Source organism: Micrasema longulum, unplaced genomic scaffold (assembly GCF_059751315.1).
Source record: "Micrasema longulum isolate JH-2025_06_02 unplaced genomic scaffold, ASM5975131v1 h1tg001656l, whole genome shotgun sequence".
In the NCBI taxonomy this organism is placed as follows: Eukaryota; Metazoa; Arthropoda; class Insecta; order Trichoptera; family Brachycentridae; genus Micrasema; species Micrasema longulum.
Window position 1 is genome coordinate 171,644 of NW_028278835.1, and position 114,515 is coordinate 286,158.

At 33.3% G+C, this 114,515-nt stretch overlaps 1 protein-coding gene across 1 annotated transcript; it reads right to left on the bottom strand.

The window, feature by feature from the left end:
- Positions 1-5,606: 5,606 nt before the first annotated feature.
- LOC148274422 (uncharacterized) lies at positions 5,607-96,903 on the bottom strand (the record flags this gene model as incomplete). Its single annotated transcript, XM_088237139.1, has 18 exons — positions 5,607-5,804; positions 7,405-7,602; positions 9,237-9,364; positions 9,404-9,438; positions 34,495-34,651; positions 47,661-47,864; positions 49,764-50,711; positions 51,762-52,294; positions 53,641-53,866; positions 57,965-58,079; positions 66,234-66,361; positions 81,799-81,955; positions 82,202-82,318; positions 85,424-85,469; positions 85,518-85,693; positions 87,871-88,014; positions 89,388-89,633; positions 96,758-96,903. Coding segments are annotated over 18 exons (3,902 nt in total), but the record flags the coding sequence as incomplete, so codon positions are not given.
- Between the last annotated feature and the right edge of the window lie 17,612 nt (positions 96,904-114,515).

The following is a 114,515-nucleotide window of genomic DNA, read 5'->3' on the forward strand; positions in this document are numbered from 1 at the left end:
ATGGGAGCGAAGTATGGACTTGGAATAACAGGGGTGAAAGTAAGTTGAATGCTGTCAAAATGCGATTTCTCAGGCGAATGTGTGACAAAACTATGCACAAATGTTGAGATCCATACATTATGTAAGGCCAAGAAACTGTAATAATAAGCTTTGTAGTAGGCTCGATTCTGGGAAGGTTGATATGAAATATCGACTGAAAAGGTGGTTGTATGTACACTGCAATATTTCATGTTCCTGGACTGGCGCCTGAAGCGTAAGGCTGATCACCTTACCTTCTTGTAACAGGTGGTCGATACGTGCTGAATTTGCTGTACTAATGCAGTGCCCTATGCACCATCGGGTGCAGACAGAGGTATGATGATGATAATCAGCAATCAATCGAAGACAGTGAAATATTTTTTTAAACATCTAATTTGATTTTAAATGTTCGTTCTATCAAAACCATAGAATTAAGAATAGTCCAGAAGGAGCGTAGAATCATATTTGAATACACCGGGCTGTGTCCAAAAAACCCCTTACTTTCGCCGCGCGCATGCGTGAAGTCGCCGCGTAATGTTGCCAGATCGCAAAAAATATAATCATAACACAAATGTAAGATAATAATATTTTTTTTTTATCAATTTGTTAATTTCTCTAAAATTTTATTGTACACGCGAAAAGCTTGATTGACACAACAGAGTAGATAAATAAAGGGTCATTTAATGAGAGTAATTTCATTAATGAACTTTGAACAATTTTCATTTTACATAAAAGTGATATTTCTATGTCATATTAAAAAATATTTGATGTTTTAAATCATTACATTATCTAATGTCGTTCAAATGCCCACCGCGGCATCTGAAAGGTCAAATTTTCATTAGTTCTCTCATTGGATGAGCAAAGTAGCGTAAAAAAAATTACTACCCTGGCAACACTAACAAAATGTCCATTTTGTTTTATTTGACAATCTGACAAGATTGAAAAATAATTAAATTTTTAAGTAATGCATTTGCTACTTACACATGAAATGTGATCCCATCCTGTTTCTTTTTGATCCCAAGCAGTATTTCTACACTTGAAAACGACAACACGGTATAGTTTAATTCAAATCGGGAGTTGCGTACTGAGCGACGTCTACAAATAAACTAATGGGTCAAAACGTAAAACTTCTCGGTTAAGAGTAGTTTAGTCGCCTTCTGTTTGATGCGCGTATGCGGTTTCCGGACTATTCTTAATTCTATGGTCAAAACCTCATATTATGACTTCGGATGTTTCATTTCATCTTTTTTGCCAGAGAATAATGTATTTCTTACTGTATACACCCTATGTTAATGTGAGAACCAATATCTAGTGAATTTAGAGTAATAGATTACATAACTTAGCATTTTATTAAAGCTCAATCATTTATATATGTACTTTAGTTATCAGCAATACACATCTTCACCCAAACCTCAACTCACACATGCAAATATCATACATAATATGTATCCCAATATATTATAATACTAATACCAACGCACACATCGGTCGACTGATTAAAAAATTTATACAATAGTCTTCTTCAATCTTTGATAATCTAAAGTGTAATAGGCACCGACAGCGCAGTGCAGCCAACTTTTCCACAATTTAGTGTTAAATTTGTGGCAGCCATTTTGATATTTGGGTGACAAGTACGAGGTTTGGAACATAGATGTCACCCGTATAAAGTATGAGCCACCATTTTGGATTCCGATCTGTCATAAGATCTTCCGCGCTGTTGATGCCCATGTATTAAATGTCTAAAAAGTTGTTACAGTATTATTATCATTGAAAAATGTTTAGTTTCACACGATTTGGGCAATTTTTTGACCTTTTTCAGTATTATTTTTCAGTCTTTCCATCAAGTGATGTTTCTTCTTTTTTTTCTCCATCGCAAAGTTTTCTTCGCAGAGAGATTGTCTGCGGAGAGTATGCGATGGATACTGTATTTAGCAAGCTAACACGATCTCGTGTGCTCGTCGGCTGTATACTGTCATCGTATATGCTTCTCTATCTGGGGCACAGGAGTCCAATGTTACTGAAAAATACAAATTAATATTAAATTTTAAAGATTATGTAACTGTATGAATCATATAATCAAAATTAACTTTTCAATGGATCAGATCAATGAATAACATCGTCTCTTTTGGCCATTTTGAGCAGTTTTTCATTCCTCATTCGGTTTGAATAAACATTAAAATAAAGGGAACAATTTGTGCTAGAGTCTACGACACTATCAAGCGACCACAACTTGTCTTGAAAGTATGATAATTAAAATCCATAACCTACTTCCACTGTCTACTAAAACAATTAGAAATGAGAAAATGTTCATAAAGGCTTTTAAAAAATGTATAGTGGAGCTGGGTAGAAGTAAAATGGATTGTCTCATTCGCCCAAACCAATATTGAATCAATTGCTCCACAAATGTATAGTTTATATTATGTATGTTTTTGTTCTTTTATTATATTATATTATAGGTGTACATGAATTAAATATAAACTTAAATACATAGTTTTTAAAACTGTCTGAACATTTTGTTAATTATCTCTGTTTATTAAGTCTTCTTTGTTTATTCTCACATGTAAAAATATTTCAAAAAAGTATATTGTTAAGTGTCCTCGGCACGGGTAACCCTTTGTTTATAATGGGGAGAAAAATGAATAAAGATAAAAATAAGGTAAATATAAAATATGTAAGAAAGAAACGGGTGTATCACAAATTTGGAAAAGCGAGCAATACATATTTACACTGAAGTATAAGCTTTTTATTACTAAAATAAATGCATCAATTCATTCAAATATGAAATGGATAGCTCTCTAAGAAAAATATATCCCAAAGCACTCGCAGATAGGTTTTTGTTCCACCATCTTTACAATACATACAACATTCAGTATTGCGATTTTCGACATGCAGATTAAATTCTGAAATAAATATCAAATCAAATGCTAACTTGTCTATGTAATTTTTTTTATCGAGAAAATAATGTTGAAAATATATTAAATATTTCAAGCAGATTTAAACAATAGGGAAATGTCAGTTTTTTTACATTTTTAAAGTAATAAAACTCTACATGAAATACTGTCCAGAAAAAAAATTTTTTTTGTTCATTATTAGTATTCTTAGCATTAATAATATTTTTTAATTTGTCATTTTGATTTACCGCGAAAACGGTCATTCCATTGGCCACGCCCCTAATATGTAATGAGTAATGATTCATGTTTATTTGTTCCTGCCCATTCGAATTTAGAACATTGTCAAGAATCTTGACGTCACAACTGTCGAGGACAAACACGTTGCGTTTTTATAGTTTTTCTTTTTTATGTTTGTGAAGTTAAAGAGCTGAAACCTTTATTTATGCGGGTGAGATTCGTGTAATTGAATTATTTCATCTACTTGCTAGGCAATGCCTGAAAAATGTAGTTGTTCAATATCTATACTTCATGAACCAGGTGGATTTATCAAGAATATTTTGAGTTTGTCCAAATTTTTGTAGACAAGGACTGGATTCAACTCCCTGGGGAGAAGTATAGAAATTGAAAAAAATAAATTTTCAGGCCTTTCCTAGTATGTAGGTGAAATAATTCAAATACCTTATCTCACCTGCATAAATAAAGGTTTCAGCTAAAGAGCTAAAACCTTCATAAACATCAACAGATGAAAGAATTGAAGAAATATAGATGTTCAAATATGGACAGAATGGTGAATGTTACACAGTGTGTAATGTGGCCTCTTAAACCAGCCAATGACAGGTCATAAGCCCTGTAGATGCCTAGACTTCTACATTACCTTATCTAAAATGTTCTTCATCTTTGTTGTGATTTGTTAAAATTAGTATAGGCGAAGGCATTCTTGAAAATGCATAAAAATGAACTACTTGGAACGACGTCACCAGTTCTACCCAATCAATCATTGATTTGTGATTTGTTGAGATAGATTTCCGGTTTACGGGAAGCTAATTCACCAATCAGCAAAACTCACCGAAGAGAATTTGTGACGTCACATGTGGAGTAATTTCAAAATTACAAAACTTAAAAATCATTGCGCTGATAATATGATGTATAATTTTATTTTTGTTAATTTTGGCTTAGTTTGATAAATAAAAAAGGTTCAAAAAACCACTGAACTTCTGCCATTAGCAATGTATAAAAAAAATAATTTTTCATCCATATTTTTCGGGTTTAAAAGCGAGCACACACAAAACTAATTATAACTTACATTTAAGTTAAATATTTGTTGCATTTTGGTCAAAATGAGTCTTTTTTTATTTTACTTTTTCATGCAAACTCTTTTGTGTGATTTACCAAATAACTACGCTAAAAAAACCTTGTATTCAAAATATCAGTTTGGCTAAGTACCATTTAAAAAAACCACAAGTCTTTCCAAACAAGCAACACTGACAAATTTCTACTATCAAAAGATAAAAATTCACATACACGGGACAATGCATTCGGCGGAACATAGGTTATATGTTTATAACATACCTAGTTATAAAATGTGACAACAACCATGGGGCAAGGAGGGTGACAAAGGGCGAGGGGTACACGCGGCCATTTTGTGGAGTACATTTAGGGAATGACAAACAAACAGGAGGACTACGGAGAGGATTGAATGGAAATAATACCGGGGACATTCAGCATAACAACAATACTATCATAAATACAGTTTCTAGCCTGTTGAATGTTAAAGATTGATCAGAGATTGCTGCGGGAATGGTAGAAATGTGTTGTAGAATAAGATTATGTAAATTATATGAATAGTACACGGATAAAATGGGCTCATTGCATTTTATTTTTTATTTTCGAAATGTATCAAAGTGGAATTGAGTGATTGGGTGGTTATGTAACACAAAACTGTGTGATTAATTAATGTTTGGCTTCTAGTTTGATGAAATACCACAAAGACGTGAGGTTAGGTTAGATATTATATCAGGTTAGGTTGTAATTAAGCTGGTAGCTAAGCAACATGAAACTATGAGATTAAGTGAGTGGTTAATATAATTGTAGTATCTGTGTATTACGGAACACAAGAGGCTTTAACTACCCCAGCGTTCGAATCACGAAGCGCATTTCGGTTTTGTACAGTTCCACTCGGAATCATTCGGCTTCTAGCTTCCTTACCAGTCACACTTCATTGTTAAAAGGAACTAATATAAGATTGTTATAAATAATAAATGGAGTTATCATTTACAAGAACCTATAAAGTGATCGTTTGCGACTGGAGTATACAGGATCCAGGCCGAGGATTTCACAATCCAAATACGTGAAAAACGGTGAGGTAAGAAAAAGTTTCAAATCTAGTTAGGTTTGCTGTCAGGTTGAATCATTGTGAAGAGCTTTGTAGAATATTGTATGGTTGGTTAGGTTAGGTTGAGTACTACTGTTGGTGCTAGGCGGCTATGTAATACGAAAGTTTGAGGCCAGGTTAGGTTAGGTTTGCTGTCAGGTTATTTTTGTTTGATTGTTGTGATATTAGGTATCTATGTAACATAATATGGCATGGTTAGGTTCGGTATTATTGATTATTGATGTCAGGCGGCTATGTAACACGAGAGTGTGAGGTGAGGGGAGGTTTGGTTAGGTGAGCGTCCAGGTGTGCGAGGCCAGGTTAGGTTAGGTGTTGAGACTGAGAGCGGACCCGCCCCTTGAGAGGGCCAGCGACGGGGGCCCACTCACCAGCGATGTGGTCCCGAACAGCTTGTACCAGCCGATGACGATGTTGGCGAGGTTCAGGTCATCCAGCATGATTTGGGCTACTCCCATAAACACCTTTTTGCCCTCTATCCGCCCGTAGTCCCCCCAAACAGTAACCTGAAATTCAATTCGTCGATTAAAAACAAATATTTTTATTTACCGTATTTCCTCAATTGTAAGACGCATCCCTCATTTTTCAAGACCAAGAAAAATACTTTTAAAAACAACTTTATTATATGCATACTGTCACACAATCATAATAATTGGGACTTTCTCGTTGTTTTCCGAGAGGTGGTGTTATCTTAGCCTTGATACATAGGCTTGAAATGACAGTATATGTTATTCTGCCGAAGAGTAAGCAACATATTTTTTCATAGCGTTATACATATTGAATTTCCTGCCTAGAGTATTTGCTTTACTGCATGACTTGTTTTCAACAAGTATCTGGAGCTGAAGCACATATAATTCTTGTGGAGACTTACGGTGATGATGCTCTGTCAAAACAACATGCAGAGATTGGTTTCCACACTTTGAAAATAATGATTTTAATGTTGAAGATAAAGAACGCTCTGGCGAAAAAGAAGAATGGAAGCATTACTCCATGAAGACCCATATCAGATGCAAAATGAACTTGCAGAATCATGAGAAGTTGATCACACAACAGTTGCCAAACGTTTAAAAGCATAAGAAAGAATCAAAGGCAAGGAAATTGGCTGCCGTACGAATTGAAGCCGAGAGACATCAAACAGTGTTTTTTTCATGTGTGAAGCTGCTTCAACGGCAGAAAATGAAAGGTTTTGGCATTGTATCATGACTGGTGATAAAAAATGGATACACTACGATAACCCGAAGCATAGAAAATCATGGGGTAAGCCCGGCAATGCATCAACATCGACGGCAAAGCCGAATATCCATGGTTCTAGACTCATGCTCTATATTTGGTGGAATCAACTAGGAGTGGTGTATTATTAGCTCCGTAAACCTACAGTTGATGCATTTGAGCTGAGCATTTAATAAAAACGGCCACAATACAAGGAGAGACACGACAAAGCATTTTTGCAGCATGACAACGCTCAGCCACATGTTGCAAAGCCAGTCAAAATATACTTGGAAACGCTCAAATAGGAAGTCATACCCTACTTGTCGTATTCACCGGACTTGCTCCTTCCGATTACCACTTGTTCCGATGACTTATGGCCTAGCTAAGCGGCACTCTCATTCTTATGAAGATGCCAAAAAATGGCTCAATTTGTGGATAACCTCAAAAGATTACTCATACTTTCGTGATGGTATTTGTATGCTGCCAAAAAGATGGAAGAAAGTAGTCACTAGCGATGGACAATACTTTCAATGACATGTTCTTTGATAATTTTTAAAAAATAAGTTAAAAATATTAATTTCCACAAAAAAACAGTGAGATCTTTTTCAAGTCCCCAATAAAAAGGATTTTAAAACAGGTAAATTATTTGTGTACTCACAATAACTTTTCCTTTTAACGAAATATACTCTTGCTGACATTTTAAACAGAAATGAGGGTCAATTTCTTTTTACAATTTCACTAGACAGAATTTTGTGTCAGAAGTGTAAGACGCCATTGATTATAAGACGCGCCCCGTATTCAAAGACACCGAAATCGGAAAAAATGTATGTCTTTTAATTTAGGAAATACGGTATTTATTTCATTTTTACCAATACATATATTTTTCAAAGTTTTTACCTGCAGGATGCAGCCTTGGAAGGCTTCCCGGAAGGAGAGTTGCTGCTGGTAGAGCGGGTCCAGGGTACGGCGCGCGGTCGAAGTCTTAGCCTTTGCCACACACTTCTTCCCATTCACTAAGTAGACCTTGACGTACGGCGCTGGTAGCACACGACAGCCCTGTTTCGCTTGGAGACCTCTGGCTCGTATCACTTCCACCTAGAAGAAACATTTAAAATTATAATGACGATAATACTAACTACAGAATTCTGTGCCCACTGCTATTCCATTTACTGCGTAACGGTTCGTGCCTTCGTGCAAAAAATTTCCTGACTCTTGTCAAACTGAGTCATCGAAAAGGTCGAGAGTTTTAAATACCCGGGAGTGTATGTTACGGAAAATGGCAGCTTTAAACAAGCTGGGAGTGCTAGGAAATTCAGCAGTACGAAGGCTGTCTGGAGATTGGATATTTACTCAATGAAAACCAAATGCCGCCTATGTAATGCCCGCATAATACTAATTCTCTTCTGCTTCTTCTTCTTCAGCCTTATTCTCTCCACTGCTGGATGGCGGCCTCTTCTAAACGTCTCCATTCCTTCCTATCACCCGCTTTCATCATCCATGTTTTACTGGCAATAGAGGCAATGTCATCGACCCATCTTTTCTGTGGCCTTCCATTACTTCTTTTGTTTGCCCATAGTCTCCACATTATTATTCTGCCCACTGCCATTTCAGTTTTGCTGCACGATCCACGATATCCACGACTCTGGTTCGGCACCTCATTTCTTCATTTCTTGTTCTGTCTCTTCGACATACACGGAAAATCCAAAACTTATTCTCCTCTACAGATGTGAATTGTGGCACCTCACTAGGGCCCAAAACGGCAAAATATTCAATAATCATAGGTGTTTATTTCGCTTAGTCAATATAACATTGGTATATCAACTAATATTTACATCATCATTCCCTTTCCGCAACTAATGGAGCATAGGGCACTGCATTGGTACACCAATCCCAGTGAATCTTGATAATTTTTGTTACATGAACGTAAGATGATCTGTCTTACGATTCAGGTAACAAGTCCAGTGCTTCGATTATGATCGCTATCTTCGTCTGTATATATCGAGACGGTATACTTAACTTCTGTACTATTTGTATCTTACCTCGGTATGTTCTACCTACTTGCCATATTGACATCATATGATCGAAATAAGCCAATGAATGACCGCTAAAAATTAGTCCGCGTTCCTTGCGTCATTAACATTTAAAATAGTTCTCATTTATATTTTAAATAGGCTTCTTGATAGAAAGTGCCCACTTAAAAGCGATTATAATCTCCAATAAATCCCGATTCAAGCAAAAAATGCTCGCTTGAACATGAATTTTACATGACTTTTGGAAATCACCTAAACGGTACGCTTAACGATCGTCTGTATGTATCTACCGATCTGTACCGATCGACTACAAAGCCGGCTCCTATAACGTCTCGATACATACACTCGGAAAGATAGTAAAACAGATGGAAAAAATATAATGACTTAATTATTTTTTTAGAGTGGTAACTTTCTGACGCATATAATCTGTGTCTGGCGCCTAGATACTTTTATTTGTTAATAGGACAGAACCTAGCGACATCATTTTCACATCTAGGCGTTCGTTTTATTAAAGTGACAGTTCTGTCGGAATTCAATTCGACTTCAAAACTTACTTTTTTATCTCTCATATTTTTAATAGGCTTTTACTCCGATACTCCGATAAATCCCAAATTCCAAAAATTGTCTTTCAATGCAAAACTCAAATTCTGCCATGGGACCACGATGCGACAATTTGTTTTGTAAAGACGTTTTTATTACCTCTAAGAACCCTTTCTGATAGCACATGGAGAGTTGGATATCTCCCAGCGCGGGGGCGCCTAGGACCTGTCTCCCGACCAGCTGCCCGGGCCCCAGGCCCTCTATGAAGTCGTGCAGGCCTCCTCCCCCTCCGGGCCCTCCCCCCGCCTCGGACGACCCCCCACTGCTCGCCCCCCCGCCACCTCTCACTCCCGGCGACCATCTGGCCACAGAGAAAATAGATTAGAAAAAATGCGTACAATTATTCAGTATCTACGTTATAAAAATAAGTGTTGTACATCCAATAAAATACAGTTTTGAGATAGCGGGTTAGTTGAGTTTTTTTGGTTCTTATGAAAATTCTGCTTTTTTGAGTTAATACTCTATTTTATCGGATGCATTTGGTATTCATGAGCACAAAGCAGAGTGTTTTATAACAATTCTTAAGCTTACTAAAAAAATTGTTGTGAAAAAAACCCAATTAAAAGTTCGCGGTTCATATTTAAAATATTTTTTTTTATGAGTACAAAAATATCATAAATTTCGCAGGCATTTAAACAATGAAATATTTTTGTTCTTGCGATTTACCCAAATATTTTATAACTGACTATAGTCACACACAGCCTAGCTTTATCACTATCAGCTGGAGAGGAGTCATGTGCGTAAACATCGCACGAAATGAAAGACTGGTCCACGGAGGGCGCTGTCAAAACTTTATTTTTAAAAAAAAGAACCCTACATGGTACAAAATATTAATTTAAAAGGGTGTTTTCACACTGCAATATATTATAATCCCTGGGCTGGTACCTGAAGCATAAGACTGATCATCTTACCTTCATGAAATCAAAATAATGTTCTAGGCCATTTGGCACGGAAAAGAGAATGACGATTTTGAACACCGAACACCTTTATGTTTCTGTGCCAATTAAAATAAATGATTATTTTTCAATTTATTATACAACACTCATTGCTAAGTACTCACTTTCACTAAATTCAAATTAAGTCAAATCTTTTGTTAAAATATGTCTATTTTTAACATTCCAATTTTAAAAGGTTTTCTTTTGTTTTGGATTTGAGTTTTTTGATATGAAACTAATTTAAATCTATGCAATTATTTGGCAAATCAAATACTTACAGAATCGTCAAAGTAAATTGTTAGATTTGAGATACATTACTTCACAAAACATTGCATGATTACATCAAATAAATTCAAGATGCATTGCAAGCCATAATCTCAAGCATAAAATTTAATGGCAAAATCTTGAAAGTATAATATTTATTATGTTATTACTTAACAAAGCTTATGTATGAAATTTGATTAAATATTGGTAAAACACTTACCTGTAAATATCAACATGGTACACACTTAGAGAATTCAATGCATGACAACACTCAATTATGTGTTAGGGCAAAACAAAGAAACAGCGTTTTAGTTTCAAAAAAGGTATACAAAAGAGTATCGTGGAGAAAAATAAACAATTAATATAAGGGAATCATTCATTTTGGTAACAGTACAACAAAGATGGATTCATTCTTGACCAATGAGAGACAGTGGAAAGGTTTTTAAGAGGATCATTCAAAATCAAAAGTAGATTTTTAACCATAGATAAATTGGAATAAATAATAATTCTGTGGCATTTGAGTAAAGGGGTGCAAGTCTGAGATTGAGCAGGGAATTAAATTTTCTTACCGAATCAATTCTTTGACATAATTTTGGGTACTTCTGACGTCGGTATTCATAGATAGAACTCGAGGTGAGGAAAGTGAACTCTACTGTCCTCAACTAATTCTTTGCATATGGTTGGAATGCGCTTTCCTCATTTCAGGTTTTGTCTCTAAATATTGACATCAGTTTAAACTTATGCGTAAATTTAAGAATAAAATACATGAAGCGATGCGAGTCATGTTGTGTTTTTTCTCATATTTGCTTTTTTCGTGCTGTTAAAGGCAATTTTCCACAAAGTAACATGTTAACAACAACAGAGATGAAAAACATTTTAGAGAAGGTCATATAGAAGCCTAGGCATCTACGGGGCTTATGATCTGTCATTGGGTGGTTTATGTGGCCACTTTACACACTGTGTAACATTCACCATTCTGTCCATATTTGAACATCTATTGGGACGACATGACAAATCAAACCAAGATCCCTTGAGTAATGGTTCGACATTATTAAGGTATTATACTCTCCAATTGCAAGAGTATTTGCCTTCGATCTCCAAAGTGATCATGTTCAGCTGCCTGACCGCTCTGTCGGCATGACCAGAGGCAGGTTGGTTCTGGAAGCCAGGAGATAAAACAGTCTGCGCTGATGCTGTAGGAAATATCAAAATAGCTGAATTCAAGTTATAACCTCTTATCAGCCCGAAGAAATGGGTCAGCGTGAACTTATCTCTTTTAAGTTGCAAACTATTATAGAGCTATGGATACTATGTACAGATTTACCTCAAAATCTAAACCCTCGCCAACATGACTTTTATCTCTTCAGCCAACCTTCTGCAGACCTTAAAAAGTGGAACTGCATACTTAACTAATTTTTATATTGGTGACATGTACCTGGTTACATAAATGCTACAGAATTGATCGATGATTTAAAAAATATATGTTTGTTAGTACATCCTTATTTTTTTATCGTCTAGTTTAAATATGTTTGAAAAAACATAGTGTGGGATAGTCATTTTAACCCATTTAGAAAACCAATCATTTATATTTTCAAATAACTATTGTATGGTAGGTACTTTATTGCAATTTCTGTCATTTTAATATTTTTATTATTGAATCGGTTTCCAAATATATTCTACGATGCTGATTTTTATTTCTGTCATAATTAAAGTTGATTTTTAAATTTTATTTAATTGCTAGATCTAAGCAAGTTGTTTGAGCAAGTCGATATAAATAATAAGTTTTAAATGATAAAAATAAAAATATATAAAATACGTAAAGGTAACAAGCATAAATGACATAGAGGCACACATGACAGGCAATTAAATTAATAACTCTGAAATAAATAAAAGATAACACAGTCAATAGGTTACATACATTAAGAGCAGGTGAAACATTGAGATATTTAAGTGTGAAAAGACATTAGCGTGCTGGTATATGTAATATTAATTACAGACATAATAATATATAATTATGTAACAGGCATTCTCCGATTCCATATTATATCTAAATTAAAATCAGTTCTCCGATTCCATATTATATCTAAATTAAAATTCGTTGGCTTGATAATTTTCTTTTTGAAGTACTTTTTATTTTTCCTTTATTTTTAATATATTTGTTTTTTTGTTTACGGTTCAAAGGACTTTTACGAAATTATAATACAATACTTATAATAAACAAATTACAATATAAGATAATAAACAATATTAAACGATACTTATTGATAATTATTGTAATAAGTAGAGAACTTCATAATTTTGATAGAACTTAATTAAGCTTGTCCATTTCAAAATAAATTAAAAACTTTTTTATAAACTTATTTGCACATACATATAATTGATAAACAATATCTAAACGTAACAAATTGTAAATATTTTTACCAATATCGTATGTATCGTTTATGGACCACAATAAATAAAAATATTTTTAAAATCTGGGGTGGCTCCGTGTAAATCCATTGGCGATAAAATCTTAAAAAAATTTAATGAAAAACTTTATTTTTGTTTTCATATATTTGGCCTTATAATTTTAGTTTATTTGTAAATAAACAAATAATTAAAAAAAATAAAAAATAACATAAAAATGTATTAAGTTGAATGTTACAATAATAAAAAAAAAACTTAACACTAGTAAAAAAATAACCGTCATGAAAAAAATCTCAGGCTTAAAAAAATGTTACTAACGAATGTTAAAAATGATTTTAAAGAAAAAAGAAAAAAAGTTAGTATTTAATTTATCGATTTGTGACAGCATTTTAGAGCTTACAGAGAATGCCTGTTATATTGTTGATACACTTTTTGTATAAGGAACAAAAATTGTGGCAAATTAAGTCTAAATGGAACCATAGAAATTTAGTAAATTCAATATTAATAATATTTTTTCAATCTGCCGTACTCCCAAATCAATTTTTTTTTAGTAGGCCGCTTCATTTTGTCATAATTTAGTACTCTTTTTGGCATCCAACATGTTTATAATAAAATGATTTGTTTTTTTTTTTATTATTAGGGACTGAGACACAGTTTATAATGTTACAATCAGGAACGATCCATGCCTGTGAACTTGCCCCGACTCGCTAGAAAATCCGTGTTAAGTCAGGGCACACGTAGATTAAGTTCACATTAGAGATGTTTGAGTTCATATTTCTATTAAGTAAAATATTACAGCCGAAGAAAATCTACTGAGAAGAATCATTAACCCAAGAAATGGATTTGTTTAAATTTTAGAGATGTTGAAAAATACTATTGCGTTTGCTGTAATATAGGTACACCGGAACCTCTTTTTCTACACAGTACCGTGTAAAAAAATTAACCTTAATTTTCTTAAAATATGACAGTAAAATACTTTGAAAAATTGTTACAAAAATTATTCACTATCAGACAATAGACTTACCCATTAACGCACATTTAGTAAGTACATCACTTTCATCAGATATACAGAGCATATTTTCAACAAATAAAAAATAAAAATGAATAGTATATTAATTATAATATTACTACTAGCTTTTCCCCGCGGTTTCGCTCGCGTGGTTTTAGGGGGAAATGATTTAAATTATTTGTTTTGTTGCTTAAGCAATAAAAATTTTCGCAATGGAATGCTATACTTTTTTGGGATAAAAAGTAGCCTGTATGAATTGCCAGCCCTCCAACTATCGCTATGCAAAAAAACGACAATACGTCAGTCCATGGCGACGTAGCAGCGTTTTTTATATTTTAATATAAATTTACTTTTCCACTAAAAATTTTCCCAAGAGAGTGATATTTTTCGGAATATAAAGTAGCTTGTAAAACTTGTTAGCTCTCCGGCTATCCCCATGAAAAAATCACGTCAATCGGTTGCGAAGTGAAAGAAGAATGCATTTTTCCATTAAGGTGATTCTAAATGAAAATATGAAACTAATTATTCATTTTTATTATTTTTTATTGTAAAATGCTATTTTTACGTTTATTTTCAATGGAAATTTTACAAAACTTGGTTTGCGGAAACTTTACACTATATTGATTGTAACAAATACCATAACAATATAATTTAGGTCTTTTTCACAAAATGGCGTATAAAACAAAAATTGAGATAAGTCATTTTGATGCCAAAAAATAAGTCGATCGGTCACTCTGTTGCGACGTGAAGGAAACCCAAACATGGATGCATGAAAGTATGGATAACGCATTGTTAATAAATTTTTTTTAAATTTAATTTTTGTGCCGTGTAAGAAGAGGTTCTGGTGTATTTCTCTTAAGATATTTAAAGTTAAAAAAAAGCATAAATTGTAAAGTTATCTCGATTATTTATTATTTCATTAATTATTGATAAATTAATTCATTGTAAAATGAAGTCATTTTAGCAATACATCATAGTATCAAATACACCAGTTCTGTTTGGATGTCTTGAATTTGAAAAGATTTTTAAGTGCATCATCGCACATGTTCAGATTCTTTATTTATTACAAAATTTCATTGTTGGATGTCGATATAATTTTCCGAATAGATTATAGTTATTCTCAGAACTAAATCATACTGAGAAAGCATCAGTATGCTCTCAGTAGAAAGCGATTATAACTCAATTGTGCAATATAATATATGGCAGGCACACAATGCCAGCCGAATGTATGTAGTCCAGGCACTGGACTGAATAAATAGACATTTTATTACTAGCTACATCTTAGCAAATATAGCGTTGCCTTAAACAATTTTTAAAAAAGGTAAAGCGAATCACGATACACATGCAATCATTTGTGTGAGATAGAGATATATTTACGCATTTCTTTTGTTAATAATTTATTTACGACTGTACCGTGTACAGATCAAATAATTTATGCATAAAGGAGTATGGATGTATATTGTACAGCGTCGCTCGGAAAAAATCTTCCATCGAATTTATTAATAAAAAGGACATGACAATGCCCCATTTGTGGGTGATTGAGAGAATTTGAGAAAAATGTAGCTTTCTTTCATTTTTAACGAGACTAGAGCAACCACTTTTCTCTCAAAACTCACTCTCAATAGGTTAAAGCATTTTCTCATCACACAAAGGATTAGTGCAAGGAAGGTGAATAGAAATGCCGTCCGTTACACGCTCGTAACGTGTCTTTTTAATTATATGCCATTGAGTACAGGTATTATAAAACATGCCAATATAAAGTGAGTAAAAATCACAGTAAATAGAGATATAAGACCACTGACACGCACACACAATGAAGATAGACAGGTCCAATACAGCGGCAGCAACCACGGACACCAACAGCCAGTTACCTACTCAGTAGCAGTAAGAACAAATAGAGGAAGGAAGGAGAAATGAAGGAGATGATGAAGTACTAATATTTCTATGTAGGTACCTAAACCCTGACTCGGTTCGTCTCATCTAATTTCAAATCTAGAACATTGTCTATGCTCAAGTGACATTTAACTGTGTTCACTTGTTTGAATGACAGTTTTATCTGACATCTGTACTATTTTTACCAAAGCTCATGTGGTATTACTGCAGACTTACAAATCAAAAGATGATCATACCCTACTCTACTACAACTTGATATTTTAACAAAATATTACAATTTTAGGGCTATTTTAAACTAGCTATAAATAACTGTACCAAAATGGCTTTCTAGTTGTGGTAGTGCTAGGATTCAATCCTTGAACCTCTGATTAGTGAGTCCCTGACACTACCATGGGACCACGAGTGAACTAGGTTGGTTTGCATAACACGGTTCCCAAACTTAGTCTTATTCCTATTCTATTATATCCCTGTAGATGGGGGTCAGTGATACATAAACTCCCGACGTCACTATGTGTAGATCTGTTGTGACGGGTTCCGTAAATTAATTCTCACCCCCAAGCCTAGGTCTTTGAAGATCCGAGCTACTGAATGGAGGACAAAGTTTTCAAACTAAACTTGTTTTATCTCTTAAATTTGGTACTGTCAGTTTACCCTAATCTGTCCTAAAGCCATGTACAGTTTCTTAATATATTTATTCTCTATTGTAGCTCCTTCCCCAGTGAGCTTCATTTAGCCAGGATTCGAACCAAGAAATTTGTGAAAGGCAACATTGAACAGCTCACTGTTTTATATTTAGAAATCAATTAAAGTTAAAATTGAAAAATCAAACTCTTCTTGTTTAATTGTAATCTGACATTTGGAATTTCCTACATTATTTATTGTTACAATGAATAGATGCTTCTAGAAAAAATGAGTGGCTGATTTATCAAATATTTTTCATTCTTTTTTTAGTATAATGCTGTCTTGTTGAAGTATAAAAAAATGGATGTATAAAAAACAATGCGTGTGTCAAATGTTGTAGAGTGCATAGAATAAGAATATGTCCTTGATTTAGCAAAGTTTTAAAAAATCCCTGTAATTAAATAGAAACCAATGGATAAGTAAAAAAATTAATGCAAAGCATTAAAAGCTTCATAAACCAATATATTAAGGGCACACATCGACTGTAAAAAGGCTAAGTGACTGAGGTGCCACTATAGTCGAAATTGAGTTGTATTTTAGGAGGACCATAAAGAAATCGCATATTTTATAATCTGCCGTTCGAGCATGGGTAACTCAAGATTATTTTTTGAACTGCAGGTCAGTTTGCAGCTCAAATACTCGACCTGGAGTTTTGAACCGGATTGCAGATCAGCTCAATGGTTCACCGAATCACCGCTAACGCACTGACTCAACTGACCTGAAGCGTCGCGTACATGTACACTAGAGTGGGCCGATGATGTATTAAGTTTTTTATTTTTTTAGACATCAAAGTAAAAGGGGTCTAAAAAGTTGCATTTTGGATCACATTGAACGTAAAAATGATTTAAAAAAATATTCCATACTACCTTTGGCCCTCAACCGAGGTTTGAAGTTTATCTATGTCTGAACATTTTGTTATCTATATTGATAAAATTATTTTTTTGTTAATAACTTATATATATAATGTGATTCATTACAAATTCGAACATGTTTAAAAACTACCAAAATGCAAAAAGTTTACACTCAGCGGAGCTGATTCCGTTGAACGCCTGGCTAATATTGATGAAAACAATGGCCCATTAAAACAATGCTACCCATTTTTTTACAAAACAAAGTGCAACTCACGCCCTTAGATGCTTATTTAATAAGGTTTAATGCAAATTATAAAATTAAACAACTGATTTTCTTACTTAAATACGAAAGGACAGCCGGTTTAGTGCAAAAAATGGACTTTTTCAAAAACTTCAAACTCTGGTTGAGGGCCAAGAGAAGTATCGAATATTTTTTTGCATTCCAAGTAATCCAAAAGGTAACTTTTTAGACTCCTTTAATTTCAAAATTCGGAAAAAAAAATATCGGCCCACCCATGTAAACGTACGATTCTAATGAAACTCGCAATGAACCAGTGTGAGCTGTGAGCCGCCTATTAGAAGTTTGAGCAACAACTCAAAGCGTTTGAACCGTCTTTTTGAACCAGTTCCACAGGGAAGTAAGCACGTCCCTAAGTTTCATTTTGTTTAATAGGTGTTCTACACGATAGCGACTTGCTTGTTTGCACATCTATACAAAACCCCGCCCCTTGTCCATACTATTCTCAATCCTCAATCTATCTTTGACATTCATCAACTTGTCGTTCTCGCAGTCATGCCGCCTGGTGATGATGCTTATTTAAAAGTTTTTATTTATTGCTTATCGAGAAAAAATTTATTGTAATATTACAAAATAAAGCGAACAACCACCTTTAAAATAAATACTTCACATCGACCCTGCAGGGAATCGAACCCAGGACCTCAAGCATGGTAGGGGAATGCTCCGACCATTGTGCAATTTCCTATTACAGGATTTTTGCCTGAGAGTAGCCACCAATTCAAAAACATTGTTCCAACCCCATGGGACTTTCGTCCTGCGCGGAGTTGGGTATGAAAAGTAACATTAAACTTTTGCATCTATATTTATAACGCCTAAAATAAACTTTTCTAACTAAAATGTTTAAAAAAACTTTTGATTTATCATAAATGAAATGATTAATAAAATGTTAATTCCATTCTTCATTCAAATTTAGGTAAGATTCTATTCTAATTTTAACATACTGAACCAAATAAAACATGTTTGTTTGTGTTGTTACATTTTGTCTTTTACATTAGTTGTTATTATAACTTGCAATGAAGTTTTTTGCAGTGTTTTTTTTACTTTTTTGAATATGCGACCCTTTTACGAGTAGAAAAAAATAGATTTTCCCTCCCGCACCAACTTCTGCCTTGTTTGAGGGTTGCAATGACGAGCAAAAGTTAAATAAAATAAAGGTCCTTGGGGGGGAGTTGTTAGCAGTACCAGATTTCTTTTAAGATTTCAAAGATGCCTTACTTATGCCCGCGACCCCCCTGGCAAGGCTTCACAACCCACACAGGTCGAAAAACACTGCATACACTCTTAAAATACTGCAAAACGTAAGATATTTTGAAATTTACACTTCTATTTATTTAGAAACAGGTCAAATGTAACAAATAATACATACTGTTAAATAATCTATTGAAATTATTTTATAAATTAGGTCTATTATAGCAAAATATTACTTTATTATTTTTATAAAATAAGAAAGATATTATCAAGTCATGTGGTTCTATGGAGACATCACAGACACACGAGAGTTTTACAATATTGTACTAAAATTATAAAACAAACTCTCTCTCTAAACACAAGCATCCTGATCAATTAGAGCAATGAAAGAAACATCATGTAATCTGTTATATATGCATAAAATATGAATAAAGATAATGCAAAATGAAGGAAAATACAAGAGGCAAATTAATAGTAAATTCCGTAAGGAGATAAACTGTTGCTAAATCAAGGATCCGTGAGTACAAAGTAGTGGTCCGATCGGAAAAGAAGTATTTTATTGAGGTGTTATATTATACCAAGTCATGTCCATAGCAAGTGAGGAGACAATTAGATTTATTCCAAGAGAAATGCTATTTTACATACACATATAAACAGATATACCAAAAGTGCGGAAATCAAAGTGTCTGTGCAACACAATCGTGCAGATTGGACTTATTTGCCTACTGATAACATAGAGATTATAAAAAGTTACATCAATATTTTGAAAATGCATCTTCGGGCATAAGGTTCTTCTACATATGTATGTTTTAGGATAAATGTGTGAATTTGTGGGTTCGTATGTGTGCTGTGTGTAAAAACATGAGATTTTAATTTGTAATTTATTGCAATTTTTGAGGTTAGAATTCATCTGTCTAGGTCAGCGGTCGGTCAATTTTGGTGCCGGACCGTATGAATTCGTTCATTCTTTTTAGGGGCCACGCGACCGCCGATAATATAAAATGTAATATAAAATTAAAGAATTACTGCGATGAAAACGACATTTTAATACAAAATATGTTGACTACAAGACTCGTTACACTGAACAATGTGATTTATGAAGAAATAAAATGAAATTCAGCTTGCATTACTGTGGTATGTTCAGACACTGAACAAGACCCCACAGGGCCAGAAGAGAGCACTTCGCAGGCCAGGGCCTCGATTATGGTGGGAAGATAAAGACGTCATACCTTCAGCTTGACGGTATAGTTGAAGATAAATTCGGTCTAGCGATTACAAAGCTATACTATCGACCCCCCACTTCAAGTATTGGGTAGGTACATCGATATGAAACAAGGGGAAGCGTATGTCACGGTACACATATCTACGCTCTAAAATGACATAGCTTCAATATTTTGTCATAGTTGAAGATGAAATTCTCCCGACCGACTACAAAGATATACTATCGATACCCCCCCCCCCCCCACCATCAAGTTTTGCTGTAAGTACATCGGTTTATACCGACGGGTCTAGAACCCCTCGATACGTTTATCTGCGCATTAAAAGTGACAAAAAATTTGTCTCACCTAGCAGTTTTTCCTTTAATTATGATTTATTAAAACTTTTAATCGTTTTGAGGTTGGCACTTTTTTTCTTAAAAGCCTATTAAATATAAAAAAGAGAAGTTGAACTACATTTCGATATAACCGTCAGTTTATAAAACGAACGCCTAGATTAGAAAATAATGTCACTAGGTTCCGTCCTATTAACATATAAGAGTATCTAGGCGTTAGGAAGTTACCACTGTAAAAAATAAATTTAGTTATTTTATTCTTTTCGTCTGTTTTACTTTCTTTCCGAGTGTATGTATCGAGACGTACAGAAGTTAAATATACCGTCTCGATATAGACAGATTAAGATAATCGAGGCACAGGACCCCGCAGAGCCAGAAGGGAGCACTTTGCAGGCCAGATCTGGCCCGCGGGCCGCCTTGATCGCTAGTCTTGGTCATCGATCTGACACGCCCTATAGAGTAAAATATTTTTTAAAGTAGTGACACAGCGTACCCATAAAAAGTTTGTATTTAAAAGTTAACAATTAACATTAGTTTTTGATGGATCCCAATCAGATTTTTTCTTCACATTTATTTTATTTTAAAACCTATTCCTATCGGTGTATCCTTGTAAGTAAGAAGAGCTTCGCAATTTTTGTTTTATGGACAGGTAATTATGAAAATATTTTTGTAAGGAAAGACTGGCATATGCAGATAGCAGACATGACAAACTTGTAGAAACAATTATTTTTTTTAAAGTTAAAAAAATACTTCAGCTTAAATTGCTAATGAGATGAACATTACAAAAAACTATCTTTCTACCTTATTATTTTTGTGTTGTTTTTCCTTTTTACGTTATTACTATTGTGTTGTTTAATTTTGATTTTAATTATCATTATTATTAATCTTAATATTAGGTGTTAACATAAGTTAAATTGGTTTTTTTTCCAAATTTAAAAGTTAGCTCCAAAATTCAAACAAAATAGTAAATGTTATACGTCATTTGAAAGAAAACTTTCTGCTCTAAAATCTGCTGTGATTGCTTTTACCTTTCATGTACTATTTTATTTGATAACAAACAAGCCTTTAAAATGTAACGTTAAGTAGACAAAAGTCAGCATTTTTGACACTTTCTGTTTGCGTTCAACCGACAGAATAAAGGAGAATACATTATTGACTCATTTGTCCTCTTGTTCTCATCATTAGGAAAAAAAAGACACAACTTATCTCAACACCCAATGTAATCCGGTGTATGTGCATTTCTAACCTCAAAAATGATTGAAAAGGAATTTAAATGCTTTCGACCTACGCGAAATTGTAGGTGATCACTATTATTTTTCATGATTGTTGTAAAATGTAAGTGTTGTGATGAATACGCTTGCAATGTTTTAATGTAAGGAAGGTTAGGTTATTTGAGGTTATTACGGGGAAGGTTGGGTGGGATCGGTTTATTACTCGGTAAGTTTAGGTCAGGTTGGTTCGTCAATGGAAAGGTTGGGAGTCTCCTGCGATCCACGGCAGCCCCGGTACTTACGATGAGGCCTCGGAGCTAGATATGGAGGCGAGGCTCGGGGCCCTCGGAGCGCTGGCGGGCAGGACCTCCTGAGAGCGCTGGATGCTTCCCGCGGAGGCTCTCTTGCGCCCCCATCCGGACCCCGCCACCTCTACACGCGCAATGGACACACGGTTCAGACTTGCCTCGCACTCGAGACCCGATGGATGCACACTGGACAATATAACCGTCAAGGAAGAAAAAACCTCAGAGCTGTTTACGAAGATTATTATTTTTTTCAGGGCAGTATTTTTTTGCTTCATCTCCAGTAAAAGTTTTATATTAAAAATCATTTTTACAATGTTAAATCCCGGTAAATTTAAAAAAGGGTTAAAGCCAAAACCCTCATATTTATTTACATAATTGCATAAATGCAATGCAAAAAAGCGCTATTAAGACCATTAATCATACAGAAGATTTCAGATTTACTATGAAAAAGAAAGAACTCGAAAATTCATTTCTTAACCGTTTACATATCAAATAAATTCAACTGATTTTGAAATGTTTTTGGGAAAAAAAAATACTGTAAGTAGGAATAAATTATGCTAGAGAATATTATGCCGAATCAAATGCGAAATGGTCTTTCTATTCATTTTAGCTAATGTGTTTAATTGGCGGTAAAACTTTATAGGCGCCGTGGCGCAGTTGGTTAGACGGCCAACTGTGAAACTGGCGTCGCGGGTTCGATTCCCGCCGAATTTTATTTTTCTTAATTGGTCTGGGTGTTGTGGTGTATTTTTCATTACCTCCTTCCATATCCCTTCTATCCCACCTGCTGACAAGCCTCTAAAATAGAGGCTTAGCGGGTTATTCCTTTGGAAAAAAAAGAAGGATATTTATGTGCAAATGTAAAACCGTACCTTGCGCAATATCTTGCTTGTGGCACCTAAAGGGTAATATTAACAGACCTGTTTGTTTATTATTTAACAAATTAAAAGAGAGAAAAAATGCCAGTATAATGGCCTCAATCTAGAGGAGAGTCAAATTGTGATTCAATTCTTATTTAAAGTAAGAACCAGCTTTGAGATTTTCCATAAAACTTTGTTTTAAATTGCTGAGATTGTGTACGCCTTTTATCCAGTGTGCATACATTCAAGTCCATTAAACATAAAAATGGAATAAATAATACTTAAAGCACGGAGTTATTAATAAGCAGCATCAGTGAGACCTGTTGGTGATGCTCTAGGTATTGAATACAACTACAAAAGTGACATGGAATAGGATTCTAAAGACGTTTATAGGTAAACAAAATATATCGACGGCTAGAGTGCAACTGTCGCAACCAACAAAGAATACAAAATTGACTTAAATATGCAGAAGTGCTTACGAATGTATTTTTCATGTTCTGGCAAAGTGTCGTAGCACACAAAAATTATTTTACTTAAAGCAATTGAAGAACCTTGTTCTAAAAATATCAAATATCCAGAATTTTCCTAAACGGTAATAGACTTTATTATTCAAAGTACCAAATCCTTTAACAGTCTGCCAAAAAATTTCGCGACATATCAACATATTCAAAATTTAAACAGAAAATAAAAATTATGTTAATGGACAGAAATGGAATCAATCCGGAAACTATAGTCATCCTATAATTCCAATAATCCAAGCTAAGCTTCCTACACTTAGTTGATACTTGTAACAATGTGTTTTTATTTGAATTAAATTATTTTCTGTATATTAATGTAAAAAATCTAAAACAATTCAATATGTAAAAATATATATATCACACTAAAATAAAATTGTAAAATGTCTTCCTCGGCACGGGTTTTTTTTAGTGAGGAATACATTGTATATTCAATTTTGTAATATGTTTTTTAAGTATTAAATAAGTAAATAAATAAATTCTCTGTCTATGCGTCCAAGCAATCGTTCTTTCCAAATATTTCTTAAAAAGTCGAAGCTCAAATTCACTGTCATTCAACTGTCCACATTAATTTGTATGAATGGACAAAAAATATCCTTTAATTAGCATTTATTTATTTATTTATTAACGGACATTGTCCATGTATACAATTTATAGGGTTTAAATATTACAATAAAAGAATAGTTTAAAGCATTTAAAAAAAAGAAGCATTGACAAACATAAGGGACATCAAGAAAAGATCTGGACTATTTATTTAGTGCTCGTTTAAATCGTTGTAAACTTAAACCAAAAAAGTCCAGATCTTGTCTTGAGTTAACAATACGACAAAGACGGGTCATTGGAGAATTAAGGCCATAGTTTGTTCTATGCTGATCGATGAACAGTATCTACGAGTCGGAATATTGAATTTTACTTGGAACATCGATTATACTATTTAGTATGCCGAATTTATTAATGTAATTAATTTATTATAATATTAAAACCCTATAAATTGGATAAATGGACAATGTCCGTTAATAAATAAATAAATAAGAATTAAATCAGGGTCATTCGCTTATTAGGATTAGAGAGTAAACGTTTTACCCTATCTTGTAAAATAAGGTGAATGAAGGTTGAGATATATTGCACTATAACCGTCGATATGACACAATTACTTTTAAAAACAATACATAACTATCCCATTTTAAAATACTATATTAAACAACATATTATTTAAGGTATGGGTCAACCATTGTAAAAAGATGCACCTACATGTCTTCCACATAATTATGTGTACATTTTGATAGGGCCACACTTTTAATATTTTTTCTGTGCATCTTTTTACGAAGACTACAAAAAATGTATGACCATATTTGAAGTTTTTCATAGCTTGAAAAACATTTGAATTTTGACTTGTCACACTGAGAATAATGGCTAAAACACAGCGACATTAAAAAGACTACAAAATGGCTGCCGATAAAACCATAGATGTGGGACATGTCACTTATATAGTGTATCGAAGTTTTGGTGATTTCAAAAATTACACACATGTATTTTCTGTAAAACAAATAGCATAAGACATCTAAATGTGAATTGGTTATTTTAAAACTAAATTAAACAGCTAATTTTAGATCTTATGTACAATCCTGAAAAAACATAGGTGATTTTATTAGTAGCATCAGTATATTTAGTCACAGGAAAAATCAGCATTTGGATAAAAAAAAAACTGGAAATTTTAATTAACAACTCATTATTTATTCATCCCTTTCTGCATCTGATGATGCATAGGACACTGCATCGAAACACTAACCTCAGCCAACCTTGATTTTTTTGTTACATGAAGATACGATAATGATGAAGGGACTATGAAAAATTCTAGTGTGACGCCTTTTAAAATAAATATTTCAGGTCAACCATGTCGGAAATCAAACTCAAGACCTCTTGCATGGTAGGCAAATGCACTGTTTTCATTTTCCAATTTTTAATTTATTTTTATACATTGGCGAGCCCCATAGCTTGCCTCTCGCACAAAGGTTCCGGGTTTGACTGTCTGAGCGTTTTGTACTGTTATTTAGCACTGTAACTAAGCTTATTAGCATAGAATTAAGAATAGTCCAGAAACCGCATACGCGCATCAAACAGAAGGCGATTAAACTACTCTTAAAGGAGTAGTTTTACGTTTTAACCATTAGTTTCTAAAGCTAGGGTTTCCTAGGATAGCGGTGACCGTATCTTAATGCAGTGGACAGCCGTCGTTACGGTGACTAGAGAGTGGTTTCGTAGGAAAACGGTGTTGTTAAATGTTATCAACACCGTTTTCCTAGGAAACAGTTACGACGGCTGTCCACCGCATCATCGGCGGCCTCCGTGGTGTAGTGTTCAAGACGCTTGACTCACGCACGGAAGGTTCCGGGTTCGATTCCTGGACAGAACACAAAAAAATTAATGTGATTTATCTCAAGCCTGGGTGCTCTGTGATGTAATTCACCACTGTAATTAGGCCTCCTGGCCTGTTGTGATACAAAAAAAAAAAAATGTAAAAAAAAATCAGCGTTCACTACGGCCGTTAAGATACGGTCACCGCTGTCCTAGGAAACCCTAGCTTTAGGAGACGTCGCTCAGTACGCAACTCCCGATTTTAATTTTACTATGCCGTGTTGTGTCGTTTTCAAGTGTAGAAATACAGTTGGGATTAAAAACAAAGAGGATACGATCACACTTCTTGTGTAAGTTGCAAATGCATTACTTAAAAATTTAATTGTTTTTCCATCTGTCAGATTGTCAAAGAAAACAAAATGGACATTTTGTTCTTGTCAAATTTTTACGCCAATTTACTCATCATATATTATTTAACATGTCATAAAAATATCCGCTTTAGGTAAAATAAAATTTGTTACATTTTTTAAGTTCAAAGTTCATTAATTCAATTACTCTTACAGAGTAACTAATGGCCAAAACGTTAAACTACTCATTTATGAGTAGTTTAGTCGGCTTCAGTTTTTCAGGTTTTTGGACTATTAAAATTCTATGAATGCAGTATAATTCCCTGCAAATACTCTTAGCATGAAAGTCGACATGTTCAACGCTATAAAAAAATATATTATTTACACTTCGGTGGAATAACATTTACTGTCATTTCAAGCCTAACAGTGGAGCTTCACGATGAAGTTAGCTGTAGTATTTCCCTTTTAGTTTTTCCAAACACATTGTGTAACGGATGATCAAAATATGCTGCTTTGGCGTACCATTGCAGTGCCATATGCACGAATGGATGCAGATAGGAGATAATGATGATGATTATTATTATTATATTTTTTAGTAATAATTAATCAGTGTTGATTTTATTAATAAATGTTAACAAATATTTGTATACTATCACTTACTGACTTCTCTATGCCTGCCGGTTCTTTGCATCGAGACGAGCCCGTCTCTTCATCAGGACTCTAATTACACTTACATGCATATATGCATACTATTAGAAACTAACATCAAATTTAATCAATGATCAAATAACGTTTCAATATAGCCCATTAAAAGATGTTGCTTTGTTATGGTCTCCCTTAAAACTTTTATTTAAACTCATTTGGGAGTGATTTGGCTCTTACAATAAGAAAGTAAAAAATATATACGCATTAATGTAACGACAAAAAAAACCTAGACTGGAAATAAATAAAAAATGAGATAAAACAAATAAAACAACTTGCGTAAGACTGATCATCTTACCTTCATGTAATAAAAACGATCAAGATACGCTGCGATTGGTGTACCAACGCAGTGCCCTATGCACCATTAGGTGCGGAAAGGGAATGATGATGATGATTATTTTTTTCACCGACCGGTTTCAAAGCAAACAAGCTTCTTTGTCAAGGTTTACGTAACTAATTAATTATTTTCTATTTTATTTTTTTCATGTTTACTAAATACCACACGTGGAGTCAATAAATCAAGTCCTTTTTTTTCTCCTAAAAGGGTGGTAATATGAGATGAATATTTTCGAAGCTAGACAGGAGTGGACTAAAATAAACTTTGATATTAGAGTAAAAGAACACTTAAGTTGCATAAATAATAATATTTTTTCTAAATTCGCAAAACTATCTGATAGAAAATAATCATAATAACAATAAAGACAATAGATTAAAAGTACTTCATATTGAAAATAAAATATTAAAATTGGACAACTTATAAATCTTAGAATTTAAAAAAGCGATTCATAATGAGAAAAAAATCATTAATAACCAAAAAAACGATATTTCTTTTAGTCCGCTCCTGTCTAGCTTCGAAAATATTCATATCAAATTACCACCCTTTTAGAGGAAAAAAAGACTTGCTTTATTGGCTCCACGTGTAGTAATTAGTAAACATGAAAAAAATAAAATAGGAAACAATTAATTAGTTAAGTAAGCCTTGACAAAGAAGCTTGTTTGCTCTGAAGCCGGAAGGTAAAAAAAAAATTGTGGTTAAAAATGAAGTTGTTTTATTTATTTTATTATAATGAATAACCACAAAGTAAGTGCTTCAAATATAAAATTTATAAAAAATTAGATGTTTAAAAATTCCACATAGTAAATTATATCTCCCCTCCTCTTCGTCCTATCGCATTGTTGGTGTGATATTTTTGTGTAACTATGGTGAAGGTGTACAGTGGAATTTGCATGTTTCCTGATAAAGAGACGGGTGCGTCTCGAAACCAGTAGACATAGATAAGTCCGTGAGTGGATATACACAAATCGTCGACGTGCTGATAAAGCCCTCAAAATGCATTATTGCCCATGCTGAGAAAAGTGAATTTGAATGTTTGACTCTTGATATTTTGGTCATGAAGAATACTCATTAAACTATCTTAGTTCAACAATGCTTTGAGTATGTCCAAATGTTTGCAAACAGGCTGGATTTTGCAACAAATTTAGACCTATCTTAGTTCCTTTAAATTGTTTCAAAAGATGACATTTCAAAGAAAAATATCTGGTAAATGGAACTAATGGTTTCCACCAGGAAACATAAAAAAAAGTATTTTTAGTGGGTTTTATAGATGCTAACTTTGAAACTAAACCTTGGAGGATTTAGAGAATTTTATCAGTTGAAAAAGCTCGAAAAATGACTCATTAAATAATGTCATTTAGAGGGTTTCATCAGTATGACGACGAAATATTTGCCTTCAAACATTTATTGAAATGTTTGTTTTATGACAGTATTCCCTTTTTCTAAATTGATAACTATTGTAACATGTTTAAAATTACATCTAGCCAAAATTGTTTGTGATGGCTGAAAAACGGGACATTCTATTAAATTATACGAAAGCTACTGGCGTTCATATCATTTGTTGCAAAATAATGTCCGCCCTATTTATAAATATGTAGTATTATTGGTGAAAATTTTGTTTGTCACCATAATAAAACAAATTATTTAGAAATACTATACTAAAAAATATATAATCAATAACAAAAACATTCTAGCTATAAACGTGTGTCTAAAATCTATAAAAATGCATAAATTAAATAACATGTTGGCAAAATATAAATAAATATAAAACATATATGCAACAAAAGCAATAAAATAATCATTATTATTTCAAATAAATTTCACGTAATCATTTTTAATTGTTTTAAGATAATAGTATTAAAATTAGCCTGAAACGTATAAGGCCTGAGAATTAATTTAAATTTAAAGAAAATCGTATGCATTTTTAGCTGGTACATAAAGAATCAAACGAAAATATTTGTATACAGAGAATGCTATTTTATTCATAATGATTGGGGTCATTGCTAAATTAGCTCCCGAAATTACAGCGACCTGAGTAGATCGATGGTGACGGGTCCTTGCTAGTTAATTCTTGCTCTTCAAGCCTAGGTCTTGATAGAGCTGGGATACTGAATATGGGTCAGATGTTCTCATTGCTAAATATCCTCCAATTGGGGTCATTGCTAAATTAGCTTTCGAAATTACAGCGACCTGAGTAGATCGATGGTGACGGGTCTTTGCTAGTTAATTCTTGCTCTTCAAGCCTAGGTCTTGATAGAGCTGGGATACTGAGTATGGGTCAGATGTTCTCATTGCTAAATATCCTCCAATTGGGGTCATTGCTAAATTAGCTCCCGAAATTACAGCGACCTGAGTAGATCGATGGTGACGGGTCTTTGCTAGTTAATTCTTGCTCTTCAAGCCTAGGTCTTGATAGAGCTGGGATACTGAGTATGGGTCAGATGTTCTCATTGCTAAATATTCTCCAATTGGGGTCATTGCTAAATTAGCTCCCGAAATTACAGCGACCTGAGTAGATCGATGGTGACGGGTCCTTGCTAGTTAATTCTTGCTCTTTAAGCCTAGGTCTTGATAGAGCTGGGATACTGAGTATGGGTCAGATGTTCTCATTGCTAAATATTCTCCAATTGGGGTCATTGCTAAATTAGCTCCCGAAATTACAGCAACCTGAGTAGATCGATGGTGACGGGTCCTTGCTAGTTAACTCTTGCTCTTTAAGCCTAGGTCTTGATAGAGCTGGGATACTGAGTATGGGTCAGATGTTCCCATTGCTAAATATCCTCCAAGCCCAGGTCCTTAAAGAATCGGGCTATTTGGTAGGGTTCATACGCTTTCGCATCCTCAGGTTTAACCAGTGTGCAGTGATCTCCCGAAGATGTGGCTTCTTTTATCATATATAACATCACAATTGACATGAAATATAATGAATCGAATGCTATTGTATTATTATTTGAGAATCTATTATATTAACCAATTGGCACTTTTTTGCATTTTATTTTATTTTATTTGTACGAAATATTCCCAATCAGCAAAAGTGCTGGTATGAGGGGATATTATATATAATAACACGATAGTTTTAATAAAAAGTCGATAAAATAACATCACATATCACTCGTCACACGAGCTGTAAGAATTGTTTTCTTTGGGTGTTTTTTAAGTACGTATATGTTTTGTTTATTTTTTAGTTCATTAGAAATTGAATTGTAAAAATTTATTGATGTATACAAAAAACTGTTTCTTTTTCTGTTAGTCCTAAGTTGTTTACAAGTTAAATTATTTGATGCTCTTGATTTTTTAAATGCATACACAATTAAACGAGCGTACCTATAGATCAGCCATACTCAACTTGCGGTACGCAAGCTTTTATGTGCAGCCTGAAATACATTTTATTATGGATATCTTATAAAGCGGCATTTACATATTAACGCATCAGGAACGTGATTATTTGTTTTATTTTTTTCTTTCCGGGCCTTACGCTTTACTCAGATTGTACTCATAATATTATTTTTTTTATTTGACGTTACTGAATTTTCAAGTATAGTTTATAGATATGATAAAAAAATATAGGAAATACACAGTTCTTGATGTTTGAACTAATTTTGGCTCAAATTTTTATGGGTATTTTTCCCATTCAATTTTAGTTAAATAAATATTTGTTTATGATTGATTTGGTGTTTATTTTGTAGAACTCCATATTTAAACTTATAATTAGAAATCAAACACTGATTGGAGTCTACTGAACACTTTATTTTATTTTTACAAATATAAACATATAAAAATAAAAACTTCGTGACAATTGTTTCGCCTTATTAGGGCATTTTCAAACGAATGTGAAGATTATTTGGATTGAATGTCCTTATATAGTTATATAATTCAAGGTACTTAAGTAGAGAATAAAAATAATCTTATGAACTATAGCGTGTACATTAATCATGATTGAGGGAAAAACCAATGGTTAAGGGCGAGGCTAAGTGTTCAATAGGTAATGGGGAATTTAGGTATTTATATTTTAATTTCGGGGAAAATATAACAAAGTAAGTATTTATCGACATACAAGTATGTATTGTGAGATAATTAATGAAGCTTTATAGTTTTGTAAATTAAGATAATTGTTGTCGCGAAGTTTTTATTTTTATATGTTTATCTTTGTAAAAATAAAATAAAGTGTTCAGTAGACTCAAATCAGTGTTTGATTTCAAATTATAAGTTTAAATATTTGTTTATTTATTAAATGGCGGCGCCCGAATCTTTAATCAAACGGGTTTCCATCAGCACTGTTTTTCCCCATGTGATTTCATTCATATCAGTATAATGTTGTGGCTCACGTAACTTACCAAACATATGTGTGTAGCCTAACAAAAAAAAAGTCGAGTATGTCTGTTATAGATTGTCATTTTACAATATAAAGGTAGGTTACCTATATCTTTACTCTATTAAATTTACATTGAATATTGGTATTTTTTTATTTAAACAAATGCAATTAATGATACCAAAGATTTTGTCAAAACTTCTATGAAAATTAAGTCAGATGGGCATTTCTTAATATTTTGTACAAAAAACAAACTAAATTATGGTACCATCAAAATTTTCTATGTCCTTACTGATTTTTTAAAGATTTAGTGAAAATGATCAAACTAGTAAATGGTTATTCTAAATTTGTGTATTCAATTAGTATTAATTCAAACAATGTTTTGAGCATGTCCGAATGTTTGTAGACAGGCTAGATTTCCTCTCTAGGGGTTATTTACATCTAAATTTGTTCCAACAGAGAGGGAAAACATTAAAAAAATGTAATATGGAAGTCTAGACTTCAACAGGGCTTACGATCTGTCATTGGCTGGTTTAAGTGGCCATTTTACATACTGTGTAACATTCACCATTCTGCCTATGTTTAAAAAACATTCACATTTCTTCAACTTTTTCATCTGTTGACTTTTGTGAAGTAAAAGAGCTGAAAGCTTTATAATGTGGGTGAGATTCATCCGGCTGAACCAATTCACCTACTAGGTAACGCTTGAAAACAATTTTTATAACAACAATGTTTAAGTATGTCCAAATGCTTGCAGACTGGCTGGATTTCCTCCCTAGGGAGTTATTCATATTTAAATTTATTTCAGCAGAGAGGGAAAACATTTTTGAGAGAAGGGAATATGGAAGTCTAGGCAATTACAGGGCTTGTGACCTGTCATTCTCCCTTCGAAATAAATTTAAACAATTTTTATACTTCTTCCGTGTGATGAGTGGCCACTTAAACCTGTAATGCCTAGATTTTCAAATTCCTTCTCAAAATTTCCGTTTAATTATTTATTGACAATTCTTGATGGAATGATGTAATAACTTATTTTTAGATATAAGTTATTAATTTTAAAAATACTTGGTACGCTTCCACTTATTTATTTTGACCAATTAGCGCTTTCACCCTCTAATGGGCATCTATGTAAATATAAGTTCATAATCATCCCTTCTCACAATGTTTTCCCCCTTTGTTGCAACAAATTTAGAGTAGTAAATTACAATGAACTTTCTCCAATATTTTTTTTCTGACAAACTCAAATGTGTTTGAAAAAATGCCTGTGTAGATTTAGCATTAAACATTATTTTATTTGAAATTACTGTAGGCACTATCGCCGTTCTCAAACCTGGCTGCATAACTATTTATTTCTTCTCTCTGAAGTGTAAATTCAACTTAAATAACTCTCCAACTGTCTCTCAATTGAAACCTTAAAAAACATGAATTATTTATCCATCTTTGATGCTCGAGGATTGGGATTGGGAGGGTAAATTGGGATATTTATAATAGATACATAATTAAAATAATAAAAACATAATTTTGATTTCTTTGACCACAGATACACATATCATAACAGAAAGAAATAGACTTTTGCTGGGATGCAAAAATATTTCTCTTTAATTCCATAGAAAAGATATTTATGTACATGTGGCAAATATTTTTTTATTTAAAACAAAAAATAAATATTTGCGTTCTTATGATTTACTCAAATATTTCATTTTGAGGGCCATTTTCAACGAGTTGTAAATAACTACTATTAGAAAACGGGAATCAAGTTGGGGTAGAGTGGGATTCGAACCACGGACCTTTCGGTCCGAGACACTAGCCACGGGACCACAACCCGACTCAATAAATTGATTTAATAATAAAAATTAAATATATTGGCAGCTGTTTTTTTTATATCAATTCAAAACACTTTCGTAGATTTATTTCATATTTGATTACTGATAAAATCACGATATTTTTTTTTAATTTGTCAAAAATTATAACTAATTATTCAAATCAAATGTAGTTTTTGCCGAATGAATGTTGTCGCTCATTGAATTTTCCATACAAAAATAAATAGATTCTACTAATGTGTGTGTTTAAAAACTTTCACACAAGATTTGAACATCAACCTCAGTCATTAATTCATCAACTATAGTCCTTAAAATGTAACGTGATTAGAATGACAGTTGTCAAAAAAATGGACGACATAACTTTGTAGTAACGTCAAAGGAGTTTTTTTATATTGACACACGAAAAACCATTTGTATCTGGCGTGTTAAGTTATTTTTTTAATACAATGCTTGAAACATAAATCAACATTAGATAATATATAAAATCAGCTTTAAAACTAAAAGAAAACTAAAATAAACCTAATTATTAACGACGTTCTTACAAGGTTACATCATTTTGCAAAAACTTTAGGGATGGGACAAATTGATCGAATAAATAAATAATTGATTTGATGTTGTTCATGAAAAAAATATAAATGTCTCATTTTTTGGTGAATAATTGTGTTAAACACACTATAATAGCCTTGTTTTTGCGTTTTTTATATCAATTTTCGGATACAAAGTTTCATGATTGCATGAAATAACTGATAAAATCGATTTGATCAGTGATCAGCAATTTCCCATCACTAATGAAATTAGTTTGATAGCTGTCATTCTAATCAGGCTTTATTTTTAGGACTATGGTCGAAATGTCGAATCCATTCAACCAATCAGACAGTTTTTAAAACGTTCGCGGCTATGCCAGCTACGGCCGTCAAAATTGTGTCTGTCATTTAGAAAATTACGGCTATAAACGTCGGTCCAAAAAGCATGGTAATGAAAGACGATTATGGCTTATGTGAAAGCGAAATTATAAAAAACAGTCGGCAACAAATGTGTCTCAGTTAGTCAAATAAAATTTACTTCAAATTATCAACTACGGTAGAATCGATAGTATGTTTTAAAAAAATAACAATGTCATGAAATGTGTCCATTTGAGTCCATCCTGTGATAAAAAAATGTCCGTGAATGCGTTGATATTTTTTCCAAAATCAAACTAATGTAATCTATAAATATGCAGTCTGTCCGCCATTCAAAAGGTTATGTCTGTATGATTTTAAAATAAGTAATTTGTAAAACATTAAACTCTTTGCATACAGAATTATCCAGCTCTAACGACCAGCCTTTCATTAAAATCAAATCACTTTCCACTCAGGCTGACCAACCTCCCAGTCAAGTTGACTGGCCTTCCAGACATGTTTACCACCATTAGAGTCTGATTGACGGCCCTTCCAGACAAATTCATCATCCTTCCAGCCACACTGGTCAGTCATTTTTATCAGAATCACACGGTTTCGGGGGTCTATTATCTCGTGCGGACCTGTCTCCGTCCGCGCTGCCCTCCCCGTCGCTGGAGGCTGAGGAGCCCCTGGATAGGCCCCCCGGAGGGCGCAGCTCCCCGGGAACCACTTCTTCACTCCGATGGACGGTAAAGGAGCTCTTACCCTTTTTTCCGAAACCTAACCTACGCTTGCGACCTAACCAAACACCCAAATTCAATTGTATTAAGACAAATCGTATGAGATAATTAAAAATAGTTTTATTCCTATGATTTACTCAAATACTTCAATATTGTGGACCATTTTTATCGAGTTTTAAATAACTTAATATTGAAAAATGGGAATAGCATTGTGGCAGAATAGGTTTCGAACCTCGGACCTCTGATCTGTGAGTCTGCGATACTAGCCACAGACCACAAGCCGGTTTCACAAGTACTACAAATGAATTGATTTATTTAAATTCTGGGGCCATTTTCAATTATTCGTAAATAACCATGCCAGAAAATGAGAAGCAAGTTATGATAGTGCGGGGTTTAAATATTTTATCCAGTACCCAGGTACTTTTTAAAATAAATATTTATATTTGAGTTTTTATTCAGTCAACTGGAAAACCCTGCATTGACAATAAGTCTGACATTTGATCACAAGTGTTAAAAACAAAATATTTATAAAAGTATAATTTTTACGTTTTTTTGTTGATGAAAATATGCATTTTGTATTTTTCTTAAATTTTTGGTCCATCAATGGTAAAAAATATGCTGTGGTATAGAATGAAGCGAACCTCGGACCTTCGATCCGCTGTTTGCAAAAATTAAAATAAATCATTGAAAAGTGAGTGGTTGACAAAAATTACATACTTTTAAGAAATAATTTCTCAAAAGATTTATTTAGATCTAGCAATGTGCTATTATAAAGTAATTTAATATGCACAGCAGTTACAAAATTCTCTATTTAAAACGAGGTCTTATTTTTATGTTATATTTTAAAGGAACATACCAAACACAGAAGTAAATGTGCATATTCTATAGTGACACACTATTGATGGGATTTTTCACAAAGCGATTCTGCATAACTCTTACATCCATAAAAAAATCATCAAAAACAATGTTTTAATATATGTAAATAGTTTTTTATAGTTTTAGTTTTACATGAATAATTTTAACACTATAATTTTCTAAATAATAAAGGACTGAAAGTAAATAATATGGAGATTTTTTACATAAAGAAGGCTTTGAAAAATAATGTCCCATTAATTAATAATCAAGTAACTTTCCAATATAGTCCATTATTCGATATTTCATTGTAATGGTCACCCTACCCTCCCCCTCCCTTTTTTCCTCCTTTTCCGATTGTTAATCCTTTTGAAATATTAGCTTCATAAGTCATTAACCCTCGGTGAAGCATGTGTCTAACCTGCATGTCGATTTTATATTTTTACAAATCTACTATGGTGAAGGTGTGTAGTGGTATTTGCATGTTGGTGTAGTGTTGTTGTCCTGACGAAGAGATGGGTTACGTCTCGAAACCGGTAGACAGATACGTCGGTGAGTGGTTTTATACCAATTTTATTAACATAATACTACAATTTTCATTGGTAATTAATCAGTGGAAGTTAAATCAACACTTAAAGCTCGCTGGCTCAATAAAATGTGCGGTGGGTTAGATGAGACCCAGTTTTAAAAGTCGCCTATTAATTATTTTTTGCGTGTTTTTCAATATTATTTGATCATCGACATATGTTCTGAATCAATAGAAAGACGCGCGGTAAAGTTTTGCGTACAATTTCATTACATTGAGGTGGAAAATGAAGCATGACTTTTCACATAGGTAATCGATAATTTTCAAAACTACTGGGTATAATCGGACCCATTGTAAATGAATGATTCTGAAAAAAAATATTATTTCGGTAAAAAAAAACGTGTCCACATGAAAATTGTTATAATATCAGCCAGGAAAAGGTCATTATTATTTCCCAATCTACAGCTAATGGTGCATAGGGCAATGCATTGGTATACCAATTGCAATAAATCTGGTTCATTTTCAGGCGATCAGTCTTACACTTCAATTACCAGTCCAGGAACAATGAAATATTGAAATGTAGAACCGTCTCCGGGAATTAAACCCGGGACCTCAAGTATGGTAGGCGAACCTCTACACTACGAAGCGGACATATCTCCATTCGATTTCCTTTTTCAGGAGTCGAAAACCTTGTTCAGAGTGCAGGTGCACAGTTAGTACAACTGACGTTAAGTAAATGGGCACATTATTCCTATAATGATTTGTTATTTTTATTTAAAATATTGAAATCAATAATCGCCACCCCTTGTACATAAAGCAAATAATTAATTATTGTTACATAAACAAAAAGAAAAGTCAGTTTCATAATTAAAAATTTATCATCTTCAATTTTAATTATGTTCAAAATAAAATATTGTTTTTTAACAGAACAACAATAAATATGTTAAATAGTATACCCAATTGAAATGATATAATAACTTATATTTAATTATAAATTTAAAATACTTGGTACACTTCCATTTATTTATTTGACCGATTAGCGCCGCCACCCTCTAATGGACATCTTCAGACTAGAGGGTGAAAGCACTAATTGGTCAAATAACAAGCGGAAAGTGTACCAAGTATTTTTAAACTTAAATTTAAATATAACTAATTAGAAAATGCACCCACCTGAACCCAGGACACAGGTATGGAAATCATTTTGAACTAACATTTGACGTTTTTTGAACTAATTATGTTTATTAGAAAATTGATAAATAAAAAAAATATTTTTCATTGTTTTTTTTTATAAATATTTATACGAATAAAAACATTGTTAAAAGAAACAAGAATCGTTTTTCCATTATTTAAATTGATTAGCTTTACTGGTAGAGTAATATTTGATTATTTAATTAAAATAGAATCCTTCAGAATTTTAACGGTATTACTTTGATATTGCGCAATAATATCATAACAATCCTGCCGGCCAGTCCGTCTACCGCGTGATAAGTTCTTCTCTTCGCCGCTAGGGGCACTGCCGGCGCGATAGCTAGTACCACGTGATCCGTAGCATTAGCGTTCACAGCGCTTCAAAACGCTCGTAATACTAGTTTAATACTAACCACTTTAGTTTTATTTCAATTTCAAATTATTCTCAACTTTACCTAGTTTCCATTTATATTTTAGAACATAAGATTTTCTCATCTTGACTGTTATTTTTTACTGACATTATGTTTCTTTTTGAATTAATTTTTATTTCATTTTCTTTAAATTGTTTAGTTTTAATTATTCTATTAAATAAAATATTTAATAATATGTGTTACATTGTTATTAGTTCACTGCTGTCATTATTTTTGTAATAGGTTTTTGAACAGTTTCAAGATATTGAAAAATTTGCTATATCTCAGATTTAGCTAGTGTAAAAATAATTGCCGGGGAGTGTCATTTCTAAGGTAAAGAGTAAAATATGAATTAAAGAAATATGTATATCTTTTTCTCGCACAAATGTATTCGTGTACGTTGTGATTTGTTGTCTGCAGTTAGCAAGGCAATAACGTGTCTATTTGTTATCCGCCATACATATATATATCATAAAACAATTGTTTTTTTAAAATTTTCATAGATGGATATAGAGTTATTCAGTATCTGCCCAAAATAAACATCACAGCTGCCGGAATCTAATATTGCAAAACAATAAAAAAAACTTGAATAATATATTATGTTAGAAATAACCGATTTATATAATTCTTCTTAATCACAATTTAGAGCAGTTTCTTAGACCAAAATTCGCAAACATAATTTGACAATATATTTTTCATTAAATATATTCTTATCATCACAGAGTGTGAGGACTGAGAACAAAAAAGAGCCATTCATTATTTTTTTATTGCTAAAATATTAATATAGAGTCATGACGAATAAAAAACTATTATTTAGTCAGCAAAATTACTGTCCAGTTGGCACTTTCATGTTTCAAAATGATATTATTTTTTTTCATACATAAACAGAAAGAAAAGACAATATCATAATTAAAAATTTATCATCTTCAATTTTAATTATGTTCAAAATAAAATACTGTTTTTTAACAGAACAACAATAAATATGTTAAATATGATACCCAATTGAAATTATATAATAACTTATATTTAATTATAAATTTAAAATACTTGGTACACTTCCTTTTATTTATTTGACCGATTAGCGCCGTCACCCTCTAATGAACATCTTCAGACTAGAGGGTGAAAGCACTAATTGGTCAAATAACAAGTGGAAAGTGTACCAAGTATTTTTAATCTTAAATTTAAATATAACTTGTTTTACAATTACAATGGAATTCCTCCAAGAATTGTAAACCCAATTAAAAATGAATATTTGTTTTGATCCGAGAAAATCTCATTTTGTGATTGAATTTATATCATCGGTCTATATTTTATCCTTTCTCGTGCTGCCTCCACACATCTTGAGCCAACTTAATTTTAGAGTCATTGAATTTGCAATTAATGTTTTGTGTTGATATGAACAGTCACAAAAATATTAATTTGTTATTTTTCAGTCTATTATTTCTCATTCTTGCTGACGTTTCTGACGGCGTACATCATCCGGGCTGATGTGCGCTGGGTGATGGTGGAAACTGCAATGCTGTCCAAAATGTCAGCAAGAAATAATGCCCACCACAAAAACATCACAAATATATTCAATTTATTATAGAAATAAAAAACATATTAATATGGTCGGATACATAACTCAGAAATTCTGATGGATGTAAGTCTATTCGTACAGCATCGATTGTTTTACCTACCACGATGCAGAACCAACCTGCCTAAACGCATCACCTCGGATGTTGATATATTTCACGACAGTGGGCCTTCCCTTAGGAAAGCACTTTCTAACTTTTAATTTTTCTTTTTACATTTTGTTATATTATTTTAATAACATAACTATCTACTGTAATTTGTGATATTTTATTGTATTAAGAATGAATTTCTGTAATGTTTTAAATATCCGAATAAAATGAATGATGATACTTATGTAATAGGGTGTTTTCACACTTGAACATTTTTTAGTCCCTGGACTGGTACCTGAAGCGTAAGATTGATCATCTTACCTTCATGTAACAAAAATGATCAAGATACGCCGCAATCGGTGTACCAATGCAGTGCCCTATGCACCATTAGGTGCTGATAGGGAATGATGATGATGATGAGGATATACCCGTAACACTTTGTAAAAAGGTCATTCAGACAAAAACAATTCAATTAATGTTATGTCATTTTGACATATGTTTACTCGTTGATCGGAAAACAAAACGCAAAAAAACAAACAAGCGATAGAACGCCATATGTCGCTGTCTTTGCATCCCTAGTAACATACTTCCCAGATACACAAATTCTTCTACCTGATTCAGAATATCTCTGTTCACACTGATCTCACATTTAGTTATATTTTCATCCCTCTCAAAAACCATCACTTTCGATTTATCAACATTCATAAGCAAATCGCTTTTCTTGCATACATCGTAGACTTTTGTTACCAAGACTTTGGAAGACAATACACCATAAAACGGCTAACTCCGTACCATAAGGGCGACAAAGACCAGAAAGACCCAAAATGCAGTGGATGGACTGCATCAGCGCAGATACGGTAACGTTGCAAGTGGGAAACTGGAGAAGATGGGCAGCAGACCGACCGGAGTAGAGAAGACTCCAGGTTATAGCAAGGCCCACCCAGGGCTGATGATGATACCAATTGATTTTGTATTGGCCGATTTAATTTTGTAATAAGAATTATGAAAGGTCAAGACAAGGATTATTGACAAAATCAAGAAAGAAGGTGTGCATTGGTTTCGACATGTAGAGTGAATGATCAATGAGATTTATGTGACAATGCGAAAGTTGATGGATGCAGAAAACGAGAAAGATTGAGAAAGACATTGAATGACCAAATTCAACAAATACTCGAAGATGGACATGCTAATCGTAATAATCATCTTGTATGCATGAGATGTACGAATGTAGAGGAAGAACTGTATGTATGCAAAGACGTAGTAAAGTGGCATTCTATCCACTCTGCCTGCATCTATGGGAAAACCGCGTGATTGTTTGTTTGTATAAATATACCAGTCTCAAAGATGTCAAGAAAGCGATGAAACCGGTTGTGTTTATTCCAAAATTATGAATTCAAGCATCACTTGTCTTTTATTTCTATAATAAATTGCAATGAACTTTCGACAAGAATTTTCACTAACAGACTGAAATGTTTGGAAATATCTGAAAGGGTGTAAAAACCGTCAAAATCGTGATATTTGCGGGCAATTGATTTTTAACATAGCAAACTATTTAAGTAAATATTTGCATATAACTATTTATCGACTTTTCTGTGTTTGCCTGTTTCATCAGGACACTAATTACACTAATGTGCAAATCCCACTGTGCATGTTGATATATCAACACTAAATTTGAACAACCACTAAGATAGGCCAGATCTTGTCTTGAGTTAGTAATTATTATTGAATTTTTCGTCCTAGCTTTCATTTTCTTTATTTTTGTTTTATTTCAATTGTGCCTGATGTATAATAAAGATTTGTGTTTGCCATTTTTTTTTAATGAACTAAGTCCGTTAATAAATAAATTAAAAATAAGATGCTATTAATTAATTACAAATTTGTTGTAAAATAATGAAGGAGGATATATTATTGACTAATTTGTTGTATTTCCTTTTCGTTGTGTCCTCTTCATTTGGAAAAAAACGTGTCCTGACAAAGAGACGGGTATTGAAACCAGTAAACATAGAAAAGTCGGAAAGTGGTTATTTACAAATATTTACTAATATTTATTGAAATTTTGGAGCACAAAGTTTCAAATATCAACATTAATATTATTGTACGATTCTACTCAATGGTCATAGGCAAACGTTGGCGTTAAATGTGTGGAGGGAGCATTCCACTCGCATTGCTGTCTACAAAGTACAATACCTACCTTGTTTGGAAGTATTCTCCATGTTCCACATATAATCCGGTTCGTCCATCTCTTCGTTGGTACTTGCAATTAACTCTCTGTCTTATATCCGGGCCGGGGTCTACTGTGCCAACAACGTCTGAACTAACTCAAAACGATCTCTTATATGTAGTCTTTATTCACACTTTAATCTTTAGTCAATGCGACCTGTGTAGATCTATTGTGACGAGTCCCCGTAAATTAATTCTCAGCCTCCAACCATAGGTCTTAAGAGCCGAGTTACTGAGTGGAAGAAAGGTGATCTGATATTGATGCGAAGGTTTTCGCGGTCACTGTTATCAATGTGTTTATTTTTTGGGTGATACCGTGTGTGTTGAATTTGTTCCGACGTTTCGATGTGATAAAGCGCACATAGGACAAACAGGGCGCACAGCAAAGACAAGGATTGACGGACAAAAAGAGCGCGTAAACTTGGGCACCCTGACAAATCCGCAATAGCGGAACGCTTTATAGACACCGGACATTTTTTCGCCTTCGAACTGAAAATTTTTCATAAACCCAATAATTACAGTGCACGAATAAAAAAAAGAGGCAATTGAAATACACAGACACCCAAATAACATAAATAAAGACGACGGGCTTAAATATAAAGTCAACATGGTTCCCAGCACTACATACTACAAACACGAATAAATGTGCCTACTGCCGACTGCGGCACGGTACAAATTACTAGTACTTAAACACATACGTTTTTCTACAAAACAATAAGTTTACCCTGAAAATGGCTCCTACAGTGGTAGCCGAAACGTCAGAACAAATCCAACACACACGGTTTCACCCAAAATATAAACATATTGATCTCATATTGCTAAATCTCCTCCTCCAAGCCCAGATCCTTAAAGTATCGGGCTATTAAGGAGAGGCACCCTATAAGGGCTTTGGTAATAACCCTCACTTGGTTTCGGCTCAAGTTTCATTAGAGAACATTGCTAGTACTCTTTTAGTAGTTCCTTAACATGGTCATAGCCAGGTGCATTTATAGCCTTTAAAAGTGTTTAATGATTTGCCAGAACTCGGGGATTTTGGAAATGTCTCTACATTTTATAAAAACTTTTCCTCGTCCACTTGAAACAGCTCAGGGATGGAGCATATAAATCAAGCCCCATAGTGATAAGCCAACGAATATGAGAGGTTACTTTAGATATATATTTGTGAGAAATAACGTACACAGGTAGATTGCAGATTGAGATCTTGAGATCTGAGTCACAATCATTCCATTTCAACAAAAGATCCACTACAATACATCAAAGCTATTCTCATACCTAAGGGTAAAACAGTTACGAAAACTTAGAAGGTCTTTTTTATTTTACCAATACCTAAGGATTTATTTAATAAACCTGTTGATTGGTTTAAAAAAATCCTTCGTTTTAATATGTCATATTTAAGTATCAAAGATTTGGTAATACATTTCCGCTCAATACAGATTTTGCTTAAAGAGCTGAAATTCACACCACAAATAAATTATTACTGCTTTCTAAATAAATTGATCAAATACAAATATGTTTATGCTAGATTTCGTTTTGTGCCCAGTAGACCGCAGTCGGGTGACTCGTGATAATAATATTCATAACAAATCAATTCCAACTGTCAAAGAAGACGTGGACGGACAGTGGAGGAACCTGGAGAATGCGGCACACAGATGGCGGCAAACAAGCAAAACACAATCAACAAACGGCAGCCTGCGTGTTCAATGTTGTCAAACAGCAAAATCCACGCCACTGGGGCGGACATTTTGAATGATTGAGGGTCATTTTTTCTATGGATCATCACGTTTCAGGCGTTTTCATTTATTTATAATTTTAAAGACTCGTTACGGTTATATAAACACATTACAAGGTCAAGTCATGTTATGTACACAAGACTTGATATTTCTCTCTTATTGTTTTAAATGATGAATTCGTATTTTTTGTAATCTTCAAATGGACATTTTCACACCCGATTTGGAAAGTAAAATTTGTATAGATGACTTTATTAATCAATAACTGATTAACACTAATACAAACACAGAGTTTAGGAGAAAAATAAAACTTACATATTTATAATTTCTGGTGAATTCATGTTCATATTTTATTGAGACTACACTAAGGAAACTTAGTGATAAAAGATAAATCTTAAAGCATGCTTCACTACTCTGAAGTAGATAAGCTGGCTTGACGTTTCATGGACTTGAGAGCCCTTTCACGCAGTTTCTTTTCTAAATCTTCATTGTTGGGTTTGCCACTTTTTTCGGGCTCACTCTCAGAACTTGATTTTTTCGATTTAGAAGATTTTTTGTGCTTCTTATGTTTCTTGTGTTTCTTTGAATGTTTCTTGTTTTTTTTTGCATGTTTTTTAGATTTTTTTGGTTCATCACTATCAGATTCTGAAGAACCGGATTCTTTTTTATCTTTTCTAAATTTTTTCTTTGACAACTTGTCACTGTCTGAAGATGAAGCTTCTTTCTCACGTTTTCTGGACTTCTTCTCACTTTCAGCTCGTTTTTGTATTCCCTCTACATTTGGATCTTTAGATGTGGGAGATAAAAGCTTTCCCTTCACGGCTTTGCTATCTTCGACATGTTTTCCTTTCGAGGACTTGGACTTTTCAGGAACAGGAGACCGGTCTGTATTTTTAGAACTATAAATATCTTTAGTTTTCTTCAACTTTTTTACTTCTGGCTCAGAACTGTCGCTTGATTTGGAGCGCGGCATTTTGTTTTTTTCGGTTTTTGAACTTTTCTCTACTTCACTGTATAACCATGCTAAATGTTAATACAAAAACTATTTATCTTTGCTACGCGAATAATGAATGTCCGCTAATTCAGCAACACATCTATACATATACCTTATACACGAGAGAGCACGAAGATAGAAGTCATAACAAGGAAGACAGAGACGCTGTTCTGCGGCGGGTGTCGTCTTAAACAGATTTAGTCTTCAGTCTGTTGATGACAATGATGGGGGATGCACACGCGTAACATGAGCAGCGTATTTGTGATTTTTTATTTATTTTACTATGGTAACAGGGCTAAAATTTATGTTTATTCGCATAAATTATGGAAAAATAATTATTAAACAGAATGACTCCATGTTTTTCATTTTTTCAAATGTCTGACCTTTAGAATATTCCGTCTTTTACTAGTGGTAACACAACGTTACATCACCGCGCGCAAAGGGATTATTTACCACTGTATTTTAAGAGTTTATTGATTTTTAATTTGTCTCCAGTATAATTTTTAAGTAGTGGTAAGTTGTAGTCATAAAATTAAGAATAGTCCAGAAACCGCATACGCGCATCAAACAGAAGGCGACTAAACTACTCTTAAAGAATTAGTTTTACGTTTTAACCCATTAGTTTCTTTGTAGACGTCGCTCAGTACGCAACTCCAGATTTAAATTTAACTATGCCGTGTTGAGTCGTTTTAAAGTGTAGAAATACTGCTGAAATCTTAAAGAAACAGGATGGGATCACATTTCATGTGTAAGTAGCAAATGCGTGTGTAAGTAGCAATGCATTACTTAAAAATTAAAGTATTTTTCCATCTGTCAGATTGTCAAAGAAAACTAAATGGACATTTTTTTAGTGTTGCCAGGGTAGTCAAATTGTTTGCGCTACTTTAGCTCATCTAATGAGAGAACTAATGAAAATTGAATCTCTCGAATTGAACAACGCCGTGGTGGACATTTGACCGACATTATCTTTAAAACATCAAATATTTATATGACATAAAAATATCCGTAATATCCATGATATAAAATTTGTTTTATTTTTTAAGTTCATTTATTAAATGACCCTTTACTTATCTACTATGTGACAATGGATGTTTTCGCGTGTACAATAAAATTTTATAGAAATTAACAAATCGCTTTTTTTTTAAATATAATCATCTTACATTTTTTGTGTTATGATTATATTTTTCGCGATCTGGCAACGTTACGTGGTGACTTCACGCATGCGCGCGGCGAAAGTGGAGGGTTTTTTGGACACAGTCCGATGTATTCAAATATGATTTTACGCTCCTACTGGACTATTCTTAATTATATGGCTGTAGTGTTCAACTCCATTATATTGTATTTTTTATAGTACTTGCATTTTTAGTATTGTCGCGTTGTTTTTGTCTGGTATTATACCGTGGTAAATTACAGCACAGAACACCCAGGCTTGAGTAAAACTACAAAAAAAATGTGATCTCACAGGAAATACCCGGAACTCACAGTGTGTGAGGCTAGCGAATTAGCCATTACACTATGGGGTTATTTTAGTTCTAAAAACATCTTCAAATATTCATCATCAAACTTGTGCGTAGTTAGAAAATAATAATAAAAGCCAAACTTCAGCATTTACAAGTTCGCCAAATCCCGGGAGTTCATTAGTTCAAGCCTATAGAATATATATTTAATCTATGGCTTTCTCTATTCACAGATCAGAGAAAGCCATAGACACCGTCCCAAACCGCGGCAAGCCAAACGCCCGATACACGTGTGGAGCGGTGGAGCCACCTTTTTAAATGTAATGATCCATAGAGAAAATGACAATCATAATATATTCTAATTATTGCCATTCATTCCATAGTTTAAACATTGTTTTCAAATTATGGTCAATTTCATCAAAAGTCAAAATGGCGATGACTTTAATATATTACACAAAATTGAATAAGCAGACTACAAGGGACATGTGCAGTGAGGAAGGGGCAATTCGTGTCACATTATTAATCCAATTCAATATTATCAAAGTATTCATTGAAAACAAATCATAATAAATACATATATTATATTTGAGGGGAAGTTTTCGGGAATGTTTGATAGGAGAGCATCTTATTATAAACTCATTATTAAATTTTGACGCTTTTTAAACAACTGATACAGTATTTTGTCGCCAGTAATATAAAACTTAAATTTTAAATAAAACGTTTTAAATTCTTTACACAGTTCTTACTCAAAAAAAAATCTGAAATAGAAATGGTGTTACATTAAATAATGACGGTTTCTATTGGAATTTGATGAGAAAGATAAAAAAAAACATTTCGTAGACTTAAGTAAAATTTCGCCATTCGAATATAACAAACTTCATCAAATCGTTAAAAATTTGAGATAACTAATTATTTTTAACTGATTTATATTTTTCATCAAATCAAAATGGTTTGTCGATTTCAAAATTCATCTTGTCCAGTTTTTATCAAAAATTAACTGAGAATGACCTTTTGTAGCTTATTAAAGGAGGCACATAACTCTTTAATAAAAAAACATCTGAAAAACTGGAAAATAATATAAATTGTCCATTCTGAGTTGCGTAATGTTTATTTTGTACTTATTTTTTATTATAACAAATAATGAAATAAAAATAGTTATATTTTCTCCGCTTAAAACAAAAAAAATATTGCTATAATTCATCTTGTTCCTTTAAAACATTTTAAAAGTGCCATAAAATAGTTATAAAATTCTATCTGGTCGGTCTTTAAATAATTCATATTTTAGCCATAATTAATTTTATTTAATGAAGAACTTTTTTTAGCAAACATTTTTTGTGACGAGATGAACTTTGAAAATGGGCAAATGAAATATTTTTTCTATATTCAAATTTAGTTTTTGAACACGTCATTTATATATTTTAAAATAATTATAATCTAATTATTATAATTCATTTGCCAGCATAATTTATAAGTTTTAAGTCAATTTATTATCACCTACATTTATTTGATACATGAGCAAATGGCTTTTTTCGGCCATTTTGAACGTTCACGTGATTTTAAATGTTGGCATCAAAAACATCTGGTCTTATTTAGCCATTTCAATGGAGAAGTTCAGTGGTCTTATTTAGACTATTGAATTAAGCCAAAAAATACAAATTTAATTTTTGTGTATAGTATTATCATCGCTATGATTCTCAACCTTTGTAATTTTGAAAATCCCACTGAAACTTCGAAATTTTACCGCCACCGACGTCACGGGCTTCAAGTCTGTGAGTGTTTCTGACATTTAAAGGTTAAACACGTACAATTGTAAAAACAAATTATTTGTACCCGCTAAATGTCGAAAAATATGGCTACCAAACATGGTTGCTTGTTTGCCACAACATGGTCACACGATCTGTGACGTTGCAAAGTAGTTTCATTTTTATGATTTTTTCATAAGTTTTTGGGAAATTTCGCCCTAAAAGTAAATGAATTAAACTTCCGCATTGTTATATTATCTACGGCGGTTTCAACACACGGGCCTTACCTGTGGCCGATAGCTGTGACGTAGAGTTACTCTTTTTGCCCATGTTGCCAAAGTGGGCGCTCGCCCTCAGGGGCTCCACGGGCACGTGGCCCCCCGAGGAGGCTGTGCCCCCTCCGCCGCCGCCCCCGCCGCCGCCACTCCCTCCGCTGTTGCTACTGTTGGGCGTGTTTCGCATGCATACGGCTGTGTCACTAAGGCTGCCATCTAGAAACGATGTGTTATCTTTTTTAAATAAATAAAACACGCTAACACATTAGAATATGGATATATTCAAAGAGTTGCATAAGAAATAGCGTCAAATAAAACACTTACCACACCTTTCCTTATAAAAACACTATCAATTTCAGAACAATAACGGGAAGACGCACTATTACCTTATGACAACTCACAGTTCAAAACTGATAGATTTGTTTCTTACCAAAAGATGTGTCCGCCTACTGCTTTTGTCATAGTTTCTAGTGTTAAAAGTTTTTTGACTGGACACATGTAGCAATTCTTATTATATTGTGTTTTATTAACCAATGGTCATTTACTGGGGGTTGGTCATTTACTGGTGCTTTGACCCTATGTTGATATTTATTTCATTGTGTAATTTTTTTACTTTATCGACTTATCTATAGGTACTATTTAATATGTAAAAATGCCGTTAATGCGTTTATAAGTAAATATTTTACTGTGTGTTATAAAGTAAGGTAATTCTACAACTAGGTAACTTCAAAACCAGCATTTTGGTGAGTTATCCACTAAAAACACACCTTTGTATCCTCCTCCATGCATGCTACAGATAGACAAGTCATGATTGTAATGAAGCATTACTTGTCTATTCGTAGTATTCATGGAGGAAGATACAAATATGTACTCCTTGATACAAATATATACTCCTTGACTATGCGGATGTATGTTATCCAGATGCTAACTCTGAATTACTTGATAAGTTAGAACGATTGCAGAATATTTGCGTACGTTATATCTTTATATAGATAGTGTATTATATTAGTCCAGAGCTTACTTCTTCCACTCCTTGACTATTCGGATGTATGTTATCCAGATGCTAACTCTGAATTACTTGATAAGTTAGAACGATTGCAAAATATTTGCGTACGTTATATCTTTATATAGATAGTGTATAATATTAGTCCAGAGCTTACTTCTTCCACTCCTTGACTATGCGGATGTATGTTATCCAGATGCTAACTCTGAATTACTTGATAAGTTAGAACGATTGCAGAATATTTGCGAACGTTATATCTTTATATAGATAGTGTATAATATTAGTCCAGAGCTTACTTCTTCCACTCCTTGACTATGCGGATGTATGTTATCCAGATGCTAACTCTGAATTACTTGATAAGTTGGAACGATTACAGAATATTTGTATACGTTATATCTATGATCTTCGCAAATTTGACCACATAACCAAATATCGCACGCAACTAAAGTGGCTCAGTATCAGGCATAAAAGAATAATTCACATTCTATCACTTCTTCACAATATTTTAAATTATCCCACTTCACCTGTTTATCTGAGAGAGCTCTTCCAACCTCTATCACAACACGGACTATCTCTTCGTTCTAGTAACGAGATAACCCTTTTAATACCCTTTCATTGCTCTAATTTTCTTGCCTCCTCTTTCACAGTAGTAGCTGCTCAATTGTAGGATAATCTACCCACTAATGTTAGAGACCCCTTTTTTATTTACATTTAAGTCAAGATTGAAATATCACTATCTAAATATTTAAGTTGTTCCTTTATCCTTCTTTTTTCCTTCCAATCCTCTCTCCTCTCTTCATAGTATAGTGTTATTTTTTATATTCACAGTATAGTGTGCATTTTTGTATATTTTTATTTAGTTAATCTTTGTTTTTAATTTTTGTATAAAATTGAAAGATTCAATATGTCCGTGTACTTGTAATTTTCTCAAACTGAACGGTTTGGGTAGGTAGGAAGAAATCACCTTAAGGCAATATGCCCGCCCTTATATGTATGTAAAGTGTTTAATAAATATGTTTTTATTGGATAACTTGCAAATGTTTATTGTAAAGTTACCTAGTTGTATTAATTACCCCCTTGAAATAATATATATTTATAATATTCTGTGTTACCTGTTTTATCTTCAGGTGGGACATCAGCATTGCTCAGACTTCTCGTGAACTGGGATCTATGTCCATCTCTTCGATCTCGCTGGCTCGTCCTTTCCCCTCGTTCGCTGTGGCTTCCTCCATCTCTGTACTCGCTGTTCGTCCCGCCAGTTTCATTATTCGTTTTTTTAATGGAGGGTTTTTTCGCCGTCAATTTCCCGGTGGAAGATGCGGATTTTTTCGCCCCCGGTTTTTTGAGGGAATTCGACCGCTTGATGGACGGTTTTTTCGCCGTTGTTTTGGCGGTCGATTTGACGGATGACGAAGACGATTTCCGGACAGAGTTGTTGGCAGCAGCGAGAGATTGCAGGGTTTTGAGTTGCGGCAGACCGGACGTTCGCCGTTTATTGTCGGGCGTAGGTGGAGCAGGTTGGGGAGACAAAGCAACAGAATCATTAGCAATAATATTACAGGAATTTCTAGCCTTACATCTAGCATTGCTACTACTTGGACTAGCATTTTTATTGCAAACGATCTCTTTATTTGAGGAATGTGATTTTTTTATTATGGATGGGAGGGGTTCTTTAGAGGAAATGTCAAAGGTGCTATTCTCTGCCAAAACGGGGGATGTGTAAGCAGAATATTCAAAGTATTCAGGATTTTCATTAATAGAAACGGAACTTATTCGTTTGTTTGGTGCACCATCAACGGTTATGGAACCCATGGAGCTGGTGCGGTCGTACGAATTATTTTTTTTCTCTTCACTGTGATTTGGTAAGTCTCCAGTGCTAAGACTTTGTCTTCTATTATTAAATCTCTTCGCTCCAGCTTGTAGTTCTTCTTCCGTCATGAAGACGTCATCGGAATATTCTTCAATTGAACCATTTTCCAAAGACAGCTGTTTTAAAGTAGGGTATTTCTCCTTTGAATTTTTTCGGGCTTCTGAAATACTGTTTTCTGATGGGTCCTGTTCTGAAATTAAAGAATTTCTCGGTGAACTGCATTTTAAAAATAAGAAGTGTGAACTGCTGACATTGGAATCTTGCCTTGCGCATAATTTTTTTGAATCCTTTGAATGACTTTGAAGATTCTTCCCTTCTACTTGTTCCTTCTCATTTTGTTCTTTGGCCCCTTTTTTTAGAGAATTCTCACACTCTGCATTTGGCTTATTTTTATATTTATTACATTCATCTTGTATCTTGTTTTCAGCAACAAACACATGTTCGTAACTGGAGGTAAGGTCTAGGGATAAAACTTTCTTTCTTTCTTTTGTTGACTTCTCTAAAAACTCGTTCCTTACATCATCGATGATAGATCGAATTGAGTCTATACTATCAAATCTATGTTCAGATTGTTCATTAGGGATATTTTTAATTCTAGATTGTTCGATGGGAGATGGATGTTGTCTAGTTTTTTGTGGCACATCAACTGATGATTGCTTGGTGGGTTGACGATTTTTGCTTGTACTTGGCGTATCAAAACTTGATAGGTGTATTTCTGTTTCAGCCCCGCTACATTCACTATCGTAACCGTACAAGTTTGAATGTTTGACAGCTAATTTATTTAGTCCTTTCTCACTAACTGCTTTATATTTAGTATGTTTTTTATCATCGCTGGGCGCATCTTTATGATCTTCAAAGGAAGATTCGAGACTTCTCGAATCGCTTTTCTCGCTGAAAGTCTGTCTGTCTACCTTAGTTATTTTGAGTTTATCAAAGTTTAAGCACATGTTGGATCCTTTGGACACCCAGCCAGTATCAGAATCATATGAAATATCAATAACTCGTCCTTCAGATATGAAGAAATGGCTTCGTATTTTCTTGTTTTTGGGATTCAACTCAAATTCTACAGGTTTTACATTAACGAATTCTGTTTTCATATTAGTATGCTTGAAATGGTCACTCGGAGACTTATCGACACTTAGTTGTTGGATTATATGGTTTAACATTTCTTTTTTTACATATAGGTCACTGGTTTCTTCCGATTTAGAGAATTTTTTAGTAGTTTTCAGAAGATTGTTACTTGTTCCGTCGTTCGTATTGATTGCTGAATAAGGCGTTTCCAGTTTTGTTTCCACGCATCTAACATTTGTTTTAGGGTATTGCGGGCACTCAATTGTGTCTTTTTGTACACTGCTCCCATTTCTTAGATCTACTTTTACAATGAACTCTTCCTGATCTCGTGTGAGCTTGTAACAAGTTGGCATAACTGGAGTACCAGAGTTATCACTGCTTCGATCGCTGGAATCTTGTCCAGTTGCACTCATGCTTCTACTCAAATAGAACTTCCTAGTTCTCTCTTTGAGTGTTGTACTTGATCGGCTCCTGTTAATGGTCTTTTTCTCTTTCTTCGGATGTGGCTCATTCTCTTTCGAGTGAATCTTTGCGTTGAGGACTTTGTCCTGCACCATTCTGATAATGTGGTTAGGAAGGTTTACTTGCGGGAGTTTTCTGCGAGGAACGGGCACTTTGGGATCAGTAGAGGAAGAAGAGGATTGTGCCCTACTCTTGGACAGGGGAAAAGAAGCGGGAAGACTATATTGGTGGTAAAGCTGACTGCAAGTTAATAAATCTTATTAAAAACATATTCTATTATTCCAACTTTAAAAAAAAATATCAGCATAGCATAGTGCATAGAGCACAGCATTGTTAAATAAAATGCAGCGTATCTTGATCATCTGCTACAGAAAAGTAAAGTGATCAGTCTTGCGCTTCAGGTGCCAGTCCAAGGACAATGAAATACCTCAATGTAAAATCCCCTTTAAAAACAAATATTTTATCAAACCTTGGACCTAAAGCACGGTAGTCAGTAGTAATCTGTCGGTCTAAAAGTAATTTTATTTTAGTTACATAAAACTTTTAAGTATATTTTTTAACAGGAAAACCTTTAAAAAATATTGGTTTTATCTAATTCGTTTTTTTTTTATTATTATTGCGCGATTAAAAAAAACATTCGTTTTAAAATGGCAAAATCGTATGATTTTCTAATTTTCCGTTCGTTTTACAAGACTACAGCCTGAAGGAACATTCTACGAATTATTCTGGTAATTAATAAAATATTGTAGATTTTCTTGGTGCGTAGATTTTCGTATGTTGGATTAGTTCTAAAGTTTCAGCTACCATTGCAGGAGCTATCTTCAAGGCAAACTATCTGTTGTGAAGAAAAAAAATGGGTTTATTTTTATTATAGGCAGGCAGCCTGTGCGCCAGCATCTCGTGCACTGTTTTTTGTCTATGCTTTTCATCCTTTAAATAAGCATCCAAACAGTTTTTTCACTGGTTGACCGAAATGGAATGGATGACGGGGCTTGGCAGTTTATTCCAATCTGAATTATGAAACAGTACAAACTACTGCAACGGAAAACGTATGTGTTTATGACACGGCATAAACTACTGGAAAGGAAAATGTATGTGTTTATGACACGGCACAAACTACTGGAAAGGAAAATGTATGTATTTATGACACGGCATAAACTACTGGAAAGGAAAATGTACGTATTTATGACACGGCACAAACTACTGGAAAGGAACATGTATGTATTTATGACACGGCACAAACTACTGTAAAGGAAAATGTATGTCTTTATGACACGGCACAAACTACTGGAAAGGAAAATGTATGTGTTTATGACACGGCACAAACTACTGGAAAGGAAAATGTTTGTATTTATGACACGGCACAAACTACTGGAAAGGAAAATGTATGTGTTTATGATACGGCACAAACTACTGTAAAGGAAAATGTATGTATTTATATGACACATATATATTTAACCCAGAAGAGGGATCCTGCAACAGTAGCCAAAATGTCATGCTGCCAATTTTGACAAAAACATGACAGGTATTAAACTCAACATTTTAGGGTGTATCTGGCTCTAAGAAAAATATAGTTGGGTACTGACTGCAGATGTCCGTGGTCCCTGTGGTGGCTGGCCCGGGGGCGCTCGCTCTGCGTGGAGAAGGCGCTGCTCGCCACGCTCTCCATGTCCGAGTCCGGCAGGTCCCCCGAGGGGGGCGCGCCCCCGGGGCCCGGCTGCGCCCCGCCGCCGCGCCCGCCGCGCCGCCCGCGCGCGCCCCGGCTGCCCGACAGCTCCGAGTCCGACAGGCCGGTGTAGTGGCGCTCCCAACCTGGGGAGGGATGTGGTTTATCTGATTTTTTCAAAGAAAAGGCTTTAATTACACTGCAGCTGGGAAAACCAGTATAAATATTGTATCCTTTCATTTGTAAATACAATCCAATTTATGTAATAAGTAGATAAAAAGTTATTTTTAGATGCATTTTTAACAATTTCAAATTACTGATATATATTAAAATTGGGTTGTGGTCCCGTGCTAGTATTGTTGACTCACGGACCAAAGGTCCGAGGTTCAAATCCCAGTCAACCACAACTCGATTTCCATTTTTCCAGCACAAGTTATTTATGACTTAGGAAATGGTCTAAAAATAAAAATTAAATAGTAAATAATAAGAACTCAATATTTCAAAGTTTTTTTTTTTATAAAAAGCTTATTTTAGGGGGCTTAATTATTTTCCATGTATTAGATTGTAGCTAGTATAGAAATAACGTGTTTATTTATTAGTTTTAATTAATAAATGATTAGCCTTTAACATACCGTGCGAAAAAACATTTAGCCAGCGGTTGGCAAGCTAAATGTCAAGAAAAGCATTTGCCATAGTAATTGTAATTAAATTTTCACATTTTGTATTATATACTCCTAACTATTTTGCAAAAACAATGTATTGTATTATTTTTTTTAGAAAACGCCGATTTTTCGCCAATGAACTGTATTTATTTACGAGGAAAACAAAAAACAAACCGACACGAGCGTTGACTTAGAGATTACACACGTGCTGACTTATGACTGGGATAACTTAAGCATGTTCATTATTGTTCATTGTGATCGGTCAAATGCTTAAGCATGTTTTTAAGCACGTCGATAGTTAAATTTGTAGAAACAGAGAAGGAGAACATTTTTGAGAGGGGAATACGAGAGTCTATGCATATACAGGGCATATGACCTGTTATTGTCTGGTTTAAGTGGCTAACTCCCTTGGGAGAAAATTCAGCCAGTCTGCAAGCATTTGCACATACTCAAAACATTGTTTAATTAACTACCCGGTAAAAGAAGACGTATAAAATTTGGAAAATTGTTTTCAGGCGTTGCCTAGTAGGTGAATTGGTTCAGCCGGATGAATCTCACCCACATGATAAAGGTTTCAGCTCTTTTACTTCACAAAAGTCAACAGATGGAATAGTTGAGGAAATGTGGATGTTTGAACATGGGCAGAATGGTGAATGTTACACAGTGTGTAAAGTGGCCACTTAAACCAGCCAATAACAGGTCATAAGCCCTGTAAATGCCTAGACACCCATGTTCTCTTCTCAAAAGTGTTTTTTGTTTCTGGTGCAACAAATTGAAATATGAACAACTCCCTAGGGAGAAAATTCAGCCAGTCTGCAAGCATTTGGACATACTCAAAACATTGTTGACGTCGATAGTTATTTGATATTGAGCTACAGAAGTGTTCATGGTGGTCTCAATCCTTAGCATTGAGAGACCGGCTTGGAATAAGAAAAAGAAGAAGAATAAGAAGAAGTAGGAAACCATTTTTTATGTCCAATTTCTTAAGAAAAGATTTAGATTTGTATATTATAATTATTTGTTTTCGGTTTTAATAATAATATCCTAAATGTGACACAGTGGCAAATGATGATTTTATTTTCAGGTAAGCTATAAAAAATATCATATATTTGTACCTACATAGAAGGTACATAATATTATAATTTTATTTTATTTTTATTTTATTAGGGAAATCAGCAGTTCTAAATACATATTTTTAGTAAACAAACAGATATAGTGTATAAACTCAGAACTAATAACAGATTTCCACATAGTATACAAAGTTAGTAAAGAAAATATATTACATATCAAATAAATACATACAATTTATACATGTCAAAATGTTATTTTCATGTACTCAATAATCAAAGATTTTTTAAATATTAATTTTAAGAACATTAAGTTACTGTAAATTGGACGGGATAAGGACAAAAATGCTTGAAGAGAGGATAAGGAGGGGAGGGGAGATGTACATATTTATTATTATAATGTCTACTAAGTTACATAATACATTTTTAGTGTAAATTTTAAATCTGACAGAGTGATGTTTGTGTAATCTATATTTTTAAATTTTGTATTGTACATTGAAAAAGTCCTACGAAAAAAAGCATTTTTAACATACGATGTTGTACTCATTGGTACATGAAACAGGTGGTACCGTCTACAAATCCTGGCTGGCACATGTATTGATATTAAACCAAGTAGCTCTGTACAGTCGACCATTCCTGTCATAATTTTGTAAAGCAGTAGTTGGTCCGCACACACTCTGCGGTATTGTAGAGAAATGATTCCATGGAAGGTGGAGGCAGTGAGAGTAGTTACATAAGAAATACCGGTTTTGTATTTAAGGTACTTTATAAATTTGTTCTGAATATTTTCTATTCTACTTATATATATGGCATACTATTTCTATTCTACTTATATATATGAATGAAAGTAAATATACTATAAATGGATATTTTTTGTGGTTCTGTGTGATACAATAACTCTCATCCATGAAATCAACTCAAATGACGTAACTTTGGGATATATTATATTAATATATTATCCATTACTTTAATACATAACTCATTAAAAAATAAATAAAAAGTAAAACTATGAATTCAGTTGATATTAGGTATTCAATTGAAATGTCAACTGGCTGAACTGTTCTAGAAATTAATAGTGCTATAAACGGCCGCGTGAAGCGCTATTTGTCCTGCAATATGACGCATGAAAGTAATTATGGTCTTGTGTCAAAAGTACCATCTCAAAGAAAAATAGCCCTTAAGAAATAATGTTTGAAACACTGTTTTCCAAATCAAGAATCTTCAAATAATTTGTGTAATCTGCAAGTTTGATCTAGGAGAAAAAACCCGCTCTGGGGTAAGACATTCAAAATATAGTACACTTATTACTGGGCGCGCTTTATTAATATTAATATTTATATTAGGATAAAAATACGAACGGTGGAAATGATTTAAAATAAATGGTAATTTTTATTTGTTTTTCTGTAAATAAAGTTACAGTAAAACATTATCATGGTTAATCAAACATAATGGTAAGCTGCGCATAATCGCTTCTATACACGGTTCGCCCCTGTGTGACGGCACCCGAGTCAAGCCAGGTTTTTTCAGAATTTACCCGCCGAGCTTGAAAGATTACTCATCAATGCGTTAAAGAACGAACTAAGACGTTAAGATATGAACTCTTTTTTTCTACGATTTATTTTGTTGCCCTTTAATAATAAGGAATATTTTTGTGTTTTTTAAAAATATTTTTTATTTCCTTTTTTAATTACAATAAAAAAATACCACATTATCTTTTACAGAAAACTTTATTTTTTCTTTCTTATGTTATACAAAATTAGTACAACTGTCCATTATTTACTTTAGAAGCAAAAATTCTTTAACATTCTCTTGTATACCCACGAATAGGCCATGCCTTTGTGGGATTTTTTGTTTACTATTTTTCTATTAATATGTACTTCATTAATATGTAATTATGCTTAATTTTTTTTAATACTCAGTTTTATTTTCATGTTTATTGTAAAAAAAACAAAAGATAAAACGCCGCGTTGTTTTCGATATAAAATTTCTGTATAAAATATTAAACTACAAAGTAGATACTAACCTTCTAAATAAAATACAAATAAATGCAGGATTGAGAACACTCAGACATCGGGAAATATTTAAACTGCCTTTGTTTTCAAATAATGCTACATACCACACACCTATGGCCCTCATGTGTCGGGAATATAATATATACTGCCGAAACAATAAAATTGACATTTTTCATGATACTCTCTCAGCTTTTGCGAATAATCTCTTAGGAATAAATCTTATTCAATAAGTACACACGCACAACTTATTTTTTATTGCATTGTATCCTGTATAAACAAAAATATTAAAAAATACGTATTACAACTTAACGTATAAATCTATTTTGTGTAATTCTATAATTAAAGATATATATGCATGTTAAATTATTTCGACGAATGCTTTAAATTGTATGTTTTCTAGTATGTATCTTTGTTAAAAAATAAAAAATAAAAAAAATTGAAAAAAAAATATATAAAAAAAAGCATGTAATATATTTACAAAAATATGATGTATGACGTCATACCTCCAGCACCGGTGCTTCTGTAGGTATGCGCTGTATTTCTGTGTGTGACTCCTCTCTGCCTATCGTCCAAATCCTGTCCGCTCCAAACGCGATCCTTCATGGCCCGCTGTATCGTCTAAAAGGGAACACATTTGTCTTGTTATGAGGAATTTCAGTTTAGATTTGTCGCCCTCGCTACATCTTATGGTTTTAATATGTTTAAGAAAGGACACCTTTATATGCATTCACATTATATCCCCTTCACTCCACACCACACATTCAATATTAAATGGCTCCAATTACAGATCAGTCAATTCAATATTTGTATAATATGCAGAAATGTAGTATTTAAAATGAATTATTAAATGAATATGGTTTAATCCTAATAATATATTTCCTGTGTCGCAAATCTAGCGATGAATGTATTTTTTGTAATAAAACATTTACCTACCTATTTAATATAATCATTATATTATTTCTCAGGCTGAGAACCTCGGGATGATCAAATCATGAAAAGTGTACAAGTACAGAGACAGGTAAAATGTCCTTTAATATTTTTAAATGAAAGAAGGAACAAATTGTCTATGTTTTCCATTTAATGATATAAATAAAATTACTTAGCAACGATCAAAACGTATAAGGTTAGCCACCTTATCAAAGTCAGACGATTCTGGCGTAAATACTTAATTAAAGTACTCCGATCAATCTAATACATCTTCTTCACAAGTCAGTACTGGCGAAGTAGTGTCTCTCATTGTAGAAGCAAAGTTGACTAAACATCAGTATTTATTAATAAAATGATTTGTGCATTTCAAAAGAGCTGCTTATACTCTTCCATCTTCGGTATGTATTCAATGCAAAAAAGCGGTGCTATCCATCGGAGAAAACAATCACAGAATCAATGGGATGAATGAATTAAATACCTTTCTAGATCATTTAAATGCATTACATCCTCTGATAAAGTTTACAATGGAATTACAAACGAACGACTCTCTTCCATTCTTGGATGTAGAAGTAAAAAGAAAACCAAACGGCAGTCTTGGGCATACGGTGTATAGAAAACCAACACATACGAATCGATACTTACACGCTGATTCACATCATCATCCAGCCCAAAAACGAGGATTAATAAATACACTTCTAACAAGAGCGACTCGAATATGCGAAGATTCCGAAAAGGGCGAAGAGTTCAACAAAATTTCACATGCATTGGAGCATAATGGATATAAGAAGAAACAAATTGACAACATTATTAAATCGCAAGGGACAAAGAAGAACAAGGAAGAAGATATTACCAGAGGGACTGCATACCTAACATATGTACAGAATGTAACTGACAGGATAGCCAAAGTGCTGAAGAAACAAAATATTGCAACAACGTTTGGGACTGTGGGAAAAATAAAAGACCATTTAGTAAACCCAAAAGATAAAAATCCTCTGGAAACTGAAGCCGTGTACAAACTAAGTTGCCAAGGATGTGATAAAGTGTATATTGGACAAACAGGGCGCACAGCAAAGAAGAGAATTGACGAACACAAAAGAGCGTGTAAACTTGGGCATCCAGACAAATCCGCAATAGCGGAACACTTTATAGACACAGGACATTTTTTCGCCTTTGAACCAAAAATTCTACATAAACCTAGTAATTATAGTGCACGAATAATAAAAGAGGCAATTGAAATACACAGACATCCAGATAATATAAACAATGACGACGGGCTTAAATTAAATTCAACATGGTTCCCAGCACTACATATGACAAAAACGAATAGATATGTGCCTACTGCCGGCTGCGACACAGTACAAATTACTAGTACATAAACATAATTATTCTTTCCTACAAAACTAGAAATGTGCCTACTGCTGACTGTGACACGGTACAAATTACTAGTACATAAACACATACATTTCTTTAAAACACACAGTTTTCCCTGAAGATGGCTCCTGCAATGGTAGCCGAAACGTCGGATCAAATCCAACATACACGGTATCACCCAAAAAAGATACATAATATTAATCACAGAATCGTCTGCCGAAATAAAATCGCAATCTTTGTTAGATCACACCACAAACCGTGTTCTTGAATCTCAAAAGGAAGTTTTAGAAAGTTTTAAGTGCTCTGACTTGTTATATAATTACGGCCTTAATAAGGATCTGATAGCCAGGTGTTGCCATTTGCTGCAATGTTTGTCATCACAATATAATATAAAACAAGTTAAGTAAAGGGATTACACGTTACAAACTGCTCAACAACTGGTTCAGGAATACCATGGAACTACTTGCCATCTTCTGTCCATAAAATACCTATTCATAGGTCTGAGGTGATTGAGCATGCGTTATTGTCTATTGGAGAGTTATCTGAGGAAGCAGCGGAATAACGCAACAAAAATATTAAGCTTTTTAGGCGCGATAACCCACGAAAAATGTCACGAACTTTATCTAATACCGATCTCTTACATAGACTTCTTCTTACTTCAGATCCCTTCATTTCAAGCCTTAGGAATTTGCCTCGTAAGAAGAAGTCTATATTGTCAAAAAAAGGTATTAAAATTGTTGTGTTTAATTATTTTTTTAAAGTGCAACTAAAAGTTTTTAAAAAGTTTTTTTGAAAATATAGATTTTTGTAAATATTATGTGCTGAAATTTTTATTTATGTAAAATGAAAACAACCACACTCAATTTAATTAATAAACTATATATTTCAATAAAACGAGTTGTTTTTTTCTGAAATTAGTCATTCTTATGAAAAAGTATTTTTTTAAATACAGTAGCATATGCTTTGAATGTTTATTACAACAGCCAAAGGCTATGACCGCCCCTCTATGAACGCGGGACCACCGTGCATAGTGAAGGTAAATATTTTTTGGATTTTAATCCAGCATATACAAATTTTACTTTCCAAATCCGATGGAAAAATGACCATTTGAAGATTACAAAAAATAGAATACCATTTAAATTAAAAAAAGGGAGATAATATCGAGTCTTGTATCCTATGTAGACTCGAAAAAAATAATGCGTATTGGTTAAAAATTAATAAAAATGATGGTTATTATAATGTGTAATACTAGTTTGTAAAATATATATATTTTTTAGCCGGCCATACAAAAATAACACGTAAAGACGCGTGCCTTTGTACGCACTTTATGCGTCTAATTCAAGTATTCCGTACGATTTTTAATTTCGTACACTCAGAGACATCTGTTAGAAGCTTGATAAAACACTAGGACACAAATAATGATTAAAATTATCGACACGACAGCGCAGCGGCTTAAATGAGAGTTTCTAAAAATTGACTAAAATTTTGTGGCCTGCTAGGAACTACCATGACAATACCTAAGGGCACAGAAATGTTTGAGCACTAGATATAAATTAATTCATTTAATCGATTTTAAATAAACCACTTAGAAGTTTTGATGGTCGGCATGAGATATTATTTGTAAGAGAGGGGTCAACAATCGGGCTGATAACTTGGGCCAGAATTTATATTTTTGATTGAAATATTAGTCAAAATGACTTGAAATATAGTTTAAAACTGGGTATTATGTATTAAAAAATTTCCTAATATTAATTTATTAACACTCAGATGAGATATCTTTGATCAGACCCTGCTTTACAAAATTTTAAATAATACATTTAATTCCCCAGAACTAATTAATCTACTTGCTTACCGTGTCCCCTCCAGACCAACTAGACTGTCTGATATTTTCTATATTCGTAGCATTAAAACTTATCATCAGAAACATTATACCATCCCTCGTATGTGTGAAGCATTCAACAAGAATTTTAAGTCTTGATATATTTAACACTCCATATAATAGGTAGAGAAGAGAACCAATGGGCTTGATTCAGAATAACAGAGAATGGACGTTTTGTCTCTTTTTTTGCTCGACATCATTAAATGTAATGCAATTTTCCACTCCTACTTTCCTTCAATCATCCTTCACCACTCCTCATCAATTTACTTATTTTCCTTCCCACTATCTCCTTGTTTTGTCCGTGTTTCTTTTATTTTAATATATGGTTTATTTATCGCTTTATTTTAAAATTACAGTAATTATTAAAGGTTCTATCTAGATCTAGATTTAGATTTAGATTGAATTATTTATGATAAAATAGAAGTTTTTTAAACTTTAAATATTACATTACATATTTTATTTGTACGAAATATTCCCAAATAGCAAAAGTGCTGGTATGAGGGGATATTATATATAATAACAAAAATATAGAACCGGTAATTCAAAACTTGAATAAAACAAATCTGCCCAATAGTAAAGATATTTGTCAGTCTTCTTCGCTAGATTAGAGCAGTTATTAAAAAAACATAAATTTTAAAACAATAATATAAATTATAAATTAAGTCAAACATTACACCATGTTCTTTTTGAAATATATTTTTTTAACAAATATGAAGCTAAATATTTTGAGTTTGTCCAAATTTTTGTAGACAAGGACTGAATCAACTACCTGGGGAGCTGTTTATATTAACATATTACAACAGAGATGAAGAACATTTAAGATAAGGTAATTTAGAAGTCTAGGCATCTACAGGGCTTACGACCTGTCAATGGCTGGTTTAAGTGGCCACTTTACACACTGTGTAACATTCACCATTCTGCCTATATTTGAACATCTACATTCCTTCAATTCTTTCATCTGTTGATGTTTGTGAAGTTAAAGAGCTGAAACCTTTATTTATGCGGGTAAGATTCATATAATTGAATTATTTCACCTACATACTAGGCAACGCCTAAAAATGTTATTTTTTTTAATTTCTATACTTCTTCATGGACCAGGTAATTTATCAACAATATTTTGAGTTTGTCCAAATTTTTGTAGACAAGGACTGGATTCAACTCCCTGGGGAGCTGTTTATATTAACATTTTGTTCAAATATAGGCAGAATGGTGAATGTTACACAGTGTGTAAAGTGGCCACTTAAACCAGCCATTGACAGGTCATAAGCCCTGTAGATGCCTAGACTTCTAAATTACCTTCTCTTAAATGTTCTTCATCTCTGTTGTAATATGTTAAAATATTAAGCCGTTGTGAATATTAATTTTGGAGTATAAATATCTTATGATTTGTCATCGGCTAGGAGTGATCACTTTACAATGCTTGTAACATTTACCATTCTGCCTATGAGTAGTTCCACTGTGTGTAAAACAATATCTTAACCTAGCGGAAGGAAAAAGAGTCGAGTCGAGCAGCCGCCGCATGTATTTAAAATACACTATAATGTATGTAAAATACTAAATTTGAATATAATAATTGATAATATGAACTAATACATATTATTAGATGGCAGGCCCTACTGTTTTTATATATTAACATTTTTTTATAGTTTCTATTAAACTTATAATCATATAACCTGTACATCTGTTTGTATTCAAAATAAATAAATAAATAACGAATAACCATAGAATTAAGAATAGTCCAGAAGGAGCGTAGAATCATATTTGAATACATCGGACTGTGTCCAATAATTCCCCCACTATGCCTCACTTTCGCCGCGCGCATTCGTGATGCCGCCGCGTAAAGCTAGGGTTTCCTAGGACAGCGGTGCCCGTATTTTAACGGCCGTAGTGAACGGTGATGCGGTGGATAACCGTCGTAACGGTGACTAGAGTGTGGTTTCCTAGGAAAACGGTGTTATCAACACCATTTAACACCGTTTCCCTAGGAAACCACTCTCTAGTCGACGTTACGACGGCTGTCTACCGCATCACCGTTCACTACGGCCGTTAAAATACGGGCACCGCTGTCCTAGGAAACCCTAGCTTAACGATAGGAAAAATACAATTATAACACAAATGTAAGGTTAAAAAAAAGCAATCTGTTAATTTCTCTAAAATATTATTGTGCACGCGGAAATATTGATTGACACAACAGAAAAGATAAGTAAAGGATCATTTATTAAGAGTAATTTAATTAATGAACTTTGAACTTGAAAAATAAAACAAATTTTATTTTACGTAAAACGGATATTTTCATATCATGTTAAATAATATTTAATGTTTTAAAGATAATGTCGGTCAAATTTTCCACGATAGAGTTGTTTAATCTGAGATCCAATTTTCATTAGTTCTCTCATTAGATGAGGTAAAAAAATTTACTACCCTGGCAACACTAACGAAATGTTCATTTTGTTTCTTTGACAATCTGAAAGATGTAAAAATAATTAAATTTTTAAGTAATGCATTTGTTACATACACATTTATTTGCTAATTACACATGAAATGTGAGTGCATCCTGTTTCTTTAAGATCCAAGCAGTATTTCTACACTTTAAAAGGACACAACACGGCATTGTTGAATTCAAATCAGGAGTTGTGTACCGAGCGACGTCTGCAAAGAAACTAATGAATCAACACGTAAACCTACTCATTTATGAGTAGTTTAGTCGCCTTCTGTTTGATGTGCGTATGCGGTTTCTGAACTATTCTTAATTCTATGCGTTTAATAATATATGTAATGAATGTTACGGGCAGAATTAAATTCTTATTTTCTAAATTTTTTTCTAAAGATTTTCTAAAATCAGCGAAGGGGCCGGAACCCTTTCAAACTGACGGAATTTATAAGCTGAATGAGGAAATAATTCCTGAAAGAGCTAAAGACCCCTACTGGAAAATGTTTTCTTACGCGCGGTAAAAATTAGAGAATTGAGTTGTACGGCAAAGTTTCCTGAAAATGTACAAAAAAATATTTATATCTATATTTTGATAAAAACGAACTTTTTTGAACGACGTCACTAGTTCATATCAATAAATTTTTAAAAAATTAAAAAATTTCATTAAAAAAAAATTAAAATTATAAAGTAGGAGAAGCCTAGTAGGAGAATACCCATGCTAAGGCAGTCTAACATATACGTTTATTCATATATTTCCATATACATGCACACACACGCGTGTACACATATAAACATACATACACATACACACACACACATATACACATAAACACACACAATATACATGCATATTTGGTTACGCGTGAATGTTTACTGCAATTTATATGTTTTGACAAATTACAACAGGGATGGAGAATACCTTAAATAAGGGAACCTGTCATTGGCTGGTTTAAGTGGCCACTTTACACACTGTGTAACATTCACCATTCTGCCCATGTTTAAACATCCACATTTCCTCACTCTTCCATGTGTTGACTTTTCTCTTCTCAATAATGTTTTCCCTCTCTGTTGCAATAAATTTAAATATGAAATATTTTAGTTGAAACCTTTTTTTATAGAATTGCTTTTAAAAAAAAAAGAGGATAATTCTGGTTGTAATATTCAATTGGTAACAACATCTTATTCACGTTTTTATGACTTTCATACCTGCTCTTACCGCTACCAATAAAATTATTGTTTTTATCTAATTTATGATTTATGATTATTGCGCAATAAAAATTTAAAATAGCAAAATCGTATGATTTCCTTATTTTGCGCGCATTTTACCAGACTACAGCTTTAACCCTTACGCTGCTACGCAGTTTTTCAAGAATCTAATCAGAAATCTTATTATTAATACATTTTAAAAATATTTAATCGAATACGTTGTTTTCCAAACACACTACTGTTTTAAAAATTAATAGCAATTCCAAGAAAAATCTTCCATTTCATAAATATCTAATTCAAGCCCAGTGGAGTGAGCAAGATAGACAACTCGTGCCGCCCGCAACACATTCTCGTACAGCGGTTGTAAACCCTTTCTTAATCGAAAAAAAAAACAAACAAAAATGATCTCGCACAGCAATCTCAAGGCGCATTGTTTTAATAGTTATTATTGAAACGACAGTATTATGATGGTTTTTATGTTGATTGCGGGGCAAAGTGCCCTTATTATAAAACCTACCACTTCCATCAATGCATGCTAAACAAAATTTGAGTAAAATATATCTTGAATGATTCATATGAACAAGTGACGTCGTTCAAAGTAGTTCGTTTTTATTAAAATATTTTATATTATTTTTTATTAATTTTCAAGAAACTTTGCTGTACAATTTAATGTTCGAATTTTTAACGCGCGTAAGAAAACATTTTTTGTATTAAATTTTCCGTAGGGCTGAAATAGGTACGAAACTGAATAATAACCCATCGAATAAGTAATTTTCATGTTTTGAAAATGTTTTATACCACTGACGGCTAAGTGCAACAAGCAGTTCCCGAATTCATTTATCCTTTTGGGGATTATGACGTCAGCATCAGTCTAGTTAGAACTTTATGATAGGGATTAACAACAACGATATATCGTTGTTTAGCAGTCTAAGGGTTAAATATCTATGAACTTATTTACCTGGGGTATTTGCGGCAACTGCCTCTTCTTCGGACTGCCCGTCGGAGTGGCGGTAGCAGACCTAGACTGGAATCTCGGAGCACACTGGGCTGGAAGTGTACTCTGGCCGTTTCCACACCCCGTGAAATCTGGAAAACAAAATCGCATTCTTTACTACGCACGACACGCTCGGACATTATGATGCTCTTCAGCCAATGTGATGTGAACAACTCAATACAATAATTGATTTATTTCTTGCGAATGCAATATTACATTAATAAGGGTCTATGAAATACCGTTGAGTGAAAAAAAAGAGCCTGGCCTCTGTGCGGAAGGCGAGAGTTCCAAAGGCGAATCGTCAAAATAATCGAGCTTACCATTTATATTATATTTGACTTTCGATAATAATGTTTTATAGTAAATATGTTTATGCGAAAATAAATAATTGTGATTTATTATAAATAACCACCACCATTTATATCCTCCTAAAAGTGCCCCCAGAGCCTAGCCCGTTCTCAGTGAACGATGAAACTACCCGATTACCTCAGCTTATTTCTCCATAGAAAAAAGTACACTATATTTTACATCTTTAACCCAAGTCAGCTTTTTTAGTACTAAAACAAGCTTGCCGATTACAAATATTATTTTAAGATTCTTTGTTTGGAAACTAGTACTTCGAACATTATTTCCGAAGGACTTTGATAGAATACCGTTGACATATTATAAATCACGTGGGACATGTGGCGTCCGCAGTGGCCATTTTTGGCATTATTCATTTTAAAAGGGATCGGCCAGTGCTCAGTGTTGACAATTACCGCTGAATGTCATTGGGGTATTTGTTAATTAACTTTTGTACAAGTAATGTATTAAATTAGTGCATAATAAAGCTACGTACATCGCGTGGTTAGTAATAATTGTTGTTTGAGTTGATTTTCACAGAACCACAAAAAAAAATTGTCATTTTCAATTATATAACTTTCATATTATGAACTTAACATATGTGTAGGTACAAATTAATTTGAGTTTTTTGTAGATTACCAATCAAATAAATCACGGCTCGCCCCTGGAGAGTTCTCATTTTGCTAAATCTCCCCCTCCAAGCCCAGATAAATATGTTTTCAATTTTTAATTTTAAACTCCTGCAAAAAACGGTTTATTGCATTGGCCACGCCATTAATACGTCACGATTCGGTTAAATTTTTAACTTTGTTTGTGGCCGTCTAAATTCAAATGGAACTTCGTCACGAATCTTAACGTCAAAATCGTCAAGGCCAAACATGTCGTGTTTTTGTAAAAACATTTTTTTTATCAATTTAATTTTTAAAATTGTGAATGGCAACATTTCTTTACAATATTCATTTTAATTTTGAACATACAATTAATTTTTCTTAATCCATTTTACCTGTTTTTATCGGTATTCGTAGTTATATTTCCCTATTATTTGATAGAATTCCATTTTCCATTGTTGGTAAGGTATTGAAAAAAAACATCTTTGGATTCAATTCTACTCTTGATAATATTCTAACAAAACAATATTATTAAAATAAAAAATAGTTTTTTATTTATTTTTTATATTCTATCATTAATTTTCAATCATTCTTAAATGCATTGTTCAAAACTTTATTTATTTATTTTTTAATATTTTAAACATGTAGGAACGTTTGTGTGTATGCATACTTGATTTCAATTTAATTTAATTTATCTAAACATATGTACGTATTCTCTTTTAAATATCGTGATGATTGGGTAAATTTGTGTACCTATGCAAATGCAACATTTTAGAATACGACGAAAATTTATTGCGTATGGCGCTTATTTATTGCGCATTGCGCGGATTTATTTCACGCGGCGCGTATTTTTAACGCACGGCGCGTATTTATAGGGCATAGCGCGGATGTACTGAGCATGGTGCGTATTTATTGCGCACGGCGCGTACTTATTGAGCACAATGCGTATTTATTCCGCATAGCTGGTATTTATTGCTCACAACGCGGATTTAAATCTTATTATAAAACAGGAAGCTGTACTGAGTAAAAACCAACAATAAAATTTATTGTTCTGATTTACAAGCCAGCGCAGCGTCGCTAATTTACAACAGATACTATCCACGACAATTGTATCACTATGCAATACAGTCCGCAATATTAAAACCATATAAATTCAATAGAATCTGTTAAAAAAAGTTCTTAAAGTACCTTTTGTATAAGTCCCAAATTTCTAACCCACGTTCAAATTCAAATTACGAGCAACTTCTAACTCTTTTTCATTTTAATTCTCTGATAAAACGCCGCGTTGTTTTCGATATAAAATTTCTGTATAAAATATTAAACTACAAAGTAGATACTAACCAAGTGGCCACTTGAACCCAACCTATGACAGGTCATAAGCCCTGTAAACGCTCGAATATCCATAATCTTGAAACAAAAATTCTACCCATCTCTGTAGTGATATAAATAATAATATACCTACTCCCCCTTGGGATAAAAAAAAAACCCAGAATTGTGTGTGTATAAATATGTAAATATATATACATACCAAAAATAATATTGTGTAAAAACATGATCTGGTCAAAATTAAGTAAATAAAATTGCAGAGCCATCTGCAGGCGATTACTAGTAATTAATTTAACTCGGATAGAGTCTTAGCTACATAAATAAAGTAATTTGCTTTAATACTTAACCTCAATATTAAATACATAGATGGCGCTCCAAACGCGCTAGCGAAAGCTTTCCCTGTTTCATGACATATATACTAAAACCAAAAATGTCACCGATATGGATATTCGCTAATAAGCGGAATGGGGAATGTTGTAGAATTCTACATAAAAGTGGCCACTTGAACCCAACCTATGACAGGTCATAAGCCCTGTAAACGCTCGAATATCCATAATCTTGAAACAAAAATTCTACCCATCTCTGTAGTGATATAAATAATAATTAGATACTAACCTTTTAAATAAAATATAAATAAATGCAGGATTGAAAACACTCAGACATCGGGAAATATTTAAACTGCCTTTGTTTTCAAATAATGCTACATACCACACACCTATGGCCCGCATGTGTCGGGAATATAATATATACTGCCGAAACAATAAAATTGACATTTTTCATGATACTCTCTCAGCTTTTGCAAATAATCTCTTAGGAATAAATCTTATTCAATAAGTACACACGTACAACTTATTTTTTATAGCATTGTATCCTATATAAACAAAAATATTAAAAATATGTATTACAACTTAACGTATAAATCTATTTTGTGTAATTCTATAATTGAAGATATATATGCATGTTAAATTATTTCGACGAATGCTTTAAATTGTATGTTTTCTAGTATGTATCTTTGTTGAATTACCTAATAAAATAAAATAAAAATAAAATAAAGACAAGCAGGAAAAATATACATAAATATATTTATGTGGATGTAAGGGTGTGTATGTGTATGTGTATGTGTATGTGTGTGTATATATATGTACGTATGTGTATGTGGGTATTTGTATATGTATGTGCATGTATATATATATGTTTATATGCATGTATATGTATGTGTGTAAGTATGTTTCTAAGAAAAGCTTGCTGACATAATTAACATTAACCGTATTTTGAAAATAAAGATGTATGTATAAAATGTGCCTGTGTATATGAATTTATTATAAAATTAAGATTTTAATTTATTTTTTACAAGTAGTAAATTTTCTCAATTTTTAAAATTGTTTAATTTATTGTATTATTTTGTTTTGCATTTTTGTTTCTTTTTTATATTATTTTGTAAACTTACCAAACACTAGAGCCAGAATCTTTTTTGGCAAATTCAGCCTTAAGTGTTCCATTTTTTTATTGTATGTATTGTTTTTTTTATGCTTACAAAGGTTTTTAATAAAAAAATAAAAAAGGGTGTATTTGTGTGGCAGTAAGAATGCACACGTGAGTGTGTATGTGCATTATTTTATATTATATTAATCATAAAAATTAAAAAAAAATTATTAAAAAAAAAAAAAAAAATTTTTTTTTTTATTTTCCCGATTTTTTAAACAAAATTCCCAAAATATATTAAGTATGTATAAAATATCGCTATAAAGAAGTCGAAGAATTCAACAGAAAGTATTTTTTTAAATATTCAAGTAATATACGATGTACGATAAATTTGGAGACGAATTCATTTTAACGCGGATAAGACGTTACGAAACGGCAACGAATTCGTTACGAAACAGCGACAAATTGGTTGCAAAACGGCGACGATTCGTTACAAAACGGTGGCGAAATCGTTACGAAAAGAACAATTTGAAACTCGACGCGACAAAGCGGCGACAAAAAACGCGCAACCCCGCATTTATATGTTTGTTAATAAATAAAAAAATGAAGAATGCAAAACGAATCCGTGGCGTAAAAAATATTGTAAATATTGAAACAAGTAAAAAAGCTGTTTGTAATGTAAGGAAAGTTACGTATACTTTATGGCATCGCTTTTTTCGTCAGGCAGTTATCAAATTGAATAAAAAATAATTGAATATATTATAACAGAGACGAATAAGATTTTCTAGAAAGAAATAAAGAAGTCTAGGCATTTACAGGGCTTATGACCTGTCATCGGCTGTTTTTTTATTTTTATATTTATTTATTAAACTTTTTGTACATAATGTTATTTGTACATTGGTGGGCAGGGCTTATTTTCATATAGCAATTTCTTTGAACCAACTAATAAAATAATAGTTTTATTTTTATAATTCAAGTAACAGAACATATTCGATAGAAAATAAAGATTAAAAAGCTCAAGATATTTCAAAATAGAAATAAACGTATTTGTTTATAAATTACCTTAAATCAAAACTATTACTCAATGGGAAAAAGGAAAAAAGAGGAAAGGAGGAGAGATTAAGGAAGATAAATGATTTGAACAGAGATGCTGTAATAACATCTTTGATGGTGGATGGGAGAAGATTCCACAGTCGAGCCGCATGGACACTATTTGAGTTAGAGAAGAAAGAGGAATTGTGGATGGGTATTAAGAGAGTGCCTTGAGAATTAGAACGAAGAGGTAAACCATGAACTGATAAGCGTTGAAATTTTTCACGCAGGTATATAGGAGCGTTAGGACTATGAAGTACATTGAACAGAAGTGAGAGGGAGTGATAGTCTCTCCGCTGTCTAATTTTGAGCCATTTCAGTTGCCTACGATAATCAGAAATGTGGTCATATTTCTTAAGACCAAGTGTAAGTTTGAGTGGCTAAAGATAAATATGAAAATGATATATTCACCCATTTCGTTCAGCATTGTTTCAATGGAGGAAGGAAGGTTGTATTTTTGGGCAACACAATATTTTCATTGTAGTTAATAATTTAAAATTTTCTAGTGTGTTCAAGTGTTAACTACGCAATTTCTAGTTGGAGAATGCCTGAAATTTTATATGACTTGCGATATCTATGGAAACCGGCTGCGTCGTACGAATCTGGCTAACATCCAACGCTGTTATATGCCACTTGCCAAACTATCTCTCTTCTACCCCCACACTACGCAGAGAATTAATTCTCGGGATCCCGACCGTGACCCTTTTAGGGCGCATTTGGATCCCGGGATCTCGGCCCTAATTGGGGACAGTTGGATCCCGGGATACCAGTCCTATTTGGGGACATTTGGTCACGTAACTTCAGCCATATTTGGGGACATTTTGGTCCTGGTATCTGCATCCAATGTGAGGACGTTTGAATTCAGGTATTTTGTTTATATTTAAATATACTGCAACAGAGAGGGAAAACATTATTGAGAAGGGAATATGGAAATATAGGAATTTACAGGGCTTATGAACTGTCATTGGCTAGTTTAAAGACTATTTTACACACTGTGTAACATTCTCCACTCTGCCCATATTGCCTAGTAGGTGATTTTGTTCAGCCGGATGAATCTCACCCACATAATAAAATTTTCAGCTCGTTTACTTCACAAAAGTCAACAGATGGAAGAGTTGAGGATTTCCACATTTGTGGATGTTTGAACATGGGCAGAATGGTGAATGTTACACAGTGTGTAAACGTGGCCACTTAAACCATCCAATGACATATCATAAGTACTGTAAATGCCTAGACTTCCATATTCCCTTCTAGATAATGTAGAGGGAAACTCTCTGTTGCAATAAATTTCAATAAGAAAAACTCCCTAGGGAGGAAATCCAGCCAGTCTGCAAGCATTTGGACCTACTCAAACATTGTTGATTTTGTTTCTATATCAATTGAATTCCGACAATTTGGCCCTGGATATGATCCCGGGTTGTTTTTGAGAACATTTAGATGCCGAAATTTGCCCTATTTGAGGATATACGGATTAAGGTCCTATTTTAGAATATTTGAATCCTGATATATCAGCTTTTTTATGGATATATTGATCCAGTGATTTGGTTCTATTTAAAGAAATTAGGACAGAATCTGCCTTATTTGGGAACCTTTTGTCGGGATCGTAGAACAACGACAGATATCTGAAAAATACGACATTGACTTTCTTTCATATTTGATATGGAAAAGGTTAGATAAAGGCTTTTTTCCAGGTATGAAAAAATATATATTTAACTAACTTGTGTATCAAATGGTACATATTTGTACTTATAAAGTTGTGACATAAAGTGTAAAAAAAAAATATTGCTCTCACGTAAAGTTGAAGAAAATCGAAAAACAGTGTTTTGCGATCCCGACAATTTGAATCCCAGCATCATGAAAAAACTTTGTGTGTAAAGTGGCCACTAAAACCTATCTTATTCTTGTCTTATCTTATTTTATCTCTAATTATTAATATTTTATATATTTTTGACACTTTTGCAATGATATTTACACACATGTCCACCCTCACTCCATTATAACACCCACTCACCCACCCTCTTACACACTTACGCTCACACAAACATGTATGTATTGTACGAGTATTCAATGTATTTCTGTGGATATCTGTTATTGGTTTTATTCTCTGTAAATTGTATATATTATTATTTTTTTACATGTATTACTGTTGATATTACTAATTATTAACACTTTGTATCCCGGAGCAGTGTAAACACGTGATTATATAACCACACGTTGTGTCCCGGTCCCGTGTTTTCACGTGATTTACCAGCTGCTAAAAAAAGTGCATTTTATTGACATCTAGTGACTTTTATTAATACTCTTTCGCTGCTGGTTAACTAAGTGAAAACACGGGACCAGGACACAACGCGTGGTCATTATAATCACGTGTTTACACGGCTCCGGGATACACATCACAAAAAAAGAAGTGAGACGCTGCAGGTATATGTGCGAATATTGCAATGTGGCTCTCCTTAAAGACCGATGTTGGCAAAACTATCATACAAAAATGATTTATTGAATTTGTTTTGTTTAAAATTAGAGAAATTAAAATTGATTTAACTTAGTATTTTCATAATTATGAGATGTTTAAGAAACCCTTCACAAAGCTTGAATTTTCACAAAAATGGGCCAGGCACAGGGTAAATTCTATGTGTATTCGGCCGGTGATCAAAGTGTTCAAATAAAAAATAAAAAATAAAAAAATAATTTAAAACCAGCCAATGACAGGTCATAAGCCCTGTAAATGCCTAGACTCCCATATTCCCTTCTCAAAAATATCTTCCCTCTCTGCTGTAACACATTGACACTGTCCACATTTCAACAGCCTTTTTATATCTAAAATGTGTAGGTTAGACAATTTTTCGCTCAACTTGGAGTTTTTAGGATATATCTTCCCGCTTTTCGTCGATCTCTTCGTTTCTATCACAGTGTGTGATGAAGGAGTATTGTCATTTGAAGTCTAATATCGTAAGTTAATTACTACATTAAGGTAACTACAAAATCAGCGGATAATTGATAAGATTAAGAAGGATTAAGGGTCTCCGAGATGGTTTGGTCACGTAGAACGAATGGACGACGAGAGAATGGTAAAACAAGTATATATGGCGAAAATGAACGGTAACGTGAGACGAGAACGACCGAGGAAGACGTGGCATGATCAGATAAACCAAAATCTTAAGTCTGGTCACGTCAAAAGCAGACAGAACCGAAGGGCATGTATGACAAGATGTATGAATGTGGAGGAAGATAGGAAAGTATGCCGGGATAGACGTGTGTGGCGGTCCATTCTCTTTGCATACCCCACAGGGAAATAGCGTGATGGTAATAGTAGTGGTAGATATTTTTGTACTTTGGTACGTGTATTCATGTTCTGTTTGTTCAGATTCTTACATAGGAATATTTATTTTCACGTAAGTGTTGTGAATGACTTAGGCCGTAAATGCAATAAATGTTTCTAAAAGGTCCTTAGATCAACCTCTCGCTCTCGGGATTGTCAAAATACGATCCCGGCACAGCAGCTTACCCACCACATACCGCACACCGCATCTGAGGACATAAGTCTCCTTGGCGGTGCCCACATACACGGAAAATTTGCTCGTTGTCAAGCGAGAAAAGCTGCCCGAAGGAGCTCTCAGAAATCCGGTAGCCTTAGCATCTTTGTGCTGAAAGAAAGTAATCCAGAAGTACAAAATATGTACTTCATTGGATTGAGAAGAGAGGGAAGTGAATCCTTCACTGACTGGGATTAAATTGATTGGACATGATCAATTCGCCGAAATGATAACAAAACTTTTTAAAAGCCTCGAAATTCTTTTTAGAAGCCACCAGATCTGTATATCCGACAGGACCTATAATAGGGCCACGGATAGTAGCGAGAAGCTCCATTCGGTAATCAAATTTTTAATTTATTACCAAAAGAACTTAAATTTAACTCACATTGTAACAAGAGCAAAATAAGAGAGTGGCTACTCAATCAAGAGTTTATATATGAATAGTAGCTTAGGTGTAAATATTTTATTTTTTCATATATTTTCTTGTATTTAAAAAAAAAAATTATACATTATTATTTGTATTAACATGTTTATTCTGATCTTTCCGGCTGTTAATTTTTATATGTTATTCATTGTTTTTATAAATGTAAATAATATTATTAAGTCAGTATAAATATAATCTTCACCAACAAGCTACCAAAAGTGGCTTGGTGGGATTTTAGTTTTAGTAAAAATATAACAAGTGAATTTTTTTTTAAATTGTAAAAATGTATAATTATGCTATTAAATAAAAATAAAAAAATAGAGAAGGGGAAAGGGACAAGACCACAGGATGTGTTCAGAAGATTGGTTAGGATATCCGCAGCAGCACGAAGGGGAGTCAACAATATTAAAAACAAATCATTTTTGATTAAATTTACCATGACCTGATAAAAACTGCGTAGTCCAGTGATCGGGGATAACGCAAGAAGATTCTAAGCGCTGACGGATTGAAGGGAAAAAAAGAAAGGTAACCCTCCCTGAAGGGCGATCCCGGCACAGCGGTATCTCGGGATCGCATCCCCTACTGCGGCGCGTTCATTATAACATAGTTTACTCTCGTTTCTTCCCTAGACCCGTCCGCCCTCCGCCCTCCTCTCTGCACCCAGTACCTCGGAGTCTCGCCAAATCACCCCCGTTTTGATACAAATTGTAATAACAGAAAAAGTTTTTACTTCGCGGCCTATATTTGACACAATGAGGGGAATATTTTTTAATAAGAGCGAGATATTCATATTGAACCGAAACCTTTTTTATCGGTCCAATTTTAATAGTGCCGTCAAATTAAAATTATCTAAACAAAAATGTAATGTCAACATATTACAGCTGAGTCTAGAATCCAGAGTACAGAAGTCTAGGCATCCGCAGGGCTTATGACCTGCCATTGGCTGGTTTAAGTGGCCACTTTACACACTGTAACATTCACCATTTTGCATATATTTAAACATCTATATTTCTTACAATATTTGAGTTTGTCCAAACGTTTGTAGACAAAAGACTGGATTTCACCCCCTTGGGAGTCATTAAGAATAACAATTTACAACAGGGATGGAGAATACCTTAAATAAGGGAATATGGAAGTCTAGGCTAAAATCAACAAATGGATGAATTGAAGAAATATTGATGTTCAAACATAGGCAAAATGGTGAATGTTACACAGTGTGTAAAGTGGCCACTTAATCCATCCAAAGACAGGTCATGAGCCGTGTAAATGCCTAGACTTCCATATTCGCTTATTTAAGGTATTCTCCATCCCTGTTGTAATTTGTTGATGTATATTTCTTTCAATTCTTCCAACTGTTGAGGTTTGTGAAGTTAAAGAGCTGATACCTTTATTGCTGAGGGTGAGATTCATCAGATTTTTTATTTTTTTCAAGCCAATCAACAGGCTTTTGTAAGCCCTAACATATTTGCATTATTGAGTATTTATTATAAAGTAAAACTTAATTCAAACTATATTTAATTTACAAAGGTATTATTATGGCATAATCTAGGCGGACATGGCAAGTGTGTCATCGCGAATCGGGAGTGACAACACCGCTTGCTTCTTGAATGCTTGCCTTTGCTGTAGGAACACATCGACAGTACCGTTGAGTGAGATTCCGTTCACTGTTCTTAGGGTCCTTGGCAGAGGGGAAAAGAATCCGATGTTAGTTTTATAATTTCCCACAGCAAAGACAGGATTGGTTCGCAAGTTACGGCGAGGTACATTAAGGTTTATCTGAGCAAGGATATCATGGGCATCTATACAGTTAGATATCAATCTGTACAAGAATATTAAACCAGCCAAAATCCCTCTGAATTCTACACTAAAGATTGAATTATATTGCCTAATATGCAGGTGAAATGCAAAACTATGGCGTCATACTGAAGCTATGTTATTTTAGTGCGTAGATATGTGTACCGTGATGTACGCTTCCCCTTGTTTCATATCGATGTACCTACCTAAAACTTGAAGGGGTGGGTCGGTAGTGTATCTTTGTAATTGCTTGAGAGAATTTATCTTCAACTATACCGTCAAGGTGAAGGTATAACGTCTTTATCTTCTCATCATAATCGAGGCCCAGAGGTAATTTTTAATAGGCAAATTATATCAGCTATTTCACGGAGTTTTTGCAGAGGTGATGTTTTTTACATATTTTAATATGTTGATCGGACTAAAACTCAGGTTTCAACCGTAAACACATGTACTTGAGGAATTAAAAAAAAAATTAAGTCACTAAAAACTCAATTAAAATTTGAATCGGGTTGTGGTCCCGTGGCTAGTGTATCGGACTCACGGATCAAAGGTCCGTGGTTCAAATCCCACTCTACCCCAACTTGATTCCCATTGTCTAATAGTGAGATATTTACCACTCGTTAAAAATGGCCCTCAAAATTAAATATATGGGTAAATCAAATTTAAAAAAAATAATTTTAAAGGTCATTATCTGTTAATTTGTGTTTGTTGTTAATATTGTTTGTTGCTATATATGTACATTTTTGGAGAATGTTTATAGTGCCATTTTTGTGAAAAACACCTGAAGGGCGCTGTACAATAAATAAATATCCCAGCACGCCTTGCAGCTACAGAGCGCATGGAGAGTAAGAAATCAAGCCTCTATTTACATTTTTTTTATTTTTTTTATTTGACAATCAGGTTTAGAGTTTAAGTGATGTTTAAAAAAAAAACGAAATAAAAAACAAATTATACTTTACTATATTGATTTACTTTCTATAAAAAAGTTGTCTTCTATATTGGAAACATGTGGAGTTTATGCTTGTTTTATGAATAGTTTTATATGCAATCAAAGTAGTTATCAATATAAACGTTTGAAATGAATAATCTGGCTATCAATTCGAAGTATTTATCTATGGATATCAATACTTCGCGAAAACATCTATCAAACCGAGTGACTTTCTTTGAGCAGTCGAAATTCTAAGGCGCATAATAATGTTCCATAAAATCGTATAAAAAATTAGGTTAGTTTTGCTGTCGCCGATGTCTGGCGAGATACGGCCGTACGGTCGGGGTGAATTTGGATAGCAGCCAAGAATTCTGGCGATCACGGGCCGCGCAGACGACAACAATGAGCATACACGGAGACCATCATAAATAATATATTTACCAGCGTAAGTCAGGGGGCTTTTGATAGGTAATGGAAAATCAGTTGGGGGTACAATTCTTGACCCTTTGGAACTCCCGAACGGACATTTCTTCAGAATTATTAAATTAATGATTTAATTTGTTAAAATATTGTGTCTTTTACAGTAGTATTTTTTTTCGGTATAAAATGACCAATAGAAACTATCATAAATACTTTACTCGTATTTACCAGCGAAAGTCATGGGACTTTTGATAGGTAATGGAAAATCAGTTGGGGGTACAATTCTTGACCCTTTGGAACTCCCGAACGCACATTTCTTTAGAATTATTAAATTAATGATTTAATATTTTAAAATATTGTGTCTTTTACAGTTGTATTTTTTTTCGGTATAAAATGACAAATAGAGACTATCATAAATACTATATTTACCAGCGAAAGTCATGGGACTTTTGATAGGTAATGGAAAAACAGTTGGGGATATAATTCTTGACCCTTTGGAACTCCCATTTTTTTCCATTTGCGGTATAAAATGACAAACGGAGACTATGATAAATAGTATATTTACCAGCGCAAGTCATGAAGCTTTCGATAGGTAATAGAAAATCAGTTAGGGGTATATTTCTTGACCCTTTGGAACTCCCGAACGTACTTTTTTTCAGAATTATAAAATGAATAATTCAATTTGTTAAAATATTGTGTCTTTTACAGTTGATATTTTTTCAATTTTTGGTGTAAATTGGCAAATGGAGACTATCATTAATAACATATTTACGAGCGCAAATCATGAGGCTTTGATAGGTTATAGAAAATCAGTTAGAGGTTTAAAGGTGACCCTTTGAACTCCCGAACGTACATTTCTTCAGAATAATAATAATGAAAATAATTCGATTTGTTAAAATAGTGCGTCATTTTATTTTAATATTTTTTTCATTTTCCGTATACGGAATCACAGGACAAAATCATTTCTTTAGAAAATAGTCCAGTGCTACAGGAAATTGGAGATAAAAAAAAATTACACGTGGTACGGCGAAGTTTCTGGAGAAAATATGAAAAAAAAATGGTTTAAATAAAAATGAACTAGGTACTTCGTGACGCCATAGGTTTATGTGATCACGTGTTTTAAATAACCAATCAATTGAACGTAGTTATGCAGAAAACAGCCAGTCCGCGATTTTAAAAAAAAAATATAGATATTGGTGTTATCAAATTCAAGAAGGTGAATTTTATGATTTTAAATCAACCAGGCCACTTTCGTACAAAAAAACTGTAATAATCACCTGAAAATTTCATGATGTCAAATAAAAATTAATGTCGCCGCAAACATTCAAAGTTTGTACGAGGTTTCATTCGATATTAGATCTGGCTGTCATTAAAACCATTTAATCTGGTAATATACATGATAAAATTCTTTTTTTGTAATATAAAAAAAAAATGCGTGCATTATAAATCATTTGCCAAAGTAAAAATCATTCCAACTATTGTGTAGATTTGATTATTTACTATTTTACAAAAATCTCAGTTTCACTTTTCTATGGCTGGCTGCTTTCTCGTTTTCAATTGTCTTTTTTTTACATTTTCAAAGCAATAGATTTCCGGTTTCCGGGGTAGCCATGCTTTTCGACGTTTAGCGTGTTTTGACGTTAACCTTTCCCTTACTCTCCTAAATACAACCGCGCGTTACGGTGCTGTGTAGTCACTACACATGAAAAAATAAGAGATTTAAAAAGATAGAAACGTAATATTATTAGGGAATGGCTTTAATTAACCATAAATTAATTCAAAGATGATCATTTTCAAATCTAACTGCTGAAAACATGAAAAATCCATTGGGAATCGCTAACGACTCGGGCGAAACGTGCACCCGCGCCAACTTCCCGAGAGCTACTGAGTAGCTATATAGTACTGGACTACGTGACTGACTGAGAGTATACCTTTGATGATATTTGTAATTTATCCCTGATTTCCGATGAAACGCCTTTTTAATAACAGTTGATACGTAAATGTGTAATGGAGGAATACTGAAAATCTCAACCCAATGTTTATTATATTTATAAAGATATTATAGTTATTGGACGCAATATGTACTAGCTACACATCACTGGGGTGGTAGGGTAAAGCGAGACAAATAATTTGTTTTTATAACTGTACGGGGTTCAACATTTAAATGTCAGAAACACTAACCGACCCGAACTCGTGACGTCGCGGGTGGTGTGATTTCGATGTTCGGTGGGGATTTTCAAAACTACAAAACTTCAAAAAATAATAGCGTCTATTAATAAATGCTTTTAAATATGAATACAAATTAACGTCTAATTGTTTGTTTTCGGTGTTATGTAAGGTTTTGCCGCGACCGACATTTATGTATTTTCGATGGCGTCAGGTGCAAAAACTATAAGAATTACCGAATGTCTAAAACAATGACCGGATTGCCCGTTTTGGTTTGTGACGAGCAGAAGGGGGGTTGCGAGGTGACGTTATACGGTTGCGCTGCACGTGGGGCCTAAATTTGGGCTTGTGAGGGCACGGCGCGCGCTCAGTTCGGTTGTATCTCCGGAACGAGTTGGTCGATTTAAGTGATCGAGTACACAACCTACAACGTTACAAACCTCTCCGACTTCATTTGGAAACACCACCGTCGACTTAATGTGCGGTTTTAATGCGTGTCTCAATTACATTATAAGGATAACTTTTATTAAATCGTAATAATATTTATGCTAAGTGCTTGATTTAGTGTATCAGTGTTATTATTGTGCATGTTAGTGAGGGTGAGTATATATGTGTTGTGTGAGGGTGTGTGTATATGTGTATGGGTGAGTGAGTTTTGTATGTATGTGACAATGAGAAGTGAATATAGGTGGACTTATTGAATAAACCTATAAACCACCTTATCGAAAAAGATTAAACAAATTAGTCCTGTTGAAGATAAAATACAATGAACCAGTGTAAAAGTCTACACCAATATATTTGGAACAATTCTATTATTGTTGATTCACTGAGTTAAGAAAAATTCGACTTACGAGATGAATTTCTTCTTTTCCGATGTAAATAATAAAGAAACTGAAGACATTGAATGAGAAAAATGAAACAGAGTAATTGAAACAATGAAAATAGAAAAAATATATAAAATTAACTTAAATTAGAGAAACCAAATAAAAGAGACAGTGCCTTAAGGGGGAAAACAGACCATTCAACTAGAGGTGGTGATAGGAAGTAAATAGGTGAAAGTGATGAAAGCGTAGCACTAGTGAGGAGAGCGTGAGAATGCAGAGAGGAAAGACATAGAAATATAGAAAGTAACAAAGTAATTGGAAATTTTCTGTCTAGATGCAAACCATGCGTATCTAATAGTGAAAAATGAAATTTCGACACAGTAATCAAATAGTAACTCTTAAAATTACATTGAAGAGAGCACTGGCCTAAAATATTGTTTTGATGATGAAAAAACAAAAAAATGTTATCCAGTATAGAATATTCTCACTAAACCCTGAAAATTGATAAATATTCAATAAAATAAAAATTTCAATAATTCGTAACATTCGGGGATCCTGAAAAAACATAATTGAATTTTTAGTCAGAATGAACTTAGGGGAACATCATTCATGCTCCGACAAGTTAGTAAATTACTTGTTTTCTCCAGTACCTGAATATCTGGTCCAACCTTCGGGCGGTGAAAGGCTTCTGTGATCGTAGTGTCTAGGTGACTTGGACCTTGATCTCTGGGAGTGACCGCCGTGCATTGGTAGAGGTCCATCGGCTGGAGCAGCGGAGTGAGATCTTTGCCCTAGCATAGATCCATTCTGAAATAAACAAAATCGGAAATAAAATTTAATTCATATTTGGATCACGATACTAAAACATGCATTTAATCAAGTGGACATAAAAAAAAAAATAAGGGAATGAGGGCATTCCCTGCGGCACTCCAGGAAAATGCGTTTTTTTTTATACTTATTTGTTGGTCTAAATTGCTTCTGATTACACTCATTTTAAAATCTCATCTATCTACACAGATGCAATATCTTAAAGGTCTATTTTTGGGTACCTACCCGTCTATATCCATGGGAGTAAGAATTCGGTTTAGTGTCTCTATTCATTACGGCAGCTCTCTGCCTACCCTGAGGACTCATGTCGCGGCGACTTCTTCGCCCGAAGTCAAGCTCCATCTGTAAGATTTTACACAACAATAGTTTTTTCTCTAGCGTTCTTATGATTTTCATACCCAAAAAGGAGCAGAGCAAAAATTGATAATGGAACTTCTGATTTAAAGCCCGTGATGCTATAACGGAACCACAATACTTCTACAAGTTATTACGTATAGTTATAGCTTTAGACTTGGTGAACTATCAAAAATCTGACTAGAAAAAAAAACGACAAATTTTCATAATTTTTTTTTTTTTTTTTTAATATTTTTTTATAAAATATATGAGGGTATAAGAAGAAAACTTAGAAATCTCTACCAAAAACGGAAAATGAGTTAACATATTACAACAGGGATGAAGAACATTTAAGAGAAGGTAATATAGACGTCTAGGCATCTACAGGGCTTATGACCTGTCAATGGCTGGTTTAAGTGGCCCTTTACACACTGTGTAACATTTACCATTCTGCTCATATTTGAACATTTATATTTCTTAAATTCTATCATCTGTTGATGTTTGTGAAGTTAAAGAGCTGAAACCTTTATTTATGCGGGAGAGATTCATCTAATTGAATTATTTCATCTACATACTAGGCAACACCTTAAAATGTTTTTTTTTTTAATTTATATACTACTTCATGGACCAGGTGGATTTATTAACAATATTTTGAGTTTGTCCAAATTTTTGTGTATAAGGACTGGATTCAACTCCCTGGGGAGCTGTTTATATTAACATATTACAATAGAGATGAAGAATATTTTACATAGTGTGTAAAGTGGCCACTTAAACCAGCCATTGACAGGTCATAAGCCCTGTACATGCCTAGACTTCTATATTACTTTCTCTTAAATGTTCTTCACCTCTGTTGTAATGCGTTAATATAAACAGCTCCCCAGGGAGTTGAATCCAGTCCTTGTCTACAAAAATTTGGACAAACTCAAAATATTGTGGAAAATTAGTTATTGACGCTAAAATAAAGTATACATAAAATAAAGTATAAAAAAATTTCGTCAATGTATCAAAGTGTTTGCTTATTTCTTTTTCGCGAGGTCGACATCCAATCCCATATCATTATATATTATCAAACCAACCTGTTCAGAGAGTTGATACCGTACGCGATCTGGGTGTTATTCTTGATAGCAAACTTACATTTGAGAATCACTTCGATGACATACTGACCCGTGCACATAGAAACCTTGGTTTTGTACTTCGTACATGTCAGGTATTTAATGATATCGCGTGTATTAAAATGGTCTACTTTGCTCATGTTCGCAGTTTGCTCGAGTATGCCTCTTCTGTTTGGTCTCCACAATATGTCACACATAAAGAAAAGTTTGAGAAAATTCAATGGACATTTCTTAGACATCTTAACTGGAGATGCAGGTATACCGATCTCAATTATATGTCTTCCTGCAAAAAACACCACTTGCTTACTTTAGAAGATCGCCGTCTACTGTTGGACATGGGGGTGCTTCATGACATACTCAGTGGACGCCTTGATAGTCCGGCTCTTTTGTCAGAGTTATCATTAAATGTCCCCGGCTACCGCACCCGTCACACGTCGAGCTCTCTATTTCATGTGCCAGCAGTTCGTACGAACTATGCCCAGAACTCTCCACTTATACGTTTTGCTAGTGAAAATAATTTGAACTTTCCCCTTATTGATCCATTTGATTGTAAAAAAATAACATTTAAAATGCGCGTCTTAAAACATTCTTTTTTGTCTTATACTTAGTTTCAATAATAAAGTTTTATTTTATTTTATTAAATTTTATCTCTATTTCTTAATATTTTATATATATTTATATTTTCGATACCTGACACCCTCTTTCCAATATAACACCCACACACCCACCCTCTCACTCACTTACACTCACACAAACACACTAGTATGTATTGTACGTGTATTTAATGTATTTCTGTGGATATCTGTCATTGGTTTTATTCTCTGTATATGTTATTTGTTATATTTGTATTACATGTATTACTGTTGATATCCCCAATAAATAAAATAAAATAAAAAAATTTAAAAAAAACCCTACCTACCTAAATAATAGCGTAATTTAAAACCGTCTCTAAATATTGCAAAAACCGATTTCAACTAGACTACTTGACACGGCAAATTAACCATTCTCCATTATGTAAGTGAAGCATAATTAGAAAACTTACAAATCTTTTTTCAATGTTTTTCGCATAAATCTATAACTCCTTCAATGGAGATTTCCAAGTTTTCTTCTGATACCCCTCATATCTTATATATATAATTCCTCTGTACGTGTGCTGTCACTGAACTCCTTTTAAACGGCTTAACCGATTTGCGTGCGGTTTTCAGAGAAATATAGATCTTTGCACTGTGCGTGTTCTTAGATATTAAAATCTTCAATGTAATATGTAAAAATAAAGTAAGAAGCATCAATTTTTTTTCATCGATCTACCAGGGTTGCGTTCGAAGGAATGCAATTACAAAAAATGAAATGATGTTATTTTTTTGTCTGTTAAAAAAGTATGTTTTTGAATGTTTACAAACAGCATTTGTTTTTTGTGGATCTCAATCAGATTCTTTCCTTAAATTCCTTATAACTCCTACCCATTTATTCGCTGGATTTTGGTAAAACTAAAATAATATTAAATTCAATATATTTTTAAAAATCATATTCCTACACAAGTATAATACCTCTGTGTTGGTGAGAAGACCAGAGTTTGACGTTTGCAAAAAGAATTCAATTTTTGAAAAAATATTTATTTTATGTTTTTGAATTCAACTATAAACAAATACCTAGGTACCTACTTATATTCAATATTTGAATATTAACTATTTTTAGTTTTGAAATTTAATTACAAACAAGTACCTAGGTACCTACTTATCATTGAAAAATCTGTTTCCAAGGTAATAGCAGGCAAGCCAAGGTTCGGGCAGGACAACGTCTGCCGGGTCCGCTAGTTCTTGATAAATAACTAAATATGATATGTTTTCGAGTCATTGTTAGTTGTGAGTTGGGCTTTATTTTATCGGGGGAACGATAAGTAAAATGTAATTTAATTAAATAGAATAAGCAAGAACCTTTTAAGTTAGTCACAGTGACAGAATTGAAAATTTCAAAGACAAAATAATATATCGTTTCAACCGACCACTTCGGCTGGAGGGGGGCTGGAGCTCGACCCGAGGCTGGAGATGCTCGCCCCGTCGGCCACGACCCGCTGGGGGCGCGCGCGGGCGCGGTGCGCCGGGTGGCGCGGGCAGCGCGCGCCGGGCCCCGCGCCCGCGCAGCCCTCCAGCTCGCACTCGGAGGTGGTGTCCGAGTCCGACAGGCGGCTGGTGGACGTCGACGGCGGCGACAGGTGGTCCGTGGGCGTCAGCGCGGGCTCGGCGTCCATGTCGCACGTGTCCATCCGGTAGCGCTGCGGAGAAACGTTGGTCAGCACATTGGGCGAAAATGGATTTTGTCAATAACGAGTATCAAATACAAAAAGAAAGTTGGTAAAATTATTGCATTTTTATACGTACTTCTATTTATGGTAGAGTCGAATTTAGTCGTAATGATCAAATTTATGTATATGGTTTAGTCGCGATAATGAGGAAATTCAGTGTCTTTTTTTTATTTTTTTATTTGTTAATAGAATATTAAACTAAGCCAAAATTTTCATTTTTATAAATTTCATTATCAGCGCTATGATTTTTTAAAGTTTTGTAATTCTGAAATAACTCCGCGTGTGACGTCAGAGGTTGTTCTATGACAGCTTTTTTTCCGATTGGTTCGTTTACGGTGACCAAACCGGATATCTTTCAAAGCTCTCATATCATTGGATGATTCATATGAACCAGTGACGTCATTCAAAGTAGTGCGTTTTTATTTAAAAAAAAAAAAAATTTTCGTACATTTTGAAGAAATTTTACCGTACAATTTAATACTCTATTTTTTGCCGCGCGCAAGAAAACATTTTTTGCCACAAATTTCCCGTAAGGCTGAAGTTCCTCATTGTATTTCTGTATACATATCTGTACCTCAGAGGCAGACGGATGCAAATCCAGATTTTGACGAAATGACATTTTGATATTCGTATCCAGATGTCTGATTCTGAGTTCATGCTACCGCAAGTTAACGCTGAAATTAACACGACCGCGCTTCACTTCGAACGTAAATTCAAATCCGTATTCTGGGCTGGTATTCCAAACGCTCTCGTGGCCGTATTATCTCGTGTTGTAAATACACGAGATAAAAACTGTTTTCTCGTGCCACGATAGTGGTTCAGAATAGCACCTCTGTTAACACGAGCTAGTGTTAAATTATCGCGAACTTAGAATCAGACTGCAGTTTATGATCGTGTCCATTGATTTTGATAAAATTTAAGTCTTATAAAGAAAGAACGATGTATCAAAGTACTGAAAATAAAAATGAATGCTTTTAATCATTAAAAATCATTTAGAGAAAGTAAATTCTTTAGCTTTGGTTGAACATTTGAAGTTTGCATTTGCATCCGTCTGCCTCTGAAGTACAGATACAATAGTCACATTTCGTCGTAATAAATATATTACTTCTATAATATGGCATCAGAGGATTCGTTCATTCTTTTTTTAGGAAAAATAAATATTTGTGATTATACGATTAACCAAAATATGTCCATTTTGGGGCCATTTTCAACGAGTTAAAAATAACTCCGTATTAGAAAATGGTAATCAAGTGAGGGTAGAGTGTGGTTCAATTCTTGGGCCTCAAATCTGTAATTTTGCAACACCAGCCGCGGGACCACAGACCAATTCTTAGTAACAATTTATTCGTAGTAATTGTATTTCTATATATAGTTTAGTCCAATTTAGTCGTAATAATCGTATTTCTATACATGGTTCCGTCGAATTAAGTCGTAATAATCGTATTTTTATACAAAGTAGTCGAATTTAGTCGTAATAGTTTTTTTGTTAATTGAAAAGAAATATTTGCATTCTTATGATTTGCCCAAATATTTAATTTTGAGGGCCATTTTCAACGAGTTGTAAATAACTCACTATTAGAAAATGGGATTAAGTTGGGGTATAGTGGGATCCGAACCACGGAAATTTGAGTCGTGAGTCCGAGACACTAGCCACGGGACCACAATCGTATTCCTATACACGGTTTAGTCGGATTTGATCGTAATGATTGTATTCCTATACATGGTTTAGTCGAATTTAGTCGCAATAATCGTATTTCCACAATACATATTTTTTGCTTTAGCCATGTTCTCTCCACTGCTAGATGGCGGCCTCTTCCAACATCTCCACTCCTTCCTATCACCCGCTTTCATCGTCCATGTTTTACTGGCCATCGAGGTAACATCGTCGGCCTATCTTTTTTGTGGCCTTCCAACACCTGTTTTATTTGCCCGTGGTCTCCACTTTATCATTCTGGGTGTCCACCTGCCACCATTTTGCCTCGCCATATATGGTTTAGTCATTATAATCTACGGTAATTGCCAAAAGACAGATTTAATGCTATTCAAGTAATTTGGTGAAGGTCAAAGTTGTCTTATATTACAGTGATGAAAAAATTCTGCACTCCTTCGGCCTCCAGGATGGAAAGATTTGTGATTCTTGCACTAACCCCTCCGTGTGTCGGCGCTATATCTTCGTGCGTTGTTAGGTAATACCACTCTGGCTCATCGTTCAACGGTGTCAGGCTTAGTTCTAAGACGATCTCTCCAAGAAAATCGTTTGGTCCATATCTGTTGAAGTCCCACACAGTCACCTAGAAAATAAAAAGAGAACCATTTCAAAAAATCTCCACGTGTACATAAAATCTCCACACGACAAAAAATATGTTTTGCCTAATATTATTGCTCATTGCACAAATTGCTTACATGATATTATTAACTATAAGGAATATTGTTGATAAATCCACCTGGTCCATGAAGAAGTATGTATAGGTATTGAAAAAAATTTAAAATTTCTGGCGTTGCCTAGTATGTAGGCGAAATAATCCAATTAGATGAATCTCACCCGCATAAATAAAGCTTTCAGCTCTTTCACTTCACAAACATCAACAAATAAAAGAATTGAAGGAATATAGATGTTCAAATATGGCCAGAATGGTGAATGTTACACAGTGTGTAAAGTGGCCACTTAAACCAGCCAATGACAGGTTACAGGCCCTGTAGTTGCCTAGACTTCTATATTACCTTTTCTAAAATGTTCTTCATCTCTGTTGTAATATGTTAATTATTAGGAAGATTATTAATTATAAGAAGCTCTATTAGGAAGAGCGATTAGTCATTTTGCTAAATTTGAGAAGATGTGCGATTTTGATTACAATAATAATATTTAGCTTCTTTTAACAATATTTATCCTCGATCAATAACATTAGTCTATATTGATAATATTAAGCCTATTTTTGAAAAAAATAAAATAAAACAAACACCATATTTCACACAAATAGTCATGCTTTAAACATATTCTTGTCACATGTTGTTGTCCTGTCAGAAATTGTACTATATATTGTGTTGTGTACGTAATTACCATATTACAACAGAGATGAAGAACATTTAAGAGAAGGTAATATAGAAGTCTAGGCATCTACAGGGCTTATGACCTGTAATTTCAATGTTCATATGGCCATTCGACGACATATATTTTTTATCAGAAATTCTTAAGAATATAATTATTTATATCTAAGCAATGCATATCCGCCTCAGGACGTAATGGTCAGCGCGTTCGCCTACCATTCAAGAGGTCTCAGGTTCGATTCCCGACATGGTTGACATGAAATAATTATTTTAAAAGGTGTTTTTACCTATGAATATTTCATAGTGCCTGGACTGACATCTGAAGCATAAGACGAATCATTTTACCTTCATGTAATAAAAATTATTCAGATACGCTGCGATTGATGTATTAACGGAATGCCCTATGCACCATTCGATGCGGAAAGGGAATAATGATGATGATGAATGCATATTTCCATTATGTTTTTAACATGAATGTCTTATATAATTTATAGTTTACGAATCAACAAAATTGAAATAAAGACTGGTTCAAAGTAGCAAGGAGTCTTGTTTACGAGGTTTTTTTGTCAAAACCTCCTGTTCAGCCAGTGTTTTCTACTGCATTTTTTTTTAAATTTACCTCCAGCATCCGTTGCTTCAGGTCCGACCTCCTGATCCCGGAGTAGACGAAGGTTTGGCCCCAGCGGGGGTCGTTGGTGCTGGCAAGCGTCTTGGTCCTCCTCTTGGACTTCTCGCTGCGGTCGGGCAGCAGGAAGATCTTGGCGTAAGGGCACCTGGGCTGGCCACCAGCTCGCGGTATGAGGCCGGCTCCGCAGACTATGGTCACCACTAGCTGGAGAGCAGCCGGGTCGAAACCGAGTTTCACCTGCAACAAAATGCAACATTTTGTATTTAAAAATTACGCCACAGAGACGTATCTTCATTTATTCATTCTGAGTCTGAGCAGACAAATAATGCAGTTTTGTGTGTAAAATCAGACTCCCATTTAGAAAAAGGTGAAGTTGCAAAATTATATTTTATATAAGGCAGTTAAAAATAATATAAAATGGGAAAAAACATTTATAAAGAAGAAAAAAAAAAAATTTAAACAGAAATTTAAGAAATGTGTGTTACAGCATGTAACCGGGAGGGTGAATCATCGGTGGCCGAGCGATGGAAGATCTCAATGCTCATCGATTTAACTCCAATGTACGTTCCGCGATATTCAGTCGTTTAAAAGTTTTTCGGATTTTTAAGAAATTTTAGTATTAATCTGATTTTAGGCTGAATGTCCCAAGTGTAGCCAAACTATTAATTAAGTCTGCGATCGTATTTTTTTTAAGTTGCTCAACATTTGGCCTTTCATCTTACAATATGGGTTAGAGTCATTATTTGGTTTCATTCCAAATAAAATATTATCTTTACAAAAAAATCTGCAATCTTAATATTTCAACTAACTTTTAAAGGCTATAAAAAGAAAAATTCTTTGAATTTTTTTTTCTTAGAGCCCTTAAAAGTTCGTTGAAAAATGAGGTTGCCAGATTTTTTGGTGAAGATAATTTTTTATTTGGAATTCAATCAAATAATAATAACTCGAAACTATATTGTAGGATAAAAGGCCTACTACAATAGAGCTACTTGTAAAAAAAGTTACGATCGTAGAATTAATAGTTTGTCTATACTTAGGGGATGTTTTTTGTCTATTTTTTTAAATTTTAACTACATAAGAGTTTAATATATGTTTTTTTTTTTTTTTTAATATTTACAAAATAGTCTTACATTAAAGTCCTGCTGAGTTGCATACATACAACTCGTCAGCAGATTCTTATAAATTGCATCGATTATTTACACTTAGCCTACATTAACAATAATTTTACTTATAAAACATTACATATTACATTATCAAAAATTAAAAACTATCACTAATACAAAAAACTTTTTTCTATTAACCATAACTTGAGCAAACGTCTCACTCCTGTATTTAACTCAGTATTTTTAATATTGTTTGGTAACATGTTAAATATTTTAGGTATTCAGCCTAAAATCATTTTTTTAGCAAAATTTCTTAAAAATCGGAATAACTTATAAACGACTGAATATCGCGGAACATACATGTAGGTTAAGTCGATTGGCATTGAAGTCCCACATCGCTCTGCCACCGATGATCCATCCTCCCAGTTACAGGCTGCATGTACATTGTTATTATTAGAACACACATAAGAATGTGTTTATGTGTGCCCTCTTTCAAGATTCAAAATAATAAATATATAAATAATAAATAAAATAGAACCCTGGATGCCTATTCGTAAATACCCAACTATATTCGGAATGCTTTGGTACCTATCACTCGGAAATAGTAGATAATATTATTTTTTTTAAATACGGGATGGAGAACACTAAAGACTTTGGGACATATTTAAACTGCCTTTGTTTTCAAGTAATGCTGCGTACCTATGGACTTTTTATCAATCCAATAACAAAAAACCTCCCCTGTTCGTACCATTTATATGCCGATGATTTGCAATTATATATTCATTTCGAACCCGTTGACATTGTTGAAACACATAAAGTAATGTCACTTGCACTCGAGCATATCTCTTCATGGACAAAAAAACATTGACTTCGTCCAACAAAAAGCCAAATTGTACTTGTTGGTAGTAAAAAAATGTATTCAAAGGTGAATTTTTCCACATTTACTCTTTTCAAAATAGATGGTACAGAAATTCCATTCATGACTTCAGTCAAAAACTTAGGTATTATCATTCATAAGCATTAAGGGAGGCACGATCAGGTTAACGAAGTTAGTCGTAAGCTTTATAGCAGTATGCACTCACTTCAAAGATTACAAAATTTCTTGCCAATTAATGCTAAGCAAACATTAGTCCAGAGCTTACTTATTCCACTCCTTGACTATGCGGATGTATGTTATCCAGATGCTAACTCTGAATTACTTGATAAGTTGGAACGATTGCAGAATGTTTGTAAACGTATATCTTTGATCTTCGCAAATTCAACCACATAACCGAATATCGCACGCAACTATACTGGCTCAGTATCAGGCATAGAAGAAACATTCGCATTCTATCACTTCTTCACAATATTTTAAATAATCCCACTTCGCCTGGTTATCTGAGAGAGCTCTTCCAACTTCTATCACAACACGGACTATCTCTGTTCTAGTAACGAGAGAACCCTTTTAATAACCTTTCATCGCTCTAATTTTGTTGCCTCCTCTTTCACAGTAATAGCTTATTGATTGTTGAATAATCTACCCACTAATGTTAGAGAGGCCTCTTCTTTATTTACATTTAAACCAAGATTAAAATCTCATTATCCAAACATTTAAGTTGTTCCTTTATCCTTTTTCTTTCTTTCCCATCCCCTCTCCTCTCTTCATAGTATAGTGTTATTTTTTTATGTATTTTTATTTTCTAAATCTTTGTTTTAAATTTTTGTATAAAATTGTAATATTCAGTATGTCCATGTACTTGTAATTTTCTCAAACTGAACGGTTTTGATAGGTAGCATGAAATTACCCTAAGGCAATATGCCCACCTTTGTATTTATATAAAGTATTAAATAAATAAATATGGCCCGCATGTGTCGGGAATATAATAAGGAACTTTAGCCTTACGGAAAATTGGATACAATAAATGTTTTCTTGCGCGCGGTAAAAATTGGAGCATATAATTGTAGTGCAAAGTTTCCTATAAATGTACGAAAAAAAAATCATTTCAATAAAAACGAACTACTTTGAATAACGTCACTGGTTAATATGATTCAACCTATGATATGAGGGTTATGGAAGTTTTTCGGTTTGCTTGCCGTAGATGGACCAATGAGAAGAACTGACCTGAAAAGAACCTCTAATGTTACACGCGGAGTTATTTCAGAAATACAAAACTTTAAAAAATCGTAGCGCTGATAAATACGATATATAAAAATTGGAAAAAAAAAATAGTTTAATAATTCTTGTTTAATTAATTTAATTCTTTAGGATTAGTTTAATTATGTATACAATCAGAGAAATAATACTCTATTTATGTATAATAAATTAAATGTTTTACCGGTTAAGGGTATTTTATGGAGCAAAATTATCATCCAACAGATGTTCAGCTCGATTTATAAAAATAAACTAGAACACAGCTATTTAACAAGATTTACATCTGTTGACGGCCTAGTTGTACGAAAATTTAAAAATAAATATGGACAACGTACGTTTGATTTTATTGTTCCAAAAATATTTAATATGTTGCCACTTGACATGAAAACATGTCATAGTAAAAATAAAATTATGTTTTTATTACGTAAGTGGTTAGTAGACAGAACGTTCCTATATTGATTTATTATTTATGTAAAACATTTTTTTATCTCTCATTGAATACATTTTTGTTATTTTCTTAGGTTAACCTTTTCTTTTATTTCTTTCTTATTTTATTGACATTTTTTAGATATTAATTTTAATAGGTACTTTTAATTTTCTTATTATTTTAATTTTTTCTGTAGATATGTGAATTAAAATTTTCGATTTACTTAATTTTATTTTTAATCTTGTTTTGATTACATTTATGAGCACACACTATTTAAATATGTGTTATTTTTTCTTATATTTCAAATAAATTCAAGTAAATTTCTATTCTTTCATTTTAATTGTATTATTTTACTCTATTTTCTTACTTAAAAAAAAAATATATATATATTTTTAAACTATTTTTTATGTTAATTATTTTATACGTATACAGTATTATGTCTGTACTCTTTTAATTTGATTATTAATAAAAACTAATGTCTGAGCACCCGATGACAAACTATCATTAAATAATAATTATGATAAAATTATAAATAAACTTATAAAATCTTAACATATTTTGGAGATAAGATCAAATAAGTATTAATAAGTATAACAGGGGACAGAAACTTGAAATTTTTTTGATCTTATCTCCTAAATATGTTAAGAATAGTATTAAAACTGTAAATGTTGTAAACAATTCAACAGTCTTGAAGATGCCTACTTAGGCGAAAGCGCTCGTTGGTCAAAATAATAAAAATCAAAACTTAACCAAGAAATTTCATTGATAAGTTTATTTATAATTTTATCATAATCATTAACTATGGAATTTTATCAAGAAATATCAACAAAAAACATCAATATTATTATTGAATAGTTTATCGGGACAAAATATATTTTAATACTTTGTTTTCTATATAATGTATTTATATTGTAATAATGTGTTTATTTTATTGAATAAAGACTCTATGAAAAACTAATATATATTTTTTTTAAACCACCGAACTTCCTCATTTATACTTTTTATGAAAATTGTAATTTTTCATTATACTCTCCCAACTTTTGCGATTAATCAATTAGGAATAAATCTTAGTTAATAAGTACACACTCGTGTGAAAAAGCATCGACGAATGCCTTCAAATCGTATGTCTTCAAGTATGTATCATTGTTGTACCTTACCGTACCTTACAAAATAAATACGTCTCCCTTTCGGGATGTTTCGGAATCACTCGGTCGCTTGTTATTAATTCACTGTTCAATTTCGCAACGCCACAAAATTGCCCCTGAGAAGCATCTGCTAACGTCATTCAACATAAACATTCTTGTTTTTATTGTAGTATCTCGGTTACGCCATATATTTATCAGTCTACACTCACTTAGAAGGTTGCAAAAATTCTTACCCATTAGTACTAAATGCACTCTTGTACAAGCATTACTACTACCCATTCTAGATTACGCTGATGTTTCCATGACTGATTTAAGCTGTGAGCAACTCGATAAACTTGAACGACTTCAGAATACATGCATAAGGTACATTTTTGGTCTTAAGGAAATATGACCACATTTCTGATTATCGTAGGCAACTGAAATGGCTCAAAATTAGACAGCGGAGAGATTATCACTCCCTCTCACTTCTGTTCAGTGTACTTCATAGTCCTAACGCTCCTATATACCTGTGTGAAAAATTTCAACGCTTATCAGTTCATGGTTTACCTCTTCGTTCTCATTCTCAAGGCACTCTCTTAATACCCATACACAATTCCTCTTTCTTCTCTAACTCATTTAGTGTCCATGCGGCTCGACTGTGGAATCATCTCCCATCCACCATCAAAGATGTTACTACATTATCTCCGTTTAAATCACGTCCGAAGAAACATTTCCTTTCTCTTCCTTAATCTCTCCTCCTTTCCTTTTTCCTCTTTCCGCTTTTTTCCTTTTTCCCATTGAGTAATAGTTTTGATTTAAGGTAATTTATAAACAAATACGTTTATTTCTATTTTTATATATTTTTCACATTTTTTTTTTTTTTTTCTATTGAATATGTTCTGTAACTTGAATTATAAAAATAAAACTTTTATTTTATTGGTTGGTTGGAAGAAATTGCCATTTGGCAATAAGCCCGCCAATGTACAAATAACATTATGTACAAAAAGTTAAATAAATAAAATAAATAAATAAATTTATTTATTTATACAAGGACAACTCGGCAAACCTACCAATACTGTGGCAACAATACTTCGACATCATATGGTAAAATGCAGTCATAAATAGACTTCACACTCTAGGCAATGAGTATCAGGACGTTGGTGACTCATTTCACATGAAATTTAGTACATATAGAACGGCTCTTTTACTGTATTTCATTGGTAATAGTTTTAGATAACTATTTGTTACTATTGTTACAAATTGTTTAAACTTCTTTGTTAGTCAAAAATGTTTTGAGTTTGTCCAAATTTTAGTAAAAAAAAAAGGAATATAGATGTTCGAATATGGGCAGAATGGTGAATATTACACAGTGTGTAAAGTGGCCACTCAAACCAGCCAAATTAGCCTTATCTTAAATGTTCTTTATCTCTGTTGTAATATGTTAATATAACAGCTCCCCCAGGAGTCGAATCCAGTCCTTGTCCCTACAAAAATTTGGACAAACTCAAAATATTGTTGATAAATCCACCTGGTCCATGAAGAAGTATAGAAATTGAAAAAATAAGATTTTCAGGCGTTGCCTAGTATGTAGGTGAAATAATTCAATTAGATGAATCTCACCCGCATAAATAAAGGTTTTAGCTCTTTAACTTCACAAACATCAACAGATGAAAGAATAGAAGTAATATTTTTAATATATTTGTATTTTCGACACTTGACACTTGTGCAATATTTACACACATGTCCACTCTCATTCCAATATAACACCCACTCACCCACCCTCTCACTCACTTACACTCACACAAACACACTAGTATGTATTGTACGTGTATTTAATGTATTTCTGTGGATATCTGTCATTGGTTTTATTCTCTGTATATTTTATTTGTTGTATTTTTGTTAAATGTATTACTGTTGATATCCCCAATAAATAAAAATTAAAAAAAATATAGATGTTCAAATATAGGCAGAATGGTGAATGTTACACAGTGTGTAAAGTGGCCACTTAAACCAGCCATTGACAGGTCATAAGCCCTGTAGATGCCTAGACTTCTAAATGATCTTTCCTTTATGTTCTAAAGTTCTGTTAATCTCTATTGTAATATAATTTTTACATTTTTTTTCATTTAAATTAATTTTCAGTAACGATAAAATAATATCATCTGACATTTAATACATTTTTGAAAATCGCATTCCCACATACAGTGCACCCCTGTTGGTTGTAAGATCAGAGTTTGACATTTGAAAAAAGAATTCTCTATTTGAAAATTAATTATTTTATGTTTTAGAATTGAAACATAAAAATGTACCTAGGTACCTACTTAATTTCAATATTTGAAAATGAATTATATTAAGTGCTGGAATTCAATCGTAACAAGTACCAAGGTACAACAAGCACGCTAAATACAATAATTGATACTAAAATTTCGATTGTGTAAATTTAATCGATGTACGAGTTTGTACGCAAATTTAGCAATAGCAAAGCATTGTCGGGTTTAGCTCGTGATATATTTAAAATAAAAAATATTTTTTCTGTAAAAGTTATGGGCACCTGGAAATAATAATTATCAAATTACCTGTAGTCGTCCTCCAACATTAGGGTTGTTTGTCGTGGACAGTCTCGGCTGGCGGTGCCTGTGTCCCGAATGGACGTCGGGGGATCCCGGTGACGTCACCAGTACCGATGGCTTCTCGTGGATTCCGACGTTATCCGTGTAAACATCTGGGGAAAAAACAATCATTATAGTCCAAAATAAAACATTCATCCAAGTTGCGTTTCAAAATGGACACGAAGCCGATGAAACAAAAGGTGTCATCTCTTGGTGCACATGTGCGTCGTATCTACCAGAAATTACCCGGAAAAATGTAGCTAATGTGTTTTCGGTTACCAGGCAGACCCCTCGGACATCGGTAGTCGCTTTCATCTTGCAAACAATCTTTTTATATATAATTCCTCTGTACGTGTGATATCACTAAACTCCTTATAAACGGCTTAACCGATTTACGTGCGGTTTTCAGAGAAATATAGATCTTTGCGCTGTGAGTGTTCGTAGATATTAAAATCTTCAATCTTATTTGTAAAAAAGAAGTAAGGAGCATAAATGTTTTATTCATCGATCTACCAGGGTTGCATTCGAGGAGAATGCATTTACAAAAAAATGGAAAGATGTTTTTCTGTGTACAAAAAAGTTTGTTTTTGAATGTTTACGAACAGCTTTTTTTTGTGGATCTCAATCAGATTGTTTCCTTAAATTTCTTATAATTTCTACCCATTTACTTATTTTTACTGGATTTTTGTAATACTAAAATAATATTAAATTCAGTTAATTTAAAAAAATCGTATTCCTGCATAAGTACACCCCTCTGTTGGTGAGAAAACCGGAGTTTGACGTTTGCAAAAAGAATGCCATATTTTAAAAAAATATCTATTTTATGTTTTGGAATTCAACCATAAACAAGTGCCTAGGTACTTACTTAAATTCAATATTTGAATATTAATCATTTTTAGTTTTGGAATTTAATCACAATCTAGGTACCTACGTATCAATGAAAAGTCTTTTGCCAAAGTTTGAGCAGAGCAATATCTGTCGGGTCCGCTAGTAATATTATAATATGTAAAAAAAAATGCTTTATTTATTTAGTTCTTTATTGTGTACTCTTTATTATAACACTTGACTAACTTACTACTCTGCTAATGTATGTTTTCTATTTGAATCATTGTCATAAACAATTAAATAATTTCAAACTTAAAATTTGTAAATAGGGTTAAGAATTCCAACCGTCTATGCGCTCTGCGGCCAAAGGATATGTTGTAATCCAGCTCTTATTTGTAAACGATTTTGAAAAATAATCAGAAAAACCAAAATTCAATTTTTAAATAATGTCAATAGGCTTCATACCATCCATGCGCTCTGTAGCAGCAAGACATGGTGTAATCTAGCTCCTATCTGTTATCTGTTATTAAATTAAAATATCATTTTAAACAAGAAACTTGAATCCCAACCGTCAATGCGCTATGTAGCTGCAAGACGTGTTGGGATATTGTAAGGCGCCCTTGAGGTGATTTTCACAAGAATGGCGATATATTAATTATCCCCAATAATAATAATAAAGCCAGACATATCAACAGTTACTTGGCCACAATTGTTCGACGGTCAGAAGTGCAATTCTGAACGCTTTCTACGCGCCCTAGAGAGCGTTCAGAATCTCACTGCTTGGGTGATCACAATCGGAAGATACGGAAGCCATACCTAGTGATTACGAAGATACACTATCGACCCTGTATCTTCGAGTTTTGAGGCAAGTACATCGATAGCTATCGAGGGCACTCGTATCCCACGGTATTTATTTTTACGCTGTAAAAGTAACGAAAATCATATTCAAGTGCCATTTATTTCAATTTTAAATCGTTTTTAGGTGGCCGCTTTTTATTACAGAAGCCTATTTAAAATACGTAAGAGAAATTAATATTTTTTGATTTGATATTGAAAGTAGTGTTTATTGACAGACAGCAACATCTAGTAGTTAAGATTTGAATGTTTGATGTGGTTACAGCGCATGTGTCAAATCATTTGACGTTTGAGATGACATAATGCGCATTCCCTATAAATTTCAATGGAAACCCATCGAAAGAAATGTTGCCACTATGAAAAATACATTTAACAATTCTAATATTTTTCATCGATAGCCGTATCTTCCTTAAAACACGTATCGACATGTTGCTAGAGTCGGTTTTGTTGTGCATACCTCTATAGATATAGACAGCAGTGGCGAGCAGTGATTTATTTTATAGGTAATCTACCAAAAAAATTATAAGTTGTTATATACAAATATTTAATAACATTTAGTAAAAAATGTTCATTCATTTGTACCTACATATAAAAACGTAATATATAAGTAATATAATTATAATTGGCTATTTTTCTGTCTATGACTTTACACACTGTGTAACATTCACTATTCTGCCAGTGTTTGAACATCCACATTTCCCAAACTCTTCCATCTGTTGACTTTTGTGAAGTAAAAGAGCTGAAACCTTTATCACGTGGGTGAAATTCATCCGGCTGAACCATATCACCTACTAAGCAACGCCTGAAAACAATTTTTATACTTCTTCTTTTACCGGGTAGTAATTCAACAATGTTTGATTGTGTCCAAATGCTTACAGACTGGCTGGATTTCCCCCCTAGGGGGTTGTTCATATTTAAATTTATTTCAACCGGATGAATCGGAGATGGATGATGGATGGATTGGATGAATCTCACCCGCGTGATAAAGGTTTCAGCTCTTTTGCTTCACAAAAGTCAACAGATGGAAGAGTTGAGGAAATTTGGATGTTCAAACATGGGCGGAATGGTGAATCTTACACAGTGTGTAAAGTGGCCACTTAAACCAGCCAATGACTGGTCATAAGCCCTGTAAATGCCTAGACTTCCATATTCCCTTCTCAAAAATGTTTTCCTCTCTGTTGAAATAGCAATAAGCATTTGGACATAATCAAACATTGTTATTTTCATTATTGTTCATTATGATCGGTCAAATGCCTAGAATGTTTTAAAGCACCTCGATGGTTATTTGTGATTGAGCTACTGGGCTACTCTGTGGGAAGATATAAACAGTTTTGGTGATTTATAATAAATAATCATTATTTTATTTATTTTCCCACAAACATTTTTTTTTAAATTTTTTTTTTTATTCAATTTTCTTTTGTTTTCATAAGTGATAAAACAGAGTATTAAAAAAATAAAGCAGAATTACGTAGCAATGAAATACATATTAATATTAAAAATAGTAAACAAAAAATCCCACAAAGGCATGGCCTGTTCGTGGGTATACAAGAAAATGTTAATGAATTTTTGCTCCTATAATAAATAATGGACGGTTAAAATATTTTTGTGTTACATAAGAAAGAAAAAAAAAATTCTGTAAAAGATAATATGTTTTTTTTTTATAGTAATTAAAAAAGGAAATAAAAAATATTTAAAAATCAAAAAAATAAATAACAGTTACTACAAAACAATAATAGTTAGCTGTGCATAATCGCTTATTTGGACGATTCGCCCCTAACAGATAGTTAAGAAGTTAGGGAAGTAAGCCCTCTCGATACATACCGATAACGGTAGCGTTTATAATCGTTCTGTGTATGTTTGTATGTAACTATGCATTTGGTCGATTACACAAAGGCCACGTTCAGATCCACACGACATCGCATGGGCACGGTCAAATCAGTGCGAATCGAATTTGATCTGTGTCTGGGTAGAGAATACAGTTATGTGTGTGAAACAGAACTAGAATTCTTAACAAGTCTTTTCAACTCGACGGTTGCTCTCAGGTAAAAATCCTGAAAAAAGAAATCGACTTGAGGTAGAGAGAAAGTCTGCCTCGCAGTGTATGGACGGTCCTAGGTTCGATTCCGGACAGGGTGGACATGTAATATTTATTTATTTGTTAACGGACATTGTCCATGTATACAATTTATAGGGTTTAAATATTACAATAAAAGAATAGTTCAAAACATTAAAAAAAAGGAAAGAAGCATTGACAAACATAAGGGACATCAAGACAAGATCTGTACTATTTATTTAGTGCTCGTTTAAATCGTTGTAAACTTAAACCAAAAAAGTCCAGATCTTGTCTTGAGTTAATAAATAATACGACAAAGACGGGTCATTGGAGAATTAAGGCCATAGTTTGTTCTATGCTGATCGATGAACAGTACTTCATTGTTTCTCAACCTACGAGTCGGAATATTGAATTTTACTTGTCCCAGTAATGATGGAACATCGATTATACCATCTAGTATGCCGAACATATATATGGAGTCAATATTAGTTCTACGTTTTTGTAGTCTAGAAATATTGTTTGAATATTGAAATATTGGCGGCCCCGTGGTGTAATAGCACGTTCGAAGAGTTCCAGGGTTGATTCTTGGCTGGATCAACATTTTTTTTTTTTAAAGGTTCACTATAATATTTCACCGACGAAAAACTGTTTCTGGGACCTTATGCTTGACTCATTCGTCTTTAGAGTCGTATGCGACTTCCGCTATTCGACGAGAGACAGCATTCTTGAACCACCCATACGAATGCAGTCGATTGAAAACCAATCGACTTTATCTCGAGTGCCCCAAAGCACTCGTCATTGACAATCGAATGCGACATCGCAACTTCAGCTGTCAAACTTTCTTCTTGTTTTTTTACTAATAAAAGTCACTAGATGTCAATAAAATGCACTTTTTTAGACAGCTGGCAAACCACGTGAAAACACGGGACCGGGACACAACGCGTGGTTTTATAATCACGTGTTTACACGGCTCCGGGGTACAAAGAGTTAAGATTTATTAACTTTAAGCTACCGTTTCCCCTTGAAAAAAATAATTATGAAAAGGAAATTTATTGCTACGGGAAATAGTAAACCTTTTTTAACATTTTTAAAGAAATAAATTGTTATGAAATACTGTCCAGTAAAATATTTTTTTTTTGCTAATTAATACGTATTTAATTCAAATTTTTTTTTTAAATTTATATATGAAAACATTTCTCCCCAACATCCATATTGATTGTGAAAATATAATTAATTATTCTAATCCATTTCATATATTTTAATCGGTATTCGTAGTATGTGATAATTCCTTATTATTTTATTGTAAATAAATTACTATTCTTTGGTCTATGACGACATTGAATCGATATTAATAATCGATAATCAATCAAACCTTATTGTATTGTTGTCATTATTTCGTATTTACTGCATTTTGTGGTAACCTACTGTATTGTATAGGACTCGTCGCACATTATACATTCGATGTGTAGCAGTTAAATTTTAAAATAAAATGCTTTTTTTTTTTTCAGAATACGGTTTTGAAATTTAACTTACTTAAAAAAAAATACAATTTATATCATTTCGTCATTTGAATTTTAATAAAAGGGTTTCTAACTTTTTTACTAAGCTCTTTATTGTACCATTTTCAATACAATTTACAAGTTTTAAACAATTATTTTTTTCATACTTACGCACCCTCTCCCTCATTCATTCCCACACGCACATGTATCCTCTCCCTCATTCATTCACGCATACACACATTCACATACACATGAATACAAACATCACACAAATACAATTACTAAACTTCTTTTCTTATATATTATGTGTCATTATATTCACAGTGGATTTTTTTAATTGGCTTTAGTATTGTTAAGATTTTTCTAATTATTTTGTTTATGTAATAGCTGTAAAAATCCCAAATAAAATAAAATAAAATAAAATAAATATTCTATTTTTATCTCAATTCATTTTTCAACTAAGAGTTTTTCTTACGAAGTGATATTTTTCGGAATGAAAAGTATCTTAAGACACTTGTCAGTTCTCCGGCTATTTCTATGCAAAAAATCACGTCAACCGGTCGCTCTGCTGTGACGTAAAAAAATAATTTATTTCTTCACAAAGAATTTTCCCGAGGCAGGCAAAGAGAAATGGCATGAAAAGTAGCCTATGACACTTCTCATATCTTCGGCTATCCTAATGTAAAAAGTCATGTTGATCAGTTACTCCGTTGTGACGTGAAGGACACACAAACAAACAGATAACCACCCTTTTTTATTTATAATGTTAGTTTGAATGTTTTGTTGTCGTTTGTTGTATAATAATGTGATTATTTTCTTCTGAACGAGCTCGATCGAATGAAATAACTAATAAAATTATTCCCTCAAAATAGATTTAGAATTAAAATAAGTTGTGGGATAAATTTTGGGGTCACTGCTGGTAAAAATTACAGCCAAAAATACGAAGATTAGAGAAAGTTCAGTGGTTTTACTAAACTGGGCCAAAAATATAAAAAATATAAAAATAAATAGTATTATCAGCACTATGAATTATTAATGTTTTGTATTTCTGAAAATTACTACGCATGTGAAGTCCAAGGTTGTCTTCCGCTTATTCTGTCAGTTCTGCCGATTAGTCCGTTTACGGAAAGTAAACCGGATATCTTTCACAGCTCTTTTATCATCAGTTGATTCCTATGAACCAGTGACGTCGTTCAAAGTAATTCGTTTTTGTAAAAATATTTTTTTTTTTTTTCGTACATTTTCCAAACACTACACTACAATTTTTTACACTAATTTTTACCGCACGCAAGAAAGATTTTTTGTATCCAATTTCCCGTAGGGCTGAAGTTTTTAATATTTTAAGTAAGACGTTATAGTTAGGTTGTAATTTATTAATTATTAATTAAAAACATTTTACATACATACGTTGATTACAACAGAGACACTGTTTAAAGCGACATAAATAGGAACGACCCACGCCTGTGAACTATTTCTCAAAAAACATGTTTTTCATTAGTTGCAAACCTACTTTATTAAACCCTTTCAGGTGTAGGGGGTACCTAAAGTCCCCCATTTTGCATAATATTTTCAATAACTTTTCTGTTAATCACATTGATTTAAATTTTTGCAAAATCTTACCCCATGTTACGAATATATAAAAAATATATAAATATCGTTCCGCCGAATTTTTCCAATAATGATTCACATTTTTCTACGCGTTTTTTAAATTATTTATAAAACATACAATACAAAGACTACAAATTATACTCCCAGGAGTTATTAAAGAAAATCATTTGGGACCGTACATAAAAAAAAAACATTTTTGTGACGATACATAATTTTATACATAATTAAAACATCCGAAATAGTAAGAAAACATTATTGTATAAGTAACAAAAGCACAGTAATTAACAACAATAACTATCATTATCAAAGAGATTTAAGTGATATTTTTTTATTGCGAGACTTCTAGATAAGATAGATGGGAATGAATCATAGCGTAGTAGACGAAATGAGGAAGCAAGCCTCGAAGTCTATGCAATACGCCAGTTACGGGTGCTATTTTTGATTTTACATGCTCAAATTGGTAGCTCCATGAAAGTTTGGAGTCAATAAATAGTCCCAAGTATTAAATTATATTGGTCTTTTCAATATAGCCAGTTCCGAGAAAAATAGTTATATTTAAGTCCTGTTTGTTCCCAAAAATTATTAACGATGTTTTTTTAACATTCAAACTTAATTTGTTTAGTCTCATCCAGTCAGCAAGACTATTGAAATCTGTCTCCATTATTTTTTCGAATTCTTTCAGGTTACGATTATGGTAGAAAATAACAGTATCGTTGGCATACAATTGAAAAGTACTTCTTAAACCCCACTTAGTAATGTCATTAATATATATGAGGAACAAAAGTGGACCAAGGATTGACCCCTGTGGAACTCCACAAGTTATCCTACCTAGATCACTGGATTCTTTTCCAACTTGAACCGCGCAATATCTGTTAGTAAGATAATTTCGAAATGTTACCAGAGATATGCCAGTTATGCCGAAATGTTCCAGTTTACTCAATAGAATATCATGGTCCACCGTATCAAAAGCCTTTTGTAAGTCTGTAAAAATAGCTGAAGAAAATTCACCATCATCCAATTTTGTTTGTAGACTTGAGACAAAGTCATAAGCAGCACACTTAGTATTTTTCCTTCGTGCAAACAGCAAACATTACAATTCATCACTCTACAGCGTAATAATATTTGATACGTTGGTCAGTTCGCACGTGCGCTTCTTATTTTTTGGTGGTTTATTTCAGAAATAACCACAGAAAACCCGATTTCTTGCGTTAGATGCTACATGCATTCCCCCTCCCAACTTTCCGATGTACTTCCCCGCCAACGGATTGCGTGAATTTAGATCAGTGTTATTCAACGTGTAGCCGCGAGAGGAGCGCAATTTCATATAGCATCTTCTCGCAACAACGAGAAACCACTGGTGTTTTCGAACCCATTTATGACGTCACTTTTTCCTAGTTATTCTATAAAATCTGAAGGTATTTTTTTAATAATACTTGATTTGAGATTTTTAGTTGCCATTTTTTTACTTCATAATAAATTTGTTATTTTATCAAGTTAATTTTTTTTGAACTTGGGATTTTTTCAAATATTTTATTTTCGTGATTTCTTCATTTTTATTATAATACATATATATGGTAAGATTATTATTATTTAGTAATGCTGCTAGAAGTATTTTCTTGCAATTATATATGTCAAGAACATATTTTTATTTTATTTTATTTTTATATTGCAAGTATAATTCCATCTCAAACAGCATTAATGTATCTTCGGGTGTACCACAGGGTGCTCACCTTGCTCCTTTGCTATTCAATCTGTTCATCAATGTTTTAAAAAATGCTTTTCTTACTTCATCAATTTGGCTGTTGCTGATGACAATAAGCTTTCAAACAGATTGACAGCCCTTCCGATTGCTCACTATTACAATCTGACTTGTTGTCTTTTAGCACCTGGTGCTCATCCAATAATCTACATCGCAACTTAATCAAGTGCAAGGTTATGAGATTTTTTCGTCTGAAAAATCCAATCATATACGACTACTCACTGAACTATGAAATATTATCATCTGTGTCTAGTATACGAGATTTAGGTATTATACTTGACACTAAACTTTCTTTTACAATTCATATTGAACATGTTATAAACAAGCACAGCTGACTTCAAAAATATCAATACCCTTCAAACTCTCTTCTGTTCCCTAATTCACCCGCACCTAGAGTATTTCTCTGTTATCTGCTCTCCATGTTACGATGTTCACATCAAGAATATTGAATCAGTTCAACATCGATTTTTGAGAAAGATAGGCTGGAGGTTGAGCTTATCCAGAGACCTATATACGTATAATGAGTTAGAAACTACCTTAAATATATCTTCACTACAAGACCGTCCAAATAAATCCGACCTTATAGTCCTATTTAAAATTCTCAACTCACTATTTGATGCGTCTGAACTACTAAGCTCGATAAAATTCAATATCCCAACTAGAAACCTCAGACAAAACATACTGTTTCATACCGATAACCATAGAGCTAACTATGGTTTCCATTTGTCTATGCGCAGATTTCTTAGGTCTGCCAACAAACATACCAGTCTTGATTTCTTTGATTACAAGTTATGTTCTTTCAAACGATCACTGAATCAAATTCAATTATAAACACCTTTCTCCCGCTTCCACTCCCATAAAGTCTACTATATACCACTGAGTCTTTCTATTTTTTTAATGTGTCCATAAAATGGCCATTGGGCGTATATATAAATAAATGTGCTTTTATTTTTTTTGCCAATAAACGCCGTATTTCGGCACTGAATTAAAAATTAACTCACTATTAAAAAACGCAAATTAAGTAAGAGTAGAGTGGGGTTTGAACCTTAGACCTCTGACCCGTGAGTCCGTGACAGTAGACTAAAACCTGGTTTATTTGATTTGGTTATTGTGCAAATAGCAAAGCATTAATAATTGTGCCATAGCAAATACATGAAAATATTGAGCCGTTTATAGTAAAAGTGTACTCACGTTCCCTAAGGTCAAAGTCTAAATAAAAACGACGAGATCAAATAATAAATAAACTTACTGTGTATGTATCTTTCGATAGTTATTTAAAGGAAAATAACAGGAAGAATGCCAAAATGGCAAAAAAAAAATTTTTACGTTCAGAGAAGTTGAGGTTTTTTTATGCTTGAATTTTAAAATCAATGATTAAAATACATAATGCAGATTTTATCCATTCTGTATTTATTACATAAACTCTTCGAGGTAATTATACATCTGAGTCCCAGATATGAAGAATACAGTTCAATGTTTGAAATATAATCCGAACCCTGGACGCGTTTTCGATGGTAACTCTGTGGTCAAAATCCTAAATAAGGAAATCGAGTGGAAATAATTCCACCTCGCTGTGCAGTTGATTTTCAAATGATTCTTCACTTCAATATTTCATTGATTCTGAACGCCTTACCTTTCATGTATCAAAAATGATCTATCACTGCAATTGTAGTTCTAATGCAGTGCTTTATGCACCACTAGTTGTAGATGTAGACATGATGATGATGATAATTTGATGAAGTTACTTTGAGTCAAACTTTTATTGATCGATTTGTGATGAATTTTAGAAATAAATTATTATAATATCATGTGTCGTGTGAATAATAATCTCACTGCGTTAAGAATATTGTGCTATTTAGTCAAAATCTAAATCTATTAAGAGAAAACCAAAAACATCATTCGCATCCAAAAATCTAGAAATAATTTTAGTTTGGGGCTTACATGCTCATACAGGTATTAAATCATTATTTCAAAGGATGCAATATAATATTGTTGATTTGAGATAACTGACAAAAGTCCACGATGCAGTGCAGATGGTGTTTTGAACAGTGCGGGACCAAAACAAGTGCCTTGCGGTACCCCAGATGTAACACAATTATATACAAATTCGATAATATCTAATATTTCACAATGTACATTAACGACGAGAATCCTCTCTAACAGAGCTTCACTAACACATACACAAGACACATATTCTAATAAAACACTACACTATGAAATAAACAGGTACAAAACGTGGCGAGTGCTCATTAGTGATAATTGTTAAATTGTTGCTCCCTTTGTAAAAGAGTGCTCGAAAAACAATGGTGGATTGAAAACACTAAAATTAATGATGGGTTATTAAAAAATAATACAATTGTACATTTGCATCCTTAAATAATTCCTTCTCATAGTTCCCAAAAGAAAATATAAAATCTATAAATAAATTTTTCATTTTTCATCTTAACTGTTCATTAAAATTTTCAGCAATAAAAACAGCTTGTAATAAAACGCTTCGTCAACTATGTGTGTTGTTTGTTTTTTCTGTTGTTTTGTTTGTTCAATTCAATCTAAAAATGGTTTAGAAATTAATATTTTTTTATAAGATATGTAATTGTATACAAAAAAGAAGTGTAAGTGATTTTAACTTTATATCGTTACTGGTAAAAAGATGCGTGGAAAGTAGTAGAGAAGTGTGGTCCTATCACACATGTGGGCAACTCTAGAAGAACAGAACATGACAAAAATTGGATAAAATAAATGATTGCTTATTCACGGAAAAAATCAGGGCATTCAATAGCACAGCGAAATTTCTCAAAAATGTATGAAAAAAATCATGAAAATGGCTTTAATAAATATAAACTAATTTGAAACGTCACTGGTTCTTATTATTATTCTTATTTTTAGAGGTAAGGGTCAGTGTTGTTCAAGCTCCTGACGTCACTGCGACCTGTGAAGATCTATTGTGACGGGTCCCCGTGAATAGTTCCGCCCTCCAAGCCCAGTTCTATAAAGAGCCTGGCTACTGTGTGGAAGGCGAGAGTTCAAATTTTGCCAAATCTCCCCCTCCAAGTCCAGGTCTATAAAGAGCCTGGCTTCTGTGTGGAAGGCGAGAGTTTACATTTTGCTAAATCTCCCCCTCCAAGCCCAGATCCGTAAAGTATCGGGCTATTAGGTAGGAGGCGACCTCTTTAGCATCCTCAGGTTTAACAGTGGTCCGCCGAGGATGAGGCTCTTTTTATGATGCAAAGCATCACATTCACATATAATGTGTATAGGTGTTTCCTTATCTGAACTGCAGAACCTACATCTAGAAGTTTCGAAAAGGTTCATTCGAGCAAGGTGTTTGTTTAATCACTTCGCAGGTTCATGTGAACTCATGTTTAAAACAAACAATCATTATATTGTTGTGGCAACCGACACTGATTTCCAGTTTCCGTCGTAGCCATGTTTTTCGAAGTTTAGCGTGTACAAATCATTTGTTTTTAGAATTGCAAGGGTTCTACTTTTAAACGTCAAAAAAATCCATCAACGTCTCCGATTTCGTGACGTTGCGTGCCATGTAATTTCAAAAATTCGGTGCGGATTTTGAAATAAAAAAACTTTATAAAATCATAGTGATCATAATTAGTTACATAAAAATGTATAAATTTGGCTTAGTTTAGTAATCTATCAACAAATAAAAAATGTAATTAAACAACTGAACTTCCTCATTGCGGAGTTAAGGTTTTACAAAAGTTTGTTGATAAACTCAAATAATCGAACGTTTATGATTTAATTAGAGTTTTTTTATAATACCAAGATAAATGATAATATCAGCGAGTTTATAGTTATTTTTTGTGAAAATGATTCTTAATACTATTTTTTTATTAATATAAAAAGATACTATTTCATATTCAATCGTAATTACAGCTATTAACTTTTACAATCTTCTTGTATCAGTAAGTATGTGTCTTGTTAAAGAGATTTTTTAAATTATTATGATTTATTTTTATACGAGGTTTGCTGACTACTAGAACCTCATGATTTGTGAGTTTGGATGTATATTTTGATATTCCGGCCCACAACTGCAAAGAATATTATCAATCTGATCAGGACTAGAAAAAAGTTGCCCATGCCTGTCTGCAAAACCAGCCATAGAAAAGTGAAACTGAAACCTTTGTGAAAAGACTGAATATTCAAATCTAAACAACAGTTGGAGTGTTTTTGACTTTGACAAATGATAAAAAATTAATTCATTCGTATATTTATATTACAAACAAGAATCTAAGTATATATTTGACCGGTTTTAGTGATTTTTAAAGTACCGTAAGATTTTTCTAGTGCTGTGAGTGTTTTCTGTTAATTGAGAAATGCCATTTTTGTGATCGACACTATTTTCAGAGGGTGGTTAATACAGTTTTATGTATGAAAGTGGCCTGGCTGTTTTTAGCAGAACATAGAATTGACTTTACTGCACCCGATAACACCGATATCTTTTTTTTTTTTTATTGTGTGGCTGTTTTCTGCATAACTAGGTTCAATTGATCCGATATCCGGTTTGGAGGGACCATCTTTCTCATTTCTTTTTAGTATTATTTTAACAGGCACATTTCATTCAAGAACTCATTTTTAGTTCATTGCTGAAAGTTGAATACTTAATAATTAACATTTCAAATAATTAACGATATTAGTTCGTTAAATAAAAATAAATCTTTTCGTTAACGATTTACAAAAATATTTCAATTTTATTCGCTATTTTCAACGCCAAAGGTATAAAAGTTTGTAGTGGTTTCTAAAACTGTTCAAATATAAAGGTTCGCAAAGAGAAAATTTGCAATTTGGATCTTTCATGCGAGAAGTGAATGTGAGATCCCGTAAAAAAAAAAGTTTGTAGAACTTTGAAACATATAATATGTAGGAATATTTGTTCTAGATTAGATTCTTCTTTTAATATATCAACTTAAATAATTATATGCATGTAAAAATCATAATCCATCTAAAATGGAACAACTCTGGATGGCTTCAGCCAGGGGACAGAATTTGATTCAGGATACGGCACTACCCGATGTAAGGAGTACCGCCTTACCCACCGTTAAACTACTGGGAGTCTTCCTTCATTCTGACCATTCTCTTGACGCTCAAATTAGTTGAACGATAAGTTCATGCTTTTAACAGCTGAGACAGATTAAATGCATACGCAAAATTTTGCCAGTTTATGCCGCCCGTCAATTAATAAATGCGTTTGTAGTGTCTAAAGTCGATTATTGTAATGGTATCTACGCAGGTCTACCGATGAATAAAATGACTCGCCTACAGTCTGTATTGAATGCCGCAGCGAGACTTATTTTTGGAATCTCTAAGTTTAGTCATATCACTCCACTGCTTCGAAAATTGCACTGGCTACGTATTCCACAGAGGGTGGAATACAAACTCTGTTGGCTTATGTGTAAGTCACTGCACAACTCTGCTCCAGAATATCTAAGGGAACTCTGCATTCCAGATGAACTAGCTGACAGACGTCTTACGCTTAGATCAGCTACATCTACGTCGAAAGGAAAGGTTATTATACCTCTACACAAACAGCGCACTAAATTCGGCGAACGTGCATTTGCGGTCGCAGGCCCTACGGCATGGAATGCTCTCCCAGCAGAAATCCGAAACTGTGAGAGTGAAGTGATTTTTCGGAAGAAACTTAAAACCCACTTGTTCTCTAAACGGCGGCCTCCGTGGTGTAGTGGTCAAGACGCTTGACTTACACCCGGAAGGTTCCGGGTTCGATTCCCGGTGAGAACACAAAAATTAAAAATGTGATTTTTCTCAAGCCTGGTTGTTCTGTAATGTAATTCACCACTGTAATTGGGCCTCCTGGCCTGTTGTGGTGCAAAAAAAAAAAACTATATATAAATGTAATATAATATATAAAAAAAATATATATAAATATATAAATCATTTGAATAAATTCTTAGCATGTGGTAACAAAGTACATTATTTTTCTTAAACTAAAAAGTTCAAATTTAATTTAATTCTTTATATAATCACCTTGTACAGCGCCCTTGAGGTATTATATTACGAAAATGGCGCTATATAAGTTATTCATAATTATTATTATTATTATACTGTAGGTACTCATTATTACTGTGGAAATTTTGAACTGTAATTGAATTCATACAAAAAACATATTTATGGGTTGATTATTTGGGATCCACTGCAGCTACACATCTTAAACGAAAAATTAATGTGCAAAAAGGAGTTAAAATATATAATCTTAAGATATCAATAAGAACTCTATCTTTAAAAATGTTTAAAATCTTCAATGTGGCTGGAACACGCCTCATACGAAACGCCAAAATTATTCTACTTGACAGATTTTAAGATGGACGTCGTCATTCGTCATTCTTCTGCCAAGAATATACAACAAAGGCAAAACATATTGTGTCCGGCAATATTCCTCCCTAAAACAAACCCCGAACTTAAGAACTGTTTCTGACTTTTGATTCTTATTCAAGCTTACATCATATAATTGAAAGTAATTATCTCTTGGAAAACATCAATCTAAACTGCCCTACCAGATTTACCAGACAAGTCTGACTTTTTATATCCTGCACCATCCAATAACTTTGCTCAAAATTCCTTCATTAACCGCAACTGCACAGAATATCGTCCTTGCACATTTAATATGGGCCATGTGACTCGGAGCACATTCTGAGAAAATCATCAAATTGTGACTTTTTGACATAAAGTAATTAATATTTTAAATAAATATATTGCTTTATTGAAAAACACTGTATTTTTCCTACTTCGTCCATACACAGAAGTATTATTTGCGGTTTAGTTTTTTTTTTTAAATAGTTTTTATCGATTTTCTCAGAATGGCCCATATTAGATGTGCAACGACGATATAACAAAATTTGTTCCTCCCTCTATAGATTTGATTTAAAACTATCTCATTAAAAAAAAAGAACTACTTTAATATTATGTTAATAAAATTTGTATAAAACCATTCACCGACTTATCTGTCTACCGGTTTCAAGGCATAACCCGTCTCTTCGTCAGGACAACAACACTACACCAACAGGCAAATACCACTACACACCTTCACCATAGTAGATTTGCAAAAATATAAAATCGACATGCAGGTTAGACACATGCTTCACTACGCCACCACCGAGGGTTAATGACTTATGAAGCTAATATTTCAAAAGGATTAACAATCGGAAAAGGAGAAAAAAGGGAGGGGGAGGGTAGGGTGACCATTACAATGAAATATCGAATAATGGACTTTATTGAAAAGTTACTTGATATTTAATTAATGGGACATTATTTTTCAAAGCCTTCTTTATGTAAAAACCCTCTTCATAAGTCATTCACCCTCGGTGGTGGCGTAGTGAAGCATGTGTCTAACCTGCATGTCGATTTTATATTTTTGCAAATCTACTATGGTGAAGGTGTGTAGTGGTATTTGCATGTTGGTGTAGTGTTGTTGTCCTGACGAAGAGACGGGTTACGTCTCGAAACCGGTAGACAGATAAGTCGGTGAGTGGTTTTATACAAATTTTATTAACATAATATTAAAATGTTGGACCACAAAGTTAATGCTTTGAATATTAATAATATATAAGAACTACTTTAATTAAATATGTACTCGTATGTATCACTATCGTGTAATTCTCCTGTCTCTATTCCATATAGACATTTCAAGCGTAATCTCCTCAACAGAACCCCTCCTTTTTCCTATTTTATCCTAAAAAAAAATCTTATCCTTTGGGAACGAAATCATTAAAATTTAATTTAACTCTACTGTATGATATTTTTAAAATATTTTTATTTACTCGTACATATTTTTTATCTGTTCATTAATATGTCTACAAAAAGTATTATATAGTCGTGAAAAACAATTGGACTCATAAATTATATTGTAATATGAATTGTTTATAATTTTTCTCTTGTTTTTCTAAACAAAAAAAACTTTTCGTAATGTACATATTTCTTTGGAGAGTTGTACAAATCAAATTTGAACACCTAGTTATACTTTATAGTTTTGGTCAAAGATCGAGGATCACTTCTCTGCCAAACTGTTTAATATTCTCCCCTATAAAATTAAGTCAACAGATGACAATAAATATTTCAAAAATGAAGTCAAAATCTGACTGAAAAAAATTAGCAGAGATTAAATAAATAAAAAATTAGAGAGACTTGTGAACAATGTAAATAAAATATTGAACACTGAAAAGTCCTCTTTAAAACAAGTTTCTCTAGTAAAAAGAATTATGTATTCATGTAATTTTTTTGTACTATATAATTCGATTACATTTCATTGAAATTTTTTTTTAAGATGGTTTGATTTTGTCTCAAAATTGCATGTACAAAATGTCTGGCATCTTGTAGGAAAAGGTTGAACACTTGAATGAAGATAGAGAAATACGAAGTTTACTATCGTTTTACTTGGCAGAACAGGCATTTCGCAAAACGTAATAAATATTATTTGCATATTTTCATGCGGAGAACTCTGAGAACTCGAGTTTTCTCCACTACTATGGCGACACGATTTTAAACTTTTCCAACAATTTCGCCCAGCCAAGTATTTAGTGACTCAATTTCGAACAAGGGACATTTCGGTAATTTCGAAAACTTAGCTGTTCGTAATGTACAAGATTGTGCACGTAAATGAAATAACACGCGATTTTGTACGTTTTAATCACCTCGATTGCATTTATTAACATTTAAGCAATGCTTTATACGTGCAGTAAGACTAGTATTTTCGACAAAGTGTGGAGCGAGAATGGGCAGCAAAAGAACGGTAAAAATATTGATAATGTGGGTGTTGGCGGATGTAGAAAACATGGAAGACCGAGAAAGACATGGCATGACCAAATCCATCACATACTTGAAGATGGTCATAGCGAACATGAGAAGATCAGAGGTTCCGCCTGGACACAGAATTGAATAAACCATAACAATAGTCAAATTGCTCGAAATTTTTGTAATCAATAAATAATGAACAATGATTTTTCGCTGTATTAAAAGACGTTAAGTCTTATTTAAAGGCAGTCCTTTATGGTGTACTTTAGGCATAATGATTTTTTTTAAGTTCATGTTTTTTTTTAACACCAACTTCACAATTCTTTTTGGATAATTGTTAATCAACTAAACCAAAAATATTATAAA